The following is a 144,179-nucleotide window of genomic DNA, read 5'->3' as shown; positions in this document are numbered from 1 at the left end:
TATCGTCCTGCAGTCTATGGCTATCCTCTTCACTATTCACCAGCCTACCAATTGTCATGTCATACGCAAATCTCTTAGAACGATACAGCGCAGTACAGGCCCTTCGGCCCTCGATGTTGCACCGACATGGAAAAAAAAACTAAAGGCCATCTAACCTACACTATGCCCTTATCATCCATATGCTTATCCAATAAATTTTTTAATGCCCTCAATGTTGGCGTGTTCACTACTGTTGCAGGTAGGGCATTCCACGGCCTCACCACTCTTTGCGTAAAAAACCCACCTCTGACCTCTGTCCTATATCTATTACCCCTCAATTTAAGGCTATGTCCCCTCGTGCTAGCCACCTCCATCCGCGGGAGAAGGGTCTCACTGTCCACCCTATCTAACCCTCTGATCATTTTGTATGCCTCTATTAAGTCACCTCTTAACCTTCTTCTCTCTAACGAAAACAACCTCAAGTCCATCAGCCTTTCCTCATAAGATTTTCCCTCCATACCAGGCAACATCCTGGTAAATCTCCTCTGCACCCGTTCCAAAGCTTCCACGTCCTTCCTATAATGAGGCGACCAGAACTGTACGCAATACTCCAAATGCGGACGTACTAGAGTTTTGTACAACTGCAACATGGCCTCATGGCTCCGGAACTCAATCCCTCTACCAATAAAGGCCAACACACCATAGGCCTTCTTCACAACCCTATCAACCTGGGTGGCAACTTTCAGGGATCTATGTACATGGACACCGAGATCCCTCTGCTCATCCACACTACCAAGAATTTTACCATTAGCCAAATATTCCGCATTTCTGTTATTCTTTCCAAAGTGAATCACCTCACACTTCTCCACATTAAACTCCATTTGCCACCTCTCAGCCCAGCTCTGCAGCTTATCTATGTCCCTCTGTAACCTGCAACATCCTTCCGCACTGTCTACAACTCCACCGACTTTAGTGTCGTCTGCAAATTTACTCACCCATCCTTCTGCGCCCTCCTCTAGGTCATTTATAAAAATGACAAACAGCAACGGCCCCAGAACAGATCCTTGTGGTACGCCACTCGTAACTGAACTCCATTCTGAACATTTCCCATCAACCACCACTCTCTGTCTTCTTTCAACTAGCCAATTTCTGATCCACATCTCTAAATCACCCTCAATCCCCAGCCTCCGTATTTTCTGCAATAGCCGACCGTGGGGAACCTTATCAAACGCTTTACTGAAATCCATATACACCACATCAACTGCTCTACCCTCGTCTACCTGTTCAGTCACCTTCTCAAAGAACTCGATAAGGTTTGTGAGGCATGACCTACCCTTCACAAAACCATGCTGACTGTCCCTAATCATATTATTCCTATCTAGATGATTATAAATCGTATCTTTTATAATCCTCTCCAAGACTTTACCCACCACAGACGTTAGGCTCACCGGCCTATAGTTACCGGGGTTATCTCTACTCCCCTTCTTGAACAAAGGGACCACATTTGCTATCCTCCAGTCCTCTGGCACTATTCCTGTAGCCAATGATGACCTAAAAATCAAAGCCAAAGGCTCAGCAATCTCTTCCCTGGCTTCCCAGAGAATCCTAGGATAAATCCCATCCGGCCCCGGGGACTTATCTATTTTCACCTTGTCCAGAATTGCCAACACTTCTTCCCTACGCACCTCAATGCCATCTATTCTAATAGCCTGGGTCTCAGCGTTCTCCTCCACAATATTATCTTTTTCCTGAGTGAATACTGACGAAAAGTATTCATTTAGTATCTCGCTTATCTCCTCGGCCTCCACACACAACTTCCCACCACTGTCCTTGACTGGCCCTACTCTTACCCTAGTCATTCTTTTATTCCTGACATACCTATAGAAAGCTTTTGGGTTTTCCTTGATCCTACCTGCCAAAGACTTCTCATGTCCCCTCCCTGCTCGTCTCAGCTCTCTCTTTAGATCCTTCCTCGCTTCCTTGTAACTATCAAGCGCCCCAACTGAAACTTCACGCCTCATCTTCACATAGGCCTCCTTCTTCCTCTTAACAAGAGATTCCACTTCTTTGGTAAACCACGGTTCCCTCGCTCGACCCCTTCCTCCCTGCCTGACTGGTACGTACTTATCAAGAACATGCAATAGCTGTTCCTTGAACAAGCTCCACATATCCAGTGTGCCCAACCCTTGCAGCCTACTTCTCCAACCAACACATCCTAAGTCATGTCTAATGGCATCATAATTGCCCTTCCCCCAGCTATAACTCTTGCCCTGCGGGGTATACTTATCCCTTTCCATCACTAACGTAAAGGTCACCGAATTGTGGTCACTGTTTCCAAAGTGCTCACCTACCTCCAGATCTAACACCTGGCCTGGTTCATTACCCAAAACCAAATCCAATGTGGCCTCGCCTCTTGTTGGCCTGTCAACATATTGTGTCAGGAAACCCTCCTGCACACATTGTACAAAGAATGACCCATCTAATGTACTCGAACTATATCTTTTCCAGTCAATATTTGGAAAGTTAAAGTCTCCCATAACAACTACCCTGTTACTTTCGCTCTTTTCCAGAATCATCTTCGCCATCCTTTCCTCTACATCCCTAGAACTATTAGGTGGCCTATAGAAAACTCCCAACAGGGTGACCTCTCCTTTCCTGTTTCTAACCTCAGCCCATACTACCTCAGAAGAAGAGTCCCCATCTAGCATCCTTTCCGCCACCGTAATACTGTCCTTGACTAGCAGCGCCACACCTCCCCCTCTTTTGCCCCCTTCTCTGAGCTTACTAAAACACCTAAACCCCGGAACCTGCAACAACCATTCCTGTCCCTGCTCTATCCATGTCTCTGAAATGGCCACAACATCGAAGTCCCAGGTACCAACCCATGCTGCCAGTTCCCCTACCTTATTTCGTATACTCCTGGCATTGAAGTAGACACACTTCAAACCACCTACCTGAACACTGGCACCCTCCTGCGAAGTCAAATCTGTGCTCCTGACCTCTATACTCTCAATCTCCCGTACCCCAAAACTACAATCCAGGTTCCCATGCCCCTTGATCTTATCCAAATCATTCATGTACACCACAAATAGCAAGGAGCCCAGCACCGAGACGTGCGGAACCCCACCGTCTTCTTGGGCAGTCCCTCAGGGTCGAGGATGACTTGCTTCCACTCCGGGGAGGTGGGTTCTGTGGTGGCTGAACAGTCCAATCCTGGATCCGCAGACTCTGCCACAGGTTTGGCAGGTGGTATTTGATGAGATCGGTGGGTGAGACGCTCTGGATGCTGCGCTCTCCTAACGCTGTTTACGCTTGGCTTTCGCCTGCTCCATCCTGTGACTCTCGAATTGATTGATGCCTTTGCAGATGCTTCTTCTCCACTCTGCGTGCTCTAAGGCAAGCGATTCCCATGTGTTGATGGGGACGTTGTATTTATTTAGGGAGGCTTTCAGAGTTTTCTTGTAGCGTTTCCTCTGCCCTCCTAGTGATCAGTTGCCATTGTGGAGCTTGGAGTAGAGCACGCATTATGGTAGTCTTGTGTTGGCATGTGGACAATGGGACCTGCCCAACGCAGCTGGTCGAGCGAGACCAGTGCTTTGATATTGGGGATATTGACCTGGGAGAAGATGCTCACATAGGCACGTCTATCCAGCCAGTGGATTTGCAAGTTTTTGCGGGGACAACGTTGGTGATATCTCTCCAGGGATTTGAGGTGTTTGCTTGACATTTTCCATGTTTCATAGAATCATTGAATTTACAGTGCAGAAGGTCATTCGGCCCATCGAGTCTGCACCGGCCCTTGGAAAGAATGCCCTACCTAAGCCCATACCTCCACCCTATCCCAGTAATCCAGTAACCCCACCCAACCTTTTTGAACACTAAGGGCTACTTAGCATGGCCAATCCAACTAACCTTTCTGATGCACACAGAGGGTGCTCGGTAGACGATGAGCTTGGTGCTGGATTTGAGGTCTTGGTCTTTCAACACTCTGTTCCTCAGGCATCCGAAGATGCACTGGGGCATTGGAGTCGATGCTGGATTTCATTGTCAATGACTGGTCACGTGGAGAGGAGGCTCCCGAGGTATAAGAAAATGATCCACATTGTCCAGCGGCTCACTGTGGATCTCGATGGCCGGGTTGGGGGGGGGGGCAATTTTGTGTGGCAGGGTGGGCTGGTAGAGAAGCTTTGTTTTCCAGATGTTTAGTCTGAGGCCCATTCTCTCATATGCCTTGGTGAACGCATCGATGATGGTTTGTAGCTCGGCCTCAGAGTGTGCGCGCAAGCAGGCGTCGCCTGTGTACTGCAGCTCAATGACAGACGTTGAGGTGGTTTTGGTTCTGGCCTGGAGGCATCAGAGGCTGAATGATTTCCCACTTGTCCAGCTCCACTCCAGCAGGCAGCTTCAAGGTAATGGGGTGGTGTGTTGCTGCGGGGAAGATGGAGAAGAGAGTCAGTGTGATGACGCAGCCCTGTTTGACCCCAGTTTGCACACGTATCGAATCTGTGGTGGTTCCATTTGGTGAGAATCACAGATTGCATGTTTTTTTGGAGCAGGCGGAGAATAGTGGTGAATTTCTGGGGCAGCCGAATGTGCAGATGATGTTCCACAATCCCTCATGGTTGGCAAAGTCGAAGGCCTTTGCGAGATCGAAAAAAAGCCATGTACAGAGATTGATGCTGCTCCCTGCACTTTTCCTGGATTTGTCGCGCGCTGAAGATCATGTCCACTGAGCCTCTTGATGGGCGGAAGCTGCACTAAGACTCAGGGAGGATCTCTTTAGCCACTGGGAGTAGGCAGTTGAGGAGGATTCTCACGATGACCTTTCCCGTGGCAGAGAGTAGGGAAATCTCTCTGTAATTTCTGCAGTCGGACCCGTCTCCTTCCTTGAAGATGGTGACAGAAAAGGTGTCTTTGAGGTCACCCAGAATGCTCTCTTCCTTCCATACAAGAGTGTCTCCTTGCTGCATTTGAATACTTCTGCGGGAATTCCATCTGCGTCAGAGACTTCTTGCTTTCTGGCTGTCGGATGGCAAGCTGAAGCTGCGCTGAGAAGGTGACGGGTAGGGTGTTGCGGGATGGTGTCAAAGGCACTTGCGTCGAAGACTGTATCTTGTTTGAGAAATTCCCCGAAGTGCTCTCTGCAGCAGGCACTGACTGCCTCTCTTTGATGAATGCCTCTCCGTTTTTGACTCAGTGGGATGTGTCCTTGGGTACGCGGACCATAGATAATTTTAATTGCGCTGAAGAAGCTGCACATATCGTGGTTGTCAGTGTATTGCTGAGTCCCCGGAACTCTTTCCATCCACCCTCTGTTCTTTAGGTTACAAGCTCTTTGTTGCACCTCAGCCTTCAGTTGCCTGTCGGCTTATTTCCTCTCTAGCTTTTATGGAGCTACCAGTTCAGGGTTGCCACATGTTTGCGGTCAAGGAGATCCTGGATCTCTTGATCATTCTCATCGAACCAGTCTTGGTGTTTCCTGGTCAAGAGCTCGAGGGTCTCCTCGCAAGTGTTGACTATGATGGATTTTAAGGCAGGCCAGGCCCTGTGGGAATTCTGTGGCTCTGGCTCATTGGTTGTCGCCAGGTTAGCTGTGAGGCACTGACTGAAACATCCAGGTGCCCTTTCTAATCCACCTTCCTGCACCTGGTCCATAGCCATGTAGCTTAGAGCACTTAAGATGCAGATCCAAGTACCTTTTAAAAAAGTGTTTAAGGTCTCCGCCTCCACCACCAACTCGGGCAACGAATTCTAGGCTCCCACTACCCTCTACGTAAAAAGGTTTTCCTCATGTCCCCTCCACACCTTCTGCCTCTTGTCTTGAATCTATGTCCCCTGGTTCTAGAATTCTCCACCAAGGGAAACAATTCTATTCTGTCCACACTATCTCTTCCCCTCATAATTTTGTACACCTCAATTAAGTCACCCCTCAGACTTCTTTGTTCCAAGGTAAATAATCCAACCTACCCAATGTCCCCTCATCACTACACTTTTCTCACCCTGGCAACATTCTTGTAAACCTCCTCTGCACTCACTCCAGAGCAATAACATCCTTCCTGTAATGTGGTGACCAGAACTGCACACAACATTCCAGTTGTGGCCTCACCAGTGTTTTATATAAGTCTAACATTATACTTACTTTTATATTCTATACTCTGCCTAAGGAAAGCATTCCATATGCTTTCTTCACAACCTTGTCGACTTGAACTGCTACCTTTAGGGACCTGTGTCCCTGTACGCCGAGATCTCTCACTTCATCTCCCCCTCCTAGTATATTCCCATTTATTGTGTGCTCCCGACAATTGTTTGACCTCCCTCAATGCAGGGTCTGTGAGTCCAGTGACTGGGTCTCCTGCGGCAGAGTTTTTTCTGCCTCTGCCAGTTTGGGGCCAGGGTGATGGAGATGGTAGAGTGGATAGTTCGGTGGTCAGCCCAATAGTCGTCAGCTCCGGTCATGGTACGGGTGATCCGAACATCTTTGCAGTTCCCTCCTCGGGGACAATGATTGAGTCTATTAGGTGCCAGTGCTTGGAGTGGGGGTGTTGCCATGTCCCTCTTGCAGAACAGGGTGTAAACAGATTTCTAGTTACAGAAACATCCCTCTATTATCTCCCTCTGCTTCCTGCCTCTCAGCCAATTTTGGACCCAATGTGCTATTTTGCCTTAGGTCCCATGGGCCCTTAATTTCTTGACCAGTCTGCCAAAAGCCTTGCTAAATGGACCACCTCAAATGCATTACCCTCATCAACACAGTAGCACAGTGGTTAGCACTGTTGTTTCACAGCTCCAGGTTCCAGATTCGATTCCCGGCTTGGATCACTGTCTGTGCCGGGTCTGCACATTCTCTCCGTGTCTGCGTGGGCTTCCTCCGGGTGCTCCGGTTTCCTCCCACAAGTCCTGAAGGACTGCAATTAGATAATTTGGACATTCTGAATTCTCCCCGTGTACCCGAACAGGTGCCGGAATGTGGTAACTAGGGGCTTTTCACAGTAACTTCATTGCAGTGTTAATGTAAGCCTACTTGTGACAACAAGGATTATTATTATAACACTCCTGATTACCTCCACAAATAATTTGATTAAATTTGTCAAACACGACCTTCCCTTAACAAATCCAGCCGGACTATCCCTGAGTAATTGATGTCTATCCAAGTGCAGATAATTCTGTCTGTTTGAGAAAAGGGCTGCTGACTCCCTTCATGCATCAATGGTCAACAAGAATAAAAATATTGCTGATCCTAAACAATGTCAACAAGAAGAGCAAAAGGAGCCAGCACAGAAATTCAGGAAGGATGTTTGGCTGGGGGTTGCTCCACATGACCAAATGAAAAGTGTTGGAGCTGCTCAGAGTGCAGTCTGCAGCAACAATATCCCTTTACTATTTTACTAGCAGAAGTCCAATGAAGATACCAACAGCAAGAACAATTACCATAAACTGTCTTTGCTTAACAAACTAACCCGAAAGGCTAACTGTTCTTAAGGGGTGAGAACCCATCTGGAAGCTCTCTGGAGCAATAGCTTCAACTGGAGAGATTATGGGTTTCATTCCAGAAGCAAGACCTAAATATGAGGGTGAATGGACCCCCCCCCCCCCCCCACCCGGGCTCACCGAGTGCAGGTGATGGGTGTGAGCGAGCACTCAGTGACAGGTGGGGTCAGACTATGGCATAGTCTGAGGAGCACAAGTACTCAGTGGGTTATCACCCCTCCCTCGCAGTGACCCGCTGACAGTGCCGACACAGTCCCAGCACTGGATTGATGTAACACAGCCCTGGGTGGATGGGTAATGGGGGATGGGGTAGCAATGATCGACTAGGCCACGTCCTATGTGAAGTGGGCGAGGTTGAGGGCCTCCCTGGCCCCTCGGGCTTGCCAGACCTTTGCCGCTGCCACCTGCTCCAGCCTCCGGTTGGTCCTGCGCGGGATCGTTCTCCAGCCCATGCTGGTCCTGCACCTCCTCCTCGTCCTCCTCCTTGGAGGAGGTGGCCACATGCTCGACCTCCTTCACCTCCAGCATGTCACCCCGCTGCTGTGCCAGATTGTGTAGGACACAGATCACCACAAAGCTGGCAGCCCACCGGGGGATCGTACTGCAAGGCACCACCGGATCGGTTGAGGCATTGGACCTATATTTTGAACAGACCGATGAACGGCTCAATGACAATTCGGGTGGCCACATGGGCTTCGTTGCATTGGGTCTCTGCATTGGTCATCAGCATCCATACTGGAATCATTAAGCAGGTGCTCAGTGGCTAACAAGAGCTAACTGGTCAGCCTGGGGTGGTCCTCGAAGAGGCCCGGGGTGTCTGACTGCCCCCGAGCTTTTTGCTACTCACCTCCTTGGCTCCCCACATCAGCTCCTCTGTCAGGTTCATGTTCCACAAAAAGAGTACTAATAGGCACCCATCAGACCAGTTGCTGGGGAGGCCGCTGGATCACGGGAGGCCATTAGATATGGGGTTGCTCTCGTTAATTGTATGGAAATGGGGCTTAAATGGTGATTACTGGTTTCTCGCCGCCCTACAGCGGGATCCTGATTTTGCCTCCAGGAGCAGGCCAGTTGCATCACAAACAGTTTGACCCACGGCGCAGTTCTCGTTCTCGCTGGCTAGACTGACTCCCCGGTGATCAGGCCATCATTTTGAAAAGGTGCCCTGATTTCTAAGTGGCCTTGAGGGTCCCCACACCTGCCACCCATGGGCATTATCTTCGCCACCCTCCCCCCCAAAGTGATGACAACCCTCTATCGGGTCGCTGAGGGCACCTCCTTTTGGGAGCCCCCCTTCCAGGAGCCCCACCGTTCAAACCCCCAAACATCCAGAGGCTCCTTCATACCCACTCTGCACCCCCACCTGATTGATATCCACCCTCTACCCTCCTTTCATGGGGATGGCCCCCCTCAGGTCCTAACACTTGGCTGTGCCACCCGGGCACCGCCACCCTGGCACATTGGCAATGCTCCTGCCGGCTTTGCAGTGCCACCCGAGGTGCCCGCATTAAAGGGGGAGGGCCAGGGGGCTAGCCTACCCTGTCCCTGGATATCCAGGGGCCCCTGATGGCCCAGAGGATGCCCTGGTTGTTGTTCTGCCTGGTCCACGTTTGTGTGGAGCAGTACTGAACGGCACCTGGCTGGGGTCTCCCTGGGGATGCCAGTAGATGCCGGGAGCCCAATAGATCCCAGATCAGCACGCCTAAGCAGGTTTTAAACCTACTTAGGCATGTGAGGCTTGGTCATGCCCACTGTGGGCAGGATCCTGATCTTGATGCCTCGCAAGTCTGGGTAGATGTCGTGAGGTGCACTGGCTGTCAGGAAGCCTGCGGAGGCCTATCCCAGCATCTACCAGCCACGTTTCGCTACTGCTCAGGCAGAACATGACCAGTAGACTGCGCCCGAAGAATTTTACAGCAATCTGCCATTTGGAAAATTGGCCTGCGCCTTCTCCCAGAAAGATCTCTCTCCTCTTTCCCATTATCTTTCTCTAAAATAAACTTAGAATACCCAATTTCTTTTTCCAATTAAGGGGCAATTTAGAGTGGCCAATGCACATCTTTGGGTTGTGGGGGTGAAACCCATGCCGAGAGAACGTTCCAGCATTACAACATATAAAATGACAGCTCTCTATATTTATTGAATTTGCAACAAGCAGATGTACATCAGCATTAGCTTGTTCGGTGTGTGTCAATGGACTGGTCTCCAATCCAGCTAATGCACTAGTTTCTAAACTAGTCAACAGTGCACTAGTTTCTAAACTAGTCAATAGTGCACTAGTTTCTAACCTGGTCAACAGTGCACTAGTTTCTAAACTAGTCAATAGTGCACTAGTTTCTAAACTAGTCAATAGTGCACAAGTTTCTAAACTAGTCAATAGTGCACTAGTTTCTAAACTAGTCAATAGTGCACTAGTTTCTAACCTGGTCGATAAACTAGTCTCCTTCTAATCTAGTCAAATAACTGATCACAAAGCTCATCACAATTGGGCCTTGTAAAGACCTAATTGATATTGACTTCTGGAAAAGTCGAAAGTTCTGCTTTACTGTAACTCATAAAAGTTGGTGTGGCTGGAGATTTTTGACAGATGAATCTGTGCTTGATTCAACAACAGATACAAACAAATCAGTTTGTTGACGTCTAAAGCAAAAAATATTTTGCTTAATTCCTTGAATTATTTTAACATAATTTTTAATGTTTTCTCATTTTATAAACACTGATAACTGAAGATTAAGTAAAAATTGTGTGGACATGTCCACATTTGCTCCTTTGCCAGCTTTAAGATACCTGTACCAGTGTGAGAGTAAACATGTTATCTGTACAGTAAGGTCTATTTCGACACTACCTCTGACTTGGCTATGATGTGGTCTTGAGGTGATGAAGATGGAATCTTGGGCTGCATGGCTTTTTCAAATTCATTCATTGGTGTAGGTAATAATAATAATCTTTATTAGTGTCACAAGTAGGCTTATATTAACACTGCAATGAAGATACTGTGAAAATCCCCTAGTCGCCACACTCCGGCGCCTGTTCGGGTACAGAGGGAGAATTCAGAATGTCCAATGCACCGAACAAGCACGTCTTTTGGGACTTCTGGGAGGAAACCGGAGCACCGGAAGCCCACGCAGACATGGGGAGCACATGCAGACTCCACACAGACAGTGACCCAAGTCCCTGACGCTATGAAGCAACAGGGCTAACCACTATGTTACCATGCTGTCCATGTATAACTGGCAGTGGGCCAACATTTATTGCTAATCCTTAATTGGACACCTTATAGGAATCAACAGGAGATTGTCTACAGGAGGAATGAAAAGAGGACATGTAGCCAGGCAGAGCAGCTCCAGCAGAGAATGACAGGAGGAACAGGAGGAACAAATGTTCTCCCCTGAACCTCCATCATCAAGACCTCCAAAGCCTGATGGGAAAACCTGCATGCCCTCTCCCTCAGTCTGGGTGATCCTAATTGCAAGGCTGTGTGTCGGGAAGCGAAAAACAGTCGAGACCGGTTTTTAAATTGAGAATGCCAGCGCAATCAACTTTGAAATTGCTGGCTGCGATGGGCTTTTAACTGGAACAATGGGGTCTTCCATCCAGAAGCTGCGGCAGGACCCGGCACGTACACTTTTTAAAAATATTTTTATTCTCCTTTTTCACATGTTCTCCCAAATTTACACCCACCAACAATAAAGAATAATCAGTTACAAATGCAATGTGTACCACCAAACCCCCAAACAGCATCCCGCATGTTAACATAAACAAATAACAAAAGGAATCAGGAATCACCCACAGTCACTCTTAACACATACAGTCAGTCCCCCTCCCCCTAAGCCTCCCAACGTTCAAACACATCTTCTATCCCCTCAAAGAGCCACCTCATCCTCGCCCTTGTGAGGTGTGCTCTATATACCACCTTCAGCTATATCAGCCTCAACCTCGCGCACAAGATGGAGGCATTACCCACCACGTACATTGCTGTCATGCCGTGTGGTGCATCCGTATTTTTGCCATGAAATCACGGAGGAGAGATGCCTCCGCTTTCTAGCCAAATATGGCCACCAGTGGACACGGATCCAAATCTACATGGAGTATCTCCGACAAGGGGTGCGATTTAACGGAAATTACAGAGTCCTGCGTCGGGTGCATTTAGCTGGATGTTTCCTGGCGCTTGCAGCGATGACAACAACTCCGCTATTAAACGAGACTCTGCTTAATTTCTGCGCCTCGGAGAGGAATACCCCAGAGATTGCACTTAGGCTAATTTCCTTCACTAAAGAGCTCCACTTGCCAATACAAATGGCGCCCCTATCTCCAGACCCCCACTCCAGCTCTGGATCCCCCAATGCCCCAACTCACCAATTAGGGGGTCCTCGAGCCCCCCATACCCCACCTCATAAAGGCAGGGCACCACCGGGCTCGATCCCCGGCAAGAATAAGGTGTCACCTGGGAACCTTGACACTGCGAGCCTGGAACCCTGGCAGTGACCTGACAGCGCCACCTGGACAGCCTGGCAGTACCAGGGTATCACCTGGGTGTTACTGCCAGGGTGCTTGGTGACAGCACCATGGCGCCCAGGTGGCATCGGGCCCACAGCCCGAACACCCAGGAGCCCCCGATCACCTGAGAGACGCCACCCCCCACCCCCTCGATCCTGGGCACGGGATTGATCCGACGTAAACATATTCAAGTGAGACTAACTACTTACTTGAATATGCAAATCTGGATCCCTACTTCAATGGGCGGGATCCAGCTCGCTATGCCTATAGATTGCAACAAGGCCTATAGATTGCACCCAAGGTTTTAAAGAATGAAGCCTAGAAACTTAAGTTTGGGGCAGGACCAGAACAAATGCACATAGTTCTCTGGTCCAAGAGAACAGCGCTCACACCTATCCTCAACACCAGGGACGAATCTGCTCATCCTTGCCTTGGTCAAGTGGGTCCTAAGCAAAATTAGAAACTGAATCAGGCTCAGCTGAACACATGAAGATGTGGAGTTGACCCTATGAAGAGCCTCACTCCACACCTCACCATTAAGAATGGGACCCAATTGGCCCTCCCATTTCGCCCCCACACCACCCAACAGAGCAGAATCTGTTGAAAGGATATTACCATATAGGTTCGAAATAGACCCCCTATCAGGCCTAGCCAGAGACAGAATCTTTTTAATAAGGGAAGAGGCTGGCACCAAAGGAAAGGAAGGAAAAGCTCCACATGGAAAATCACGAACTTGGAAATACCTAAAAAGACTGGACTTGGGCAGCTGAAATTTCTCATCTAACTCCCTGAAACTGGCAAACCTCCCCTCCACGAATGGGTCCTCACCTCACAAGATTTAAATGTCGAGTCCAAACCAGCAGGTAGGAAGAGGTGATTATTACAAATAGAGGCTGGCGAAGACAGGGAAAGGAGCTCGAAATGCTGCCTAAAAACTGTTCACAAATTCTACGGGAGGAGACCATCACTGGATTTGTGGAAAATCTAACAGGGGAAAAAAGGTAACCATGCAGTAATTATTGCAAGAGTAGATGTAGGGCAGGAACGAACTTCCATTTTCCCAAATGGACCTGGGATCGCTAAACCACAACAATAGTTTTTGAATGTTAGTTCCCCAGTAATAAAACAATCAATTGGTGAAACCAAGACCCCCGACAGTCTGCCCCTTTGGAGCAGAACACCACAGATTCTAGGAGTCTTGCCCGCCCAAATAAAAGAGGACATAGTTGTTGGCCTTGATAAAAAAGGATTTGGGGCAAAACAGGGAGACACAGAAAAATAAAAACCTCGGGAGCACGTTCATTTTGATCATTTGAACCCAATCCGCCAAGGATAGCGGCAGGTTGTTCAACCTCTGCAAGTGTGCTTTGATACTGTTAACCAGACTGGTATAATTTAACTTATGAAGTGAGGCCCAGTTGTGGGCCACCCGGACCCACCCCTAGATAGCAGAAGCTCGTCTTATTAGGAAGGCGAAAAGGTAACGACCCCAGTTGGGCATCCCTCCCAGGGGGTTAACTGGGAAACATTTACTCTTGCCTACTTTCAGTTTGTACCTAGAGAAGGAGGCCAAAGGTGTACTTCATTATACCGTCTATGGAGGGGCCTGGATTCGTAATATAAAAGAACACCCGATGCTCCACCCCTCCTAGGTTAATCCCCTTGCTCTTACTAGAGGGCGTCAGCGCTATAATGAGCGACTCTATTGACAGAGCAAGCAAGAGTGGGGACAGTGGACAGCCCTTCCTTGTACACCTATTCCAAGGAACATTATCAAAGTTCAAGTCGTTTGAACAAACACTGGCATTGGGGTCCTTACAGAACAGATGAATCCAAGAAATAAATCTGTGGCTAAAACCTCTCAAGAATCTCAAATAAATACTCCCACACCAATCTATCAAATGCCTTTTCAGCATCAAGAGACACTATCACCTCAGGTTTGGGCACTGAGGAGGGGGAACAGGACAACATTTAACTGGCGACATATATTGGCCAACAATTGTCGGCCCTTCACGAAGCCCGTCTGATCCTCCGAGATTATATTTGGGAGGCAAAGTTCCAGCTGAAGTACCAGCACCTTGGCAAGTATCTTGACGTCTGCGTTCCGAAGTGAAAAAGGATGGTACGAATCACACTCTGTTAGGTCTTTGTCCCTCTTAAGAAGCAGAGAGATAGAGGGTTGAGTGAAGGTTGGAGGCAGCAACTCCCAGGATAGCGAATAATTGAACATGTCCAAAATTAAAGGCAGAAGCTGCGCCGAGAACTTCTTGTAGAATTTAATCAGAAAGCCACCTGACCAGGGGCTTTGCCAGATTGCATCAATCCAATACATTTTAAAATGTCATCAGGGAGTAACGGGGATTTCAACCCTCTGCTCCTCAACCGTTGGGATGGGTAGTCCGTCCAGAAAGCCAGTCATGACCGGCCCATCTGCAGGAGGCTCCGATCTGTAAAGATCGTGATAAAAAGATTTGAAATCCGCATTAACCAGAGGAGGGCCGGAAACCAGGTTGCCACTCGAATTAGTATCCGTGAGATCTCCCAGGAGGCCGCCTGCTGTTTAAGCTGGTGAGCCAAAGGTCAACCTGCCTTCTCCCACTATTCATAAAACAAGCCCCTTGAGCGTTGTAACTGACTTACCGCCCTGCAATCGTTCGAACTGTGTTTGCAGTTTTTCCTACTTGCCAGCAACTCCGGGGTAGGATCAATGGAGTAATGGTGGTCCAACTTCAAGAATGGAGTCCATCAGCCTATGCTGCTCCACCCTTGCTGTCCTCACCAAATGCACCTCATAGGAGATAATTTCTCACCTGAGGACCACCTTAAGAGCCTCCCACAATGAGGAAGGAGAGATTAACTCGGTTTTGACACTTTATATCGTCCTCTATGGCAGTGGACTAATGCTCACAACATTTTTTTATTTGCTAACAATGTTATGTCTAACCTTCGCTGGATGTTGTGTGGGGCTCGACTCTAGAGACAAATCAATAAAGCAAGGGGTATGGTCCGAAATAACAATTGCCGAGTGCTCAGCCGCCACCACTGAAGGGAGGAAAGACCTACCAAAAACAAAAAAAGTCGGGCAGCACACTGATGCAGTGGTTAGCACTGCTGCCTATGGCACTGAGGACCCGGGTTCGATCCCGGGTCACTGTCCGTGTGGAGTTTGCACACTTTCCCCGTGTCTGTGTGGGTTTCACCCCCACAATCCAAAAATGTGCAGGATAGGTGGATTGGCCATGCTAAATTGCCCCTTAATTGGAACAAATAATAATTGGGTATTCTAAATTTATTTGTTTTTTAAAGATGATACGCAAATATTTTTGGTGAAAGATGACAAAGCCATGTCCATCCACGATGGAGCGAGATATTTAGGCTTGGAACGATGCAATACAGAGTCCAAGACACAGTTCAGGCCCCCACCCAAAATAAGCTGATGCGAATCTAAATTGGGGAGGCAGGTCAGCAATGAATTAATAAAATTCATATCATCCCAATTGGGGGTGCTCACCAGGGAGCCACAGACAATAACACTGACTGAGTCGGTTATAATCTTAGAGGCGAAAAACTGAACTTTTTTATTGATTAAAATCAACACACTCCTGGCCCAGCCATCAAAGCCGGAATGAAAGACCTGGCCTACACACCCCTTGCGCAGCTTAGTTTGATCTCTGACCTGCAAATGGGTTTCTTGCAAAACCACTACATTGGAGTTTAAACTCTTGAGGTGAGCAAATGCCCTTGATCTTTCCACTGGGCCATTCAAACCCCTAATGTTCCAGATGACTAACAAATTGGGGGCAAAAAGTACAGTACTCCAGCGGGAGCCACCTCGTGCGCGTCGTCCTCCTACATTCCAGCACTGGAAGTTGCAGCAAAAACTGAACTCATCAGCTGAAGTCCTTAGCAGAAATGTAACATTGAATGACAAGGCATACGATATCATGAGAATCAAGTAGGCTCGCCTGCCGCATTAAAGCTAAGCGAAAATGGTGTGTCACAAAGGCTGGCCTTGGGTGGGTCGCGAAGGTGTGGTGTGGGTTCCGGGAAAAAAAGTTTGAAAAACACTGCTCTGCACAGTCAGTGGAAGTGAGTACCTGGAGATTACATATACTCCTCTCATGAAAATTGCTCCTAATCAGTGCTTGATGCTAACATGCAGGTGCCTCCAGGGATGTTCAAATTGTACAATCAATTGGGACCAGAAATGCAAAAGAGCAGACCTACAAACAAATCTGTCTTATCAACACAGCAACCACTTAATGCCTTTTTACACCTTTTCACCAAAATAATCCCCTATGAAGCTCCGAGTGCAAGTGTGGTACAGCACACGTGGTAAAATGTGTGTGCAGCAGTAAGTGTGCAAATGGTGTGATCCAAAGAAAGAAGTTGAATTGTTATAGCACCTTTCATGATCTCAGAACTCTCCAAAGCACTTTTAAAAGCGACAGTCATGACCAATGAAAGTATTTTTAAAAAACAGAAGTGTTCTGTTCTTTTCTACTTTTCCATGTTGATGATGCAAGTGACAAGGGAGAATAATTTGATGATTAGTGGGGAAATTTAAACTTTTGGGGTCTTGCTGCACTCGAACTTTGGATATTTAAATGTGAAAAGGGTTTCCCATCATCAAATAATGAATTCTTTAGTTTGTGTGTTGCTTTCTGTAAAACACATGATCAATGAGCCCTGATAGTTTTTCATTACAAGTTTGGGCGTTTTACTGTACGAGCTATGTTCATATAATTATTAACCTGCAATGCTTCACCTTTGGGTGTTAATTAATTCATTTGCTTCATGCCACACGGATCACTTATTTTTCCAACCATTCTTTTGCTGACTTCAATCACAAAGATTACAAAAAAAAAAAAATCGAAGGATGGCAAAATGACCAACACTGGAATTTATTTTATAAAAGCAAATTACTGCGGATGCCGGAATCTGAAACGAAAGAGAAAATGCTGGAAAATCTCAGCAGGTCTGGCAGCATCTGTAGGGAGAGAAAAGAACTAACGTTTCGAGTCCGATGACTCTTTATTTTGTGCCTTTCACAGCCTAAGGACATCCCAAAGCAGTTTCCTGCCAATGAAATACCTCTGGAACATTGTTGCACAGCTGTTTGTTGGATTTTACGGGAGCAAACAAACGACTATGTGACAAGAACCAGATAATCTGTTTTCACAATGTTGTTTGAATGGTACATATTGACCAGGACACGGGATAACATCTCTGCCCTTCTTCAAATAGTGCCATAAAATCCTTCACATTCGGCTGATGGGGCATTCCGGGTCTTTGATTTAACATTTCAGTCAAAAGACTGCACCTCTGATAGTGCAACATTCCCTCAGTAATCCACTCAGCATGGTTTTTGTGCTCAGTTTTCTGGAGTGAGGGGTGAACATACAACATTCCAACTCAGTGGGAGAGTGTTAATCACTGAGCCGGAGGGTCAGTGCAGACTCGATGGGCCGTATGGCCACCTTCTGCACTGGAGGGATTCTATGAGCCATTATAGAATTTACAGTGCAGAAGGAGGCCATTCAGACCATCGAGTCTGCACCGGCTCTTGGAAAGAGCACCCTACCCAAGGTCAACAACTCCACCCTATCCCCATAACCCAGTAACCCCACCCAACACTAAGGGCAATTTTGGACACTAAGAGCAATTTATCATGGCCAATCCACCTAACCTGCACATCTTTGGACTGTGGGAGGAAACCGGAGCACCCGGAGGAAACCCACGCACACACGGGGAGGATGTGCAGACTCCACACAGACAGTGACCCAAGCTGGAATCGAACCTGGGATCCTGGAGCTGTGAAGCAATTGTGCTACCCACAATGATAAATATGGGGCAATGGGGATGCATATCGGCCTGAGGCCACCATTGATCGATTTTCCTGAAGTAGTCGGTCTTTGTGAAAACATTCCTACCATTCAGCAGGTGAATGTTGCTTAAAATTCAGCACACTCTTCTGTCAGGCCAATCATACTGCAGCATTTAAGTTTCCTTCTTGCCGTCGGAAAGTTATTCCGATTTTTCAGTAACAAGTTTACAGCCATGAAACACTGAACTTTTATGATCCTAATTTTAATTTGATTTATAAAGCGCAAGTATGACCATTGACAATTCCAAATCACCTGAAGCATGTACTAACATTTCAAAGAGGTACACAGGCCGATGGTTTCTTACCAGTTATTGCAGAGCCTCTTGTAATGATGATTTGCACGACCCAGTCTGGGTATCTAGGAACCTGCACTCAGCCCTCCCTCACGTAAAAGAATCAGGTAATATTCCTTCCTTAATCTACTTCAGCCTCTGAAATAGCTTTCCCTTTCTCTGTGACCTTTGATAATAGCTCAAAAGCATTTACAGCCCTCCTCCTTTTCAGCCACCTGACCCACCACACGGTTAAAGGCCACAGAAATTAGATCTGAAATGGAAGAAAAATGAATGCACTGGGAGGGGGAGGAGGAAGTGAGACACCCTAAACAAGAGGACAAAGATTAAGCACAGAAGTTACAGAAATTATTAACTTTAATATCATCTCCAGGTAATATCAGAGTTCAACTGTACTCAGTAGTCATTCAGCCCAGATTTATCACCGCTTACTCACTTGGTATGACATTATTTCCACATTCAAAACTCAAATAACAGTAATGACAATGTCAGTTTAGGGGAGGGGTGAGTAAAAAGGAGAGAGATTTTCAAACAACAAGTTTAACATAGTAAAGCATTCCATAGGGTTTATTCCCGGATAGACTTTTTTGTCCTGAGCAGGGGGTTGATCCCGAGGGTGCAGGATGCCGAGTATTCGGCCATAGCGATTTCGGACCATGCCCCGCACTGGATTGATCTGGAGATGGGGGAGGCGCGGGACCAGCGCCCGCTCTGGCGCCTGGATGTGGGGATGCTGGCGGAGGAGGAGGTGTGTAAGAGGGTTCGGAGAAGCATTGAGGGGTATCTGGTTACCAATGATACGGGGGAGGTCCAGGTGGGGATGGTCTGGGAGGCTCTGAAAGCAGTGATCCGGGGGGAGCTGATCTCCATCCGGGCCCACAGGGAAAGGAAGGAGAGGAAGGAGAGGGAGAGACTGGTGGGAGAGCTTCTGGAGGTGGACAGGAGATATGCGGAGGCACCGGAGGAAGGGTTGCTGGGAGAACGGCGCAGGTTGCAGGCCAATTTTGACTTGCTGACCACCAGAAAGGCGGAGACACAGTGGAGGAGGGCGCAGGGTGCGGTATATGAGTATGGAGAGAAGGCGAGCAGGATGTTGGCGCATCAGCTCCGTTGGCGAGATGCGGCTAGGGAAATTGGGGGAGTGAAGGATGGGGGTGGAAATGTAGTGCAGAAGGGGACAGAAGTAAACGGGGTCTTTAGGGACTTTTACGAGGGATTGTACCGGTCGGAACCTCCGAGGGGGAGAGAGGGGATGGAGAGCTTCATGAACAGGCTATGTTTCCCAAGGGTTCAAGAGAGGCTGGTTGAGGGGCTGGGGGCGCCGATAGAGTTGGAGGAGCTAGTCAGGGGGATCGGGCAAATGCAGTCAGGTAAGGCCCCGGGGCCGGACGGGTTCCCGGCAGAATTTTACAAAAAATATGCGGACCTGGTGGGTCCCCTGCTGGTGCGAACTTTCAATGAGGCGTGGGAGGGGGGGGCTTTGCCCCCGACGATGTCGCGGGCACTGATCTCTTTGATCCTAAAACGGGATAAGGACCCCTTGCAGTGCGGATCATATAGGCCTATTTCACTCCTTAACGTAGACGCTAAGTTGCTGGCGAAGATCCTGGCTACCAGGATAGAGGATTGTGTGCCAGAGGTAATTCATGAAGATCAGACAGGGTTTGTCAAGGGGCGGCAGCTCAACACGAATGTGCGGAGACTGCTCAATGTTATCATGATGCCGGCAGTGGAGGGGGAGGCGGAGATAGTGGTGGCGCTGGATGCAGAGAAGGCGTTTGATAGAGTTGAATGGGGGTACCTATGGGAGGTGCTGGAGAGGTTTGGATTTGGGGAGGGATTCATCAAATGGGTGAGGCTGCTTTACGCGGCGCCGATGGCGAGTGTAGTCACAAATGGAAGGAGATCGGAGTATTTTAGGCTTTATCGTGGGACCAGGCAGGGGTGTCCCCTGTCCCCCCTGCTCTTTGCACTGGCGATTGAACCGCTGGCCATGGCGTTGAGGGAGTCAGGGAAGTGGAGGGGTCTGGTGCGGGGGGGGGAGGAGCACCGGGTATCGCTGTATGCAGACGACCTGCTGTTATATGTGGCGGACCCAGAGGGGGGAATGCCGGGGGTGATGGAACTGTTAGCGGAATTTGGGGGCTTCTCGGGCTATAAGCTGAACTTAGGAAGAGCGAGGTATTTGTAGTGCACCCGGGAGATCAGGAGGAGGGAATTGGGAGGCTCCCCTTCAGGAGGGCAGTGAAGAGTTTCAGGTACCTGGGGGTGCAGGTGGCCAGGAGTTGGGGGGCTCTTCATAAGCTTAACTTCACCAGACTAGTGGAACAGATGGAGGAGGAATTTAAAAGGTGGGACATGGTGCCGCTATCGCTGGCGGGCAGAGTGCAATCCGTCAAAATGACGGTTCTCCCGAGGTTCTTGTTCCTCTTCCAGTGCTTGCCCATCTTTATCCCTAGGGCCTTTTTTAAAAGAGTGACCAGCAGCATCATGGGATTTGTTTGGGCGCATGGCACCCCAAGGGTGAAGAGGGTCTTCTTGGAGCGGAGTAGGGATGGGGGGGGGCTGGCGTTGCCCAACCTCTCGGGGTATTACTGGGCGGCCAACGTGTCGATGGTGCGTAAGTGGGTGATGGAGGGGGAGGGGGCAGCATGGAAACGGATGGAGAGAGCGTCCTGTGGGGATACAAGCCTGGGGGCCCTGGTAACGGCGCCGTGGCCGCTCCCTCCCACGAGGTATACCACGAGTCCGGTGGTGGCGGCTACCCTCAAGATTTGGGGGCAGTGGAGGCGACATAGGGGAGAAGTGGGGGGCTCGATGGAGGCTCCGTTAAGGGGGAACCATAGGTTCGTCCCGGGGAACATGGATGGGGGATTTCGGGGATGGTATAGAGCGGGCATTAGACAGCTGAAGGACCTGTTTATCGACGGAAGGTTTGCGAGCCTGGGGGAGTTGGAAGAGAAATTTGGGCTCCCGCCGGGAAACATGTTTAGATATCTGCAGGTAAAGGCATTTGCTAGACGGCAGGTGGAGGGATTCCCTGCGCTCCCCGCGAAGGGGGTGAGTGACAGGGTGCTCTCGGGGGTCTGGGTCGGGGAGGGGAAGATATCCGATATCTACAAGCTTATGCAGGAGAAGGAAGAGGCGTCAGTAGAGGAGCTGAAAACGAAGTGGGAGGGGGAACTGGGGGAACAGATCGAAGACGGGACATGGGCTGATGCCCTGGAGAGGGTAAATTCTTCCTCCTCGTGTGCGCGGCTTAGCCTCATCCAATTCAAGGTGCTGCATAGGGCCCACATGACTGGGACGAGGATGAATAGGTTCTTTGGGGGTGAAGATAGGTGTGCCAGGTGCTCGGGGAGTCCAGCGAACCATGCCCATATGTTCTGGGCATGCCCGGCATTGGAGGAGTTCTGGAAGGGGGTGGCGAGGACGGTGTCAAGGGTGGTGGGATCCAGGGTCAAGCCAGGATGGGGACTCGCGATCTTTGGGGTTGGGGTAGAGCCGGGAGTGCAGGAGGCGAAAGAGGCCGGTGTGCTGGCCTTTGCGTCCCTAGTAGCCCGGCGAAGGATTTTGCTACAGTGGAAGGACGCGAGGCCCCCAAGTGTGGAGACCTGGATCAATGACATGGCGGGCTTTATTAAGCTTGAGAAGGTTAAATTCGCCCTGAGAGGATCGGTGCAAGGGTTCTTTAAACGGTGGCAACCTTTCCTCGACTTTCTGGCTCAACGATAGGGTACTGGGACAGTAGCAGCAGCAACCCGGGGGGGGGGGGGGGGGGCGTTGATTATGTTAGCTTATTTTATTTAAATTTGATTTATCTAATTTTAATTTATGGTTAAGTTCTCTTGTTTGGGGGGGGGGGGTGGGGGAATGTGATACATGTGATGTTACGGTATGGGGGGAATTGTGGGTGTTATGGGGCTGTTAGTTGCATATTACTGCTTTTTGCTATACTTTTTGTTATATTTTCTGCAAAAAATTCCAATAAAAAAATTTAAAAAAAAAAAAAAAAAAACATAGTAAAGCATCCCTAGGTGCTTCAAAGGAGTGTTATCGAGCAAAACAATTACAACGAACCAAAAAAGGCATTCTAGGACAGGTAACAAATGCTGAGTCAAAGAGACATGGTTTAAGCAGTGTCTTAAACATCACCACCTCTCATCTTTTTGGAAGGGAATTCCAGAGCTCAGGGACTAGATGGCTAAAGGCAGGATTGTCAATGGTAGAATGAAGGAAGTTGGGGGATGCACAAAAGATTAGAGAACCAGCACACTGGTTGGTCAAGGCCTCTGTTTTACAGTTGATGATGGTATTCTTGGCAGAGTCATTCATTCAGAACAGTATTTACAGACAGGCCATCACGAGTGTCACTTCAGTTCTTATCAAACTGGGCCTTCAACTCAAAGGTTCACATTCAAGCCGATTTCTTTCCTGAGATACTGTCTCACATCAAATCTTGCCTTCAGCTTGGGGTTTGATTTCAAGCCTTTGCAGTCTTGAGAGAATAGCACCCAGACTTACTGGAGAGAGAATCAGCCGTCACAGAGGCCTTATGAAGAGAGTTTAGCTGGATCTTTTGGGAATGAATTAGATTAAATCCTCCACCCACACTGCAGAATCAAAATTTAAATGAAACACCAGCCTTGTGATGTTGAAAAACACCTCACTGGGATGAGCTTCAATCACCACCTGTCACAGGGCAGAGTACCAGCCTTTTAGACCAATTTATTGGCCACCAGCCAAATCACTCAATCCAAGTGATCACTGATATCAGTCTAAATCAGCATAGCCTTCTGGATCTTCCTGTTTGAATTAAAGGCTGCTTTGCCTTCAAGTCACAGGTCCATTAAACATCAGTGGATCAAAAATGTAACAACAAAAAAAAAATGAAAGGGGAAATAAGGAATAAACAGGGAACAAATAGGAAGGAGAATTACAATTAACATGTTGGATAACCAATGGCAGGAGTCTTCAGGAGGGGCAGTTGAAGGTGGGTGATCATGTGATGACATCTCCCAGAACATGTCCAGCCAGAGTTGACAACCCTACTCTGTACATTGTTTAAAAGGCTGTCAGTGCCAAAAAAAAGTAATGACAATTCCCTTAGAGACATCAAGGGGGTGGTGGAGGGGGATATAGGTCTGCTTCATGTGATGCGGTGCGATGATTGTTTACAGGGAGGACAAGATTTCACACAGATTCTCTCTCTCCAAACTCAGTTTATTTTTGACGGAAAAGAAACAGATGAAAACCGGGACATCCGAATAATTTTTAGGAAATTGTTGAGACAATGATATTTAATGAAAAACAGGCAATGTTCTGTCAAAACTGGGATATCTGGTCACCCTACCCACAATTCGCAATCTTCTCTCTCCAAGTACGGCTTCTATTTTGTTGCTATTTTACTCCATGCAAGAGTGATTTTCAAAAGGGATAATGTTTGACATTTCAAAAAGCTTTGCTCTTCCTGTGTCTTCACACTGTTGAAACATCGATAATGTCTGCTACATTCGCTCAAATCTCACCACTTTGAAACTGGACTTATTGCAGTGTCCAACGCTAACTTAATCTTCAGAGTTAAACTATATTAGCTTGTTTTCTCTCGACTTTTCAATTTTGATGTTCTTCGTTATGAACCATGCGTCTTCATCTACTTTTCCCAATTGTAAAGCACAACATTGATTAGATGGCATGCAGTTTAGGTTTAGCAATTGTAAAAAGGAAAGGGTGTGAAGGAGTAGAGACTGTAAATTTAGAGTTCAAGGAAGGAGGAAGTGGGAATAAGAAAATGTATTGGAGGTTTGTGGAACAGAAAGGAAATTTCCAAAGAGTCTGGACACAATAGCAGTTAAACTAGGAAGATAAGACAGGTTGCAATGGAGATTTGAAGCTAACGATGAAAGAAGAATCACAGAATCTTTACAGTGCAGAAGGAGGCCATTCGACCTATCAAGTGTGCACTGGCTCTCTGAAAGAGCATTCTATCTACACCCACTCCCATTTTATCCCCGTAACCTTGCACATTGTTTCTTTTCATGTAGAAATCCAATTCCCTTTTGAATACCTTCATCGACTCTGCCTCCACCACCCACTCTGGAGGTTCATTCCAGACTCCGAGCACCCTGTGGGTGTAAACTCTTTCTTTCGCATCACTTTTACTCCTTTTGCCCATTATCTACAATCTGTTCTTGGTGCTCTCTCTCGAGTGGCAACAGTTTCTCACTATTTGCCCTGTCCATAACCCTCAGGATCTTGAATACCCTTTTCAAAGCTCCTTTCTCCAAGGAAAACAGTCACAATCTCTCCAATCTACCATCATAGCTACAATTCTTTATCCCTGGAATCATTCTTGTGAATCACTCCCATACTCTCTCCAATGCCTTCACATTCTTCCTCAACTATGGCACCCAGAACCGGGCACAGTACTCTGGCTGAGGCCTAACTAGTGTCCCGCCAAAGAGCTCTTCACCGGGGTATCCCATTCTGAGTGCAACAGGAGTCAGATGTGCTCCCTACAGAAGAGGTTTGCGATTTGTCCATGCCATAATACTTTACTGCTCAAAGGCTCTGGCATTGAAATATCTATGCGTCTATCAATAAAACCCATGCCATGTTTAAACACGTGCTTTTATCTGAAAACTCATAGAGACATGCTGCTCACTCCAACTAAATCATTTTGTCCCATTGCTCTCAATCTCTGCTGTGCCTCCTCTGGGAGTGCTTGATGGAACAGTGTAGAGGGAGCTTCACTCTAATAAAAACAGAAGACATTGGAGAGACATAGTAGGTTTGGCAGTATCTGTGGAGAGAGAAACGGTTCTCGCTGTATCTGCACTGGGAGTGTTTGATGAGACAGCATCGATTGAGCTTTAATCATGACCTAAATTTGCTAGTCTGTCCTCTGACCGAATAGAAGTCATTTTACTCACCATTAATCCATGCTGTACCAACATCTCTCAATTTGATGAGTGCAGGAACACACATCTTGGGGACTTGAAAGACTTGTAATTATGTTTCATTAGTAGATTCATTCTATACTACTGTAAAATGATAAACGTCTTTTGAGGAAGAGACTATAGAGGCACAAACATATCATCTCTTTTGATATACCACTGCTCCCCTTCCCAGTAACTTATTTTACAGCTGTCCTATTTTCTGGGTGAAAATATTCCTCTCACTTCATTCACAGCTCCAGGGTCCTGGATTCGATTCCTGCTTGGGTCACCGTCTGTGCGGAGTCTGCATATTCTCCCTGTGTCTGCGTGGGTTTCCTCTGGATGCTCCAGTTTCCTCCCACAAGTCCCGAAAGAGGTGCTATTAGGTGAATTGGACAATCTGAATTCTCCCTGTGTACCCGAACTGGCGCAGGAATGTGGTGACTAGAGGATTTTCACAGTAACTTCAATGCAGTGTTAATGGAAGCTTACTTGTGACAATAAAAATTATTATTTTTACTTGATAATTTGTAAATTAACCTCTATAGCCTTGAAACATTACATTGGTACCTCTTTTCCAACTCCATTAATCTTTACTAAGACAGACAAACTCTAGTATACCCGAATAGGAAGCCACACTCTAAAATAACATTCCCTTTTTCATTAAAAAAAATTGCATAAGACTATTTATATTGCCCAATACAGGGTTTTTCAAAGTGCTGGTCATGGGCAAATGTCGGGTGGGTCACAGAGCGATCAGCTGCGGTGTTCCTGCAGTGGTTCCGATCGCAGGTGAAGCGTCCAATGGCCACCACCAGCATCTTTATTGAGAATGACAGCCGGTGCCACCTTTTAAACAAGAATGAAATGAGACCGTGTGCAGTCTTCCAGCCACAAGCAGTAGCCGTGAGCAGGTCATGCGCACTGCATGTACACTTGACATCCACACCCTGTACGTACATGCTTTTGGCACCAAATCATGGGGGTGAGCTTCTTCGATTTTCTAGCTGCAAGCAAGCAAGGCAAGAGGACTGTGAAGGTGAATCATTTTCTTACAAGAGGCAACCAGAGACACAAAGGGGCAGGGTACCTACTGGTTAGGATCTCACATCTGAATCTGCTGGACACAGAAGCTCAAGAGAGTCCAGGGCAGGGCAGAGCAGTGCTATTGTTAGCTCTGTGCAGAGCTCCAGGGCCTCTGGTGAACAGCCTATAAAGAAGCAATCATACCCACACCTGACCTTTTAATGGAGCAAAGGTCATTAATGAATTACTAAATTGTCCTTAAATATTCAAAAAGGTGGGGTTACTGGGTTACGGGGATAGGGTGGAGATGTGGGCTTAAGTGAGGTGCTCTTTCCAAGGACCAGTGCAGACTTGATAGGCCGAATGGCCTCTTTCTCCACTGTAGATTCTATGATTCTATGAAGCAACTGAAGATGGTTTGGCTTCGGACACTACTCTGAGAAACTCCTGTAATGATGTCCTGGGACTAAGCCAACTGACCTCCAACAACCACAACCATCCTCCTTTGTTCCTGGTATGACTCCAACCAGTGAAGCGACTGGCTGAGTGCCAGTTGATAGTGTTGTTGATGACCCAATCTATCATTTTGCTGATGATTGATGTAAACTGATAGGATGCTACTTGGCTGGGTTGGGATTTTCCTGCTTTTAGTGGACAGGACATATCATGAGATGTAGGCATCGCTGGATCGGCCAGCATTTGTTGCCCATCCCCAATTGCCCTTGAGAAGGTAGTTGTGGGATGCCTTATTGAACCACTGCAGTCCACTTGGTGTAAGCACATCCATAGTGGTTAGGAAGGGAGTTCAGTTCCGGTTGCGGCTATGACTAGCTAAGCCGCACATTTGGAAGCTCCTGCAACAAAGGTGTTTTTGGGCCAATTGGAGGGCCCCAACGGCGCTGAAAAAACGAATCCCGGTGGGGGAAGGTCCCCTGAGGAGAACTAGACCGATTTTATGGTCGGTACCCGGAGTGGAGCGGCAAGAAAAACGGCAGCAGCTCCCCAAAAAAAGCGGGGGAAGAAAATCAAAATGGCGGCCGGCGGTGCATCGGAGGAGTGGAAGAAATGGGCGGAGGAGCAGCAGGCCACTCTCCTCCGTTTTTTCACGGAGATGAAAGTGGAACTCTTAGAGTCCATGAACGCGACGGCCACCAGGTTGGTGGGAGCCCAGGCGATCCAAGAGGCGTCGATTAAAGATCTGCAGCAGGAGATGACCGCGAGGGAGGAGGAGGCCACAGTCATCGGGGCAAAGGTGGAGGTGCACGAGGCACTCCACATGAAGTGGCAGAGCCGCTTCGAGGAGCTGGACACTCGGATGAGGAGGAAAAATTTGAGGATCCTGGGCCTGGAAGAAGGCCTGGAGGGGTCGGATCTCCCGGGATATGTGGCGGAGATGTTGAGCTCCCTGATGGGGGAAGGGGCCGGTCCGGCGCCCCTGGAATTGGAAGAGGCATACCGGGTCATGGCCAGGAGGCCTAGGGCAAACGAGCCCCCGAGGGTGGTGCTGGTGCGGTTCCAGCGGCTAAGTGATCGAGAGAAAGTCCTGAGGTGGGCTAAAAGGGAGAAAAGCAGCAAGTGGCAGAACTCGACGGTAAGGGTGTACCAGGACTGGAGTGCGGAGGTGGCAAAGCGGCGGGCCCGGTACAACCGGACAAAGGCGGTGCTACACGCGAAAAAGATCAAATTTGGAATGCTGCAACCGGCGCGCTTGTGGGTCACCTACAAGGACCGACATCATTATTTCGAGTCCCCAGAGGAGACCTGGACCTTTGTACAAGAGGAAAAGTTGGACACGAACTAAAACCTGGGAGCACCGGCGGTCGTAGCCGCCGGGGGACTCTTGATTGAGCAAGTGGCCCTTTTCTTTTTCAGGCCAGGTCGGAACTGGGTAACAGTTTCGTGGATTGTTTGGGGTGTTTTTTCTCGAATGGTTGACTTTTCTGAATATTTTGAAGGTTTCGAGTTGTTGGGTGTTTCTGTGTATTTGTACTGTTGAAATCTCTATGGTGGGTCGTTGGCTTCTTATGGGGTGTTTTTTCCCGTTTCCAATTTCCCTTAGTTATTTACCCCTCTTACCCTTTTTCTTTGGGTGCTTGGGGGGGTTTTTGGTTCTTTTTTTTCTTTTCGGGTTATGGTTATCTGCGGTTATTTATACTGTTTGATGGAGGGTGATGGTTGGGCACACTGTTAGTTGATAGTTAGTTAATTATTTTGTTATTTAAGTATGTAGTTAAGTATTTATGTATTTAGTTGCCATTGGGTATTTGTATTTATATTGTTAAGTTGGGGAGACGGGACGGGGGGGAGCGGGTTGATTATGCGGGTCTTTCTCGGGGGTTTTAAGGGGATCTTTCACGGGCGCAGATGGGATGAACCGGGAGGAGTCGGAATGTGGCAGGAGCAGCCGGGTCAGCGGAGACCAGCTGACTCTCGGGAGTACGATGTGGGGTACATCGCGGCTAGGAGGGGTCCTAGCCAGGGGGGGGGGGGGGAAAAAGGGGGGGGGGGGCTGGGGGGGGACACCGGGTTGCTGCTGGAAAGACCAGGGACGAGAAGGGGAGAGCCGGGGGGGGGGGGGGTGGGGGGGGGGGGCCATCGCTATGGGAAGCGGGTCAGAAAAGAAGGGATGACCCGGGGCGAGCAAGGGACAAGACATGGCTAATCGACAGGGAGTAGGGACGGGTCGCTCTGCGACCCGATTGATCACGTGGAACGTAAGGGGGCTGAATGGGCCGGTCAAAAGATCAAGGGTCTTCTCACACCTGAAGGGACTGAAGGCTGATGTAGCAATGCTGCAGGAGACTCATTTGAGGGTAGCAGATCAGGTCCGCCTGAGAAGGGGGTGGGTGGGACAGGTGTTCCACTCAGGCTTGGATATCAAAAACCGGGGGGGTGGCGATTTTGGTGGGAAAGAGGGTGTCGTTTGTGGCGGCAGAGGTGGTGGCAGACAAGGAGGGCAGGTACGTGATGGTGAGGGGTAGGCTGCAGGGAGAGAATGTGGTACTGGTAAATGTGTATGCCCCGAACTGGGACGACGCGGGTTTTATGAGGCGCCTGTTGGGCCTCATCCCGGGACTGGAGGCAGGGGGTCTGATCATGGGAGGGGACTTTAATACGGTGTTAGACCCTGGGCTGGATAGATCGAGTTCCAGGACGAATAGGAGGCCGGCAGCGGCAGAGGTGTTAAGGGGGTTCATGGAGCAGATGGGAGGGGTAGACCCATGGAGATTTGGTAGGCCTAGGGCGAGGGAGTATTCTTTTTTCTCCCACGTCCACGGAGTGTACTCTAGGATCGATTTTTTCGTATTGAACAGGGGGCTGATACCGAGGGTGCAGGACACGGAGTACTCGGCCATTGCGATATCGGACCATGCACCACATTGGGTGGACGTGGACATGGGGGAGGCGCGGGACCAACGCCCGTTGTGGCGCCTGGATGTAGGGCTGTTGGCGGACGAAGAGGTGTGCAGAAGGGTGAGAACGGGCATTGAGAACTATCTGGGTACGAATGACACAGGTGAGGTGCAGGTGGGGACGGTCTGGGAGGCCTTGAAAGCAGTGATTAGAGGAGAGCTGATCTCCATAAGGGCACACAGAGAGAGGAAGGAGAGGCAGGAAAGGGAGAGGCTGGTGGGGGAGCTCCTAGAAGTAGATAGGAAATATGCGGCGGCGCCAGAGGAGGGGCTATTAAGGGAGCGGCGTAGCTTGCAGGCCAGGTTCGACCTACTGACCACTAGGAAGGCGGAAATGCAGTGGAGAAGGGCGCAGGGTGCGGCATATGAGTACGGGGAAAAGGCGAGCAGGATGCTGGCACACCAGCTTCGTAAGCGAGATGCAGCCAGAGAGATTGGGGGAGTGAGAGAGAGGGGTGGGGACGTAGTGCAGAAGGGGCAAGAGGTGAATAGGGTCTTTAGGGACTTCTATAGGGAATTGTATAGGTCTGAACCGCCGAAGAGGAGAGGGGGAATGAAGAACTTTCTCGACAAATTGGGGTTCCCAAAGGTACAGGAGGAGCTGGTGGAAGGGTTGGGGGCGCCGATAGAGCTGCAGGAGCTAATTAAAGGGATAGGCCAGATGCAGGCGGGGAAGGCGCCGGGGCCGGATGGGTTCCCGGTGGAGTTTTACAGGAAATTTGTGGACTTGGTGGGTCCAGTGCTGGTGCGAGCCTTTAATGAGGCGCGCGAGGGGGGGGTTCTGCCCCCAACAATGTCGCAGGCCCTGATCTCCTTGATTTTGAAGCGGGACAAGGACCCGGTCCAGTGCGGGTCCTACAGGCCCATCTCCCTCCTGAATGTTGACGCCAAGCTGTTAGCAAAGGTCCTGGCAACCAGGATAGAGGACTGTGTGCCAGGGGTAGTCCATGAAGACCAGACGGGGTTCGTGAAGGGACGCCAACTTAACACAAATGTCCGGAGATTGTTAAATGTGATTATGATGCCAGCAGTGGAAGGGGAGGCGGAGATAGTGGTAGCGCTGGACGCGGAGAAGGCATTTGACAGGGTGGAGTGGGAATACTTGTGGGAGACGTTGGAAAGGTTTGGGTTTGGGGAGGGATTTATCAAGTGGGTAAAACTGCTCTATTCAGCTCCGATGGCAAGTGTGGTAACAAACGGGAGGAGGTCAGAATATTTTGGGCTCCATCGAGGTACTAGGCAGGGATGTCCCCTATCTCCCTTACTCTTTGCATTAGCGATTGAGCCGTTGGCGATGGCACTGAGGGGTTCAGGGGGGTGGAGAGGACTGACAAGGGGAGGGGAGGAACATCGGGTCTCGCTCTATGCGGATGATTTGTTGTTGTATGTGGCAGACCCGGAGGGGGGAATGCCGGAGGTAATGGGGATACTAGCGGAGTTCGGGGACTTTTCGGGATATAAATTAAATCTGGGGAAAAGTGAGGTCTTTGTAATACACCCGGGAGACCAAGGGGAGGGAATTGGGAGGCTCCCCTTCAAAAGAGCAGTTAAAAGTTTTAGGTATTTGGGGGTGCAGGTGGCAAAGAACTGGGGGACCCTCCACAAGTTGAACTTTTCCAGACTGGTGGAACAGATGGAGGAGGAGTTTAAGAGGTGGGACATGGTGCCGCTGTCGCTGGCAGGGAGGGTGCAGTCAGTTAAAATGACGGTCCTCCCGAGGTTCTTGTTTTTGTTCCAGTGTCTGCCCATCTTCCTCCCCAGGGCCTTTTTCAAGAAGGTAACGAGTAGTATCATGGGGTATGTGTGGGCACATGGCACCCCGAGAGTTAGAAGGGTCTTTTTGGAGCGGAGTAGGGATAGTGGAGGGCTGGCGTTACCCAACCTTTCAGGATATTACTGGGCGGCAAATACATCGATGGTACGAAAGTGGATGATGGAAGGGGAGGGGGCAGCCTGGAAGCGCATGGAGAGGGCGTCCTGCGGCAACATAAGCTTAGGGGCACTGGTAACGGCACCATGGCCGCTCCCTCCCACGAGGTATACCACGAGCCCAGTGGTGGCGGCCACCCTCAAGATCTGGGGGCAGTGGAGGCGACACAGGGGGGAAGTGGGAGGTCTGATAGGGGCACCACTAAGAGGGAACCACAGATTTGCGCCGGGAAACACAGGAGGGGGATTCCAGAGCTGGCAGAGGGCGGGTATTAGACAACTGAGGGACTTGTTTATAGAGGGGAGGTTTGCGAGCCTGGGAGAGCTGGAGGAGAAATTTGGGCTCCCCCCGGGGAACACGTTCAGGTACCTCCAAGTGAAGGCATTTGCCAGACGACAGGTAGCGGGGTTCCCCGCGCTCCCCGACAGGGGGGTGAGTGATAGGGTGCTATCAGGGGTCTGGGTCGGGGAGGGGAAGATCTCGGACATCTATAAGATTATGCAGGAGGTGGAGGAGGTACCAGTAGAGGAGCTGAAAGATAAGTGGGAGTTAGAGCTGGGGGAACAGATAGAGGACGGGACATGGGCAGACGCCCTGGAGAGGGTCAACTCGTCGTCGTCATGTGCGAGACTAAGTCTCATTCAATTTAAGGTACTGCATAGAGCCCACATGACGGGGACAAGGATGAGTCGGTTTTTCGGGGGGGAAGACAGGTGTATTAGATGTTCGGGAAGCCCTGCGAATCATGCACATATGTTTTGGGCATGTCCGGCACTGGAGGAGTTCTGGAAGGGGGTGGCAGGGACGGTGTCGAGAGTGGTGGGGTCCAGGGTCAAGCCAGGATGGGGACTTGCGATCTTCGGGGTTGGGGTGGAACCGGGGGTACAGGAGGCGAGGGAGGCTGGAATATTAGCCTTTGCGTCCTTGGTGGCTCGGAGGAGGATCCTGATTCAGTGGAGGGACGAAAGGCCTCCGAGTGTTAACACCTGGTTAAACGACATGGCAAACTTCATCCAATTGGAAAGGATCAAATTCGCCCTGAGAGGGTCGGTGCAGGGGTTTTCCAGGCGATGGCAACCCTTCCTAGACCTCTTGGATCAGAGATAGAAACTGAGGCCGTGACAGCAGCAACCCGGGAGGGGAGGGGAGGGCGGGAGGGAGGGGGGAGGGGGGGGGGGGGGGGAGAAAGACGAAGGAAGTACGGTAGCGGTGGTGGCACGGGCAAGGCCTGCCCGAGGACGCTGCTAGAAATGATAAGTTGGTCTGACTGTCGGTTCGCCGGCGGGGGGGGGGGGGGGGGGGGGGGGGACGCGCGGGTAGGGGGGGGGGGACTTTTTTCTTTTTCTTGTTAAGTAGGGGGGTTTGACTTTGTTTTGTTATAATTTAAATGTGAATGTAGGGGGGGTTAAAATGTTTGTATTTTGAAAAATTCAATAAAAATTATTTAAAAAAAAAGGAAGGGAGTTCAAGGATTTTGACCCAGTGATAGTGAAGGAACGGTGATATACCTCCAAGTGAGGATGGTGTATGGCTTGGAGGTGGTGGTATTTCCATGCAACTGTTGCCTTTGCCCTTCTAGATGTTAATGGTCTTAGCCTAAGGAGCCTGCAGTACATCTTACAGATGGTACATACTGCTGCTGCTATGTCAGTGGTAGAAGAACTGGATGTTTGTAGATGGCGTGCCAATCTAGCAGGCTACTTTGTCCGGGATGGTGTTGAGCTTCTTGAGTGTTGTTGGAGTTGCACTCATCCAGACAAGTGGAGAGTATTCCATCATACTCCTGACTTGTGTCCTGTAGATGGTGGACATGCTTCAAAAGTCAAGAGGTGAATTACTTACCGCAGGATTCCTAGCATTTGACCTGCTTTTGTAGTCACAGAATTTATATGGTTGTTCCAGTTCAGTTTCTGGTCAATGGTAACCCCCAGAACATTGAGTGATGGCCTGGGTCACCTGGACTCGAAACATTAGCCCTTTTCTCTCCGTACATATGCTGCCAGACCTGCTGAGATTTTCCATCATTTTTTCTTTTGGTTTCAGATTCCAGCATCAGCAGTAATTTGCTTTTATTGATAGTGGGGGATTCAGCAATGGTAACACCATTGAATGTCATGGGGCGGTGGTTAGATCCTCTCTTGTAGGAAATGGTCATTGCCTGGCACTTTGTGTGGCACGAATGTAACTTGCCACTTGTCAGCCCAAGCCTGGAGAATTTCCAAGTCTTGCTGCATTTGGACACAGACTGCTTCATTATCTGAGGAGTTGTGAATGGTGAACATTGTGCAGTCATCCACAAACAGCCCCACTTCTGACCTTATAATGGAAGGGAGATCATTGATGAAGCAGCTGAAGATGGTTGGGCCTAGGGCACTGCCCCCGAGGAACTCCTGTAGTGATACCCTGGAACGGAGATGATTGACCTCCAACCACCACAACCATTTTCCTTTGTACCAGGTATGACTTCAACCAGCAGAGATTTTCCCCCTGATTCCCATGACTCCAGTTTAGCTAGGGCTCCTTGATGCATACTCAGTCAAATGCTGTCTTGGTGTCAAGGGCAGTCACTCTCATCTCACCTCTGGCATTCAGCTTTTGTCCATGTTTGAACCAAGGCTGTAATGAGGTCAGGAGCCGAGAGACCCTGGCAGAACCCAAACTGAGCGTCCGTGAGCAGGTTATTGCTGAGTAAGCGCTGCTTGATAGCACTTTTGTTGACTCATTCCATCACTTTGCTGATGATGGAGTAGACTTGTTGCGAAGTGTTGCTTTTACTTAATTGCTGTTTAATAACCTTTGCTCTAGAGTCGCCAGGTATATTTCTGATACCACCACGAGGTTCAAAGCCAAGTGCTGATCAATAACTCAATACACCAGTTAGTAAGTTTCAAATCAAAACACATTTATTATACACACAGTCAATCACTACTCATGCATAAAACTCTACTTACTAGACTATCGCTACAACTAAAGGCCTATACTTAGCTTTCAAATGGCCCATCAGGTCAGAGGAACAATGGCCTTTGTCCGGTTCTGAATCTGCTGGCTTCAAACTGGTACGGAATAGTAGCTAGGAGCATCTATCTCGTAGCGTGCGTTGACTGGAGACTTACTTGGTTGATGCAGCTGCTAGGCAGGTCTCTCCTCACTAGAGTCACGGTCAAGAGTTCTTTGAGAGCTGCCAAAAGAGCGAACTGAATTTGGGGACTCTACTTTATAGTCCCCAGGGGTTTCGCGCCCTTGTGGGCGGAGCCCGGACTTGGTCCCAATTAATTGGACCTTGTCCCAATCGTTTCTATCGATTTCTCCAATACTGAAGCTGTTCCCTTATTGTTGGGCGGGCCCTATGTGTCCGTTGGCCTGCCTTTGTCCTGGCTCCCGCTGGCGCCGGGGAGTCTGTCTTGGTCCCGATTGTTTCAATGTTTCTAATTGTTTCTGGGGATCGCTCATTAGTATTGGTTATTGGTTTCGGTTCTGTCTGGGTCCTGCAAATCTTAATACACAGGAAACCTTGCACCTGCTTGTTTTCCTGTGGCTGGCCATTTTTCCCTGTATTCTTTGCGGGCATCCATTTTGGAATCGGGACGTGGCCACCCCGGGTGGCTACAGACTGATAAGACGGTAAATGGCTGGGGTGGATTTGTCCTGTTTCTTGTGTACATTTTCACACCTGGGCAATTTTCCACATTGCCGGTTAGATGCCAGTGCTGTAGCTGTACTGGGACAGCTTGGCTAGGAGTACGGCAAATTCTGGAGCACATGTCTTCAGTGCTATTGTGGAATTTTAACAGGGCCCATAGCCTTTACAGTATTCAGTACCTTCAGCCGTTTCTTGATTTCACATGGAGTGAATCATATTGGCTGAAGACTGACATTTACAATGCTGGGAATATCCGGAGGAGACCGAGATGGATCATTCTATCGGCACAAATGGCTGAAGATTGTTGCGAATGCCTCAGCCTCGTCTTCTGCACATATGTGCTAGGCTCGTCCATCATTTGAGGATGGGGATATTTGAGTTGTTTAATTGTCCACCACCATTCATGGCTGGATGTGGCATGACTGCAGAGCTTAGATCTGATGCGTTTGTTGTGGAATCGCTTAGCTCTGTCCATTACTTACTGCTTGTCACACTCATCCTGTGTTGCAGCTTCACCAGGTTGACGCCTCATTTTTCGGTATGCCTGATGTTGCTCCTGGCACGCTCTCCTGCCATCTTCATTGAACCAGGGTTGATCCCCTGGTTTGGCGGTAATGGTAGTGTGGGGAATATTTCGGGCCAGATTGTAGATTGCAGTTGAATACAATTCTGCTGCTGCCGATGGCCCATGGATGTCCTGGTTTGAGTCGTTAGATCTGTTTGAAGTCTATCACATTTAGCACAGTTGTAGTGCCACAGAACGCGATGGAGGGCATTTTCGATGTGAAGATGGCCCTTTGTCTCCACAAGGACTGTGCGGTGGTCACTTCTCTTGATGCGGCCATGGATAGATGCATCTGCAGCAGGCAGATTGATATGGATGAAGTCAAGTATGTTTTTCCCACTTACTGGATCCTTCACTACCTGCTGCAGGCCCAGTCTAGCGGCTATGTCCTTTAGGATCCAGCCAGCTCGGTCTGTGGTGGTACTACCGAGCCACTATTGGTGGTGAGCTGCCTTCTTCAGCTGCTGCAGTTCACGTGGGTAGGTACACCCAGAGTACTGTTTGGAAGAGTTCCAGAATTTTGACCCAGCAACAGTGTAGTAAGCCAACATGGTTTGGGACTTGGGAGCGGGACTTGCAGGTGGTGGGGTTCCCATTCATCTGCTGCCCTTGTTCTTCTGGGTGCTCAAACCTGAATGTTGTGCACTTCTTGCTGCATATAGGCTCAGATTTCTTTTGTATCCGAGGAACTATGAATGGTGAACATTGTGCGATATTCCTCAACATCTCTACTTCTGATTTTATGACGACGTAATGTCATTGATGAAGCAGCTGAAGTTGAGGGTTTGGAAAGTGCTGCTAAGAAGCCTTGGTGAGTTGCTGCAGTGCACCTTGTAAATGGCATTCACTGCTGTTATTGTGCATCAGTGGTGGAGGGAGTGAATGTTTGTGGAAGGGGGAAGCAATCAAGTGGGCTGCTTTGTCCTGGACGGTGTTGAGGTTCTTGAACATTGTTGGAGCTGCACTCATATAGGCAAGTGGAGAGTATTCCATTACACTCGCAACTTGTGCCCTGTAGATGGGGCACATACTTTGGGGAGTAGGGAGGGGAGTTACTTACTGCTGGATTCCTAGCCTCTGACCTGTTCTTGTAGCCACAGCGTTTATATGACTAGTCCAGTTCAGTTTTTGGTTAATAGTAAACTTTAAAATGCTGATAGTGGGGGATTCAGTGATGATAAGGCGATAGTGGGGGATTCAGTGATAAAAAGGCTATTGAATGTCAAGGGAAAATATTTAGATTTCCTCTTGATGGAGATGGTCATTGCCTGGCACATTGTTACTTTCCACTTATCAGCTCAAAGCGAATGTTGTGCAGCTCTTGCTGCATATGGGCAGATTTCTTTCGTATCTGAGGAGCCACACATGGCGAACATGCTCCGTGAACATCCCTACTTCTTATTTTATGATGACGCAATATCATTGAAGCAGCTGAAGATGGCTGGGTCTAGGACACCAATCTGAGGAACTCCTCCAGAGTTGTTCTGGGACTGAGGTGATTGACCTTCAGCAACCACAACCATCTTTATTTGTTCTCGGTATGACTCCAATCAATATGGAGCTTTCCTCCTTAATCCCATTGACTCCAGTTTTGCTTTAGCTCCTTGATGCCATCCATGTTCAGTCAAATGTTGTCTTGATGTCAATGGCAGTCACTCATCTCACCTGGAGTTCAGCTCTTTTGCCCATGCTTGGATTAGTTCTCTGTCTGAAAGGATAGTTTAAGTAAATTCACCAATAACTTTCAAAAGGGAGTTTTATAAATATTTTAGGGGAAGAAAATAAGAAAATGGGGAAAGAGCAGGGAAGTGGGGCTAACGGAATAGTTATTTCAAATATCCAGCACAAACACCAACTAACCTCCGCTTCTGCTCCATATGATTCACTCCAGGTGCTCAAGTGTAACATTTGAGTGAGGTGCACTTTGGCTCTTTTATCCACATCCAAATCCCAGACTTTCAGGGCACATTTTTCCACATCAAAACAAGGAGTCATTTGCCAAATATTCGTTTGCCACACCTGACAAGGAAGTTCTCATGAATGAGAGGTTGGTGAATGCTTGGAATTATAAAATTATAAAAATTCTTTGCACGTAGATAAGGAGAATAGCTTGGTTCGGATAGGTAATAAACTACTCAAACTATGGCCGAGAAGGCAAAGGTTGATCTGATAATTACTGCATATTTTTTCTTCTAAAGCTGTAACAGGAACTGAGTCCATTTTGGTGATTAATAGATAAAGCCGTAGGTTATCATCTACAAAGTTGGAAAAATGAATGAAAGTACAATGTGAAGAAGGCAGGTAGTAAATTGTGGATTAGCACTCTGGGACTGGAGTCCAATTCCAGGTCAGACCAATATAGCGAAAGTTTTTAATTTAATCTAACATGCAAGGGGAGCATGTGAAATGGATTTGGATGGTGTCATTCCAATCTCTGATGCATGTGCCAATTATAGTTCAATGGGTAGAATTATCTTCTATGAGTCAGGGCATGGATTAAAGTCCATCTCAAGAGTCTGGAGCATGCTTATTTCGCAACTAACATAAGACCATAAGACACAAGGGCAGAATTAGGCCACTCGGCCCATCGAGTCTGCTCCGCAATTCAATCATGACTGATATTTTCTCATCTCCATTACCCCATATTAATCAAGAACCTATCTATCTATCTCTGTCTTAAACACGGCTAACATAGACTCTCATTTTCTACATCATAATGGCGGCTACACTTCAAAAGTTCATCATTTGCTATTAAGCATTTTCAAACATCCTTAGGTTGTGAAAGGTATTGTGAAGTCTTTCTTTCCATTAATGTGGCACTCTTGCTGAGGGCTAACAGGATGAATTTGGGATAAAGGCACCATGTATAGAGATTTACTTTTTAGCATATTGTTCTGGAACTGACCTGGAGGCTCCTGCTGTCAACACTGACTTCTTCCTGAACCTGTCTCTCAATGAGTTTATTACAACAACTGAGGAAGGTAGTATATGAAGCTGCACAGTCTAACAAGCATTATTGACCTGACGGTCATCTCACTCATCTTCCCATCATGTGTTTCCTTTCCAAACACCGACCTCGGTTGTCTTGGTTAAATGCAAACATTTGAGAACTTCATGGTTCCCAGTGAATCCACAGTTAAGTATCATTCTAGAGGCTGCATCAGTCAGCACCAGAGTTTGGGCAATATAATAAAATAAATAAATCAAGATGATCACTTGACTTCAGCGACTTAATGCAGTTGCAGGTTTGATTTTAATTTTCAAGGTGTGCAGAGTTAACTGGAGAAAATCTGAGCCATGTTCAGATATACTAGTAAACACTAAGAGCACCCAATTGGGCCAATTAAATCATCATGACTAGCTGGGATGATAAAACCTCAAAGTCACATGTAGGCTGCATTTTGACCATACAGTTTACAAGCTTGAAGTGAGACTATACATAAGATGCTACCTTTTGGTGCACCATCACAAGATATGCAGGACAGTGATGGATTTGTCAATTAGAATATCGGAGTGGCTGCATTCTCCATTTGAAATGCAGAACTGTGCACGATACTCACTGTGCTCACTCTCCCATCAAGGATGTACAAAGATGTGTGGAAGAAGCCAACATGAGAATGCAAACAACAATCAAAAGAAAGTCACATTCAGTTAGAAACCAAGATTTTATTTATTCTTGAGAACATTTTAATGTAATTTTACATTGAAGATGTAAATGAACAACTTTAAAACTATAAAATCATTCTATCTTCTCCAATATTTAAAAACAATTGGAAAAAAATTAGATAAGCCATGTTTAAACTTAAAATTCCAAATTCAGGTTTAGAGTTGATGAAGAGAAGCACCTGAAGCAGAAGCAGGTTTTTAAATATATGTCCAGTGTCATTTTAAACTTTCTTTCATAAACAATGTAGGGCAGCTTGATATTTGGCCACATACAGATAATCTAGTTAAGTTTGGGGCTACTCCGAGGGTGGTACATTTAGTAACAATCCATCACAAACAGTCCTCCAAAATACTTTCAAAAGTGTATTCTCACCTCAATGTGCCAAGCTGTAGTGTGCTCCAAAAATATACAACATGATACAGAATACATGGACAGGCAACAGCCTCAGAAAGAAGGCTACAAAGGAGAAAGAGCAGGACCAGTAGCTGATCAAGTCATTCAGTTGCAACAAAATCCGCTGGTCTGTAACCGTGACACAAACTAAAAATACATTGGCATGTCTCAGATTCTGAACAACCTCTATGGCAGTATTTGGTTTTGTATGTGACATACTATTAATATCAGAGTTCATCTGTTGCATTCAGCACCTTCTCCTTTCTCTGTGTAATCAGTCCATTCAACTTTCCACCACAGTGTAATGACAAGACATTAACCTTTCTCCCCGACTGCAATAATCGTCTGATGCGACACTGCAAGAGGATGCAAGGAATTCTCAAGTCTCTCAGGTAAGAGTGGTAGGAACAAGCTGCCTGTGTCACAGGTGCTCAACTCAAGCCTGTCTTGTATACCTGGAATGGTTTCAATTTGTTGCAAATTACATGAGTAACATGCTCATTGACATACACCATTTCACCTGCTCGGCCTCCTCAAGCACACAAAAATACTCAACTGGAATAAACCAGTTGAACAGAGATGCCTGCCATGAACAGGGCAATGGAGTGGCTTCCTCATTCATATTTTGCTGAAAATTCTTCTGAAGGAAAGTATGCAGCTGTGGGCGTGGCACAGAGCCCAAGCAGTATTTGCCCGCCTCCAAGCTCTTTTGAATAAGAAAGATGACTCAAACAAGCAGCATCCGAGTGTATAGTTCACCAGCACAATAGTATATCAATTATGGAAGGCACGCAACAATTGCAACTAAAAGAAACCTGTAGAGCAGTGAAAATCTGAACGAAAAGCACAATCTCACAACTTAATTGGACAAACGGATAGCTACACACAAGCTAAGGTAGAAGATACAGGATTGTGTGCTGCTGGGTTACATAAAACACTAATAGGAAAGAGCAATTAAAGTTCAAATGCAACAACAAAAAGAGTTTTATCAGAACCCTACTTGGCTATAAAAGAGTAACATCATAAGATAGGTTCAATGCATGGCATTTGTCTGGCCAAGTGCTTTATATGTAGAACATGAAGTGCCCACTTTTGGAATTTTTTTGAGGGGGGGGGGGGGCAGGAATGCACATACTAGAGAAAGAAAATTATAGTTTTAGAAATCAAACACTGGGAATGACGAGGCAACTCAAAATCTCACTATCAAAAAAAATTGTTCTAGAGCCTAGCACTTAAAACTTACAAACACAACTTTAGCACTAATCCCACCTAATAAATAAGAACATAAGAAATAGGAGGTGGAGGCCACTCGGCTCTTTGAACATCCTCCGCCATTCAGTTGAATATATTCACGGCTGAATTAGACAAGGACTCGTCTTCCACTGCTCTCTAGGTTATAAAATTCCAAAGATTAATAACCCTCGGAAGAAATTCCTCCTCATCTCCGGAGACTGCTTATTCTGAAAATATGCACCCCCCCCCCCCCCCCCCCCCCCGTTCTAGATTCCAGAAATGGCACAAAATATTAACATTGATTCTCTCAATGCAAGAAAATAGGGCTCTTTGGCAGTACCAGCTATACTGGCAATAAAAAATTTTTTTAGGAGCTCGCCGATGGGAAAGCTTTTCATACAGGATACTATCCTTACTAGAACTCTTAGGCTGTCAAGAGCTTGGATGACTGTGCACTGTTTAGTTTCTGCTCTCAACCCTCATATGATTCCAATATTTATATTTTACAAGCATGTAGCTGTTTTGTTCATCATCCCCATTGGCGCCCAAAGTTTATCCTTTTCACAGCTAGCCATGAATAGCATGTTCCCATTCTCCTTTCAGTTTGCCATTGACATTCTGACAAGAGATGGCTAATGGAAATTAATCAACATCCGTGTCACTGAGGTCCGCCCTCACATCATTGCATTTGTAGTAAATATCTTTCTAAAATCATTCAGTAGTGCACTCTTCAGTTAGGGGGCTAGGGGGCTAGCAGGTAGTTGGAAAGGCTTTGTTCTAGAGCCACAACTTTCAATTAGATGGCAGATTCCAACGACAGTAAAAGTGGAAGGCTCAAGTGGTAGCTCATTCTTCATTTCAAAACTCAAACCAGCATTCACACAACCCCCACACACCTCTAACCTCTATAATTTGTATACTGCGGCACACTCTGGTTCACCGTTTTGTGTTGGATATTATAAATCTAAGTAATGTGGTTTAAAGGTGTGCTAATAGGCCACCTCTTTGCAGAATGGATGCACTCCATTTAAAGAGGGAATCATTTCCATATTAACTTACAAAGCAAAAAAGAAAACATTGGAAATACTCGGCAGCAGGTGCAGCAGCATCTGTGGAGAGAACTCACAAAGTTAACATTTCAGGCCTGTGACATTTCAGTTAAGTTCTGATAAATGGCCACAGAGCTGAAACATGGATTGTGGTTCTTCAGGCATCTAGCTTGTTGCTCCTTTAACTTGTCTGTTAAACATCAGGATGCCACAGCACTGGATTCTCAGGCAGCATTCACCTTTCAATAGATTCCAGTTAAGGGTTTTGTTCCGAGACAGGGTGAGCTGTGCTGTAAATTTAATGCAGTCTCTGTTACTCCCCACAATTTCTAAATGCAAATATAAAAGTGGTGCATCCATGGCTTCTCTTCCTATGACTAAAAAACAATTAATCAATCAGCATCTGGGGATCTCCGATCATATACAAGTACACAGCGATTTTATAAACTACCATATCAGAATACTCCCTCAGGTAGCAGTATGCCTACAAGCAGATTAAAGATATCACTAAACTTACGCATTAGTGGGTATATAGCCTCTAGGTGGCAGTCATCATTTGCCTCATTCTGTTCTTCAGATAAATCAATCTCCATGTTCTCAGTTTAGTAAGCGGGGTAGCTTCAAGCTGTCACTCTTTGCCATTTGGAAATGGCAGAGAATGATGGACAGACCATACAACAGGACGATACATACTTTATAACCAGTGTGACAAACAAATTTATGCAGAACAGCAAAAACAGGTGTAAATGCATTTTTTTTAAAGGATGGATTTAGGAGAACCAGCAACATTTGTTCTGAGTCACGTATAAGCGTGAGTGAAATTTGAGCCAAAAAAAATCCAGAAGGACTGACGGCCACTTCAACATATAGGCAGATTAATTACATCCATTGCGTCAGACTTAAAATTCAGGCACTTCAGGAGACAACTTGGTCACTGTTAAGTAAATATATACATATATCTTTTAATCTTTAGTTTTACTATACATCAATTACTGAAATTACCTGGTTTTAAAGCTCGAGATGCAGCAACAACAAAATTTGGGAGCCGCATACTATCAGTGGGTACTATGGACGGTATGTTTTTCACCAGCATTGGGAGGCTAATTGCAACAGCCAGAATCTACTCTTTGCGGCTGTAATCAGCTGCCTTCGTTCAGGCCCGGTCCCCCTTATTAAGCACCAGAGTCTTCTGCTTTGATCTTACTATAAAGGCTCATTGCAATTCCTCGCCGAAACAAATCTCAGATGTTCTGATTGGCACCTTCCAATATTCCTCACAATATTTAGCAGCAGCCCCTGTACAGTTGTCACATCCAATATTTCCCTGAACCTGCCTCAGAGGCCCGAGTAAATAAAAATATATTTAATTATCTATACTTCATAAATGGTGCAACATAAAACAAAGTTAATCTGCAAAAATCTACATTTGAGCCATCAGTACTGAATGAAACTGACCCAAATCAGGTTTGACTCTCTACTGCACTGGAGCGGCTGAGATTAAAAATGGAACCTTTCCTAAAAGTGCTGGCTGTAAAGTGATTTGCAATATGGTGTATTAACCAATTTGATCTCATCAGCTCTCAAATTACAACTTTCAGTACTTCACCCTGTTAACAAATTGTGTATTTTAAGAAAGTGACACTTCATTGATTCTGCATATTATTTAAATATACAGCAAAATAAAGCAGAGTCAGGAAATATGTTGAAAGGACGGAAATGCATATATTCTGCAGTGTAATTATTCTGACCTTTAATTTTACAAAATGTCAACTACACCAAAACTTCAAAGTAACTTTTCATTGTTTGAACTCAATTCCTTTCTTGCCCAATTTGGTCACTTTGATGTTTCGAAAAATAGTGTAGCTTCACAAATATCTCCTCTCTCCCAAACAACTTCTCCCGCCCTCGCCACCACCCCCAAGTTCTGAGCAATTCCAATAAAGATTTAACCCAACGGACTTGGAACAGATTTTTCCCTCCCTCTGGTTATATTTTCAGGATAATGGTCCCAAATTTGAGAAAATAATGAGCGCATGTGCGACCCCCCTCAGATCAAACTATTTTGCAGTAAATCCACAACATGTGATATAGCTGTACAATTATCAGCATACCTCATGGCCTTGATGACATAACCTTGTGAATTAAAACTGCTGGGAGGTAGCTGGGAATTAGGCATATCCGTCCACTCCATTGAGAACTTCATTATTCAGAGCAAGTTTTTGTGCCAGCGCCTTAGTGAAGCGTTTTGGGGGTTATTTTTTAAACTTTAAAATCGCAATGTAATTTAAATAAGTTTGGCTGTTGATCGGAATAACGTTGCCCCCAAAAGCTGACCATTCCAGCTAATATGAGCCTATGTCCCCTGTAGGGCATGATTTACAACACAAGATCAATGCCCAAATAAGTCATTTTGAAGCAGTGACAGGAAAGAAAGAGAAGCCTTTCAAATTTGCAAGTAGTACATCTACCTTTAGTAGTCTCGGCAATGTGTGGGAATATAGTCCCTTTTAACAACCTGTGGCCTGCACATTTTGTTTTGGTCAAGACTCTAACTCAAATCACCTGCTAGATCAGAAGCCACTATTTGGAGGCTTTGAATTGGAATGTTTCTTTAAAGTTCAAAAGGATTAAGTCACTTCATTTCATGTGGACTTCACTCTCCATTCCACGATTCACAGTGTTACACCAGCATACACACTGCTCCCGGGATTTGAGGTCTGCCTCCTTCTGGTATTTGCTGGCTGACACCAATGTTCCACTCACTACACATGACATTTTCCTCTCTCCAATTTTTAACTGCTTTCATTAAATAAAATATTGGAGGGCAGGAGATAGAGTTTCAAAATTTTGGTCACCAGAGCACTGCGATAGAAAATTTTCAAAATTGACTGGCAAAAATAAATCAAAAATAAACCTTGCTTTACATTGCACTGGTGCGGTATTTATCGATTGACAACCTTTTGGCCACAGTTACAAGTCTAGCACTTCATCATGGGCTCACCTAGTACTGCAATGTCAGCATAGTCCAAACTCATGGGACTGGCTTGAGTTAATCAAACTATGCTGCAAGCCTCTGGAGAAAGGACTGTGCGCCGTTACCTTCGGAAAGTTTGCAGTCCATTCAGAAGTGAAAGCCTTCATATACCTTGGTCACACACCAGATCAACCTGTTCAGATTGCCCAGCCACTCATAGAACATGAATACGAGGAAATAAGTGGGGCAAGGTCTCTGCACATCTGCAGCCAGTCAGGACATTTCAGAAACATGAAGCTTATGTAGAAGTACTCAGTCATGTTAACCAGGTGGTTGCAGCACTGCATCACACTCTGGGGAAATGTTAGGAGTCCAAGTATCAGAACATGCAGTGTGACCCACTAATTTCTATATTTTTCAGTTAAAATGCACCAGCACTTGATTTAGCAAAAGTGGTTAAGTGAGTATCTTAGGTTTATGTTATATAGAAAATAGATCTAATGTACCCAAACAGACATCCTCCCCCAGAATTAACTGAACAGCTCTTTCTGCCATCCGTTCACCAATTTGTCTCTACTGTAGACCACTAAATGGACTCAATTCTTTCTTTGGGATGGAGGTATGAGGTGCTCTGGCAATTCACCGGGCAAATCATATCCTTCGAGTTTTATCTTAATCAGGTGACAGGCCAGAGCGAATTCCTCATCATCCAGCATTCCATCCCGATCGTGGTCAGCCAGTTTCCAGATCTTCCCCAAGACAGTATTCGGCAATTTAGACTTAACCATTTCTTTCTTTGCATTGTTCCCGCTGACTTTGCCATTAATTGGTGAGAGCATGTAGAAAATTTCATCATATTTTGACTTCTCTCTTGCCACAATCCACTCACTCTCATCTATTCCTGCGCCGGCTCCCTCACCATACCCTTCATTAAAGGGTCCGTTAAGATTGCCATCAAATGCCCCGCCAGTCACAGCCTGTGCTGGTTTGCTCGCTTCTTCGTGCCGGATCAGGTTCATCAGTTCAGCGATATGATTGGCCAACATCTCATCCACTGCCTCCAGCAGCTTGGGTTTCAGTGTATGAAACTTGCTGAAGTCGCAGGACTGCAGCATTTCCTGCCAAAGTAAAAAGAATTTAAACATTAAACAGCAGCAATATCGGGTCTGTCTTGGCTACTACCAGGTCAGTCCTGGCCCTTTCATACTCCGAGCGAGGAATTACAGAATTTGATATTCAGTTAGTTGCCAGCAGATCATCCCAGTTCATGGTTTGGTCAATTCTGGAAGCACACCCAACCCTTTATTGTCTCTGAGCTAATCATACAGCTTTCCAGGTTTGAGACCTTTAAGCTAGCTTGCACAGTACCTCCCAAGAGCTCCTGTCTCCTTTCTGCCAAACAGAAAAGCTAAACTTTTGACACTGATTCTTTCAGCTCAAGAATTTTGTGTCCCTCTTTCTGTCTGTCTACCTTCTTTTGTGTCATCATCTATGCGCTGATCACCTGCACCCTCCAGATCCCCTGTTTGTAGCTCTCCTTTGTGTCTGTAAGCCACATTGCTTTTGATCTTAACTCCCTTCCTGCTGGTACTGCTTCCAGATCAATGATTGCCAGGTCACATGGACCAGCATTTCTTATTATCCAAGAAAACTAAAATCAATCCCTTTACAATTGAAGATAGGCAAGTGGGTGAAGTGACAGTGGGCGATCATATCGGGGATAGTGACCAAAATTCAGTTAGATTTGGTATTATAATGGAAAAGGACAGAAATAAATCAGGAGTAAAGTTTTAAACTGGGGAATGGCAAATTTTACAAAACTGAGAAGTGATTTGGCTGAGGTGAACTGGACAAGACTGCTAAAGGATAAATCAGTGGGAAGCACGAATAAGCGAGATATTTCAGGTACAAAGTAGGCATGTCCCCATCAAAAACAATAATGGTACTGCTTAACCTAGACTCCCATGGTTGTCTAGAAAATGCAGGGAAAGAAAAAGAGAAAAAGAAACTTGATAGTCACAAAAAACTCTGTAGGTGCTTCAATAGAAAGTATAGGGATCAAGTTAAAGAAAAATAAGGAAATCAAAGAGAGGGCATGAAAAAATATTAAGCAAGATTAAGGAAACCCCAACGATGTTACCAGTATATAAAGAGCAAAAGAAAAAAGTGGGACTTATCAGAGATGAAGAAGGGTACTCATGTGAAGACGCAGAGGATATGGGAAGAGTTTTAACAAATATTTTTGTCTCTGTAGTCACAAAGAAAAGGGATAATGCGGATAAAGTAATCCAAGAGGAGCAGTATGAAATATTGAATAAAATCATAATGAGAGAGGAAGTGTTAGAGGTGTTGGGATGCTTGAAAGTGGATAAGTCACCAGGGCCAGATGGATTGTTTCCTAGGATGTTGAAAGAGGTCAGGGAGGAAATAGCAGATGCTCGGAGGATTATTTTCTAATCGTCACTGGACAGAGGGGAGGTGCTGGAGGAATGCAAATGTGGTTCCTTTGTTTAAGAAAGGTATTAAGGAAATGCCAAACAGTAATAGGCCAGTTAGTCTTACTGCGGTAGTCGGCAAATTGTTAGAATCAATCCCGAGAGATCGATCAACTGACAACTCAGAAAGGCATGGACTAGTCAGGTATAGTCAGCATGGCTTTGTTAAGGGAAGGTCGTGCCATACAAATTTGAATGAATTTGTTGAGGAAGTTACAAGGAAGATCAATGAGGGTAGTGCAGTGGATGTTATCTACATGGATTTTAGCAAGGCATTTGACAAGGTCCCACCCACATGGCAGACTAGTCAAAAAAATAAAATAAAAGCTCATCGATACAGGGTAATGTGGCGAATTGGATCCAAAGGTGGCCTTGTAGCAGGAAACAAAGGGTCGATGGCTGCCCTTGTGAATGGAAAGCAGTTTCAAGTGGTGTTCCGCAGAGCTCATTGTTGGGATCCCTGCTGTTTGTTTTATATACTAATGATTTGGTTTTGAAGGGGGGTATGATTAGGAAATTTGCAGGTGATATAAAAATTGGCCTATCCATGGATAGTGTAGAGGATAGCGGTAAGCTCAAAATTTATATAGGGTTTGGTGGAGTGGACAGGAAAGTGGCACGGTAATAAGTGTGAGGTAATACATTTAGAGAGGTCAAACAGTAAAAGGGAATACACAATAAACGGGAATATCCTGAAAGAGGTAGGTGAAATGAGAGATCTTGGTGCAAGTGCACAGGTCCCTAAAGGTAGATGTACAGGTAGATAAGGTTGTAAATAAGACATATGGAATTCTCTCCTTCACTGGCAGAGGTATAGAATATAAAAATAGGGATATAATGATGGAACTGCATGAGACTAGCGAGGACACAACTGGAGTATTGCGTCTGGTTCTAGTCACCACATTATAGGAAGGATGTAATTGCTCTGCAGGGAATGCAGAGAGGATTTACTAGAATGTTGCCAGTGCTGGAGAATTGTAGCTACGAGGAGAGATTAGAGAGGTTACGGTAATTTTTCTTGGAACAGAGAAGGCTCAGGGGTGACATGATTGAGGTAAAAAAATTGTGAGGGGTAGAGATAGATTAGACAGTAGGAACCTATTTACCTGAGCACAGAGTTCAAAAACTAGGGGTCATAGGTGGCAGAAGGATTAGAGGGAACACGACGAAAAACTTCCATATGCAGAGGTTGGTGGGTATCTGGAATTTGCTGTCCGAGTTGGTGTTGGCAGCAGAGATCCTCAATCCTTTTAAAAAGTGGATCTGCACCTTTAGTGCTATAAGATGCAGGGCTATGGGCCGTGCGCAGGGAAATGGGACTAGAAAGAGTGTCTTTGGGTCGACATGAACAAGGTGGGTTAAATGCCTCCCTTCTGTGCTGCATCATTTCTGTGGTTCTAATTGATGCAAACTCAAAAGTCTATTTCAAACACGGCAAAAACTACAGATTCCACAGGCCTTTTGAAGAATTTACAAATGCTTCTTGATGTACTGTTTCTGGGTCAAAGGCCAGTTCCTCATCCAAGGGAGAACTAAAGTTTGCAAGATTGATTCCTGGAATGAGGAGATTGTCCTTTAAGGAGAAATTGAGTAGACTAGGCCTATGTTACCTTGAGCTTTTGGAAGAATGAGAGGTAATTTTATTGAAACTTATAAAATTTGTACAGAGCTTTTACAGAGTAGGCACAAGGGGGATGTTTTCTCTGGCTGGAGTCTAGAAATATATGGGAGTGGCACAGGCTCAGAATAGGGGAGTCAATCATTTAAGACTATGATGAGGAGAAATTGTGAATTTTTGGAATGCTCTATACCAGAGAGCTGCGGATACTAAGTCAGAATATATTCAACAATAAGGACGGCATAGTGGCACATTGGTTAGTCCAGCTGCCTCACAACGGCAGGGACCTGGGTTCGATTCAAGCCTTGGTTGACTGTGTGGCATTTGCACATTCTCCCCATGTCTGCGATGGTTTCCTCTGGGTTCCTCTCCCCACAGTACAAAGATATGCAGTTCAGGTGGATTGGCCATGAACAATGCGTGGGGTTACAGGGATAGGGCGGGGGAGTGGGAGTGCTCTTTCGCAGGGTCGGTGCAGACGCAATGAGCCTCCACTGTACTGTAGGGATTCTATGAACATAGAGGTCGATAGATTTTCAGTTACTAAAGGAACCAAGCAATTCTGTAGATAGTGAAGGAAGGTGCAGCTAATAACAGCCATGATCTTACTGAATAGTGGAACACACTAGAAGGGTTGAATGGCCTACTAATGCTAAGTGGTAACAACTTTCAACACAGTCCACGTTCAATTCCAAAACAAGTGGACATGCAAAGGAGCTCCCACATCCAAGAAAAATGCAACGCTATTTGACCTTTAAAGAGTGCCAAAGCATTGCCATTGTATTCTTCCATTCTTCAGTAGTGTGTTTACGCCAGAGACCATGTCCTCAATTATTTCCAAACTTTTCAAACAATTTCATTGCATGGACTGCAGGTACCGCACAAAAAAAATGGTTGTTTCTTTGTTTTTCTCATTTCCTTCCAACATTTGAATTACAAGTTGGACAGTGCAGAATGTACAGCTTTTGATTTGGCAACAGAGATTTCTGTGCAAGCAGGAATTAAGGACATTCCTACATAGCTATTCAACAGTTTCAGCCCAAAGGCTTCACTACGGACATCTTCCATCGACGGCGGAAGAGCCCGAGTAAGATCAGTCATTTGAAATATTTGGTAGGAGGAACATGGACACAACCCCAAACCATGTTCTCAAAATGTTAATGTCCTAGCTGGATGTGGGGGTGGTTCTGAGTCCGGAGGTGGCAACATTTGGTGTGTGGGAAGTGGGAGAGAAGATAGGCCGATGTATTGGCCTTTGTCTCCTGATAGCCCGGAGATGGATTTTGTTGGGTTGGCAGGACTCAGCCACCAAAAGCAGGGGTGTGGGTCAGCGACCTGGCAGAATTCGAAGGTTGGAGAAGGTAAAGTTCGCTCTGTAGGGGTCGGTAGAGGGGTTCGCCCAGAGTGGAAACCATTCATCGATTTCTTCAAGGAGAATTGATGGGTCAGCAAGGGGGAGGGATTTTTGGGCGGGGGGGAGGGTTAAGTGGGTTAAAATAGGGAAGGCGGGACATGGTGGGATGTTGGTGTCAGGGGGTTGTGGTTGTTTATTAGATTGATGTGTTGTTCTTCTGGTATTCAGTGTATATTTGTTAAATGCCTTGAATAAAAGTATTTTTAAAATATGTTAATGTCCTTGTCAAGGTAAGTTTTTCAACAGCAAAAATAAAGCGGTTTTCTGTTTTTTCCATTATTACCTCCTAGTTCTTGTTAAATGTAAAGCTTACTGGTTCAACATACCTTTGTTCCAACATCACAGGAAATGTGCAGATAAGCATAATTTTGACAATCTTGAATTATGTTGTTAACTTTCTCCAATATTACAGGTGGTGTTCGTCGAAGACCCCTCCCAGAAAAAATGACACTACTTTTTAGGTATGTATGGTGTTGCTCCTGGCATGCTCTTCTGCACTCTTTTTCAAACTAGGCCTGATTCCCCCAGCTTAATGGTAATGGTAGAGTGAGATAAATACCAGGGGAAATTAGGTTATAGATGGTGGCCGTCAGGAAAGAGTTAGTGTCCCCTAGTACTTTAGTTAGAACTGGGGCTTTCACTGCTTAATAGGCTGCACTTACTGTGAATCGAAGAAGTAAAGACTTGCTTCATACTTCTTATTATATAGTTATCATTAGAGCTTAACGGTGGTTAAATATAATACTGCTGTTGATGGTCCACAACACCTCAGATCCCAGTTTTGAATTGTTTGAAGATTTATTTGAAGTTTATCCCATTGAGCATGGTGGTAATGTCACACAACGCAAAGGAGGGTATCCTCAATGTGAAGGCGAGACTTCATCTCCATAAGGAGATGTCATGGACAGATGAATCTGCGACAGAGATTGGCACGGGCAAGGTCAACTAAGCTTTCCCCTCTTGTTGCTTCCCTTACCACCTGCTGCAGACTTAGTTTAGCAGCTACGTCCTTTAGGACTCAGCCAGCTGAGTCCGTAGTGGTGATACCAAGGCATTCTTCCTGATGGACATTGAAACGCCTCGCCCGATGGACATTGAAACGCCTCGCCCGATGGACATTGAAACGCCTCGCCCGATGGACATTGAAACGCCTCGCCCGATGGACATTGAAACGCCTCGCCCGATGGACATTGAAACGCCTCGCCCGATGGACATTGAAACGCCTCGCCCGATGGACATTGAAACGCCTCGCCCGATGGACATTGAAACGCCTCGCCCGATGGACATTGAAACGCCTCGCCCGATGGACATTGAAACGCCTCGCCCGATGGACATTGAAACGCCTCGCCCGATGGACATTGAAACGCCTCGCCCGATGGACATTGAAACGCCTCGCCCGATGGACATTGAAACGCCTCGCCCGATGGACATTGAAACGCCTCGCCCGATGGACATTGAAACGCCTCGCCCGATGGACATTGAAACGCCTCGCCCGATGGACATTGAAACGCCTCGCCCGATGGACATTGAAACGCCTCGCCCGATGGACATTGAAACGCCTCGCCCGATGGACATTGAAACGCCTCGCCCGATGGACATTGAAACGCCTCGCCCGATGGACATTGAAACGCCTCGCCCGATGGACATTGAAACGCCTCGCCCGATGGACATTAAAACGCCTCGCCCGATGGACATTGAAACACCTCGCCCGATGGACATTGAAACGCCTCGCCCGATGGACATTGAAACGCCTCGCCCGATGGACATTGAAACGCCTCGCCCGATGGACATTGAAACGCCTCACCCGATGGACATTGAAACGCCTCACCCGATGGACATTCCTTGCCCTTGCCACCTCTAATTCTCCAAACTCATTACCTTTACCAGAAGAAAACTGAAAATGGGGAATGTATGAATGTATAAGTGACGCCATTACCGTCTACCATCTCAATTCAAGCCCGTCACTCTGCTTCCCAACAGGTTTAGAAGCATTATTACTGACAAGTCTTAGTTGCTAGCACACTTCAATGTCCCAGGAGACTCAAATGCTCTATTGTTGCATTAGGAGGCTCCGATATGTGCAGTTTGGAAGATTTGAGAACACCCCGAGATCACTAATGCGACTGTCAATGTTACAACGTTTAATATTGGTAGTTTCAATTTCAGGAGGCAAAGGTCCCTCATGATCAGCTTCCAGTATGAGACACTCCTCTATAAGTCAGTAAATGCCAGTGCTTTCACACCCTCAGCTCTGCTGGGGTCAGGGTTGAAAGTCTGCACAATAACTGCTTGGCTCATGCCTTCCCTTCATTCAACAGGAGATTGTTGGCACCTCAATCAAGACAGAATTACATCCCTTCTCAACAAAGCAGGATTTTTGGATGTGTGAACCTCAAGGCAACTTCAAAAGCAAAAGAGTGCTAACGAGATAAAACAGCTAAAGATGGTCCATTATGCAAACTCCTCATACTCGCTCATTATAACTTCCCTCAAAATAAAAAGAATACATGAGACACATAGTCCCAAATACACATTCTACAAAATATACCCAGTATATATAACACATTGGCCTAGATGCCAAGAGAAGCTACAAAAACATGTACAATATACCAACTGTACTGAGGATGCCTGCAGCTTTAACAGATATCTGTTAAAGACTGAAACATTAGATAAATGACAATTCACTCATTCATCGCTACCACAGCCAGCTTGTCCATCGACAGATAAAAATAATAATCTTTATTGTCACAAGTAGGCTTACATTAACACTGCAATGAAGTTACTGTGAAAAGCCACATTCCGGCGCGTGTTTGGGTACATGGAGGGAGAATTCAGAAGGTCCAAATTACCTAACTTGGTTTACCTCATGTGAGCAGTTACCTTCCACACAATCCAACAACCGCCCTCTAGTGTCAAAAGTAGGCACTGCAGTAGTGCAAATATTCACAAAACTAGACTACATCATTATCATAGGATCTGCCTGACAGCAACAGTGGCTTTGGTATGCACATTAGATGAGCTCAGAATAGCTGCAGGCGTTTTGATAGAACATTTTGCCAAACAGGACTTAATCACATTCCAGTGAGGTGGCATGCATTGTTCATATTGGCCGGAATGTTCAGTGTTTGCCAGGTGCTTCCTGATGAAATCACAGGTCGTGAGCTGCGTGGGACGAAAGCATCATTAATGGTGCTTCACTGAACGCGCGGCGAGGGCTGGTGCTTCACTGAACGCCCGGCGAGGGCTGGTGCTTCACTGAACGCGCAGCCAGGGCTGGTGCTTCACTGAACGCCCGGCGAGGGCTGGTGCTTCACTGAACGCGCAGCGAGGGCTGGTGCTTCACTGAACGCGCAGCCAGGGCTGGTGCTTCACTGAACGCCCGGCGAGGGCTGGTGCTTCACTGAACGCGCAGCCAGGGCTGGTGCTTCACTGAACGCCCGGCGAGGGCTGGTGCTTCACTGAACGCCCGGCGAGGGCTGGTGCTTCACTGAACGCCCGGCGAGGGCTGGTGCTTCACTGAACGCGCAGCCAGGGCTGGTGCTTCACTGAACGAGCAGCCAGGGCTGGTGCTTCACTGAACGCGCAGCCAGGGCTGGTGCTTCACTGAACGCGCAGCCAGGGCTGGTGCTTCACTGAACGCGCAGCCAGGGCTGGTGCTTCACTGAACGCGCAGCCAGGGCTGGTGCTTCACTGAACGCGCAGCCAGGGCTGGTGCTTCACTGAACGCGCAGCCAGGGCTGGTGCTTCACTGAACGCACAGCCAGGGCTGGTGCTTCACTGAACGAGGCTGGTGCTTCGCACAATGCGCAGCGAGGCTGGTGCTTTATAGAACATACAGCAAGGCTGGTAGTGTACTAAAAATGGCTAATATCTGTATGGAGTCACTTAGTTAAATACCCACAGGACTATGACATCGTAAATAAATATTTAACTGAAAGGCATTTAGGTTGGCAGTCTCATTACTTGTTAGAAGGAAATCTTTGCATGAACATAACATAACAGTGAATTGAAAATGGTGAGCAGAAGCCAAGAAAACTTTTTAACATCCAGTTAATCTGATATTAAATGCATTAAAATAAACTAACGCAGGGAAAACAACTTGAGCTGCACAAGACTGCACTGGAAGGATCAGTGATGTGCCATCCAACAGGATGGGGAGTCGTGCATCATGTCTGTGAAGTGTCTCCAACTCATTGTTTAACTCAAACTCTCAGAATATGGCACAGACAGACAATCTGACACATCAGGAAGCGAGCAGTTCCTGCAGCGAGAGTTTGAATTTGTGATCGGACAAGGCAACTGGCAGTAGTTACCTATTTACTTAAAGAGTGTGGAAAGACAAAGGAAAGGTTCAGAACAGGAGCACCATGTCCAACACTCACTCAAAGTTTTGAGTTCTAGCTTCCTGTTGAGAAAGAACTATGGGCAGATCAGATACTTATAGAAGTATCAGAACTCCAGCATCTGTAGTATTTTGTTTTTAATAGGAGTGACAATATCGTTCCAAGTCAGGGTGGTGTGTGACATGGAGGGTAACCTGTAGGTGGTGGCATTTCCATGTACCTACTGCTATTTGAGTGGTAGAGGTAGCGGGTTTGTTAGGTGCTGTTAAAGGAGGCTTGTAAGTTGCTGCAGAGCATCTTGTGGATGTACACACGACAACCATAGTACATCAATGCTTAAGGTGGTGGATGGGGGTCCTGATCAAGTGGGCTGCTTTGTTCTAGATGGCATTGAGTTTAGAGTGTTGTTGGAACTGCACTCATCGAGGCAAGTGGAGAATATTCCATCACACTCCTTCCTGACTTGTGCCTTATAGATGGGGGACAGGCTTTGGGCAGTCAGGAGGCGTGTTACCTGATGCAGAATTCTTAACCTCTGAACTGCTCAAAAAGGCAGTATTTAAATGGTTGGTCCAGCTCCATATTGGGACCGAGGACATAATGATGTCTAGAGCTGAGTGGTCTTGCAGAACCTAAATGAGCATCAGTGAACAGAGTAAGTACCACTTGATAGTACTGTCAACGACACCTTCCATCACTTTGAGAGTAGTCTAATTGGTTGCAATTTGGGTCAATCGAATTTGTCTTGCTTGTGTGAACAGGGCATACCTGGGCAATTTTCCGAATTGTCATGTCGCCAACAATGTTCCAGTTGCCATGTAACAGCTTGGCTCTTCGTTCTGGAGCACATGTCTTCAGTACTATTGCCGGGGTGTTGTGGGCGGTAGTAAGCACAGTGGTTAGCACTGTTGCTTCACAGCGGCAGGGTCCCACGTTTGATTCCCGCTTGGGTCACTGTCTGTGTGGAATCAGCATGTGCTCCCTGTGTCTGTGTGGGTTTTCTCCGGGTGCTCCGTTTTCCCCCCAACAAGTCCTGAAAGACGTTCTTGTCAGGTGAATTGGATATTCTGAATTCTCCCTCTGTGTATCCGAACAGGCGTAGAATGTGTAGTGATTTAATACAACTGAATAGTTTGCTTGACCATCACTAAGGGCATTCTGTATTTCAGAAGAGTCAACCGCATTATTGAGAGTCTTTAGTCACGTGCTGGCCAGACTGCGTGAGGATGGCAGATTCTCCTCGCTGAAGGACATTAGTGAACCAGATAAGTTTGTATAATAATTTAGTAATTGCATGGTCGATATAATGGAGGCTAGCTTGTCAGGTGAATTGTCGGGGAGGGGGGTGGGGGGGGGTTGGTGGTGGTGGAAGAGGGAGAGGGGGAGGGGGAGGGGGAGGGGGAGGGGGAGGAGGAGGAGGAGGAGGAATGTTCCTGATTGCACAGACTTGAAAAACATTCATGACTTCTCAGGTGCTGAAGCAGACCATGTCCATCTGTACCAGGATCTGCACAGCAACAGGCTTTGGCTTCTATAAAGCAAGTAACATTTGCACCATACAAATACTGGACAATGACTATTGCCAACACAAGAGAATTTGACAGTTTCCCTTTGACATTCAATGCCAATACCATCACTGAATCCCCAACCAACAACATCCTGGGGGTTACCATTAACCAGAAATGGACCAGGCATACAAATACTGTGGCTACAATAGCAGTAAGAGGTTGGGAATTCTGCGGCTAGGAACTTGCCTCCCGACTCCCGAAAGCCTGACCACCATCAACGAGGTAGGAGTGTAATGGAATACTCTCCACTTGCCTGGATGCGGCAGCTCCAACAACACAAGAAACTCAACAGCATCCAGGGCAAAGTAGCCTGTTTGATTGGTACCCAAACCACCACCTTAAACATTCACTTCCCAACGAATGGGTCTGCAGTGTGTATTATACATAAGATACATAGAAGATAGGAGCAGGAGGCCTTTTGGCCCTTCGAGCCTGCTCCGCCATTCATCACAATCATGGCTGATCATCCAACTCAATAGCCCAAACCTGCTTTCTCCCCATAGCCGTTGATCCCATTCTCCCCAAGTGCTATATCTAGCCGCCTCTTGAATATATTCAATGATTTACCATCGACTACTTCCTGTGGTAATGAATTCCACAGGCTCACCACTCTTTGGGTGAAGAAATGTCTCCTCATCTCTGTCCAAAATGGTTTATCCTGAATCCTCAGACTGTGACCCCTGGTTCTGGACACACCCCTCATTGGTAACATCTTCCCTAAATCTACTCTGTCTAGTCCTGTTAGAATTTTATACGTCTTTATGAGATTCCCCCCTCATTCTTCTGAACTCCAGCGAGAACAATCCCAACCTAGTCAATCTCTCCTCATATGACAGTCCCACCATCCCTGAAATCAGTCTGGTAAACCTTCGCTGCACTCCCTCGAGAGCAAGAACATCCTTCCTCAGGGAAGGAGACCAAAACTTCACACAATGCTCCACTGTGGTCTCACCAAGGCCCTGTATAATTGCAGCAACACATCCCTGCTTCTATACTCGAAACCTGTCGCAATGAAGGCCAACATACCATTCGCCTTCTTTACCGCCTGCTGCACCTGCATGCTTACCTTCAGTGACTGGTGCACAAGGACACCAGGTCCCGCTGCACACTCCCCTCTCCCAATTTACAACCATTCAGGTAGTAATCTGCCTTCCTGTTTTTGCTTCCAAAGTAAATAACCTCACACTTATGCAAATTATACTGCATCGGTCATTGATTTGCCCACTCACCCAACCTGTCCAGATCATGTTGTAGGATCCTTGAATCCTCGTCACAGTTCACCCTCGCACCTAACTTGGTATCAACTGCAAACGTTCGAGATGTTACATTTTGTTACATCATGTGTTACATTTTTGTTACATCATCCAAATCATTAATATATATAGTGAATAGCTGGGGTCGCAGCACCGATCCTTTGTGGCACCCCACTAGTTACTGCCTGCCAATTTAAAAAGGGCCCATTAATTCCTACTCTTGGTTTCCTCTCTGCCAACCTGTTTTAATTTAATGCTTTAATTTTGCACTGCAGATCTCGCCTGGACTCCATCAACAGCACCTTCCTAACTCACAACCTCTACCATCTGGAAGACGCATGGGAACACCATAGATCATAGAATTTACAGAAGGAGGCCATTCAGCACATCGAGTCTGCACGGCGCCTTGGAAAGAGCACCCTACCTAAGCCCACACACCAACCCTACCCCATAACCTAGTAACCCCACCAAACCTTTTTGGACACTAAGGGCAATTTAGCATGGCCAATCCACCTAACCTGCACATCTTTGGACTGTGGGAGGAAACCCACACAGACACGGGGAGAAAGTGTGAAATTTGCACAGGCTGTGACCCAAGCCGGGAATCGAACCTGGGGCCCTGGAGCTGTGAAGTAACTGTGCTAATCGCTGTGCTACCATGCCCCCCAGCATAGATGTAATGGGCCGAAGGGTCGTTTCTGTGCTGTCAACCTCCATGACCACCACCTGCAAGTTCTCCCCCAAGCCACACACCATCCTGACTTGAAACTACATCACTGCTCCTTTACTGCAGCTGGAACAAAATCCTGGCACTCTCTCCCTAACAGCACTGTGGTGTAGCTACACAACATGAACTGCAGCAGTTCAAATAGGCAGTTCACTACCACCTTCCCAAAGACAATTAAGGATTAGCAACAAATTCTGACTTGGCTAGCAATGCGCACATTCCAATAAATAAATGCAAATAAAAAAAACTGCCGAATTCTAGGTTTTTATTTTGGGTTATAAATTATAACGCCCATGAGGTTATGATGAAGAATCATTTAAGAAATTGTTTTTTTCCATGAAGACAACACAGATTATAGAGTGATGCGACTGAAATGTTTCGATTTATGGAAAAATGGGGCATGGTTGTTAGAAGCAGATTGTTTTGAGCAGTTGAGCTTATCAGAAGGGCCAGAGATTTAAAATCAAATGTAAAAGAGATTTACAGCGAGCAGGAGAAACAGGTTCATACAGAGAGCTGTGAGACTGCTGAATTTAATAGTTGAAGCAGAAACCATGTCAATATTTATTACTAGACTGGATAAGTACTTGAAGGAACAGGGTAAACATAATCAGGATTATTTATTCATGTAATATATTCATATAATATAACCCCGCAATTCAAAAAGGGAGATAGAGAGAAAACAGGGAACTATAGACCACTGAGCCTAACTTCAGTAGTAGGGAAGTTGTAAATGTAAATAATCTTTATTGTCACAAGTAGGCTTACATTAACACTGCAATGAAGTTACTGTGAAAAGCCCCTAGTCGCCACATTCCGGCGCCTGTTCGGGTACACGACGGGAAAATTCAGAATTCTCAGCTGGTATGGGAATTGAACCCGCGCTGCTGGCCTTGTTCTGCATCACTAACCAGTTGTCTAGCCTACTGAGCTAAACCAGCCCGCAGTCCATTATCAAAGATTTCATAGCACATCATTTGGAAGGCAGCGGTGTAATCAGACAAAGTCAGCATGGGTTTACAAAAGGGAAATCATGCTTGATAAACCTACTATAATTCTTTGAAGATGCTACTAGTAGAGTTGACCAGCGTGACCCGGTGGATGTGTTTTATTTAGACTTTCAGAAGGTTTCTGACAAGCAGATTCCCGTGCAAAGTTAAAATGCATGGGATTACGGATAGGGTCTTGAGATGGATAGAAGGCTGCTTAGCAGGCAGGAAAAAATTGTTATAAATGGATCTATTTCGATTGGCAGGCAGTGACTAGTTGCGTACCACAGGGATCTATGCTAGGACCCCAACTGTTCACATCATATGTAAATGATTTGGACAAGGGAACGAAATGTATTATGTCCAGATTTGCAGATGATAGGGTGAGCTGTGAGGAGGATGCAGAGGTGCTTCAGCGGGATTTGGACAGGCAGAGCGAGTGGACATATGCATGACAGATGCAGTAATATGGATTCATCATATAATTTACAGTGCAGGAGGCCATTCAGCCCATCAAGTCTGCACTGGCTCTTGGAAACAGCACCCTACCTAAGCTCACACTACCACCCCATCCCCGTAACCTAGCAACCCCACCCAACCTCGTTGGACACCAAGGGCAATTTAGCATAGCCAATCCACCTAACCTGCACTTTGGACTGTGGGAGGAAACCGGAGTATCCAGAGGAAACCCACACATACAAGGGGAAGAAAGTGTAAACTCCGCACAGAAAGTGACCCAAGCCAGGAATCGAACCTGGGACCCTGGAGCAGTGAAGCAACTGTGCTAACCACTGTGCTACCATGCCCCCCAAATCTGAGGTTGTCCACGTTAATAGCAAAAATTCGAAGGCAGATTATTATTCGCATGATTGCAAATTGAGAGAGATGGATACTCAGCGAGATATTGGTGTCCTCATAGAATTTAGAATTTACAGTGCAGAAGGAGGCCATTCAGCCATTGAGTCTGCACCGGCCCTTGGAAAGAGCACCCCACTTAAGTCCCACACCTCCATCCTATTGCCTTTATCCCCACTGACCTGTTCTTTTTTTGGACACTAAGGGCAATTTAGAATGGCCAATCCACCTAACCTGCACATCTTTGGCCTATTGGAGGAAACCGGAGCACCCAGAGGAAACCCACGCACACAGGGACAACGTGCAGACTCCACACAGACAGTGACCCAAGCAGGGAATCGAACCTGGGACTCTGGAGCTGTGAAGCAACTGTGCTAACCACTATGCTACCGTCCTGCTGCATCAGTCACTGAAAGCAAGCGCGCAGGTACAGCAAGAAGGCAAATGGGATGTTGGCCTTAATGGTGAAAGGATTTGAGTATAGGAATAGGAATGCTTTACTGCAATTGTATAGGGTGTTGGTGAGACCACACCTGGAGTATTGTATGCAGTTTTGGTGTCCCTATCGGAGGAAGGATGATCCAGCTATGGAGGGATTGCAGCAAAGGTTTACCAGGCTGATTCCTGGGATAGCAGGACTGTCTTATGACGAGAGACTAGGTCGGTTAGGATTATATTTATTGGAGTTTAGAAGAGTAAGCGTGGATCTCATGGTAACTTATAAAATTCTAACATGATTAGACAGGGTAGATTCAGAAAGAATGTTCCATATGGTGGGGGAGTCCAAAACTAGGGATCATAGTTTGAGGAGGAGAAACATTTTCATCTAGAGGGTAGTGAATCTGTGGAATGTAGTTGAGGCCAAAACATTGTGTAATTTCAAAAAGGAATTAGATATAGCTCTTGGGGCTAAAGGGATAAGGGGGGGATGGCGGGATCAGGGTATGGAACTTGATGATCAGCCATTATCACAATGAATGGCGGAGCAGGCTCAAAGGGCCAAATGGCTTCCTCCTGCTTCTACTTACTATGTATGTGTGTATTTCATAGATATTTCATAGAATTTGCAGTGCAGGAGGCCATTCGGCCCATCGAGTCGGCACCGGCTCTTGAAAAGAGCACCCTACTCAAGGTCAACACCTCCACCCTATCCCCATAACCCAGTAAACCCACCCAACACTAAGGGCAATTTTAGACACTAAGGGCAATTTATCATGGCCAATCCACCTAACCTGCACATCTTTGTGACTGTGGGAGGAAACCGGAGCACCCGGAGGAAACCCACGCACACACGGGGAGGATGTGCAGACTCCGCACAGACAGTGACCCAAGCCGGAATCGAACCTGGGACCCTGGAGCTGTGAAGCGATTGTGCTATCCACAATGCTACCGTGCTGCCCACTTGTATGTGGAGGGCAAGCACCAAATCAAATAGATTGAGCTGATTGGCCCGTTTCCATGGTGTAACTTGGATGCATTTATACCTAAAGCAAACTTTGTACCTAACTGAATAAACACACTATTTTACGATCAACATAACATCCACCTCACAAAAACTTTGAAGTGGTGTGCCAAGGAAATAATCAGGATCCACGTTTTAGTTTTCAAAATAGCAAGATTAGTTTGTGATAAGTTGTATATTAATTCTAGATACAACAGTCAATTCCTTCTCTCACACACCCAGCCTTTTTCCCATAGAAAAATTACACCGTTCCCTGTACTCTGCCAAATGGAAAATTATTGGATGTATTCAGTTCCATCACCGTACCTGCATCTTTTTTACGTTGGGAAAATCACCAGCTGAGATATTGTGTTCCTGCTGGAGTGTGAAATATATCTCCGGAAGTCTACTTATCATCTCCTTTTTCTTTACTTCTTTCCCAAACATTGCTGGCATTTCCTTTTTCAAGTAACTGATTATGTAGGCATGAACCTGAAAAGCAATACAGTTAATGTTTAGAAAAAACATTAAACACCCTCAGTGTATTCTTCATATGCATCTATTGTATATTAATAAATTTATATCTATACACACTTCCTGGCTATAAACTTTGCTTCCATTGTTAATGTTATGGTCACCCCTTTGAATCAACATTTATATTACAACTTGTCCCATTTACAATGGAAACTGCCTTTGTAAACTTGTCACATATTTCTACTTCCCGCCAGTGGTGGCGCTGTACCACATCAGTTCTGACCCTCCCAGCCCTTCAAGCCCAAAGCTCAACTCCTCCATTCCTTTTTTTAAAAATACAAATTTAGAGTACCCAATTATTTTTTCCAGTTAAGGGGCAATTTAGCATGCCCAACCCTGCACACCTTTGGGTTGTGGGGGTGAGACCCACACAAACACGGGGAGAATATGCAAACCCCACACGGACAGTGACCCAGGGCCAGGATTGAACCTGGGTCCTCTGCCCCGTGAGGCTGCAGTGCTAAAACTCCTCTATTCCAATTGAGTTTCTTTCTCCGTTATGCACATTATTCAAGAGTTTCTATTTAACTGCAAACAAATAATTAAAATTTCAAAATTTGAACTTACAGCAATAAGAACATTGTTTGACTTTTAAAATGCTGGATGAATTCTATCTCCATGACCTGACCCAACTATCACATTGTCCTACAACCCCACTTCATCTTAGTTTTCATTTCCCACATGCAATGTCACAGGATATTATCAAAGATCTTGCAGAGGATGTCCACAAGTTGTCAACTAAGCTTATGTTCATTTGTCATTTGCAATGGCTATGGTTGACATTAATAGCTGAAACTGTCTAAGACTACACGTCAATTGTATTTCATTGGCTACAAAGCCTCAAGCACCTAAAAATGTGAATAGTGTTTACACAAACATCTACAGTAGGTATTTCCTGCCTGTAAGTGGTGCTGCAATGCTCCCTGCTTAGGTCTGTTCATCTAATTTTAATGGCTGCAAGGCTTCCCACAAGGTTTTGCTGTTTGTCAAATTCTGTGCCGCAGTTCTTGCTGAACTTTGCACCTCTGGCCCCGCCACACTGTCAATATTTAAAAATATGTCTCCCTTCAGCTCTGGCTCCATACTTCTGCATCGCTCTCATCTTATTTCCTGCAGCCCTGTAGACTATTTAATATCTTGTATTGCCAGATCTGCTCCCTTTGCCCCAGGAGGCTACTTCCCACCACCTCTTTGTTTTTTCCAGCCTGCAGGCCACTAAGCTAATTTATTTTCAGCTGTTCCAGCATTAAAGGCACAGAGACATGGCGACACAGGCAAGCATACAGCAGAAACTAGGCAGAAAGATGCAGAAGCATATGAAGGCCGAGGCCAAGAGAAAGAAAGGCAAGACATTGAGGGGAAAATGTTGTAAAAGATCAGGGAAGAGATAGGTACAAGCTATTGCACAGTTCTGGGAGAGAGATCAGGTAAGGCAGATGAGGACATGTGGAATAAATAAAGAGGGAATATTACTTGGATTTAAAGCCAGGCAGGTCAGAATGGGAGGGTGATCAGGAGAAAACATAGATGCAGAGGGAAGACATTAAAAGAACACACTTGGATATCTACTTGAAAAGCTGTGACCCCCAGGGTTATGGACTAAATGCAGGAAGGTGGGATTAGCCTATGTAGCTCTTCATCAGCAGGCATGGCAAGATGGGCCAAGTGGCCTCCTCGGGTGTTGTCAACTTTCTATGATTCACTGCAAAACTGATATACACCACTGAGGATGGCAGTAATATTGGTGTTTGCTTCATGCACTTCTTGTAATGACGCATTCCACATCCTAACCACACTGAGTCAAGAAATTTCTCCTTATTTCACTGTTGGATTGATTAGTCACCATCTTGCATTTAATGCTTTAACCTCTCCAAATAGGAACATTCTTTCCACATCTGCAACATAATAAATTGTCTCCATGAGGACAGTGCAGTGTATGTTTCTACCATTGCTTTCAAGGACACATACTTGTGACAGGTAGGTTTGTGAGGACAAAGGTCAAGCACGACATAGTTATGTTTCCTCAAAATGTTTTCACCACCTGATACAGGTGCAAGCCAGCAGCAATCAACTTCAGGGCCTTGCCAACTCATCAGTGACAGTCCCACCAAGCCAATCTTGCACATTTAAGTCTCCCATCCAAAGTACATTTTGTTTCCTTGCCTCTTTCAGAGTTTCCTCCAACTGATTTTGTGCAATTCTATTACAAAGAACAATGAAAAGTACAGCACAGGAACAGGCCCTTCGGCCCTCCAAGCCCGTGCTGATCATGCTGCCCGTTTAAACTAAAATCTTCTACACTTCCGGGGACCGTATCCCTCTATTCCCATCCTATTCATGTATTTGTCAAGTTGCCCCTTAAATGTCACTATCGTCCCTGCTTCCACCACCTCCTCCGGCAGCGAGTTCCAGGCACCACCTACCCTCTGTGTAAAAAAAGACTTGCCTCGTCCATCTCCTCCAAACCTTGCCCCTCGCACCTTAAACCTAGTCCCCCTAGTAATTGACCCATCTACCCTGGGAAAAAGCCTCTGACTATCCACTCTGTCTATGCCCCTCATAATTTTGTAGACCTCTATCAAGTCACCCCTCAACCTCCGTCATTCTAGTGAAAACAAACCGAGTTCATTCAACTGCTCCTCATAGCTAATGCCCTCCATACCAGGCAACATCCTGGTACTTCTCTTCTGCACCCTCTCTAAAGCCTCCGCATCCTTCTGGTAGTGTGGCGACCAGAATTGAACACTATACTCCAAGTGTGGCCTAACTAAAGTTCTCTACAGCTGCAACATGACTTGCCAATTCTTATACTCAATGCCCCAGCCAATGAAGGCAAGCATGCCGTATGCCTTCTTGACTACCTTCTCCACCTGTGGACCTGTACACATTCTTCGACTAACTTACAAAAAATATTCATACAGTGCATGATCTCCATAGAGACTGATAACATTTCAAAAAGAAAGGGATCCCAAGAACACCTGCACACGTGTCATGACATGCAATCTTTCCGTCATTCCAACTTGACCTCTCCTATGCACGATCTCGTATTTCCCACTCAAATCAACCTCAAGGCGCATTCACCAGTACAGCAGTCCATCAGATTTCCCTGGACATGGTTACCACTGATAAGGCGCATGTCTATAAACTCTGTCACACTTGGATCAGAACAGTCCTGATGGCACAGGTGCCCCAAGACTCCTTTTTCACATTCCTTCAAGCTGGCAATACTGAAATAGCTACAATGGGTCTTGGCCAATTCCCAATCCTTTGTCCTTCCTGTCTTCAGTTCTCTGCTCTTTCCAACTGTAAAAAGTAAAGTCACCATAGTCCCAGGTGACCATAGGCTGCTTTCCCCTTTGAGGGGGAGAGCTGGCTGTTGAGGATTTAACCAGAGAATCACCACACCTCAGGCGAGGGGCAAGGATGAGATGGTAGGGCCTTCATGAATAACCTCAGCTGGTACAGGAATTGAACCCACGCTGTTGGCCTCGCTCTGCATCACAAACCAACTGTCCAGCCAACTGAGCTAAACCCAGTAAGCTAGGTGGGTTGGACTGTTAAGAGGTTAAAGATGATTTGATAATTCTGATTGTAGTCTCTGCTGCAACTCCATTTGGCAAGTGCAGCTCCAAAACAAATCACTATTCAATATAAGTAACACTCTGTTTCGACCAACTGAGCTAAACCTTTCCAATTGTATAACACGCATAGTAATAGATGCGCTGCTCTATTCTCAGAGACCTATTTCAACACCAGAATCTAATTGAAGATAGTCAAACAGAAATCTGTTCCATTGGGTGAGAACCTTGCTTATTTCCTCTCGACAAACTCAGTGTTTTGAATTGCCAAACAAAAAATAGAGACTGATTCAACCCCACTGAAATTAGCTTTCTATTTACCCCTTGCGTCTTTGCTATGTATCCCCATAAAGATCATATAGGTATTTCTTGGTATTCTTCTAGGTATTATAATCCGATAACTAATTAATCCTCTTTCAGAATACTCCCCAGCCCACTTTGCTCTTCAAAGGACATTGCACAAAAGAAAATAAAGGCTTTCTTCTAGAACATGGGTCATCAGAGCAGCAGTTTATGCGAGCAGGGAGTGCTTGAGATGGATAGCTATCCATTACATCTTGAAAGGAAAATCTGAATAAATATTTGAATCAGAGGAACATTCAGAGCTGAGGGTATGGGGCAGTGAGATTAGTTTTGGATGTTGCATAGACCATCAGTACAGTAAAATATGGCATAGGTACAAACATTTAAACTTCGAGCATGGAAAAAGAGATTTGGGGCAATTTGATGAATTCTGCTTAATGACGAATGACGTTTGTGGCCAGGAGTCTGTTAGGGTGCTAAATTCAGCCAGAAGATCCAACATCAATTCAGAGTACAGATGTGGATGCAGACTGCAGGTTAGGTATGGACTTCCGAAGATAACATTAAAACCAAATGAATAATCACAGTCAGCCAAAACCATCAAATCTATAGTGCAAGCTGACAGGAAAGGTAATTAGATAAACGCCGTGCAGCCCATCAGAACCGACCTATTCCGAGAAATTCTGAACTATTTTCTATACAATTAAAAGGATAAAAGGTGCAGACATTTCAAATGGGACATGATGCAAATAATTCAGAGTTCAAGGCACTCATTTCCAAATCAAATTCAGCAGCATTGCTGTTCAAGACAGCTGTACACTGGAACACAAAGTACATTCCTGAACCCAATGTTTAAATGACCCATGTTCGGACACTTTATCATTTCAGAAAAAACAATGCATTAAAAAACCTCCATCTACTGGGCATTGGAAATGTGACATTAAATTACGGTTTGTATGTTCAAGATGTTCAAAGGTTTCCAACACGACTGCAGAGCACATCCTGAGGATACAAGTTATATAAATATAACACACCCTTCAGCTTGGGTTATAGCAGGGGCATTTCATGTGTAAGGTTTCTGGTGGACTGTTGCACGCTATAGTAAATCCAAGAGAGTAATACTAAATATATGTAATGTATATTTTTGGAACAGAATGTTACTCATATTAAAATTGTGATTTGCTTTGGAGCTGCATTTGCCAAACGGAATTGCAGCAATGACTATAATTAGAAATATCAAATCAATCGCGTACGTTTTAACAGTCCATCCTACCTTGTTTACGGGGATCAGTTCATGAATGAGGCTGACCCCGAGTGCACTACTGACAAGTCCATAATACAGTGCTCCTCACAAATGATAAACATGCTATAATAGTGTGTTGTTCAATCCTACAATGCTTCAATGAGAGTTCAACAGGCAGAAAACTAGAAATGCGTAACTTCTTTGAATTACTTTGAATTGAAAAGCAGCATCGATTTGGTGAATGCCATGGTAACCTGGTTTCAGGATAGGTTCTACTTTTGATTGATTGATTTATTGTCATGTACCAAAGTACAGTGAAAAGTATTTTTTTGTGGCCAAGGAAACGTACACAGTACACAAAAATAGTAGGGATAGTTACAGTGGATGCGAAAAAGTACATAGTACATCGAAAAATAAATAATTAGTTACAATATGGAACAAGGGCAAAATAACAAAGCAAATACGACATAAGCAAGAGCAGCAAAGAGTTATAGGGGACAGATCAGTCCGAGGGAGGGTCATTGAGGAGTCTGGTAACTGTGGGGAAGACAATGTTCCTAAGTCTGGATGTAAGGGTCTTCAGATTTCTGTATCTTCTGCCTGATGGAAGGGCCTGTAAGAGGGCAAAACCTGGGTGTGAGTGGTCTCTGACAATGCTGTCTGCCTTCCTGAGGAAGCGGGAGGTGTAGACAGAATCAATGGGAGGGTGGCAAGCTCGTTTAATGCGTTGGGCTGAGTTCACCACACTGCAGTTTCTTGCGACTGTGGGCCAAGCGGTTGCCATACCAGGCTGCGATGCAGCCGGATAGGATGCTCTCTATGGCACATCTGTAGAGGTTTGTGAGAGTCGATGCAGACATGCCGGCATGCAAACATTCCATCGGAAGTAGAGACATTCTTGGGCTTTCTTAACTGTTGCATCAACATGAGTGGACTAGGACAGTCTGTTGGTAATGGTGATCACCAGAAAATTAAAGCTATCGACTATCTCCACTTCGGAGCCATTTATGAAGACAGGAGCGTGTGCCATACTACGTTTCCTGAAGTTGATGATCAGTTCCTTGGTTTTGCTGACATTGAGAGAGAGGTTGTTTTCGGAAGACCAGGCAACCAAGTATCTATCTCTCTTCTGTAGTCTGACTCTATTTATCAAGTCCAGGATCCTTTACACTGTACTAACTGCTTTGTTATTTGTTAACTGGCCTGCCACCTTCAAAGATTTTTGCATAAACACTCCAAAGTGTCTCTGTTGTACAATTCTCTTTCGAGATGTACAATTAATCAGACCAGGGCTTATAAATAGGAGTAACACCTCCAAGCTTTTAAATGCTATCCATTCTATCACATTGTCATTTTAATTACTTTTACATTTGAAAGCTAACTTTAATAGCTTATGAGCTTGGGTCCCTAAATTGTGGTTCATCTATCCACCTCACTACTTACTTATTTAATGATATTCTGTCATGTGAATGTCCCTTTAAGAAAAGTGTGCTTTATCAAATGGCTGCAGTGATGTCAATGTGTGGGTGGAGCTGGAAGCTCTTTTTGGCTGTGTGTTTTAGTTTTGCTTCCAGTTGGAGAGCTGCATTCAAATAAGGTAGAGATCACTCTCTCTCTTAAGAATGTCTCCAGATCACTTGATGATTTCAAAGTAATACCTGTTTCTGTAGAGAATTCAAACCTACTGTCTTTGTTAAAAAGTATTTTGGCTTATGGATGTTGTTAGGAAAGTTACTAAGGGTTACCTATCGAGTACTGTATATTGTTTGTGGGGGTCATTAGTGTTGGTAGTTGATAAGATGTGCGTTTATCAAATGTTAACTGGATTCATAAAATAAACATTGTTTTGTTTTAAAAATACTTTAGGTCTCTGTTGCACCACACCTGTAAAGTGGGCCCTCGTGCTCCCCATAACAAAAATCTATTCAAAGTTGTGGGTCAGGTGAACTCCATGATATACTTTGGTGTTCTCTAAACCTTGGCCCATAATAATTCCCATCTACTATTTATATATTTCAATGCTGGTAACTAAAGGACAAAGTATTTGAAGACCAAAATCTCAAAACGGAGACTAAAGTCTTAGTTTACCAGGCAGCAGTGATCCCCAAGTCCCTATAATGTTCCGAGACTTGAACAACGTACCAGCAGTGTCTTCGCAAGATTCTCCACATCCAGTGGCAAGAAAGGAGGCTTAATAGCAGTGTCCTCTCCAAGCCAATGCCCAACACCAAGGTACTAATCACTCTAAACCAGCTCTGCTGGGTGGCACAAGCTGTTCATATACCTGATACCAGATTCCCAAATCAGCTGCTCTATTTGGAACTCGTTACCCAAGGCCAGAGGATAGCGGAATCACATGAGGGATGTCCTCAGAGAATCCCCGAAGAGGTCAAACATCCCAGCTGAGTAATGGGAATCTCTAACTTGTGAGTGACCAAAATGAAGGAGGCTCATTTGGGATGATACCAAACACAGAGACTTTGTCAGGAATGTGTAATGGCAAAGTCAAAGTTGCTTCACAGCGCCACAGACCCAGGTTCGATTCCCCGCTGGGTCACTGTCTGTGCTGAGTCTGCACCCTCTCCCCGTGTCTGCGTGAGTTTCCACCAGGGGCTCCGGTTTCCTCCCACAGTCCAAAGATGTGCAGGTTAGGTTGAATTGGCCATGTTAAATTGTCCTTAGTGACCAAAAAGGTTAGGAGAGGTTATTGGGTTACGGGATAGGGTGGAAGTGAGGGCTCAAGTGGATCGGTGCAGACGCGATGGGCTGAATGGCCTCCTTCTGCACTGTACGTTCTAAGTCTAAGTCTAAGACTTGCATGTGGCAGAGCCTGTAGTTCACACAATGGACTCATCAGCCATCTCTAGTCCCATCAAACCAAAGTAAAAACAAGTCATCCTCGATCCCGAGGACCTGCCTAAGATGAGGCTACCTACAAAGTACTCTAGATTGTATAACCCACAAATGCTAAACACTAGAATCCTGACCAGGGAAGAAAATACTACATTTACAAGTACTTCCCCGCAGGATCCGAATTTGAAAATGGATTTTAAAATTTCCATCTTCAGAGAGTTGGACTGCCTGTAAAAACAACAATCAATAAAATCTAAATAGGAGGGAATGGGAATGAGAATGCATATATTTTGGGATGTTATTGTGACACACCAGGCCTCAACTCTTGTTAAAAACTAAATGTCAAATCAATGACCGTTACCACCATTACATGCCATCCAGGAGTACATACAAATGAAAGCTAACCATCTAAATAGCTGACAATAAAACACTCAGCACATTTCTCTCTAAAACGTTAGCTCTGTTTCTCTCTTAGATATTCTCAGAATTCTGAATTTGTGTCAGATTCCAGTCATCAGTAATATTTTGTGTTTGCGGTAAACAACTGACAATGCCATTTTTAAATGATCCATTACCAATATTGTAATGAGCCAAGCTGAAGATTACTTTAAATGTACCTTTGCAAGCCTGGCTCGTTTGATGAGGTCATTAAGTTTGCGCAGTGCAGCATTCCGAGGTAAACCCTTAATGTCCTTGAAGAGGTCTTCTGTTTCCAACTCAAAAAGTTTTCGATTCTCTGTAATCTGGAGGGGTTTACCCCAGAAAGAGCCTATGTAGACACGTACAACCTCTGGGGTGTCAATCACTTTGCCGAGGGACCACATCAATGCACCATACACCCTCATCAGTTGCTGTGTATCAACTTGGTCTGCTTTGTTCAAGACAACTCTAATTTTGTCATCTTGGCCTTTTAGTGCCTTAATAGCCTCGGAAAACTCATCAGATATATCCAACTTGTGAGCATCGAATAACAGGATGATACGGTCAACTCTTTCAGCAAACCATCGCAAAACTTCTGAAAAGTCATAACCTAAAAAAAAAATGCAGACAGAAAATTAGTTAATATTTCTTTCATCTAAAGCAGGGGTGGGCAAACTACGGCCCGCGGGCCGCATGCGGCCCGCCAAAGGTATTTCTGCGGCCCACCAAGTCATTAAAAAAAAAAAAAAAATTTTTCTAAAAAAAAAAAAAATTTTTTTTTTTTTATTTTTTTTTTTAAAGGTTAATGGGTGGGGGGGCTGTTGGATTACTTACTGGCATAGGGTGGATACGTTGACTTGAGTAGGGTGATCATTGCTTGGCACAACGTCGAGGGCCGAAGGGCCTGTTCTGTGCTGTACTGTTCTATGTTCTATATGAGGCGCCCAGAATCATAACCGGGTGAAGTAATTATTTTACTTAATATACTATGCGGCCCTTTGTGAATTGTGAATTTCTGAATGCGGCCCTTGCACGGAAAAGTTTGCCCACCCCTGATCTAAAGTAATCAAACAGGCGAGTATAAAAGAAACCCATCATTTTTTCAAACCCTCAGGACGTGCATTAATATCTTGCCTTCCAGGCAATACACCCCAAGTTAACTCTATGAGGCTGGCTTATCATATTCTCAGTTCCTTCAATTAAAGAAGGCTCATCATCACACATGTAACAAAGAGGACAGCTGCATCCAAAATGCATGAGCTGACCATTCTTCAATTATCAATCTCCATTAACAAGGTGCCACTCTCCTGATCTGAACTCGGGCTATAGTTTAAACAATTGCAGAAACACAAAATTATATAAAATTGCACCCCACTCCTGACATTCCCCTTAGGGCAGCACGGTAGCAGTGTTACTTCACAGCACCAGGGTCCCAGGTTCGCAGGTTCAATTCCCACTTGGGTCACTGTCTGTGCGTAGTCTGCACGTTCTCAGTGTCTGTATAGGTTTCCTCCGGGCGCTCAGGTTTCCTCCCACAAGTCCCGAAAGACATGCTGTTAGGTGAATTGGACATTCTGAATTCTCCCTCGGTGTACTCAAATGGGCGCTGGAGTGTGGCGACTAGGGGATTTTCACAGTAACTTCATTGCAGTGTTAATGTAAGCCTACTTGTGACAATACTAAAGATTATATAATGTTATCCTCACCAGAACAACTCTTAACAATTGCCAATCATGTCAAAAAGGAGTGGAACATAATATTACATTAGAAAGAACTATAAAGACAATCTTGGCCCCTTCTAGCACAAGCGAGATCTGTTATAGGCGATTCCATAATTAGATCTGGAACATAATCTGATGAATTTTAGATTCCTTAAAAGTCTGGAAGACCCAAAATTATCAATATATAGCTCACCGTATAGCCACAGGCTGAAATATATAGTTCACCTGGTTGCCTAGAATTCACCTATCCAATGTCTTCATGGCTACTTTATGGGATGATTGAAGCACATTTGAAGCTTCCTTGTGAAATGCTGTGTGGGGCTGATGGGCTTCACAAGGTTTCTTGCACAAGCTTCCATTACATAGTATCCCCAGCACATATAGATCATTCAACCCAATAGGTGTAGGCCAATGTTTATACTCCATACAATCCTCCTCCCACTGTTCATTATCTGACACTATAATTCTATTCTCTTCTCTCTCATGGATATATCTTGATTCCCTTTAAGCACATCTACGCCATTGGCTTCTACCACTCTGTGTGGTAGCAAGTTCCACAATTAAAATAGAACGGTTAAGTTAATAAAATAACTTGGCAAAATCGCATCCAATTAACAGTGCGCCAATTGTAAACTTCAGGCTGTAGATCATTAAATCTTACAGTACCAAAGGAAATTATTCAGCCCATCATGCCATTGCTGGCTCATTGAAAAGAGCTATCCAATTAGTCCCACTTCACTACTTTTTCCCCATAGCCCTCCACTTTATTTTTCCTTTTCAAGTCTAAACCGGTTGCCTTTTCAAAGTAACGACAGAATCTGTTCCCACCTCTCAAGCAGTGCATTCTAGATCATAACTCATTGCATTAAAAAAAAATCTCACCCTCTTCCCCCAGGCTGTTTTGTGAATGATCTTAAATCAATGTCCCCAAATGTACATCAAATAGATTTCTCAACAGAGAGAAGCAAACCCAAGTGTTACAGACAATCTGAGAGAGAACTACGGAAACCCCCATTTCCTTCCCTACTGTCTGTAATCAGTGTGCTTTTTCAAAAGGAAGATGAGTGTGGTTCTTAACCCTAAGTTTGTGGATAATATGATAACTAACAAGCTTCTCATGGGTTTAAACAAAGAGGATTGTTTATTCATGTATTCGCCCCAAAAGAGGCATTTTCAATCCTGAAATGAAGTTAGGTGAATTTAATAGCCCAAGTCATACACCAGAGTCGTTGCTGGATTCTCGAAGAGATGGACTTTCTGCAGGTGACAAAGTTAGTTGCTCGTTGCCTATTTACCAAGAGGTCAGTTTGTTCTATTGGTGGACTCGAAAAAGATCAGGCTTGGTGGCCTTACCGTGTTACCATGTCCAGTTCTTAAGGCTGCCCTATCTGTTGCTGCTGTTTCTCTTCTTGTCGTGTTCAGTACTTAAATATCAAACCGGGAGACTAACATGGCTGCCTTACCATGTGGTTTCTCAGTTACCTTCCAAATATGGTTTTGGACAGAAGTTGATAAGCCACAACCTGGGTCATTGTTTGCAGAATTCACCCTAGGGGTCTGAGACAATGACCATCTTGGTTTCAGAATGACCCATTCAACTCAGAAGTTTTGGATAGTCTCAGGACATGGGTGAGGGCACCTCCAGCCTGGATTATGACAGCGTGGCAGTTCACAATCCACAGACCAAGATGAATGACCCTCAGCAGCCTAGTTGGGCAGTATTTTATTTTTCACTTGAAAGAAAAGTCCACTCCAGAAGATGCCACATGGGGAATAAAGTTTTGTTTTAAACATTATGAAGAGGACCCTTTACTGGGCTGGGCATGACAAAAAGTTAGATAGTCAACTGTTAAATCTGCAAGGAGAGTAAGACAGACTTCAGAGTGGAATGGAGATGGTCACATAGGAACTGATTCTCTGCTTTCTGAACCTGACATACACAACAACCGGTGCATTTCTAGAACTTGCAAAACAGCTTTTTTGGAAGTGAACAAGAAAACAAACTTTTTACAAGGTAATTTAGCACACATATGTAGTAATCTTGGAGGGTAAAAAAAGGAGTGATCTAAGAAGAACGAGGAACACCATATTTATAGTAAGCAATGTGATGTTCCAAAGTTACCCATCACATCTGCAAAAATGACAGCAAAGCAGGACAAAATCTGAGGTGGGAGCCTGCTGAGACCACTTGAAAAGTTCCAACGGGCAATTATTGGGAGTTGTGAGATTAGTACTGCATAAAAACACATCACTCAGAGAAGAGAAAGTAACTGCAAATTAGCCCAATACATAGCCACAGCATATCAGGCAACCTATGAAAAGATTACTGACCAGAAATATTAGCTGTTTTTCTTTCTCTACAGATGTTGCCTGATCTGCAGAGTGTTTCCAGCAGTTTCTATTTCCCCAGCATCCAGTGTTTCTGCCAGAATGCAGAAGTTGATGCTTACTCAGACAAGAAAATGAAACACAAAACTAAATTAGCAAAATTGAGATTCAGATGATGACATACCATTTCTTCTGCTAAGGCAGCAGCTTCTGTCCACAGAGGATTCCATCAAGTCAGAGAAACAAATTCGCTTCAGAAATTCAAATTACTGTTCGGTTTCGGTGAATGGATACCAAAAGATATATAAAAATGTGTTATGATACCCTGGGCTGAGTGCACGGTCAGATTCTAGCCCCAGTAACCCCGGTGTCCCAACACAAATGAATTAACCAATAATTTGTGTATTTTCCTGAAATCTTTAATCCTAGACTGCTCCCATGAGTTATGGCAGCACATTTACAGTAAAAGATTAAAAAACTATTTATTTATACCATGAAAAAAAGCTGAATATATAATGGTAAGAATGCAACAATGGTTTGCTAATCTAACTATTGCCCAAACCCCATCCCACCCTCCACTCAGACACACACAAGACAAACATACGGTAGGGGTAGGGAAAGATTGAAAATAACAGGGATTAAAAGGCGGGAGATGATTCTTTGCTGCCGAGGTAGTGGTCTTTGTAGCCTGCGATCTTCTAATAGTCTTCAACCACAACTTGTAGGCTATAGAATTCTCTCTGGTAAATCGCTTTCACTTTCAGGGTCTCGACACTGAGGATTCCCCCATTGAGGTCTGTGCAATTCTAGCCTGTGTCCATCAGATGGACTATCAGCCTCAAATAGTTAAAACTACAGATCTCAGAATGAGGGTTTTAAGTGGGCTTTTAAACAGCACCTCTCCCAGCTCAGAATCCTCAGGAAGAATTTATCAGGGAAGAGGGGCTTGGAGCACAGGCTCACAGTTGTTAACCAGGATAGAAATGCCTACTTGCCCATAGCTGCTCTCACCCTCTCATAGGTCACTTTCACAGGCTAGCTGAAGACATTTAAATCACCAGGCCTTCCAAACTTTCACCAACCTGGCTGGAGACATTTAAGGCAGGCATTACTTCTCCAAGCTGGCTGGAAGCATTCAAATCGCCCGGCCAGGAGCTGATAGAGAGAGCCTAGACTGGCTGTGTGTTGTTTCCTCGGATTTCACAGAACTGAGACAAAATGGAGCTTGCTGCACCCGTTCCAGAACCTTCAAAAAGGCTTCACAAATCCCAAATGAGAATCCGTCAAAGGCCCGGATTTCAAACGAGCTGATTGGCTGTCAAATCCATCAACACAACATCACAGGCTATGCCACAGAGCATTAGGGGGAGACCTGGGCCAGTACATTAGGCCATGGGTGTTTCCAGTTTGAAAAAAATGATCAAAATATGCAATTTAAAACAAAAACTGCAATGTTGCAGGGGCAGGGATTAAAAAGAGAAACACACAAGGATTTAACAAGTCCTTTACAAAAGTACCATTGATTACTAATTTCAGGATATGAAGATTCAAGGCAGCACAGTGGTAAAGTGGTTAGCACTGCTGTCTACGGCACCAGGGGCCAGTGTTGGGTGACTGTGTGGACGTTGCATGTTTTCCTCTTGGAAGACCAAACCAAGTTGTCACTAAATAAAGGATTTCAAATTCTCGATCTAATTTTGCAGTAAGGAGTCTTGGGTAGATAACACATTGGTCCAAATCAACCCGTACTTTCAGCATCTTTGTGGTCAGAAAATGTTCAAAACCTAAATGTACACAAACACGTCTAAAAGGGCACACCAAAAGATGCCCACTCATGTCAAATCTGGTCCGTTGAAACCATCCAATGTATAGAATTTATGGGAAAAGTGGGAATAAAATCAGAACTTTCCTCATTACAGTGATTTTCATACATAGCCTGGAACTGCAGACATATCTGTATGGAACATCATCGCTCATTAAGAGTAAGTTGAGTGCTCTGAGAGTTTACACTTATAAACTTTGAGCATGAGAGTGACTTTGCTCTGTGACCCATTTGCCCAGCCCTACAAATAAGTCACAATGAGGGTTGCTTCAAGCCTTTTCCTGGAATACAGGAACTGCAACAGCTTTGTTTAAATCTAGACAATAGACATAACATAAAATTTGTGGATAAAGAGATATCATTTTGCTGAAGAGCATCACCTGTTGAACGTAATTCCTAAACTTGTGGTGAGTAGTGATCAACTGCAACCTTTTAAAGGGGAATGTAATGGGATCCTGAATGAAGAGGGTACTTCTAGTTGTACAAGGTAAGGTTGGAGTTAGACATAACTGCGAGGAGTCATCGACTATCTGTTTCTCCTGGATCCTTTACTCAACTGTTTAAAGAAGTCAAGAGTGGAATTGTCATATGTCTCCCAATTGGACAGCTGAATTGTTGGCTCTGTTTGGTTACATCATATCTGATGGGGCGAGTTTATTGGTCTTGATGGTCTTTTCTTTTTGAATGTTCAAAAAGGGAGCACTCAAACATATTTCCCAATTTTGACAATCTATTGCATGTATATGACATGCGAGTGCATTGCTCAGCTAGCCTAAATAAATATATCATGGGAATATATTAGCCATGTGCAGGTTAGGTGGATTGACCATGCTATGTTGCCCCTTAATGTCCAAAAGGTTAGGTGGGGTTTGATGGGCCTAATGGCGTCCTTCGGCACTGTAAATTCTATGATTCTATGTAGAAATCATGCATATCCACAAATCCAGTCTTGGCAGTTTTTAAACTGGTGATAAGCCAGCAAGCTGTCCGATAAATAATCTCCCCACTGGGCCAAAAGCCGTCACGCAAAGAAACAGTGAATTACAGCAGAGGAAGGAAAACCATTGCTTATGGAAAACAAGCTCAAGTTATTGTTCAGTTTGTTAGTGTCCTGTAATAAATTCCATAACAGTCAAACAGGGGCTGTTTAGCACACTAGGCTAAATCGTTGGCTTTGAAAGCAGACCAAGGCAGGCCAGCAGCACGGTTCGATTCCCGTAACAGCCTCCCCAAACAGGCGCCGGAATGTGGCGACTAGGGGCTTTTCACAGTAACTTCATTAAAGCCTACTCGTGACAATAAGCAATTTTCATTTCACAGAACCATTTATTTCTTACCATGTAATCAATCTTAGAATAATACAATCTCTCAATATTTAAATAAGAATCCTGACCACTAGATTTTTTAAGTTAAGCGAAAGCAGGACTACTGAAAAAAATACCTGTGCTTTTGAACAAGTGCAGAAAACAATCGAAAAAGCTAATGGAATGCTATCTAGAGGTTTGGAATATAAAGACACAGGGGTTATGCAGCAGCTACACAAAATCCTGGTTCGACCCCACTTGGTACTGTGAGCATTTTGCATTCGGGAAGAATATTTTGGCCTTGGAGGGAGAGTAACGTAGCTTTTCGCTAGAATTTAGGCGGCTAAGATGTGAGCTGATCAAAGTATTCAAGACATTAAACAAGGAATGACAGGGTGGATAAAGTAAACTATTTCCACTGGTTGGAGATTCTAAAATTAGGGAGCACAGTCTAAGAATTAGGGCAAGGCTGTTCAGGAGAGATGTTAGGAAGAACTTCTTCACTCAAAGGATGAGAGGTTTTGGAGCTCTCTCCCACAAAGAGCAGTTGAAGCTAGATCAATTATTAATTTTAAATCTGAGATAGATACAGATTTTTGTTAAGCAATAATATTAAGGGATGTGAGTCAAGGCAGGTATATGGAGTTAAGTCACAGATCAGCCATAATCTAATTGAATGGCGGGACAGGCTCGAGGGGTGAAATTACCTTCTCCTATTCCTATGTTTAGCCTTACTTAATAAGTACTCGTATTTTCAGACTGTAGAAGAGGCAGTGTTAAGCCATTACAATACACAACACATTGTGCAATACTTTCAATTCTACTGCTCTTTGCACAAATAACATCAAATCTGCACCCACAAACTCTTGGACCTAGTCTTATATAGCCAAATTCTGAAAAGGTAGAATTGTGATGGGGAGGAGGATGGCTAAGGAGAGAAGTAGACAGACAGATCAAGAGGAAAAGAAACAGAGGCATTGCGGGCGAACTCAGATGCAAGGTTAAAACGTTCAGTGGGTAAAAACATGGCACAAATACAAGTGGAAGTCACAGGTGTGGAAGACATTCCAGGCAACCATATTCATGGAGTTCAGAAACGGAAACTTGTGTTTTTTACTCTATTACCTTCCTCCACCCCTCAAAACACCTCATTTCTTTCATCTACAGAGCCTCTAAAAATTGTGAGCTTATTCCAGGTCTTCTTCCTGAGGTAGTCACCCAGAGAACTGTCAGCAGCATTTTGACTTTTTTTCTGTGAGGGTAACATCAGGCTTCATCCTTTTAACTGGAGCAGAATGGAATTGGCAGACCCAATCCACATCTTACTAAAGTATTAAACAATAAAACATACTGCAACACAAGGCCAGAGGTACAAAAGATAATAAAAAATATTAGCTATTTTCCTTAAAAGAAATTCCAGCTTTTAATGCTGCTGGTTCATATTAGTAAAGAAATTTAATTGAATTAAGCAAATTTGAGAATGTACAACAGCAAATGAGCCAAATATAAAAAAGTGGTTCATTAATAGAAGCTAGGTGATGATAATGGGATAACACTTGGTGAAAGTCAACTATGTGCACATAGTTGTAATTTTATTACAAACTATGGGCAGTGAGTTTGGACACATGGCCACCAGAATATTTGTAACACCTTCACTTTAGTGGATGAGGCACATAATAAAATGTTGCAAATTTGGGTTGGCAGGGGTGGGAAGTGAGGATACTATTTCTCACCACACCATAATACTGCCACAGGTCCAGGTTATCACTCATTCCGCTATGTACTTCCTCAAAAACAGTATTGGACTTTTATTTTCCTGCCAGGTTGGGAGGCGGCATAGTGGCACAGTGGTTAGCACTTCTGCCTCAAAGCTCCAGGGTTCCAGGTTCAATTCCGGCCTTGAGTGACTGTGTGAAGTTTGCACTTTCTCCCCGTGTCTAGGTGGGTTTCCTCCTGATGCTTCCGGTTTCCTCCCACAGTCCAAAGATGTGCAGGTTAGGTGGATTGGCCATGCTAAATTGCCCCTTAGTGTCCAAAAGGTTAGGTGGGGTTACTGGGTTACAGTGATAGGGTGGAGGTGTGGGTTTAAGTAGGGTGCTCTTTACATGGGCCAGTGCAGACCCGATGGGCCGAATGGCCTCCTTCTGTCATTCTATGATTCTATGATTCCATAAACTCAACAATATCCATTCTTCGAACCAAATATGTCAGGCAAAGGCAGTTCCAGTGGTGACTGAGAAATTGAGCAACTTGGAAGGAGGTTTCTACAACAAATGCCTGCTTGACAGTTCCCCAAATGTGGTTAACAAACTAGCAATGTTGCAAAAAGAGTCATCTGTTAATAACTCAATAGAATACACAGATTGCAGATGGCTTGGCACAGTTTATGCATATTTAATTCATATTGCACACTTCCTCATTTGCTATATTGATTCAGGCGTGAAAACCCAAAACCAGTTTCAACTTCTGCAATTTTTAATTAAAAGATATTTTCAAAAAATACGTCAATAAAATTGTCTGTTAAAAAAAAATATTTGGACCATTTGCCATGATGATTAGTTTTGACTCCCATCATTCGACAGTTTTGCCTTTTTTATATAGGTTTGTCTATGCTCTTCCAAGAGGAGGATGAGTAAATGTAAAATGACAATTGTAAAATAGCTCATGGTTGCACCTTGCTGGTATTTCAACCCCAGCCTAAAATGCAGCTCCCCCTCTGCTCCAAAGATATTAATGAGAGCAAACTACTAGGCAATAGAATTCAGCACTGACCGCATTTTAAAGGAAATCATTTTATCTATCTTTGGTTTTAAATCAATTTGTAGCTCTTGGCCCAATTGACCCTTAAAACAATATCTGGAGTTCTCTGCATCATTGTAAGAGCAAGCTTACACTTATATAGCATCTTCCATGCCTTCTTTAATACAACTTAAAGCCAATGAAGTATTTTGGAATTTTGTTAGTTGTAAGAAATACAATGTAGAAATTTAACACAATAGAAGTTGGATCCATGCAAGGGTATTCCATGGAGATGGGTAAGGAAACAAAAAGACAGAAGGATAATGTAATCAGCCAGAAAATTTAGAGAACAAGTAGTAATAGCATACCATGGTCGCAGAAGATGATACTTTTGACTTTAGCCTGGGTAGCCTCAGTGCTGTGGCATAGTTAAAAGCCAGATTGAAAGGACAGTGAAAAGGGAGTTTCAAGAAATATGGCAGGTCGAGTGGCAAGAATATTGTCAAGGACCTCAGAAAAGAAAGGGAGGTTGAATTTAGGAAAAACTGTTAAAAAGGAGAGATAGGTCAAATGTTTTTTCCTTTTTAAGTAGAGAAAGATTGTCCCATAGGAACAGGAACAGTTAATGTTGGCTAATATCAAGATGCACACTCAGAGACTGAGCAGGCAAGTACACATCAGCTTATTAGAATACACTATGATGCTTTTACCTTCTGCAGGCCAGACCAATGCTTAGGGTATATAACAAGTATATAGCAACAGAGCTTATTCAACATGGACCAGGTAAATATATGGTACGCTATGTAAAGCAATTAATGTCAGGTAATTCAAATAATTTACTAATACAAAATAAAATACAGCATACATTTGAAAGTCACTGAAAATGTGAAACAGAGAAAATGCTGGAAGTACTCAGCAGGTCAGTGAGCATCTGTGGTGGGAGAAACAGTGTCAACATTTCAGGTCAACGACCTGGGAAAAGTTAGAAATGCAATAGCCTCTAGCAATGTAAAGGATGGGAGAACAAAACGGAAGATCTGTGATGGCGTGAAATACAGGAAAGTTTAAATTGTTGTAGAATGCCAAAGGAAGTAAGAATGGCAGAATGATGAACAGCTGCCATCCAAAAGCAAAAATGAGAGAAAGACTAGATTAATGCCTTTGATTTGTTGCCCTTTCTTTGCAGGTTTCGTCCTGTTGATCTGGAGCAGAGGACAACAGAGAGGGAAGCAGACAGGGCAAAGTAATGAGGAAAGGATAAAAGCAAATTACTGCCGGTGCTGAAATCTGAAACAGAAAATACTGGACAATTTCAGCAGGTCTGAGAGCATCTGTGTGGAGGGAGGAGAGCTGACGTTGAGTCTGGATTACTCCAGAGCTTTGACAAAGAGTCAGCCAGACTCAAAACATTAGCTTCCTTCTCTCTCCACAGAAGCTGTCAGATCTGCTGAGGATGTCCAGTATTTTCTGTTTTTGTAATGAGGTAAGGAGCCAAGAGATGCCCTGCTGAATTATTAATGGTATCCTGATTGCTGTCAGGAGCAGGGACTCCATGCAAGATCCCCTCAATGTGATCTCCAAGATTGAACTGGATGCCACTCACGAATAGTAAATAGTAGGGCAGCACGGAGGTGCAGTGGTTAGCACTGCTGCCTACGGCGCTGAGGACCTGGGTTCGAACCCGGCCCCGGGTCACTGTCTGTGTGGAATTTGCACATTCTCCCTGTGTCTGCGTGGGTTACGCCCCCACAACCCAAAGATGTGCAGGTTAGGTGGATTGGCCACGCTAAATTGCCCCTTAATTGGAAAAGCTATAATTGGGTACTTTTACAATAAAAGCAAAAATGGAAAGAAAACTACAATGGAAAGAAAACTACCTGCAAGTCTCACAGCACTTACCCAGTTCAGATTCTGTTGTCACACTTTTATTTGTGCATCCTCAGTTCATACAAGTCACCTTTATATTCACTTTATAAGTCTTGTAAACTTAGATAAAATGCTCTCATCTTTCCAGAACTTGCCTTAACAGTCTGTACTCCGTTCTCGGCCACGTGATATATAGCTCCCAAAATTATTTTTACCCCTCTAATGCCAAGATCAGTTTGACATTCAATTTGTCTGAGAGTCATACAGGACAGAAAAGGCCCTTTGGCCCATTGAGTCTACACCAATGAAAAGCAGCTACCTAACCATTCTAATCTCATTTTCCAACACTTGGCCCAAGCCTTGTATGCCCTGGGTTCACAGTGTACATCCAAATACTTCTTAAATGTTGTGAGGGTCTCTGCCTCCACCACCCTTTCAGGCAGTGAGTTCCAAACTTCCACCACCCTCTGGGTAAAAAGATTTTTCCTCTCATCCCCTCTAAAACTCATGCCCCTTATCTTAAATATGTGCCCCCTGGTCATTGATCCCTCCACCAAGGGGAAACGTTTCTTCCTGTCTACTCTATCTAGGCCCCTCAATTTTATACATCTCAATCATGTGCCCCTCAGTCTCCTCTGCTCCAAGGAAAACAATCCAAGTCTTATCTAATCTCTCTTCATAATTATCACTCTCCAGCCCAGGCAACATCCAGGTAAATCTCCTCTCCACCCTTTCCAGTGCTATCACATCCCTCCTAGAATGCGGATTCCAGAACTGCAAACAATACTCCGGCTGTGGCCTAACTAACATTTTATACAGTCCCAACATAACCTCCTTGCTCTGAAGCATATCATACGCCTTCTTAACCACCATAACCACATGCTTTGCTACCTTTTTTAAAATAAATTTAGATTACCCAATTATTTTTTCAAATTAAGGGGCAATTTAGTGTGGCCAATCCACCTACTCTGCGCATTTTTGGGTTGTGGGGGCGAAACCCACGCAGACATGGGGAGAATGTGCAAACTCCACACGGACAGTGACCCAGAGCCGGGATCGAACCTGGGACCTCAGCGCCGTGAGGCAGCTGTGCTAACCACTAGGCCACCGTGCTGCCCTGTGCTCTGCTACCTTAAGGAACCTGCGTACATGCACACGAAGATCCCTCTGGTTCTCGGTGCTTCCCAGGATCTTGCCGTTTATCAAGTATCCCCTTGTCTTGTTTGTCCTGCCCAAATGTATCATCTCTCACTGATCCAGATTAAATTCCATTTGCCACTGATCAGCCATCTGACCAGCCTGTCTATATCCTCCCGTAATAGAAACTCTATTTATCTCCACACTATTTACCACCCCACCATCCAGGTTGACTGGATTTGTTGGTCCCACCCTTTTTCTTGATTGGAACGTGTTGGCCCTGCACTCTCCCTATTTCCTTCTTAAATGCATCCCACTGTTCTGTCACACATTTACCTAAAAGTGTCTGCTCCCAACCCACTCTGGCCGAAATTTATCTGATCTTGTTAAAATCAGCTTTCTCCCAGTTTAAAACTTTGACCTCAGGCCCATTGTTGTCCTTTTCCATAGCAATCTTGTCCGATATTTACACTCCCTCATCACCTCCGAACAGGCTACAACCCCACATATTGACTACTTCCTGCATAGTCAACAATCATCAGTTTCTCCCCTGCTTCCTGCATTAGTCCAACTACATATTCCACAACTTGTACCTATTAAACCAATCACTGCATTCTGAAAAAATGTTTTATTACTTTATGGACCATTTTTCAACGAAGCAACTTACACATTGGGCTAGATTTTACTGCCCCTTTTCAGAGCATGTGCACAAGGAGCACATAAAATAAGACAGGTGGGTAGCTCACCACTTTGCCACCCACCCCAACCAGGTCCCCATAATTGTGGGCTAGACAGAGCGACCACTAGTCCATCCACCCAGAGGCCTATGGAGGTCCTTGCATGGTCAATTAATGGCCACTTAAGGACCTCAGTCCACCTCCACTGCCGTAATATTCTGGCTAGTGGAAGCTGAGCAGGCTTTGGTGAAAAGGCTGGTTTTCACCAAAGTGATGAATATGTGGGAATAAAGGGGGGACTATTTCCTTTGTGTGTGTGTGTGGGGGGGGGGGGGGGGGGGGGAGAGAAGAGCTGTGCCTTGTGCACTTCTAAAAGATTTAATCCCACTTTGTGCCTTGCGCCAGGTCTCCAAACTTCCAACTGGGTTCTGGCACTACTACGACTACGAGAGCTGCCAACCAATCAGATTGGCCAGCAGCTAGAGAGCAGATCTTCCTTCCACTGAGAGGCGAGTCCCACTCTCAGCTTGCTTAGACCACCCGTAATATATCACTGTGGGGCAGCCTTTCTTGTTTAAAGTTGGTTGGTTTGAGACCAACCTTTCTAACAGGGGGCTGAGCAATACAACCCCTGTAAAATTCAGTCCATTGAAACAAATATTCTGCTTATATTGTAGATTATAAGAGCTCATATTCAGGAAAAGTTTAAAACCTGTGAATCACATTAATGGCCTAATCATCTCCAAGGACTGCTATGTTGTTATCTAGATACAAAATTAGATGGTCAGGAGATGATTTTAATACAAAGAATGCTATTCAGAGCATCAAAATGAGATAATACAATGAAAAGCAATGCTAATGTGCACTAAAGGTTGCATAATTTACAAGATTACTCCGAGTTAATGCATTACATGTTAGAAATATTTGTCAATATATACTAGTTTTCATATTAACAAACCATTGTTAATACAATAATTGGCACAACATACAAAAGCCCAAGGGAGTTGAACTTCTGGCATCAACCAGTGTAAACAAGTTACAATGGCATGCCTGCAGTTCTTCCACATGGTCCTCCCATGAGCCTCGGTCTGTAATAGTAATCTGCTGTCTGTATTAGGTGCGTAATGTAATTAAAATGCATTACAATAATATCTCATTGTTCCTAGTTTTTTGAGCTGGTTTAAATGATCAGGATTAGCCTAAAACTGTCATTTTAGGATATTTTAGATGCCAATAAGATTATGGAAGTGAACCTTTGCTGCAGATAAAACAAAATCAGTTAACTATGGGTAGCACAATGGCACAGTAATCAGCACTGTTGCCTTAGAGCGCCAGGGGCCAGATTCAATTGTGGCCTTGGGTGACTATCTGTGTGCAATTTCTACATTCTCCCCCTGTCTGTGTGGGTTTCCTCCCACAAAGATGTGTTGGTTAGATGGATTGACCATGGGAAAATTGCTTGTTAGTGTCCAAAAGATGCACAGGTTGGTTGGGGATTCCGGGGATGGGGAGCAAGGGACAAGGTAGGGTGCTCTTTCAGAGTGTCAGTGCAGACTCGAAGGGCCAAATGGCCCCCTTCTACACTGTAGGGATTCTATGATTCACCAGTAATCTCCAATCTCCCAATATGTAAATGTTGCCACAGTCCCAGAGGACGATAGGCTGCTCTCCCCTTTCAGAAAGAGCTGACTGGTGGTGATTTAACCGGAAGGTCACCACACCGAAGGAGGGGGACATAGTTTAACCTAAACCAGTACGGGAATTAAACCAGTGTTGTTGATGTTGCTCCGCATCATGAACCAGTCATCCACCGAATTGAGCTAACCGACCCCCATAAATTGGAAACTCTGGTAGCGGTGGGATCTGGCCGAGCAGTCTATCTACAGCACTGGATTAAGTCTCTGCAGAGGTGTGAATTCCAATCTCCTAGGAGGTAGAAAAACGGTGAAAAGGGGAATAATCTTGTGCGGTTTAGCATCCTTTAGATTTTGTAAACAGTAACCTATTTGTGCTCAGTAAAATAGGAGGTGACCTTGAAAAAAAAAAAGCTAAACTGCTGCAAGGTCAAATATTCACAGTTTGGCAACAAGCTGCTAAACTCCAAAAGCAACATCTGATAAAAGTAGCAAAGGTGCAAAGCAAGCTTACGACAATGGTTTCATCATTAAACTTTTAATTCCAGATTTGCATTGAATTCAAATTTCACCATTTGCTGTGGTGGATTTAAACGCGGATCCCCAGGGCATTACTCTGGGTCCCTAGATTACTAGTCTAGTGAAAATACCACTGCATCACTAGAAGAAAAGCATGCAAGGCGTCTCAAAACAAAGCAGATTTCACTTGCACTGCTTTAAAGAAGAATTTCCCCACATACACGACTTACTCACCTGGATTCCCCGACTATGCGGTTGGGGGGGGGGGGGGGGGGGGGGGGGGGTGTACTTGTATGCTATTACATATGGGAATTTAGTAAATGATTCCAATTAATTCAACACAAACACTTTTGCCATCACCAGACTTCCATGATAGAAACCATGCTCTGGATGTGTTATGGGGCTAACTATGATGCAGTTTGTTTCAAGCACCAGAATTTGTACCATTGACAACACTTGGATTCAGTTTTACTTTGTCAGGCTTTATTCTTTATTCATTAGGATTGTCCAATGGGCATGGTGTCAGTCAACCTGGAGTTGTCAAAACCCAGTCTAAGTTCACTGAAGGAGGGGACTGAGGAAATAGCTATTTTTAAAATAAGGGAGGAAAGGAAAAAAAGGAAACTGAATCAGCAAACAAAAAATCTTCTAACATGGGAAAAGTTAAAACTTGAAAAATGTCAGTCAAGGTCAAAAACAACAAATATAACCGCCCAGGAGGAAACAGAAAACAATATACTCAGCTTTTCCTGTGCGCAATTCAGGAGAGATGTCTTATAGCCACCCAGCTTCCTTTTAAAAGGACACACTCACCTCTGCTCATCCGTTGCTTCTCCCCAGAGAGGATTCCAGGTGTGTCAATAATGGTAATGCTCTCCAGCACTTGATTTGGGAGCTGAGCGCACATGAACCTGAAAAAAGGAAAGGAACATGGCATCAGGGAGCCCTGTACACTCCAGAAGGACTTCTCAAACATTCAGACCCCAGTCAATCTACTTAAATTAAGTTTAAATACACAAGCAACTATTTCATAAAGAACAGGAAGCATTGCAGCACACGTTAGCACCTGGGAAAATTCTGTATGTAACCAATACTCGCACTATAAATGTTGTCAAGCTACCATAGGAGAATACATTGAGAGAAATTTGTCTTCAGATAAATCTAATGAGATACAAGGTTACAGAAACTACAGGAACAAAGATTACAACGCAGATACAATATAATAAACTGTTTTATTAAAATAACCATAGTACAGGTTCTGTTCTGCAGCCATTTCAATAACCTGCACCAATACATATTGGGGATTTTACAATGGCTCAAAGCTTAAATAACTGCCTGCACTTATGCAAACTAAATGTCAGTGGTTCACTCTGCAGTCTTTCAGCTGGTAAACCTCAGTTGAGATGCCAAAGCTAGGTTCTGAATCCGAATGCTATCCAGCAACTTTTGCTGGAAATGTAGATTTATGCTTCACATACTGATGATGTGGAGGTGCCGGCGTTGGACTGGGGTGAGCACAGTAAAAAGCCTTACAACACCAGGTTAAAGTCCAACAGGTTTGTTTGAAACATGAGCTTTCAGGCAGTCCTCCGAAAGCTCGTGTTTGAAACAAACCTGTTGGACTTGAACCTGGTGTTGTAAGGCTTCTTACTGTGCTCACATATTCAGATAGCTTGTTAATACACTGTTCAGGCTCCTTCGTTAAGAATATCCATTTGTAGGAGTCACTGCTGGTCAGAGAACACTCACGAAACTATATTCCAATAAGTCAGTGGTATCAGAAGTGGAGGAAGGAAAATTGAAACAAAATTAAAAACAGAAACTTATTCGACAATATTGACAATGCAGTGTGCTCCTCAATAATTTACACCCCATTAAGTACAGGAGAAAGCAGCCACTGGTTTTGAACAGTGTTATGCACAGTTTTGATTCCCTTATTTGAGGAAAGATGTCGTGGCATTGGAGGCAGTTCAGAGGAGGTTCACTAGATTGATTCCAGAGATGAGGGGTTTGTCGTAACAGAAGAGTTTGAACAGTCAGGCCTGTTTTCTTTAGAGTTTAGAAGAATGAGGGGAGATATAATTGAGGTATACCAGGTGCAAAAAGGTATGGATAAAGTAGACGTGGAGCTGATGCATCCTCGTACGGGGCATTCTAAAATTAGGTCATAATCTTAGAATAAGAGGCAGCAAATTTTAAACAGATTTGAGGAAAACCTACTTCTCCCAAAGAGTTGTGAATCTGTGGAATTTGCTACCCCAGAGTGCAGTGGATGCAGGGACCGTGAGCAAATTTAAGGAGTTAGACAGATTTTTAATTGGCAATGGGTTGAAGGGTTATGGAGAACAGGCAGGTCAGTGGAGTTGAGGCCATGATAGGATCAGCCATGATCACATTGAAGGTGTTTAGGCTTGGGAGGCTAAATTGTCTACTCCTGCTCCTAGGTCATGTGTTCTAGCAGAGCAAACTCGATGGGCCGAATGGCCTAATTCTGCTCCTAGATCTTATGAACTTATAAAATGTAATAGATGCTTTAAGTACTTTTCCTATCTGCTGCCTGAATTCCAATCACAGTGCATGAGGAGTTTAAAACCCAGGATGTAGTTAAATTCCACATCCCAACCCTAAATGTCTTTTGGTAAAGGCACTTGTCAAAGATTACAGTATTGAGAGAAACCAAGCAACACAATTCAAACATAAGCAAACTATCAAACAGAATTAGTCATGTGCGTAACAGTTCCTTTTTCAATTGTCAGTATGTAAATCCAGGAAGTGCCTACTACCATCTCCGAACTATTTATGTAAGTATAATTGCTCCAATCAAAGCATGGATTTAGAATTTAAATATTACGTAAGATCAATGGTGAGAAATAGGAATCACTGAACGTACAATATTAATAAAAATCTAACTTCACACAGCAATTACAAATGCTTGTCTTTTGAATAACAAGGGAGTATCATTTCTATTCTAAATGCATGCAATAATAAAGTCCACATTTGTTAATCTCTTCATGTTAGTGAAAGCTTAGGTACATATCAGGGATAGTCAAGGCATTCTTGAGGTCACACGGATTTGAGATTTACCTAGAGAATAATTTTAGTTCTGAATCTGGTGGGAAAATGCAGAGTAAGGAAGACAGAAAAAACACCAACTGTTACACTTCTACTTCTCAATGGATTTTTTGTCAAAAACACAAAACGTAACTGCAGTTATTTTTTTCAGAAAGGGAAACGGAGGAGGGGGGAGAAGGGGAAACTTGCAGCAAATGTTAAATGTTTTGCTCTAATAATCTTATATCAGCTTTTTCTTGAAAAAAGAAACCGCATCCAGCTTGCAACAAATGCCACGATAAGGACTTCACAGCCGTGCTCCAATTCTCAAAACAAATTGATGTTATTTTGTATTCCACCTTCGCCATCAGGTCTCCTTGTACCACATTTGTGCAAACTGATTTAATTGTAGCCAATATCCGTTTCTAAGGGATACTGGCTATCTGAAGAATTACACAAGGCGACAGGTGACAAAATCCCATTTCCCTTCTCCTCAGTGGAGATATCCAGACACAATAACTGTTTAACTTGGCTGGAAAACTTTCCATGTAGGGAAGTGACAGGCCCAGAACAATGAAACGCCACATGTTACGTTATCCTTATTAAATGCACACTTATCACACAAACTCTTCGACCCCTTCTGAGAATTCAGCTATGAGCTGTGTGGATGTACATTTACAGAATGATATAATACATATTTAAATGTTCTTGCCAGGAAATCAGGATTATTTTAAATACTGCAATTATTTTTCCAACTGCCTGGTCTCTGAAATTAAAAGTAAATGTGCAGTTAAAATAGCAGGCACAGGGCGTTGGAGAGAGGCACCTACTGGTCCGAGACATTTCAGTGTTTTCGGGGGCTTTCCCCGTTGTTTCGCCGATCGGGTTTCTTCCACTGTTGGGGCCTGAGGGACGGCCGCCGGGTCGGGCCGGTTTGGAGCCGGAGGGGAGCCCCGTGGTCAGAGGAGCAGGGGCAACGAGCCCAAAGTAAGCGGCAGGGGAGGAGCTTGGCCTGAGGCAAGGCCCGAATCCAGGATGAATGTAGAGAGCAAGCAGCGCACATCGGACAGGCCCCACTGAATTTAGATTTTTACATTTTTTTTAATTTAGTTTTTTATTAATTTTTTTTAAATGTATTTATTTTATTATTTTTATTTTATTTTTTTATTTTAAGATTGAAGAAAGGAGGAAAAAATACTAAGCGGTTGAGGGATGCCAAAAACAGCTGTAAAGGGAGGAAACGCGGGTTCGCCGTCGAATGAGAAGACCAGTAAAAGCGCCGACAGGATGACGGATGTCGGACCATATGGAAAGGATGACTGAGGTGATGGCTGTGGAGCTGGAGAAGAAGTTTGCGAGGCACATGGAGGCATTGAGGAAGGAGATGGCGGTTGCACTGAGATCATTGGTGGAGGAGACAATCACCCCAGTGAGGGTGATGTGGCAAAGACATCGGCCAAGGTGAGAGAACAAGGTGAAAAGATGAACGAAGTGAAGGAGGCCACGTCGCAGCACAGCGACCAACTCATCTCAATGGGGCACGAGCTGTGGAGGATGGTGGAGGTCAACTGACGACTCTGAGCAAAGCTCGAGGACTTGGAGAACCGCTCGTGGCAGCACAATCTGAGAATTATGGGCTTGCCCGAAGGGGCAGAGAGCTCAAGGCCAACAGAGTACTTTGCTAAGATGCTGGCAGAGTTGATGGGGGAGGGCAAGGCCCGGTATGAACTGGACCAACCTCATCGGTCCTTAAGGCTGAAACCCAAAGTAAATGAGCCGCCGAGAGCTGTAATTATCTGCTGCCATAAATACCACATGAAGGGGATGGTGTTAAACTGGGCAAAGCAGAAGCGCGAGGTGCAGTGGGCTGCTGCTAGAGTTCGGATTTACCAGGACCTGACGGTGGAATGGTGAAGGTATGAGCGGCGTTCAACCGAGTGAAGGCGGCACTGTACAACAAGAGGCTGCGATTTGGTATGGTATACCCGCAAAGCTGAGGGTGACGTACAACGCCAAAGATTTTTATTTTGAAACGGTGGAGGCAGCTGAGGCGTTCATGAAGGCAGAAGGCTTGGGTGAGGAATGGAGATGGAAGAGAGATCTTGGACTGTGATTGGGGAGCTGGAAAATGTATAAATGTTATAACTTTCTTTTCACTGACCTGTATTGCAACTTACTTGACTTCACATTGTTATAGAGTTTAAGTTTTTGTTTGGTTTGATTGGCATTTTTGTTCCTTTTAGTTTGTTGCAACGGTTATATGTTATTTCATTGAATTGCATGGGTTAGATTGTTTTTCTTTTTCTTCTGGGACTGGGTGGGAGGGGAGGGGGAGGGGCACCACGCGGGCTAACTAAAGTCGGTTAGTGAACAGAGGTGAGGTGAGAGGAGGGCTGCGGACATTGGAGCCTGGTTAGCAGGTTTCAATGGGCCTACGATCAATACTGGGTGAGATTTTGGAGGGGAAATGCAGGGGGATTCTGGGAAGGGGTTCAATGTTGATAATGGATAGGGACGGGTCAGGCTCATGGGGCAGAGCCTGGTGGTATGATGATGATGGTGGATAAGAAGGGTGGGACAAGGGGGGGGGGGGGGGGTGAGAGGCCCCCCAGTTTGGATAGTCACGTGGAACGTGAGGGGGTTGGGAGGCCCAGTCAAGAGGTCAAGGGTGCATGCGCATCTTAAAAGTTTGAAGGCCGATGTAGCAATGCTGCAGGAGACTCACCTGAGCGCGAAGAATCAAGTGAGACTTAAAAAGGGCTCGGTTTGTCAGGTGTTTCACTCTGGATTTGACGGAAGGGCTCGAGGGGTAGCGGTAATGGTCAGCAAAAGAGTACGCTTCCAGATGGAGAAGGTGGTGGCAGATCAGGGGGGTAGATATGTGATTGTGACTGGGAATTTGAAGCTAGGTAGGAATTCGAAGCTGGGTTGGGAGGAGATACTTTTTATCCCTGGTAAGTGACTGGTAAGTAGTTTTTCTTTTTTTTCTCTTTTAATTGGTATAATTATTTATTTTTTCTTCTTTTTTTTTGGAATTGTAGTTGTATAAGTTAACCGAAGGTTTAAGACATGGCAGGAGATCCCAGACCCGTGTCATGCTCCTCGTGTGTGATGTGGGATCTTAGGGACATGTCCCTGGCTCGTTCACGTGCAAGACGTGTCCAGTTGCAGCTCCTGTTAGACCGCTCGACAGCACTGGAGCTGCGGATGGACACACTTTGGAGCATCCGTGATGCGGAGGACGTCGTGGATAGCACGTTTAGCGGGTTGGTCACACCGCAGGTGAAAGTTATGAGGGAGATAGAAAATGGGTGACCAAAAGACAGAGCAAGATTAAGAAGGCAGTGCAGGTGTCCCTGTGGTCATCTCCCTGCAAAACAGATATACCACTTTGGATACTATTGAGGGATATGGCTCACCAGGGGAAAGCAGCAGCAGCCAGGTTCATGGCACCATGGCTGGCTCTGCTGCACAGCAGAGCAGGAAGAAGAATGGCAGGGCTATAGTGATAGAGGACTCAATCGTAAGGGGAATAGACAGGCGGTTCTGCAGACACAATTGAGACTCCAGGATGGTATGCTGCCTCCCCTGCAACGGAGCGGCTGCGGGCGGGGGGGTGTGTGAACAGCAAGCCATCGTGGTGCTTATAGGCACCAACTATATAGGTTAAAAAAGGGGGATGAGGTCCTACAAGTTGAATTCAGGGAGTTCAACTAAAAAGTAGGACTTCAAAAAGGTCGTAATCTCAGGATTACTACCAATGCCACGAGGTAGTCAGAGTAGGAATGTCAGGATAGATAGGATGAATGCGTGGCTCGAGAGATGGTGCAAGAGGGAGGGATTCAAATTCTTGGGACATTGGAACCGGTTCTGGGGGAGGTGGGACCAGTACAAACCGGACGGTCTGCACCTGGGCAGGACTGGAACCGATGTCCTAGGGAGGTTATTTGCTAGAGCTGTTGGGGAGGGTTTAAACTAATAGAACATATAGAACATAGAACGATACAGCGCAGTACAGGCCCTTCGGCCCTCGATGTTGCACCGACATGGAAAAAATCTAAAGGCCATCTAACCTACACTATGCCCTTATCATCCATATGCTTATCCAATAAATTTTTAAATGCCCTCAATGTTGGCGCGTTCACTACTGTTGCAGGTAGGGCATTCCACGGCCTCACCACTCTTTGCGTAAAAAACCCACCTCTGACCTCTGTCCTATATCTATTACCCCTCAATTTAAGGCTATGTCCCCTCGTGCTAGCCACCTCCATCCGCGGGAGAAGGCTCTCGCTGTCCACCCTATCTAACCCTCTGATCATTTTGTATGCCTCTATTAAGTCACCTCTTAACCTTCTTCTCTCTAACGAAAACAACCTCAAGTCCATCAGCCTTTCCTCATAAGATTTTCCCTCCATACCAGGCAACATCCTGGTAAATCTCCTCTGCACCCGTTCCAAAGCTTCCACGTCCTTCCTATAATGAGGCGACCAGAACTGTACGCAATACTCCAAATGCGGACGTACTAGAGTTTTGTACAACTGCAACATGACCTCATGGCTCCGGAACTCAATCCCTCTACCAATAAAGGCCAACACACCATAGGCCTTCTTCACAACCCTATCAACCTGGGTGGCAACTTTCAGGGATCTATGTACATGGACACCGAGATCCCTCTGCTCATCCACACTACCAAGAATTTTACCATTAGCCAAATATTCCACATTTCTGTTATTCTTTCCAAAGTGAATCACCTCACACTTCTCCACATTAAACTCCATTTGCCACCTCTCAGCCCAGCTCTGCAGCTTATCTATGTCCCTCTGTAACCTGCAACATCCTTCCGCACTGTCTACAACTCCACCGACTTTAGTGTCGTCTGCAAATTTACTCACCCATCCTTCTGCGCCCTCCTCTAGGTCATTTATAAAAATGACAAACAGCAACGGCCCCAGAACAGATCCTTGTGGTACGCCACTCGTAACTGAACTCCATTCTGAACATTTCCCATCAACTACCACTCTCTGTCTTCTTTCAACCAGCCAATTTCTGATCCACATCTCTAAATCACCCTCAATCCCCAGCCTCCATATTTTCTGCAATAGCCGACCGTGGGGAACCTTATCAAACGCTTTACTGAAATCCATATACACCACATCAACTGCTCTACCCTCGTCTACCTGTTCAGTCACCTTCTCAAAGAACTCGATAAGGTTTGTGAGGCATGACCTACCCTTCATAAAACCATGCTGACTGTCCCTAATCATATTATTCCTATCTAGATGATTATAAATCGTATCTTTTATAATCCTCTCCAAGACTTTACCCACCACAGACATTAGGCTCACCGGCCTATAGTTACCGGGGTTATCTCTACTCCCCTTCTTGAACAAAGGGACCATATTTGCTATCCTCCAGTCCTCTGGCACTATTCCTGTAGCCAATGATGACCTAAAAATCAAAGCCAAAGGCTCAGCAATCTCTTCCCTGGCTTCCCAGAGAATCCTAGGATAAATCCCATCCGGCCCCGGGGACTTATCTATTTTCACCTTGTCCAGAATTGCCAACACTTCTTCCCTACGCACCTCAATGCCATCTATTCTAATAGCCTGGGTCTCAGCATTCTCCTCCACAATATTATCTTTTTCTTGAGTGAATACTGACAAAAAGTATTCATTTAGTATCTCGCTTATCTCCTCAGCCTCCACACACAACTTCCCACCACTGTCCTTGACTGGCCCTACTCTTACCCTAGTCATTCTTTTATTCCTGACATACCTATAGAAAGCTTTTGGGTTTTCCTTGATCCTACCTGCCAAAGACTTCTCATGTCCCCTCCTTGCTCGTCTCAGCTCTCTCTTTAGATCCTTCCTCGCTTCCTTGTAACTATCAAGCGCCCCAACTGAAACTTCATGCCTCATCTTCACATAGGCCTCCTTCTTCCTCTTAACAAGAGATTCCACTTCTTTGGTAAACCACGGTTCCCTCGCTCGACCCCTTCCTCCCTGCCTGACTGGTACGTACTTATCAAGAACATGCAATAGCTGTTCCTTGAACAAGCTCCACATATCCAGTGTGCCCAACCCTTGCAGGCTACTTCTACAACCAACACATCCTAAGTCATGTCTAATGGCATCATAATTGCCTTTCCCCCAGCTATAACTCTTGCCCTGCGGGGTATACTTATCCCTTTCCATCACTAACGTAAAGGTCACCGAATTGTGGTCACTGTTTCCAAAGTGCTCACCTACCTCCAGATCTAACACCTGGCCTGGTTCATTACCCAAAACCAAATCCAATGTGGCCTCGCCTCTTGTTGGCCTGTCAACATATTGTGTCAGGAAACCCTCCTGCACACATTGTACAAAGAATGACCTATCTAATGTACTCGAACTATATCTTTTCCAGTCAATATTTGGAAAGTTAAAGTCTCCCATAACAACTACCCTGTTACTTTCGCTCTTTTCCAGAATCATCTTCGCCATCCTTTCCTCTACATCCCTAGAACTATTAGGTGGCCTATAGAAAACTCCCAACAGGGTGACCTCTCCTTTCCTGTTTCTAACCTCAGCCCATACTACCTCAGAAGAAGAGTCCCCATCTAGCATCCTTTCCGCCACCGTAATACTGTCCTTGACTAGCAGCGCCACACCTCCCCCTCTTTTGCCCCCTTCTCTGAGCTTACTAAAACACCTAAACCCCGGAACCTGCAACAACCATTCCTGTCCCTGCTCTATCCATGTCTCTGAAATGGCCACAACATCGAAGTCCCAGGTACCAACCCATGCTGCCAGTTCCCCAACCTTATTTCGTATACTCCTGGCATTGGCATGTGGCAGGGGCATGGGATCCGATGGGCTGTTTAGCACAGGGCTAAATTGCTGGCTTTGAAAGCAGACCAAGGCAGGCCAGCAGCACGGTTCAATTCCCGTAACAGCCTCCCCGAACAGGCGCCGGAATGTGGCGACTAGGGGCTTTTCACAGTAACTTCATTTGAAGCCTACTTGTGGCAATAAGCGATTTTCATTTCATTTCACATAGGAAGTCGGAGGGAAGTAAAATGGGGCCAAAAACAAAAAACAGTAAGGGGGAAAGTGTAAGTCAGAGAAGCCATAGTCAAAAATCAAAAAGGGCCGCAGTACAGGATACAATGACTGAGGAGAGTGTGATACAGGACGAGGGCAATGCAGGATTGAGGGTGTTGTACCTAAATGCACGCAGTATACGGAACAAGGTAAATGAGCTTGTTGCGCATATTGAAATTGGCCGGTACGATGGTGTGGGCATCACAGAGACGTGGCTGCAAGGGAATCAGGGCTGAGATCTAAATACCCAAGGATATGAGTCCTATCGAAAGGACAGGCAGATGGGCAATTGCATTGTTAGTAAGGAATGAAGTTAAATCGATAGCAAACAGCGATATAGGATCAGAAGGCATAGTATCTCTGTGGGTAGATTTGAGGAAACGCAAAGGTAAGAAGGCTCTGATGGGAGTTATGTACAGGCCCCCTCGCAGTAGTCAGGATCTGGGGCAGAAAATAAATCAGGAGTTAGAAAAGTCATGTAAAAAAGGCAATATTACAATAATCATGGGGGACTTCAATGTGCAGGTGGACTGGGAAAATCAGGCTGGTAGTGGATCACAAGAAATAGAATTTGTGGAATGTCTAAGAGATGGTTTTTTGGAGCAGCTTGTGACAGAGCCTACTAGGGAACAGGCAATTCTGGATTTGGTGATGTGTAATGAGGCAGACTTGATTAGGGAACTTAAGATAAAGGAACCCTTAGGGAGCAGTGACCTCAATATGATAGAATTTACCCTGTAGTTTGAGAGGGAGAAGCTACAATCAGATGTAACGGTATTACAATTAAATAAGGGTAACTACAAAGACATGAGGGAGGAGCTGGCCAGAGTTGATTGGAGAAGGAGCCTATCAGGGAAGACAGTGGAACAGCAACGGCAAGAGTTTTTGGGGGTTATTAGGGAGGCACAACAGAAATTCATCCCAAGGAGGAGGAAACATGCTAAGGGGAGGACAAGGCATCCATGGCTGACGAGGGATGTCAAGGACAGCATAAAGGCTAAAGAAAAAGCATACAAAGTGGCGAGCATTAGTGGGAAACCAGAGGACTGAGAAGCCTTTAAAAGCAAGCAGAGAACAACTAAAAAAGCAATAAGGGGGGAGAAGATGAGGTACGAGTGCAAGCTAGCTAGTAATATAAAGGAAGATAGGAAGAGATTTTTTTCAATATATAAAAGGTAAGAAAGGCAAAAATAGACATTGGACCACTAGAAAATTTGGCTGGGGAAGTAATAATAGGAAACAAAGAATTGGCAGACGAACTGAATAGTTACTTTGCATCAGTCTTCACGGTGGAAAACACCAGTGGGATGCCCGAGCTCCAGGAGAACCAGGGGGCAGTGACCTTTACTAAGGAGAAGGTTCTGGGGAAACTGAAAAGTCTGAAGTTGGATAAGTCACCTGGACTGGATGGACTACACCCCAGGGTCCTAAGAGATAGTTGAGGAAATTGTGGAGGCATTAGTGATGATCTTTAAGGAGGAGGTTCACAAGAACGATCCCTGGAATGAAGAACTTGTCATATGAGGAACATTTGAGGACTCTGGGTCTGTACTCGTTGGGAGTTTAGAAGGATGAGAGGGGTCTTATTTTAATCAACAAGATACTGCGAGGCCTGGATAGAGTGGGCATGGAGAGCATGTTTTCCACTTGTAGGAAAAACTAGAACCAGAGGACACCATCTCAGATTAAAGCGACGATCCTTTACAACAGAGATGAGGAGAAATTTCTTCAGCCAGAGGGTGGTGAATCTGTGGAACTCTTTGCCGCAGAAGGCTGTGGAGGTCAATTCACTGAGTGTCTTTAAGACAGAGATAGGGTCTTGATTAATAAGGGGATCAGCACGGTAGCATTGTGGATAGCATAATTGCTTCACAGCTCCAGGGTCCCAGGTTCGATTACAGCTTGGGTCACTGTCTGTGCGGAGTCTGCACATCCTCCCCGTGTGTGCGTGGGTTTCTTCCGGGTGCTCCAGTTTCCTCCCACAGTCCAAAGATGTGCAGATTCGGTGGATTTGCCATGATAAATTGCCCTTAGTGTCCAAAATTGCCCTTCGTGTTGGGTGGGGTTATGGGGATAGGGTGGAGGTGTTGACCTTGGGTGGGGTGCTCTTTCCAAGAGCTGGTGCAGACTCAATGGGCCGAATGGCCTCCTTCTGCACTGTAAATTCTATGATTCTATGATAATCAGGGGTTATGGGGAGAACGCAGGAGAATGGGGACAAGAAAATATCAGCCATGATTGAATGGTGGAGACGACTCGATGACCCATTCCCTGCTGGCAATTCAAATTTATCCTCCAATCTGGGGAAGCTCCCGTCTATAAATAGATCCCCCATACTTCTAATCCCTGCCCTCTACCAACTCCGGAACCCACCATCTCGCCTACCCGGTACAAACTGATGATTATTATAAATCGGGGTCCAAACCGATGCTCCCTCCACTCTCTTATATCTCCTCCACTACCCCCAGATTCTCAGAGCCGCCACCACCACCGGACTTGTGGAGTCCGGCGAGAACGGAAGAGGTGCCGTTATCAGTGCTCCCAAACTTGTGTCTTTATATGACGCCACCTCCAACCGCTCCCACACCGACCCCTCCCCCACTACCCACTTCCTAATCACGGCTATATTAGCTGCCCAGTAGTAATTGAAAAAGTTCGACAACGCCAACCCACCCTCCCCCTGACTGTGCTCCAGCAACACTTATCTTCACTCGCGGGGGTTTTACCCACCCACACAAAGCACAAAATAATCTTATTCACCCACTTGAAAAAGGCCCTTGGGATGAAGATGGGGAGGCACTGAAAGACAAACAGAAATCAGGGGAGGACTGTCATTTTCAGTCTGTACCCTCCCTGCCAGTGATAGCGGGAGAATGTCCCATCTCTTAAAGTCCCTTTACATTTGTTCTACGAGCCAGGATGTGTTTAACTTTGCAGTGCCTCACCATTCCCAGGCCACCTGGATTCCCAGATATCAAAAGCTCTTCCCTACCATTCTAAGTGACAGCACTCCCAGTCTCTTCTCCTGCCCTCTTGCCTGGATCTCGACAATCTCGCTTTTCCCCATGTTCGATTTATGCCCCGAAAAATTACCAAATTGCCCGATGATCCGCATAACTTCCCCCATCACCTCTTGTCTGAAATATACAAGAGCAGGTCATCTGCGTAAAGCGAGACCCGGTGCTCCACCCCCCCACAAACCAGGCCTTTCCAGTTCCTTGAGGCTCTTAATGCCATGGCCAATGGCTGTATGGCCAGAGCAAACAGTAGCGGGGAGAGGGCACACTCTTGCCTTGTCCCTCAGTGTAGTTTAAAATACCCCAACCTCAACTTGTTTGTACACACTCGCTACTGGTGCCTGATAGAGCAACAGCATCCAGTCAATGAAGCCCTCACCAAACCCAAACCTTCCCAGTGCCTCCCACAGTTAATCCCACTCCACCCAATCAAAAGCCTTCTCCGCATCCATCGCTACCACCACCTCCATTTCCCCTCCTTCTGAGGGCATCATAATAACATTTAAAAGCCTTCGAACGTTGGCCGTGAGTTACCTGCCCTGAACAAATCCCATCTGGTCTTCCCCTATCACCACCAGAACACAATTCTCTATCCTTGTGGCCAGTATCTTAGCCAGCAGCGTCCACATTGAGTAGAGAAATTGGCCTGTATGACCCGCATTGTTCCGGATCCTTCTCCCGTTTCAGGATCAATGAAATCGAGGCATGTGACATTGTTGAGGGGAGGACTCCCTTCTCTCTTGCTTCATTAAATGTCCTCACCAGCAGTGGACTCAATATCTCTGAAAACTTATAGAATTCAACCGGGTAGCCGTCAGGCCCCGGGGCCTTGCCAGACAGCATGCCCTCCAGCCCTTCAATTATTTCATCAATTTCAATTGGGACTCCCAGCCCTTCCACCAGATCCTCATCCACCCTCGGGAACCTCAACTGACCCAAAAGGTGCCTCATCCCCTCTACCCCAGCCGGGGGTTCCGAATATATAATTTGCTGTAAAAGTCACCCCCACTGGGTCCAGGTCCGTAATCCCACCTCTACTCTTTACTCTCCCCATCACCCTGGCCGCCTCTCTTTTTCTGAGCTGGTGCGCTAGCATTCTGCTAGCCTTTTCTCCAGACTCTTAAATCTCCCCCCTTGCTTTCGTCAGCTGTTCCACCACATTCCCTGTAGTCAGCAACCCAAACTCCGCCTGTAACCTCCATCGGTCCCTCAGTAGCCCCGTGTCCGGGGCCTCCAAGTATCTCCTGTCCACCTGGAGTATCTCCTCAACTAACCCATCCCTCTCAGCCCGTTCCGCCTTTTCTCTGTGGGCCCATATCGAGATTAATTCCCCTCTGATCGCTGCCTTCAAAGCTTCCGAGACTGTTGCTGCAGAGACCTCCCCCATATCATTTGTTTCCAGGTAATTTTGGATGGACTTGTTCACCCGCCCACAGATCGCTTCGTCCGCTAACAACCCCACATCCAGCCTCCACAGCGGGCGTTGTCCTCTCTCCAAACTAACCCGTAGATCCCCTCTCTCCAAACTACCCTGTAGATCGACCCAATGTGGGGCATGATCCGACACTTGATTGCCGAGTACTCAGTATCCACCACCCCCGGTATTAGAGCCCCGCTCAGAACAAAAAAGTCGATGCAAGATTATACTTGTGCACATGGGAGAAAAAAAGAAAACTCCTTCACCCTTTGTCATGCAAACCTCCATGGGTCTACCCCCCATCTGTTCCATAAACCCCTTCAATTCCTTTGCCATGGCTGGCACCTTCCCCGTCCTAGATTTTGACCGGTCCAATTCCGGATCAATGACTGTGTTAAAATCTCCCCTCATGATCAGGTTATGTGGCTCCAAGTCTGGGATCTTACCTAACACCTGCCTCATAAATTCCACATCATCCCAATTCGGAGCATATACATTCACAAGTACCACCCACAACCCCTCTAGCTTCCCACTCACCATTATGTACCTACCTACCCCCCCCCCCAAATGTCTGACACGATTCTCCCTGCCTCGAATACCACTCGTTTATTGATCAAGATCGCTACCCCCACTTGTCCAGCCCTGAGTGGCCAAACCCCCCCCCAAACACACACCCCTCTCAAATGACAACATTGACCAGTTCAGTGAAAGAACAATTTTCTCAACTAAGTTAACAACACTGCTTCAACTCTATGGAAAATAAAACATCTGCTTATCTTAGCTGTAAAGAACTAAAACTTTGGAATCCTACCTAAATAAAATCGTAACACGCAAGGGTCATATTTACCTATTTAGGAAAGCATTTCCAAAGGAATTCAGCTTTCGGAAGGGTTTCTTGGGATCCACCACTAGCGCATTGCCAGGAATGATCCCTTCCTCTTCTCCATACATCACAGCAATGAAGGAATCTGTTGTTGGTTCAGGTCCAATCCTCATCCCTGGGAAGTCCTGTTCCAGGAGGTATCTAACAGCACCAAAAGAATATATCAATTAAAATTGGATTATCGCCACATTCCACAGCACATCAAGAAGGAAACAGACCCTGTCAGGCATTAGTGTAGCTGAATTGAAAAAAATAAGGAACTCCACGTGACTCCTTTCAAAACTAATTCTAATATGGATAGTGGTATTGAAACATGAGGATTATCTTAAAATTGGAGACATGGGTAATTATTTCAAAGACAAGGCTGCAAATGAATATTGATAAAAAAGGAGAATGGTTTGAAGAGGCATATGGAATTTGCTCTCATTAAAGGAGTAATTTACTCTGCATGGCAGTAGGTTCAGTGGTGTGGAAGTGCAGAGGGATTTGGAGGTAGAGGTTTATCGTACATTAATAGCATAACATCAGATGATAAGGCTGTAAAACAAATCTAGTGGAATTCTAGGCTTGATCATAAAGTCTAGGATATAAAAGGGCAGCACGGTAGCATTGTGGCTAGCACAATCGCTTCACAGCTCCAGAGGCCCGGGTTCAATCCCAGCCTCGGGTGACTGTGTGGAGTCTGCACATCCTCCCCGTGTGTGCGTGGGTTTCCTCCGGGTGCTCCAGTTTCCTCCCACAGTCCAAAGATGTGCAGGTTAGGTGGATTGGCCATGATAAATTGCCCTTAGTGTCCAGAATTGCCCTTAGTGTTGGATCGGGTTACTGGGTTATGGGGATACGGTGGAGGTGTTAACCTTGGGTAGGGTGCTCTTTCCAAGAGCCGGTGCAGACTCGATGGGCCGAATGGCCTCCTTCTGCACTGTAAATTCTATGACTGTGACTATGAACCTTTAGAAAACTTTTAGTAGCACCTCAGCTACAGTGGTCTGGGTCATTCTAGGCTCCATGCATAGTATAGAGGTTTTAGAAAGGATAATAACGCTGATTTAGTAGAATGCTGTGTGGTATGAGGAATTACAAATAGCAAAAAGATTTAAAATATTAAATTCTCAGTAGAATAATAGACTATAGAACAATACAAGTGGTTAAAATTATGAATGGATAGGGAAAAACAGACTATTTCCAGAGAAGGGGATCTTAATTGAGGGGCCATTGATACAAGATTAAATAAAACAATTACAACAGTGAGGAGAAACTTGTTGGAAATTTACTGACTTAATTTCTGTGATTAGTGACCGAGGTGGAAATGTCAACATTCCAGGTTAGATTTGATAGACATAGATAAAATAAATCTGGGGACAAGGTAGGTAAATGAGGTTAGAATTATTTGTTCCCATGTGGAAGGTAAACACCAACAGAGCCTGTTTGGGACTAATGACCTTTTGTCATGATGTAACTTTTGCTTATTTCTATACACTGGAAATGAAATGCCCCAAATGTAATAGCCTCTATGCTAACTACAGGTCAACAGTAATGAGAGATTCCAAGATTTGCATAGCTTGTAACAGCACCAAAGGGACTCTTTCTGCAGTTCTATGTGGTGAACAATCTTCGACTGAACTACAACGCACTCATCCACCAGCCCTTGGAAAGAGCAACCTACTTAAGCCCACGCCTCCACCCGATCACTGTAACCCAGTAACCCCACCTAAACCTTTTGGACACTAAGGGCAATTTATCATGGCCAATCCACCTAACCTGCACAGCTCTGTACTGTAGGAGGAAACCGGAGAATCCAGAGGAAGCACATGCAGATACAGGGAAGAAGTGCAAACTCCACACAGTCACCCGATTGAACCCGGGTCTCTGGAGCTATGAGGCAGTAGCGCTAACCACTGTGCCACCCAAAGCACCAAAGATTTTTTTTTCTCGTGACGGCCTGAATAGTCCTCAACATCGTATAGATAAATATATACTGACTTGGATGAAGGAATAAAGCGCCATATTTCCAAGTTTGATGATTGGATGACACAAAGTGTAGATGCGAAAGTTACCAAGGGCTGTGACAGATGGAGTTCATTATGGAAAAGTGTGATGCTACCTTGGACCCAAGAACAGAGTCAGTATGGTTTTATGAAGGGTAAATCTTGTTTGATTAATTTTCTAGATTTCTTCAAAGACGTAACAAGCAAAATGGATATTGGAGGTCCTGCAGATGTAGTATATCTGGACTTCCAGATGGCATTGGATAAAGTGCTGCGCAAAAGATTAATACACAAGGTAAGATAACATGAGATTGTGGGTAATCTATTAGCTTGGATAGAGGATTAGCTAGTTTACAGAGAATCAGGATATTTGGGTCTTTCTCTGGTTGGCAAGCTGTAACTAGTGGTGTGCCACAAGCTTCAGTTCTCCGGCCATTAACTATTTACAATCTATATTCATGACTTAGATGCCGAGATAGAATGTACCATAGCCAAATTTGCATATAACACTGAAATAGGTGGGAAAGCAAGTTGCAAAGAGGAAATAAGAAATTTATAAATGGATATGGATAGGTTAAGTGAGTCAAAATTTAGCAGATGGAACTTAACATGGATAAGTGAGAGATTATCCATTTTAATCAGAGAAATAAAAAGGCAATGATCTAAATGGAGAGAAACTTCATAATACTTTGGGTGTCCTCGTGCATGAATCGAAGAAAGCTAGAATGCAGGTGCAGCAGGTAATAAGGAAGGCAAATGGAATTTAGGCATTCATTGCTAATGGAATAGAGTATAAAGGTAGGGAGCTGCCTTTGCAACTGTCCAGGACATTGGTGAAACCACATCTGGAGCACTGCGCACAGTTTTGGTCCCCTGACCTGAGGAAGGTACCAGACTCCTAAACAGCCCTCTTATGGGCTGATCTGATTAATACTACACTCCTGTATGCTTCACCCAATGCCTGTGTCTATGTATTTACACTGTGTACCTTGTGTTGCCCTATTACGTATTTTCTTTTAGAAATTTAGAGTATCCAATTCATTTTTTCCAATTAAAGGGTAATTTAGCATGGTCAATCCACCTAGCCTGCGCATCTGTGGGTTGTGGGGGTAAGACTGATTGCAAACACAGGGAGAATGTGCAAACTCCACACGGACAGTGCCCCAGAGCAGAGATTGAACCTGGGACCTTGGCGCCGTGAGTAACCACTGTGCCACCGTGCTGCCCCACAAATTTTCTTTTCATGTACTAAATGATCTGTTTGAGCTACATGCAGAAAAATACTTTTCACTGTACCTCGGTACACATGACAATAAACAAATCCAATCCAATACAAAGGACATAAATGCATTAGAGGCAGTTCAGAGAAGATTCACTAGATCAATTCCAGGGGTGAAGCACTTGTCTTATGAAGAGAGATTGAGCAGTTTACACCTATACTAACTGGAGTTTAGAAGAATGATCAGAGATCTAATTGAGGTATAGAAGATGCTAAAGGGGATTGACAGGGTAGACGTAGAACAGATGTTTTCCCTTGTAGAACATTCTAGAACGAGAGGCCATAGTTTTAGGCTGAGGAGTGGAAGATTTAAAACAGAAATAAGGAGGAATTACTTCACTCAAAGGGTCGTGACTCAGTGGAATTCTCTACCCTGGAGTGCAGTGGACGTCGGAATACTAAACAAATTTTAGGAGATAGGTAGGTTTTAATTAGCAGTGGGATGAAAGGTTATAGGGAGGGGCAGGAAGATGGCGATGCAATCAGCCATGATCGTATTGAATGGTGGGGAAGGCTAGAGGGGTTGATTTGCCTACTCCTGCCACACCCTTTGAAGGTAAAGTTTCTGGGAAACGCATGCAAATCGGAAGGCGTTTAAACAGAAAAGCAGCCAGCATAGCAATGTTTAACAAGTCCTAATTAAATGACCTTCTATAAAGAGGGACATACAGATGGCTGTAAACCCTTTTACTTTGACCAAGCTTTCAGTAATTTTCCCTAATAAGAGATGTTTGCGTCAATTGTTTTTGGAGCAATAGGAATCCTCTCATTCTTATGAGAAGGTAGATATAAGCCAACGGACAATTTGTCGCTGTATACTTTTCAAGGTTAAGATGTACATTAAAGATGTACTTAACCGTTTAAAAAATGACTTGAGAACAGGACACAAGGGCAAAGGGAATCAGTCAATCCAAAAAATGCCCGGTAGAAATGAGCAGGTGCATTTTCGCAAACTCTGACTCTGCTCATCTTGTAACCCTTTCTTTTATCCATATTTGTCTTTTCTAGAGAGGGGTTGCGCTATGTCCCTGGAGGATCCTGATTGGCATTTTGCCAAGAGGAGCAGAGATATATTGTAGAAAATCCTCGTTTGACTGTGGTGGTCAGAGTGGGGTGCAGCTTGCAATGGGGTTGTTGCTGGTGAGCGGGCTTTCAGCTCGGCGTGCTGTGTGCGTCCGGATGATGGCCACCATTGAGAATGTTGTTCTGGATGAAGATCTTGGCTCTGTGGTGCAGATTTTTATAGCTCAGTTTGAAGATTTGCGAGGTTTCCTTGAGTGATGCATGCGCGGGTTCTTGCATTCAAAAGAGCACTTTCCCTGGTAAGAGCCCGCCTTCAGAGAAATTTAGATCCTGCTGCACGGCGTGTCACTTTGTCCTGGCAGGTGCGGGAGGTAGGGGCCGGGCAAGGTGTGTCTGTGAGCCTGGTCCCTGGTGGGAAGTGGGGGGTCGAGTTCCCAATTGAGTTTAAAAATTGTCTGCCACACTTTAGTTATCCTGCCCCCTGCACCCCCCCACCACAGTTTAAATTAACAGAATTTTTGAGTTAGTTTTGTGTTTAGTCGGAATTGCACTCGATATTTTGTATTCCAGGTCCCTTCATTCCCTGCCAACCTACCACATGGAAATAAAATAATTAGTTGCAAGTTTATTTCTCACAACAGTGAAATTAGCATTTCAAACAAATAGAACTTCGACAATGCAGGAAGCCACCATTTGGCCCATCGAGTTGCACCGACTCGCTGAAGGAGCACCCCACCTAGGCTCACTCTCTCGTTGCATCCCCATAACCTCATAACTCCACATAATCTGCACATCTTTGGACACCACGCGGCAATTTTAGCATAACCAATCCGCCTAACCTGACCATCATTGGATTGTGGGGAGAAACTGCCGCACCCGGGAGGAAATCCACGTAGACATAGGGAGAACATGCAAACTCCACACAGACAGTCATCCAAGGCCAAACTGTATTCAGATCGCTGGTGCTGTGAGGCAGCAGTGCTAACTACTGTGCTACCGTGCCAGCCCATCTTGCTTCAAAACTTTTTTTCTCTTCTTCCCTTTGCGGTTGTGACCTTCGCTAAATCAGTTTGTGCCGGGGCAGCACGGTGGCGCAGTGGTGAGGACCAGGGTTCGATCCCGGCCCCGGGTCACTGTTCGTGCAGAGTTTGCACATTCTCCCTGGATTTGCATGGGTCTCACCCCCACAACCCAAAGATGTGCAGGTTAGGTGGATTGGCCATGCTAAACTGCCCCTTAATTTAGATTAAAAAAAGAACTGGGTACTCTAAATTATTTTTTTTCCCAAATCAGTGTGACCCAACCTCTTATGTCACAACGTTTTTTTCTGCTGTGTCCTTCAACTACCCACGTGCACCATCAGTGGATCAACTATCAAATTTGTTGCGACTTCTTACTGTCTATATCACACTTGTGTTCAATTCTTCCTCTCTCCCAGTTTGAGTACTTCCAACATATTTTGCTAAATTTCAGATTTCCATTATCCACTTTTAATATTATTTATTAATTTAGACTACCCAATTTTTTTTTCCAATCAAGGGACAATGTAGCATAGCATATTCCATTATCTTTAGAAGCCAGGAAACAACTCAAGGGTTGCCTACATATATGTATTTCTAAATTTAAGTTATTCGGAAGTCAGCAAATACAAAAATAGCAAACCACTATCCTTGCAGAATTAAAATGAAGCATCTGAGAGTTTGGCTTCTTACTGCAGGCTCTTGTTTAGCACTCTAAATGTAAAGCATTTGACACAGTGAAATAAATAAATATAAGAATGATAAAGAATTATAAATAAGGACAATCAAATCCACCTCTGATCCAATGCACTGCTCTCCTCCAGAATACAAGAGAATGTGCTGCTTCTCCCTCCCTCCTTTCCACCAAGAAAATGGTATATGCCAGGAGCAATCTTTCTTGTCCAGCATAAGAAAAAATTAAGTGGACCAACTAAACAGCTGGTGCATTACAGGATTTGGCATCTCTTGGACACACACTGCAAACGAAACCGCCTGACAACGGATTCCCAGATACCAGTCTTAACACTGGAACTTTAGCTGAAACTATTTGCATTAAGTTGGCGTAGTGGTGCTAAACAATGGGAAACTACAAAAACAAATAGAACCAATCTACGTGGAACTGAAAACTCGCTTTGATGTCAAAAGATTTAATGATAAACTTTTTAAACTGATTAGTTCCAGGATTTTCCAACTTCTACGGTATACATAAAACTAGCAATCTTAACAGCTTGCATAATTTTCCCATTCAACAAACTGACTTAATTTCCTTAAACAGATCTCAACTCGGAGATGAATAATTATTCCAGTTGCGATGCTGTTACTGAATGAAGCACAGCAATTGATTACACTCCTATTTACAACAACTTCAGGTAATAATTGACATTGAGGCAAAGGAGGACCTTTTAGGAGTTGTGACTTGGTCAAAGAGGTCGATTTAACAGACATCTTTGCAAAAGTGAGAGGTGAAGAGGCCAAATATTATGTGGAAGCAGTAATGGAGAAGATATGAATTTTAAAGCTCAGCTCAGGATATTTACTTCAATCAAACACTACTTTGTTGATGAGATGCCAATCAAGGGGGCTCCAGGACAAAGCAGCCCATTTGATTGGCACCCCATCTACAAAAATTCATCCCTCCACCACAGACAGAGGCAGTAGTGTGAACCACCTGCAAGATACACTGCAAGACTCCTTAAACAGCATCTTCCAAACCCACAACCACCATCATCTCGAAGAACAAAGACAACAGGCACAGGAACACCACCACCTGGAATTTCCCCTCCAAGCCACATACTATTCTGACTTAGAAACATGTTGCCATTCTTTCACTGTCACTGGGTCAAAATTCTGGAACTTCCTCCCTAACATAGCTGTGGGTGTACCTACTCCTCGGACAACAGCACTTCAAAGTGGCAGCGTATCACCACCTTCTCAAGGCCAATTAGGGAATGGGCAATAAATGCTGACCTAGCCAGCAACATTGACATTCCATGAGTGAATTTTTAAAAAAACAAGTCAAATGATTAAACAGATCCAAATCAATGTACTTAAAAATCTGGTACAATAATAAAACACAAATTAAGACTGAATGCTTCAGGAGCTGTCATTAAGCTCCTCTTCTACAAATGTTAGAGCAATTTCTTAGGATTGAACAAATTCTATGGCATTGCAGCAACTTGCATTCATAGAGCATCTTTACTGCAGTCAAACATCCCAGGGCACTTTAGGTGGTGGCACAGTGGTCCAGTAATGCAAAAGCCTAGAGCAGATGATGAAATTTGAATTAATAAGAATCTGGAATTAAATGTCTAATGATGACCATGAAACCATTGTCGATTGTCTTAAAAATCCATTTAGTTCACAAATAGCATGTGACTCCAGATCCATCCGACTCTTAAATGCCCTCTGAAATAGCTTTGCAAGCCACTCAGTTGAAGGGCAATTAGGGATAGGCAATAAATGTTGGCCCATATCCCATGCACAAATTTTTTAAAACTGCATAGAAGCAGGAAACAAAACCTGACACTCAGCCACATAGAGACATCAGGACAGGTAGTCAAGAACTCGATGAATAATGGTACGGTCTAAGGAATATCTTAGAGAAAAGAGAGGTACAGAGACAGAGGAATTTTGGGAGGGATTTCTGGAACAGCTGAAGATATAACCACCAATGATGGACCAATTAAAATCAAAGTTGCTCAAGAGACTAGAATTAGAAGTGCGCAGAAATCTGGTAGTGTTACAAAACTGGAGGAGGTTGCAGAGAAACAAAGGGACAAAGTCTTGGGTCCAAAAACAAGAACAAAAATTCTAAAAATCGAGACGTTACCAGCTCAGGAGTCAATGTAGGTCAGCGGTTAGCCAAAAGAGTATTGCAACAGTTGAGTCCAAAGATAACAAAGACATGACAAAGCAGTTTCAGCTTCAGGTGGGCTGAGGCAGAACAGAAAGGCAATGTTACGGAGACGAAAGTGGGTGGTCATTGTGATGGTGGAGAAAGGTGGTCAGAAACTCATTTCAAGATCAATCAGGGTGTCACGATTGCAATTGGTCTAGTTCAGCCTCAGCCTATTGCCAAGGTGAAGGGTAGAGTCAGTGACTAGATAAAGGAGTATGTGGGGGAGAAAGGCTTCAATCTTCCTAAAGTTAGTTGGAAGAAATTTCTGTACTGGATGGCAGACGAGCAACGTGACAAATTAGAGACAGAGGTGGGTTCAAGAAAGATAGTGGTGACCTAGAGCTGGGTGTTAGCAGTGAAGGGAAATGGTTCAGAAGGGCACTTGGCACAGAAGATGGCTGCCTGACACACAAGATGGAGACACAGAGAATGAAGCAGACATAACTGATGCCTGGAGCCCAGCGGAGTGCCAGTGGGACAGACAGGAACAGATCCAGGACAAAAGGAGCCAGACAGGAAGATTAAGAAATACATAAATGCAGGACACCACTTGAATAAAGCTAACTTCAGCCAAGGTGTACACAATGATATGCTAATACGAATGTCTTGGACCATTTCCAAAAACAAAGGGACAATCGATACTGCTTTCCTGCTGCTGCCTGTAACCTGTAAAACCTTGTTAACTATAACCATGTGTAAATTAAATTGTTTAAAGATAACAAGGTGATAATTGTTTTGTATCTGGGCTCATTGTGAACCCAAAGTATAAAATGAATGACTGCCAGTCAAACCATGAGAAAGATTGGCTACCGTACCGTGGGGTACGTACGCTTTCTCCCGAAGCTTCGTGTGACAATAAACTGCACTGATTGAACACAGCAAGTCTGACTCCCGAAGTGGTTGATTTTCCCACAACAGCAGCAAACATGTGGAATTTGACATTTTGTTTATGAAATCTAAGTATCTCATTTTGTTTCATGAAGTGCCTTAGGACGTTTACTACATTAAAGGCTGCTATGAGAGGCAGCACGTTGATAAGAAATAGGAAGAGACCAAGGATAGATTCGTAGCCGATGATTCACTAGCAATGACTGGATAGACAGGAATAGTACTAGGCAAGTACAGCCCCACCCAGTTGGATGACAAATAAGGGATGTTGGAGGAGGATGGTGTGGTCATTCCGGTCAAATGCTACAGACAGATTGAGAAGTTGCTTAAAACTCTCATTGATGCCTCTGTTACTCTAGACTCAACTATTCCAACGTGATTTTGGCTGGTCTAACATTCTACCCTTCGTAAACCCGAGGTCATCTAAAACCCATCTGCGACTGTATGAATTCGCAACAAATCCCCATTCCCCTATTACCCATATTCACTGACCTATACTGGTTTTCGGTTCTACGTGATTTTGATCTTAAAATTATCATCCTTGTCTTCGAGTCCCTCCATGGCCTTGTTCCTTCCTACCTCTAATCTCCTCCAGCTCCCTAACCCTTTGAGATATCTGTACTCTTTTTCTGGCCCGTTATGCATTCCCAATTCCAATCGTTCCACCTCTGGGCCGAGAGAGCTGAAGGCACAGTCATTAATCTCTGGAATTTCTTTCCTACACCTCTCTGCCTCACTACCTCCCTTTCGTCCTTTAAGACACTCCTTAAAACCTTTTTGACCAAGCTTTTGTTCATCTGATCTGACATCTCTTTATGGGGTTGGTGTCATGCTGTTTTAAAATGCTATCTGTGAACGTAGACGGATTCCAGGGATGGTGGGACTGTCATACGAGGAGAGATTGACTAGGTTGGGACTGTTCCCGCTGGAGTTCAGAAGAATGAGCGGGGATCTCAGACACTTATAAAATTTTAACGGGATTAGACAGGGAAGATGTTACCAATGATAGGAGTGTCCAGAACCAGGGGTCACAGTCTGAGGATTCAGGATAAACCATGTCGGACAGAGATGAGGAGATATTATCCAGGGTCGAGCCGGGCTGGGGACTCGCAATTTTTGGGGTTGCAGTGGAGCTGGGAGTGCAGGAGGCGATAGAGGCCGGGGTTCTGGCCTTTAATGATATGGTGGGGTTCATTAAATTGGAGGGGGTGAAATTTGCCCTGAGAGGATCAGTACAAGGGTTTTTCAGGCGGTGGCGGCCTTTCCTGGACTTCCTGGCGGAACGGTAGGGAAATAGGCTGACACTAAGCAATAGGGAGACTGTTGTTTCATTCACTGCCTCCTTATCAATATTTTGTGCTGAACTTGTGCTTTTGGGATAGGTAGGTACGACCAATCTGTTTGTTAAGTTTGTCTGACGTTTTGGACGGGCAATGCAAAGATAATCAGTGTGCGCAAATTTCAGGTGGGGTCTAGTCAGAGTATCTTGTTATGCTTCAGACATGGGGCCAAGCACAACAAATCGATGCGGAGATAGGGCTCAGCCAACATTGAGATTATCACCAGCTGGAGGGGAAAAAAAGCAGCTCTCCTCAATTAATTTGGTAAGATTCAGTTGACCAGTGAACAATAAATAATCAGTTGTAACAATAGAGACACTAAATGATAGGTTCTTCTTTGCACCCACCTTCTCTGGTGTAATATTGATGTTTATGGCATGATTCAGATCACATTCTGTGTTTGACGGTCTCGGACTTGACGGTAATGGAAAATAAAATTGCATCTATTTTCCCAGTTATTGATTAAAGGGGGTGGAATTAAAATATGATTGGGTTTTAAATCATCTGTATAATGAACAGATTTATCACCTGAGTTTTCAGTGGGACATATTAAGGACGGTACTTTCTTTTAGATCCTGTTGACAGGATACCAAAGCATCACTCTTACCTCTATTTTCCAACCTTGAGTGCAGCACTCCTTCACTGCCACACTGAAGACTGATCAATCTTCAAGTCACATTCAATAGGTAAAACCTTAATGAATTTATATTTAATGGTCAAACTCATTTTTATACAAAAGAAATACTTGTGTTAGAATGAGTCCGTGGATTTATTTTTAAACAATGGAGAAGCAAGACGTTGAGAACCAAGACGCAGGGTGTAATTTGTGGACTGGATCAGACCCATCTCGGTGATGTGGCAGGGTTAGAAACCTGATGAAAGGAAAATACTGGACTCCGGTGGCAGTCGCAAAGTGAGTGTCGCACATCTGGCCTCCCACTCGAGGTGGAATATTCTGGTCCTTCCCCACCCAATTTGAGGTGTGCTAGCTGGTAAATGGTGTATAAGCACTGAAGGATTGCAATACTGCTCTGGTGGGGCCAGTTTATGGCTTATTGGACGAGGAGTGAAACAAAGAGGCGGCAGCTTCACCGTGAGAATAGTAGAGGTGCGACACAGAAAAAGATGGCAAAAGGTGCTGGGGCATCGTTGCCTCCCCAGTGGTCTACAGTGCAGCTCGAGAACTTTTTGAACAGGTTCCATCAACAGAGGAAGGAGGCCTCAGAGACCTGGCTACGGTGGTGGAGCCACTTAGGGCGGCTATCGAGAGAGTGGAGCAGAGGCTGCAGGCACTCCAGAGGGTGGAGGGGTCAATGGGGGAGCACAAGGACCAGCTGGTCCCGCTGGAGGCAGAGATGGTGCTGGCTGCAGATTGTCATAAGAGGTCGAGGGAGAAGGTGGAGGATTTTGAGAATCGCTCCAGAAGGCAGAATCTCCAGATTGTGGGGTTGCCCGAGGGGGTCGAAGGAGTACAGGCTGCTAAATATCTGGCAAATATGCTGGAGTAGCTGATGGGGGAAGGGTCTTTGACCATCCCCTCAAGGTGAATCGGGCACACAGGGTGCGGTGGAGGCCGAAGGCGATGTGGTGAGGCTGCATCGCTTTCTTGACACGGAGAAAATCATGAAATGAGCAAAGCAGACAAAGACGAGCACCTGGGAGGTGAGCAAGCTGAGAACATACCAGGACCTGGGTGTGGAGTTGGCCAAGCGGCAGGCTGGTTACAATCGGATCAAGGTTGCCCTCTACAAGGAGGTTGCCCTCTACAAGTTTGGGGCACCGCATCCTGCTCGTCGGTGGGTGACGCATCAGAATCGGGAGTTTAATTTGGATATGCCGGGGGAGGCGAGGGAGTTTATGAGAGACCATGAACTGCGAGGAGTGTGATGATACTGAACTGTGGAGATGTTAAACGTGGGCTCACAGGATGGGTGGATTGGTGAATTTAAGGAGAATGCAGACGGAGAAAGTGAGTGTGCTTTCCTTTTATGTTTGGATTTTGGAATGTGGGGGGTAAAGGGTGGATTTGGGGAAGAGGGATAGACGGAGGCCCCGGGTGGGGGCCACCATGTTAGCTGGTTGGCTGGTTAAGCGGATGGTTACCCAGCAAGGAAGGGGGGCAGGCAGTCCCCATCCCGGTTGATTATGTGGAATCTGCGGGGGCTGAACGGGCCAGTTATACGCTTGTGTGTTTTCGCACACTTAAGGAGTTTGAAGGGGGACGTTGTGTTTCTTCAGGAGACACACCTGAAGCTAGGAGATCAGACGAGGCTGAGGAAGGGATGGGTGGGGCAATGTTCCATTCGGGGTTGGACATGAAGACGAGGGGGGTGGCGGTGCTGGTCAACAAGAGGGTGGCCCTCGAGGTCAGCAGTATTATAGCCGACCCAGGGGGCAGATATGTGATGGTTAACGGGAGGTTGAAGGGGATGCCGGTGATGCTAGTGAATGTTTATGCCCCCAACTGGGATGACGTGGACTTTTTGAGACAGGTTTTAGGAAAGATTCAGGACCTGGGCATTCATTGACCGATTATGGGGGGAGACTTCAATACGGGTCTGGATCCTAGGTTAGACCGGTCATGCCCGAGGTCCCCGAATGTTTTGGCTGCAGCGAAAAGGTTGTTGGGGTTTATGGACTGTATGGGAGGGGCAGACCCTTGGCGGTTTGAGTGGCCAAGAGCAATGGGGGTTTTGTACTTTTCACATGCACAGGGTATGCTCCCGGATAGATTTCTTAGTGCTTGATAAGGATTTATTGGCGGGTGTGATTGATTCAATGTATTTGACGATCTTGGTTTCTGACCATGCGCCACACCCGGTGAAACTGCGGGTGGTGCAGGGGGAGGTTCAGCGGCCGCAGTGGAAGCTGGATGTGGGATTGCTCACGGACAAGGAGGTCTGTGAGAGGGTGAGGGCGTCCATTCGAAATTATGTGGAGCTAATTATTACAGGGAAGGTCATGGCTTCCACCCTGTGGAAGGCATTGAAGGAGGTAGTAAGGGAAGAATTTATTTCGATTTGGGCACATAGGGAGAGTGTGGAACAGGAGGAGAGGCTGAGGTTAGTTGTGGACATCCAAAGGGTGGACTGGAGATATTCGGTGGCACCGAAGGAGGCGTTGCTAATGGAGACACAGAGGCTCCAGGTGATGTTTGGGCTGGTGTCCACGTGAAAGGCGGTAAGGCAGCTGCGGAGCACCAGAGCGGCGGTCTACGAGTATGGAGGAAAAGCGAGCAAATGTTGGTGCATCAGTTGAGGAAGCAGGTGTCGGCGAGAGAGGATGAGGGATGAGAGAGGCACAGTGGTATCGGAGCCAGAGAGGATGAATGGAGTCTTTGAAGCTTTCTATCGAAGGCTGTATGAATCAGAGCTTCTGACCAGGGAGAAGGGTATGAGGCGGCTCTTGGACGGGCTGGAGTTCCAAAGAATGGAGGAGGAGAATGTTCAGGGATTGGAGACCCCAGCTGGGCTGAGGTAAGTGTAGGACGGTGTGAGTGTGAGGAAGACAGAGAAGGCACCAGCTCCCGAGGAGTTTCCAGCCGGGTTTTATAAGTAGTTTGGGTCGAAGCTGGGCTTGGTGGGATGTATAATGAGTCAATGGCAAGGGGGGAACCTCCCCACCACGTTGTCGCAGGCATCAACATCACTGATTTTAAGGAAGGACAAAGATCCAGAGCAGCGTGGGTCACACCATCCAATTTGACTGTTAAGTGTGGATGCAAAGTTGTTGGCAAAGGTGTTGGACAGAGGGTTGTGTGTCGGGTTTGATAGGGGAGGACCAGGCGGGGGCTCGTGAAGGGGCGACAACTGTCAGCGAATGTACGCAGACTGCTCAACGTTATCAAGATGCTCTCGGAGGGGCAGGAAGTGGAAGTGGCAATGGACGCAGAGATGGTGTTTGACCGGGTTGAGTGGGTATATTTGTTGGAGGTATTGGGTCGGTTCAGGCAAGGGTTTGTGGATTGGGTTTGGTTGTTGTACAAGGCGCCAAAAGCTAGTGTCCGGACGAATAGGATTTAGTTCAGAGTACTTTGTGTTACACCGGGGACGGGGAAGGGGTATTCGCTCTCTCCGCTGCTTTTTGCTCTGGCGATAGAATCGTTGGCACACAGGGCGTCCAAGGGGGTGGAGGGGGATTCGGCAGGAAGGGGTCGAGCACAGGGTCTCTCTGTATGCAGACGACCTCCTGCTGTACATTTCCGACCCGGTGGTCATCGGGATCCTGGGAGAGTTGGCCGTTTCTCAGGATATAAATGGAACATGGGAAAAAGCGAGGTGTTCCCGATGCATGCCAGGGGGCAGGAGAGGATGCTGTCCCGGGTGGTAGGGGTTACAGGTGGCACGGAGATGGGCCAGCTGCATAAACTGAACATGGGGCAACTGGCAGAGGGTTTGAAGGCAGATATCAAGCTGTGGGATGTGTTGCCCTTGTCTTTGGCAGGGCGTGCACAGACAGTGAAAATGATGCTGCTGCCCAAGTTTCTGTTCGTATTTCAGAATACGAGGCTGGTTTAGCTCAGTGGACTAGACATCTGGCTTGTGATGCAGAACAAGGCCAGCAGCACGGGTTCAATTCCTGTACCAGTTGAGAATTCTGAATTCTCCCTCTGGCTTCTGTGTACCCGAACAGGCGGCGGAATGTGGCGACTAGGGGCTTTTCACAGTAACTTCATTGCAGTGTTAATGTAAGCCTACTTGTGACAATAAAAATATTATTATTATAGAACCTCCCCATCTTTGTTCCCAAGTCCTTTTTTAGAAAAGTGAATGGGATGATTTCAAGGTTTGTGGGGGTGGGAAAGGACCCGCGGGTGAGGAGGATGTTTCTGGAAAGGGAAACGGGATTGACAAGGTGGGGGCAGGGGTTGCAAGCTTTGCCGAGCCTGCTGAAAGCAAACATCGCAATTGTTAGGGTGGAGTCATCATCATGTCGGGGGACCATTTTGGGGGCACTGTTTTTGGCGCCCCTTCTGTTATTGCTGGTCGGATACTCCGTGATCCTAGTGTTGGTATCAGCATTGAGGGTTTGGAAGCAGTGTAGGCAAAACTTTGGACTGGAAGGCATATTTCTGTGGGCACCAATATGTGACAACCATAGGCTTGCGTCAGTGGGGCTGGACGAGAAGTTGTGGGGTTGGGGGCAGGTGGGAATAGAGTATTTCAGGGATTTGTTTGTGGGAGGAAAGTTTGCAGGCCTGGAGTTTGCTACCTCCAGTGCTGCAGGGCAAGTTGTTACCTGAGGATGACATTGGGGAGGGAAGAGTTGTGGATATCTATGGAGATGATGGATGGGGAGGGTGCTCATGTGGAGGAGGTCAGACATTAAGTGGAAGGAAGAGTTGGGGCAGAGTTGGGGGCTGGGGTGTGGCGTGAAGCCCTGGAGAGTGAATGCTTCCTCGTTGTGTGAGGTTAAGCCTCATCCAATTGAAGGTGGTGCACAGAGCCCGCATGACAGCCTCGAGGATGAGCTGGTTCTTTTTGTGGGTAGAGAATAGGTTGAAATTCTGGGCGTAGAGGTCTGTGAGTTCAGGTGGGGAAAGAGGCCTTTGCCTCCCTGATAGCCCAGAGATGGATTTTGTTGAGTTGGTGGGTCTCGGAGCCACCAAAGGTGATGGTATGGGCGAGTGCCCTGGCAGAATTTTTGTCACTGGGAAAAGCTAAGTTCACCATACATGGTGTGGAAGAGGGGTCACAAGCAGTTTATCAACTTCTTTAAAGTAAATTGAAGCTTCAGTTGCAGCAGGTGCTTGTATCTTTGTACATGTGAAAAATGACTTCAATACAAATATTTCTAAAGAAAGCAAAACACTGCTGCAAATCTGAAATAAAAACAGAAAATGCTGGAGAAATTCTGGCAGTATCTGTAGAGAGAAAAACACAGTTCACATTTCAAGTCCATATGACCCTTCTACAGAACTGAAGAGGATAGAAATGTGATGAATTATATACTTGGAGAGGGATTGCGGCGAATGGAAGGTCAGTGATATACGGCAATGGGCCTGTCAATGGTGATAGGGCCTGTCACAAGTAGGATAGAAGAATGTGTTAATAGGAGGGCAAAGGTCAGTGCTCAGTGGAAGCTAATCTAAACGAGGGACAGTGACCATGTGGAGACGGAGTGGGGTTGTTTTGGAAGAAGTCAGGGGAACTGATTAACAGAAAACTCTCAATGCAGAGTCAAAAACTCTCAATGTCGAGTGGGTGGCACGGTAGAATAGTGGTTAGCACTATTCTCTCACAGCGCTTGGGACTCTGGTTCGATTCCCGGCTTGGGTCACTGCCTGCGCAGAGTCTGCACGTTCTCCCCGTGTCTGCGTGGGTTTCCTCCGGGTGCTCCGGTTTCCTCCCACAAGTCCCGAAAGACGTGCTTGTTGGGTGAATTGGCATTCTGAATTGTCCCTCAGTGTATCCGAACAGGCGCCAGAGTGTGGCGACTAGGGGATTTTCACAGTAACTATTGCAGTGTTAATATAAGGCTACTTGTGACATTAATAAAGATTATTATTAAAAGGCTAGTGCCTAGTTGGAAGATGAGGTATTGTTCTTTCAGCTTGTGTTGGGCATCGCTGGGGCATTGCAGTCACTCAGTCTGTGCTTAGTCTCCTCAACGTTCATACAATCCCTACAGTGCAAACATAGGGCATGGGAGGCCATTTGCCAGTGAGTCTGCACTGACCCTCCGAAAGAGCACTCTTCCTAGGCCCATTCCCCTGCCCTATCCTCGTAACCCCACACATTGACCATGACCAATCCACCTTGACCATGTCCAATCCACCTAAGCTGCACATCCCCAGACTAAGGGGTAATTTAGCATGGCCAATCGACCTACATTACACATCTTTGAACCGTGGGAGGAAATCCATGGAGTAAAGTGCAAACTCCACACAGTCATCCAAGGCCAGTATCGAACCCGTGCCCCTGGCACATTGGGAGTAGTGAATACAGTAGACAAGCATGGCACTTGTAGTAATTATTTATAGCAAGACTGAAATGTGCACATTAAAATAGATTCAATACAAGAATAAATGTTTATATTACATCCATAAACCTTTATAATTGCTCTGAATTAGATGTGTATGCAATATGCATAATATTCCCATGTTCAGTTGAGATCTAATATATTCCTGAAGTGAAGTGGCATCATAGGGCATGGGATGGTTAGTATAGGACAAGTAATACAGTCCTCTTTTTAAAGTGAGCTAACTTTTACATACTCTAATTTATTATCGAAAATAAAAAAAACTGAGATCAGTATAACAATAACATAAACAAATTTTTGTTTTTTTTTAAAAATAGTTTTTATTGAAATTTTTGCAAAATAGAATACAAAATATAAACATCTTAGCTCTATTAACATACAACCGCGGTAACACCCCATGAACAATACCCCCCAACTTCAATAGCAACTTCAAACAAAAAGGAAAAACAACAGCAGAGAAAGAAAAAGGAAAAAAGAAAAAAAAAACAAGAGGGAGATAGCACCCTCCACCAACCCATGTGCACAGTTCTCCCTCCCCCCAATCCTCCTCCCCCCCCCCCAGGCTGCTGCTGCTGTCGGCCTATTTCCCTACCGTTCCGCCAGGAAGTCCAGAAACGGCTGCCACCGCCTGAAAAGCCCTTGTACTGATCCCCTCAGGGCAAATTGCACCCTCTCCAATTTAATGAACCCTGCCATATCCGAGATCCAGGCCTCCACGCTTGGGGGCCTCGCATCCTTCCATTGGAGCAAGATCCTCCGCCGGGCTACTAGGGACGCAAAGGTCAGAACCCCGGCCTCTATCGCCTCCTGCACACCCGGCTCCACTGCCACCCCAAAAATTGCGAGTCCCCAGCCTGGCTCGACCCTGGATCCCACCACCCTCGACACCGTCGTTGCTACCCCCTTCCAAAACTCCCCCAACGCTGGGCACGCCCAAAACATATGGGCGTGGTTCGCTGGGCTCCCCGAGCACCTAGCACACCTGTCCTCGCCCCCGAAAAACCTACTCATCCTTGTCCCCGTCATGTGGGCCCTATGCAGCACCTTGAACTGTATGAGGCTAAGCCTCGCACAGGAAGAGGAGGAATTCACTCTCTCCAGGGCATCCTCCCATGTCCCCTCCTCAATCTCCTCACCCAGCTCCTCTTCCCATTTACCCTTCAGTTCCTCCACCGAGGCCTCGTCTACCTCCTGCATTACCTGGTATATGTCCGAAATCCTCCCTCCTCCAACCCACACCCCCGAGAGCACCCTATCCCGCACCCCCCGTGGGGGCAGCAAGGGGAACCTCTCCACCTGCTGCCTGGCAAACGCCCTCACCTGGATGTACCTAAACATGCTCCCCGGGGGGAGCCCAAACTTCCCCTCTAACTCCCCCAAGCTCGCGAACCTCCCCTCCACAAACAGGTCCCTCAACCTCCTAACACCTGCCCTGTGCCAGCCCAGGAATCCGCCAGCAATGCTCCCTGGGACGAACCGATGGTTCCCCCGTATCGGGGCCGCCATTGAACCCCCCATTTCTCCTCTGTGCCGTCTCCATTGCCCCCAAATTTTGAGGGTAGCCGCCACCACCGGGCTCGTGGTATACCTCGTTGGAGGGAGCGGCAACGGCGCCGTTACCAGCGCCTCCAGGCTCGTGCCCACAAATGACGCCGCCTCTATCCTCTTCCATGCTGCCCCTTCCTCGTCCATTACCCACTTACGCACCATCGCTGCGTTGGCTGCCCAGTAGTACCCACAGAGGTTGGGCAACGCCAGCCCCCCCCTATCCCTGCCTCGTTCCAGGAACACTCTTTGAACCCTTGGAGTCCCATGCGCCCACACAAATCCCGTAATACTGCTGTTGACCCTCCTGAAAAAGGCCTTTGGGATAAAGATGGGGAGGCACTGGAACAAGAACAAGAACCTCGGGAGCACCATCATCTTGACGGACTGTACCCTCCCCGCCAGCGACAGCGATAACATATCCCACCTCTTAAACTCCTCCTCCATCTGCTCCACCAACATTGTGAGGTTGAGCTTGTGCAGGGCCCCCCAACTCCCAGCCACCTGGACCCCTAGGTACCTGAAGCTCTTCCCTGCCTGCTTCAGTGGGAGCCTACCAATCCCCTCCTCTTGATCCCCCGGGTGCACCACAAACACCTCGCTCTTGCCCAGGTTCAACTTATACCCTGAGAAACCCCCGAATTCCCCAAGGATCCTCATCACCTCCGGCATCCCCCCCACCGGGTCCGCCACATATAGCAGCAGGTCGTCCGCGTACAGTGACACTCGATGCTTTCCCCCCCCCCCCCCCCCCCCCCCAACCATGCCCCTCCAGCTCCCTGACTCCCTCAATGCCATGGCCAGGGGCTCAATTGCCAATGCGAAGAGCAAGGGGGACAGGGGGCACCCCTGTCTCGTCCCCCGATGCAGCCGAAAGTACTCCGACCTCCTCCTATTCGTGGCTACACTTGCCATCGGGGCTCGTAGAGCAGCCTCACCCACCGAATAAACCCCACCCCAAACCCGAACCTCTCCAGCACCTCCCACAAGTACTCCCACTCCACCCTATCGAAGGCCTTCTCCGCGTCCAACGCCACCACTATCTCCGCCTCCCCTTCCACCGTCGGCATCATAATGACATTGAGGAGTCTTCGCACATTTGTGTTCAGCTGCCTTCCCTTCACAAACCCCGTCAGGTCCTCATGTATGACCCCCGGCACACAATCCTCTATTCTAGTGGCCAGGATCTTTGCCAGCAACTTAGCGTCGGCGTTCAGCAACAAAATCGGCCTATATGATCCACACTGCAGAGGGTCCTTGTCCCGCTTCAGGATCAAGGAAATCAGCGCCCGCGACATAGTTGGGGGCAAAGCCCCCCCTCCCTTGCCTCGTTAAAGGTCCGGACCAACAGGGGGCCCAACAGGTCCAAATGCTTTTTATAGAATTCCGCCGGAAACCCGTCCGGCCCCGGTGCCTTCCCCGACTGCATGCTCCCTACCCCTTTGACAACCTCCTCCAACTCGATCGGCGCCCCTAGTCCCTCCACCCGCTCCTCTTCCACCCTCGGGAAACGCAACCTGTCCAGGAAGCGCCCCATTCCACCCTCCTCCACCGGGGGCTCAGACCGGTACAGTTCCCCATAAAAGTCCCTGAAGACCCCATTGACCTCTACCCCCCTCCGCACCACCTTCCCGGCACTATCCCTCACTCCCCCAATCTCCCTGGCCGCGTCTCGCTTCCGGAGCTGGTGCGCCAGCATCCTGCTCGCCTTCTCCCCGTGTTCATACACCGCCCCCTGTGCTTTCCTCCACTGGGCTTCTGCCTTTCTAGTCGTCAGTAGGTCAAATCTGGCCTGAAGGCTACGCCTCTCCCCCAGCAATCCCTCCTCTGGGGCCTCCGCATACCTCCTATCCACCTGCACCATCTCCCCTATCAGTCTTTCCCTTTCCCTCTGCTCCCCCCTCTCCCTATGGGTTCGGATGGAGATCAATTCCCCCCTCATCACCGCCTTCAATGCCTCCCAGACCGTCCCCACCCAAACCTCCCCGTTATCATTGGCCTCGAGGTATCTCTCAATACACCCCCGGACCCTCCCGGCCACCACCTCCTCTGCCAGCAGCCCCACCTCCATGCCACAGAGCGGACGTTGGTCCCTCTCTTCCCCCAGCCCGAGGTCCATCCAGTGCGGGGCATGATCCGAAATAGCAATGGCGGAGTATTCCACTTCCTCCACCCTCGTAACATAAACAAGTTTATACATAAACATTTAAGTGAGGTGTAAGGAGCAATTTAAAATGGAAAGCTGTCAGCAAATGGTTGGATTTACAACATACAACATGAGTTACCAAAGATGGTAACTCACGGGGCCTCACGGTAGCATGGTGGTTAGCATCAATGCTTCACAGCTCCAGGGTCCCAGGTTCGATTCCCGGCTGGGTCACTGTCTGTGTGGAGTCTGCACGTCCTCCCCGTGTGTGCGTGGGTTTCCTCCGGGTTCTCCGGTTTCCTCCCACAGTCCAAAGATGTGCGGGTTAGGTGGATTGGCAATGCTAAATTGCCCGTAGTGTAAGGTTAATGGGGGGATTGTTGGGTTACGGGTATACGGGTTACGTGGGTTAAGTAGGGTGATCATTGCTCGGCACAACATCGAGGGCCGAAGGGCCTGTTCTGTGCTGTACTGTTCTATGTTCTATGGCTATGGGGAGTTCAGTTTAACATGACATGGCAACATTTCAGGTAGTGCAGTACTCCCTCAGTACTCCACTGATGGAACACCCAACTGTATAAACTCTGGACTCAGACTGGTAAATGTACCTTTTTAAAAATGGGGTTTTAAATTGCCTCTATTAATGTGCGAAGCATTAAAGACACTTTGCGGTGTGTAGCCACAATCAGCTACTTAGCAAAAGTGAAAGCCGACCTACTGTTCCTGCAGGAGTGCGGAATTCCTCACCTCAGCAACGACAGGCGCTGGTCGAGCTGGTGGTCCCACGGGCCATCCATCTGGTCAGGACTGTCGTTCCTCCGTCCTGGGTATTCTGTTACGGGGAGGCAACTTCACCATCTCCGACGTTGAGGTGGTGGGCAGACGCCTCCTCGTAGCAGAAGTCAAATACAAAAACGCCCCTCTCAGACTTATTAATATGGAGTGAGCGGCTGGCAGTCCTTCAGCAACTCCCACTGCTGTTGGCCACCTCCAAGCCGGTCATTCTGGGCGGTGACTTCAACTGCATCATCGATGCGGCTGGACGATCCGGCAGAGTCGACAGCAAACTAGACCCTACATCCAGACTCCTGATGGAAACGGTAAATGACGCCCAGCTGTTCGACGTCTTCAGCAACCCTGCAGATGGAGCGCAGCGTAGATACACATGGTCACGGCCAGACGGGTCCGCCCGCTCCAGGATAGACTTCTTCTTTGTGTCCCGTGGTTTCAGTCAGGTCCACCGACGTTAAGCCGGTGTTCTTCTCTGACCACTGCCTCCTACTGGCCGACTGCCACCTGCAGGAAAACCAGGGGGCGGGCAGGGGGACATGGAAGCTGAATGTAAAACTGTTGACTCCATAGAACCTCGAGGAACTTAAAAGGGATTACAAAGGTTGAAGAACCGTGAAACCCCTCTTTGAGTCGCCACATCTCCGGTGGGAAGCAATCAAGGGGAACATCAAAAGGTTTTTCATCCTCAAAGGCGTTCAAAAGGTGAGAGAGAGAAACAAGGGGCCATGTCCAGGCTCCAGAAAAGTATGCAGAATTTGCTCCAGCTGCAGTCGATGGGGGTTGATGTCAAGGAGGATCTCCAAGAGGTGAAGAGCCAGCAAGCCTCACTCTACACCTCGGAGGCCCCCAAGGTTATCTTCCGTTCCAGAGTCCGCTCCGTGGAGCAGGATGAAAAGTGCTCACGCTTCTTCTTCCAAAAGGTGCACAGAGAGACCGCTGTGATCAGCAGCCTGAAGGAAGAAGATGGCTCTGTAAAGTCATCGCAGTCTGACATCCTGAGGATCAGTAAATCCTTTTATGCCGGACTGTATGATCTGAAGCCAACAGATAGCACTGTTTCCCAGGCCTTCCTGTCGTCTATCACGGAGGTCTTGGGCGACAGCGAGCGGGAAAACCTGGACAAACCGCTAACTCTGGACAAGCTGACAAAGGCCGTCAAGTCCTTTGAGACGAGTAAAACTTCCGGAAGCGACAGCCTACCGGCTGAGTTGTATTCGACTCTGTGGGACTGGATGGGCCCAGACCTGCTGGAAGTGTACGACAGTATGCTTTGGGACGGCAGCATGTCAGAATCCATGAGGAAAGGCACCATCACCCTCATCTACAAGCAGAAGGGGGAAAGGGACGAAATTCAAAATTGGCGACCCATTTCACTGTTGAATGTGGATTATAAAATTCTAGCCAAGGTCATTGCCAATCGGGTCACGTCTGCTTTGGAGTCGGTGATCCACCCTGACCAGACCTGTGCTGGACCCGGCAGGAAGATCTGATAGCCTCGCACTACTCAGGGATACGATCGCCTACGTGCAGGACAGGAGGGTGGATACCTGCCTCATCAGCCTTGACCAGGAGAAGGCATTTGACAGAATATCGCACACCTACATGATGGATGTGCTCTCCAAAATGGGGTTTGGAGAGGGAATTCGCAATTGGATCAAACTGCTCTACAGAAACATCTATAGCGCAGTCTCAATCAATAGGTGGGAATCAGAAAAGTTCCAGATCAAATCTGGAGTCAGGCAGGGCTGCCCACTCTCCTCGGCCCTGTTTGTGTGCTGCATAGAACCTTTTGCCGAGTCCATCAGGACGGATCCGGATACAAGAGGAGTGACGATCCCAGGCAGCAGAGGTGTGCAAGTCAAGGCCTCCCTGTACATGGATGACGTCGCCGTCTTCTGCTCGGATCCCGCATCTGTAAGCAGGCTCTTGAATGCCTGCGACCAATATGAACTGGCCTCGGGAGCCAAGGTAAACCGCGGCAAGAGCGAGGCCCTGTTCTTTGGAAACTGGGCCGACCGGTCCTTTGTCCCCTTCACTGTCAGGTCAGACTACCTGAAGATGCTGGGGATATGGTTCGGAGCGGCTGGGGCGTGCACCAAAAACTGGGAGGAGCGCATTGCCAAGGTAAGACAGAAACTGGACAATGCTCCCCCTCCATTGCGGGCAAAACCCTGGTCATCAGGTGTGAGGTGCTCTCGGTGTTACTGCATGTAGCACAGGTCTGGCCCATTACCCGACCCTACACCGCAGCTGTCACCCGGGCCATCTTCAAATTCATCTGGAGATCCAAGATGGACCGTGTCCCAAGGGACACCATGTATAAATTTCTGGATAAAGGAGGGAGGAACGTACCCAACACCTCCCTCATCCTGATGGCCACCTTTGTGTGCAGCTGCATCAAGCTGTGCGTAGACCCCCGGTATGCAAACACCAAGTGTCACTACATACTGAGGTTCTACCTGTCCCCGGTGTTACGAAGGATGGGCCTGGCCTCATTGCCGCGGAACGCTCCAAGTAGTTGGACCGTGCCGTACCACCTGTCCCTCGTGGAAAAATGTTTGAAGAAAAACACCTTTGACCACAAGGCAATGAAGCAGTGGTCAGCACGTAATGTCCTCGAGGCCCTCAGGGAAAAGGAGACTGCGGAGGACGTTGAATGGTTCCCTGAGCAGACTGTCAGAGTCATCTGGCAGAATGCCTTATCACCAGAACTTACAAACAAGCACCAAGACCTAGCTTGGCTGGTGGTGAGAAGGGCCCTCCCAGTCAGATTCTTCATGTACACCCGAAGGCTCAGCGCCGTTGCATGCTGCCCTCGGGAGTGGCTGTGGGGGAAATAAGACAGTCACCCACCTCCTTGTGGAATGTGCCTTTGCAAAGAAGATCTGGAGAGAGATGCAGTGGTATTTGTCAAGGTTCATCCTGAGCAGCTCTGTGACACTGGACTCTGTGCTCTACGGACTGTTTCCAGGGACACACACCGAAACAAACATCAACTGCTGCTGGAAGGTCATCAACTCGGTGAAAGACGCTCTTTGGTCTGCCCGAAACTTGCTGATCTTCCAGTGCAAAGAACTGTCCTCGACCAAGTGTTGCAGACTGGCACATTCCAAGGTCCAGGACTACGTGCTGAGGGATGCACTCAAGCTTGTGGCAGCTGCCGCCAAGGCACAATGGGGAAAGACCACTGTGAAAGGTCTTACAGGCAAATGTACACCGAGAGGTGGGTAACAGTGTAAAACCCCTCGGTCTGGGTCATTAACACTCCAATGTATAAACAAACATGACGATGTAAATATTTAAGAAAGAATAGTAATGTAAAGAGGGATATGTGTGTAATGTCATCCCAATTGAATGGAAGAAAGTCTAGCGAATGTGTAACTTTGATGGAAATGTACAGTCAAGACAATTCGAAATGTTCTATAATGTTTATTATAGATTTTATGAATAAAGTATATTTTTGGGAAAAAAAACTCCACTGAAATGTTAGTCTGGGTCTGTTGCTCAAGCCTCCTGGGGCTGCCAGGAGAAGAATTGAACGTAGGACCTTCTGACTCAGACATGAATAAATCCACGGAGGCAAGGCTGACTCCAACAATAGATGAACAGGACCAAATGAATTTGACTGTGCTGACCCTCATTTATGACAGTATATCTAACAAATCTAATGTGAGTGCCACTTAAAAGCATGTGGGTTATGTAGTTGTCATTACCTGTGTAAATTCAGGCAGCTTAAAAGGCACAGGTATTTTACACTTCAAAACTGGTATTTTAACTGAAATCAAGCAAGGTCCAGTTAATGAAATTCTATTTATAGAACATAGAACAGTACAGCACAGAACAGGCCCTTCGGCCCTCGATGTTGTGCCGAGCAATGATCACCCTACTCAAACCCACGTATCCACCCTATACCTGTAACCCATGCTACTATTTGTATGATTAACATTTATTTGCTGTCCAAGTACCAGAAGTCCCCAGCTCAAATGAAAATAAAAATAAATCACTTATTTTGGTTAGATGTTATATGCCAAATATGAAAATCACTTATTGTCACGAGTAGGCTTCAATGAAGTTACTGTGAAAAGCCCCTAGTCGCCACATTCGGGCGCCTGTTCGGGGAGGCTGTTACGGGAATTGAACCGTGCTGCTGGCCTGCTTGGTCTGCTTTCAAAGCCAGCAATTTAGCCCAGTGTGCTAAACAGCCCCTGTTTAAAGTCCATCCCACCACACCATTCGTTATTGGGCCTAGAGAGCACGAGAAAACAGCAATTATTGCTTCGCCCTAATTACCCCAGGATTGAAGAGTTAAAGACATAATAGAACAGTACAGCACAGAACAGGCCCTTCGGCCCTCGATGTTGTGCCAAGCAATGATCACCCTACTTTAAACCCATGCAACCCGTATACCCGTAACCCAACAATCCCCCCATTAACCTTACACTACGGGCAATTTAGCATGGCCAATCCACCTAACCCGCACATCTTTGGACTGTGGGAGGAAACCGGAGCACCCGGAGGAAACCCACGCACACACAGGGAGGACGTGCAGACTCCACACAGACAGTGACCCAGCCGGGAATCGAACCTGGGACCCTGGAGCTGTGAAGCATTGATGCTAACCACCATGCTACCGTGAGGCCTGTGGAATGTGGAATGTAATCACGTGTAAACTAAGGAGTGATGACAGGCTCGCTTCCCTGAAGGACATCAATGAAACAGTTTGATTTTTAAAATAAACCAGCAGCTTTCATGGGCAAATTTGTTACTACATGATAACTCCCAACCACAGGACTATTTACTTCATATCTGCCTGAATGCAAACCCAAGTATGTACTAAGTATCACCCCTCACTGTAGTGGTGCCCTGCAAGGACCAGTGTTGGAGTCTCAACAATGCATCACAATTATGATAGAAAGTCACATACCCAAATGTGTTGATGACACAAAGCATTGCTAGCAGTGCAGATGATAGCATAACATTATGAAGGGATATTGATAGATTAAAGGAACAGGTAAAACTGGGCAATGACATTCATTGTAGGCAAATGCAAGACCATCCACTTTGTACCTAAAAAGGACAGAACAGGGTACTTTCTAAATGGAGGGAAGCAAATAAACAGTGGCAAGAGACTTGGGGGCCCAGGTACACAGATTATTTTTAAAAATCATGAACAGGTACAGAAAATAATCAAAATGTCCAATGGAGTGTTGACTTTTATATTCAGAGGGCTAGTACATAAGTGGGTAGAAGTTCAGCTAAACAATGCCCTGGTTAGTCTACATCTGGAGTACCATGAGAGTTCTGGGTGAAGGATATGTCAGTCTTGGAGGGAAGACAGTGCAGACTAGTTAGTATGATAGCAGGCTGCAACAGTTAAACTACAAGAAAGATCACACACACTAGGGTTAAATTCCCCAGAAGTTAGAAGGTTAAGGGGTGATTTGTTCAGTGTTCATGATATTATAGGCAACAAATAGGGTAGATGGAGAGAAACTGCGCATACTTGTTGCAGAGGCTAGGAGTGAAATTAGGAAACATTTCTTCACACAGAGTGGTATTGGTTCGGACCACAATTTGCAAATGCAAGTTGAAATTAGATCAATTGAAAATTGTAAATTTCAAACAGAGATTGATAGATTTTGTTAACCGTGGGTGTTAAGTGATATGGAGTTAAGATGCAGAGCATCAATGATCTCACTGAATGGGGCAACACAGGACCAAAGGTGTGGAATGGCTACCTCCAGTTCAGGAATCTGCCCAGGTATTTCCCTGATACTGTATTTACTGCTCAGGATACGTTCCCTCCTACAGCGAGACAACAAAAGCTGAAAACCGCCATGCAGTCCACAAGCGAGACCCCAAGTTTCTGATTGCTAGTCATCTGAATTCTTCATCTTGGTCCCAGTCAGACCTTTCACTCTTCCCTCCTCCAGTGAAACTCAACGCAAGGTTGAGGAACACAATCTCAACTTTCAATTAGGCAATTTTACAGCCATCCAGATTTTAGATTGTTACCTCTGCCCCCATCCGGCTTCAGTTTTCTTTGCAGGTTTGTCCTCTCATTTATTTTACTTGTGTTATTCTGCCTTTGGGCAGCAGCTAGTCTTCCAGTTACCCTTCCTCTAGCACCAGGAACCAGGTTCAATTCCAGCCTCGGGTGACTACCTGTGTGCACTTTCTCCCCATGTCTGCCTAGGTTTCCTCCGGGTGCTCCAGTTTCCTCCCACAATCCAAAGATGGGGCAGCAGGGTAGCATGGTGGTTAGCATAAATGCTTCACAGCTCCAGGGTCCCAGGTTCGATTACCCGGCTGGGTCACTGTCTGTGTGGAGTCTGCACGTCCTCCCCCTGTGTGCGTGGGTTTCCTCCGGGTGCTCCGGTTTCCTCCCACAGTCCAAAGATGTGCGGGTTAGGTGGATTGGCCATGCTAAATTGCCCGTCGTGTCCTAATAAAAGTAAGGTTAAGGGGGGGGGGGTTGTTGGGTTACGGGTATAGGGTGGATACGTGGGTTTGAGTAGGGTGATCATGGCTCGGCACAACATTGAGGGCCGAAGGGCCTGTTCTGTGCTGTACTATGTTCTATGTGCAGGCTAGGTGGATTGGCCATGATAAATTGCCCTTAGTGCCCAAAAACAGTTACTGGGATAGGGTGGAGGTGTGGGCTCAAGGGTGTTCTTTCCAAGGGCCAGTGCAGACTCAATGGGTTGAATGGTGTCCTTCTGCACTGTAAATTCTATGATTCTAGTCAAATTTTGCATCTCCATTCCACTACTCAACTAGCAAGCCCTTTTACACCACACAACCCTTAATCGCTCATGCCCTCCACCTGATGACAGACCTTTCCTTTCCCTGCCACCCTTCTTCCCCGTTAACCTGCTTAAAACCTGTCACATTTCTAACTTTCTCCAGTTCTGACAGACGTTCACAGACCTTAAACATTAACTCTGTTTCTCTCCCCCCCCCCCCCCCCCCCCCCGCAGATGCTCCCAGACCTGTTGAGTTCGAGTTTACCTGATGAAAGTGGTCTTGCCGGTGGAGTACTGCCCGATGAGCAGCACCATGGGCTTGTTCTCGAAGTCGGCCTGCTCCAGGGCGGGCGAGTGGAAGTGATGGAACTGGTAGTATTCCTCCAGCGGCTGCAGCCGCTTGTTGTAGAGATGGCGCAGTCCCTCTGACACCGTGTTAAACACCACCCCATCCTTCCCACGGGCCTCAGGCCCGGACAACCAGCTGAACATGGTATCTGACCGCGCCTGGCTGCTGCTCCCTCTGACTGACTGAGCCACCGGCTCCGTCACCAAACGCCCCTCCCCCTCCCGCACCGACCCCTCCCCCTCCCGCACCGACCCCTCCCCCTCCCGCACCGACCCCTCCCCCTCCCGCACCGACCCCTCCCCCTCCCGCACCGGCCCCTCCCCCTCCCGCGCCGGCCCCTCCCCCTCCCGCGCCGGCCCCTCCCCCTCCCGCGCCGGCCCCTCCCCCTCCCGCGCCGGCCCCGCCCCCTCCCGCGCCGGCCCTGCCCCTCCCCGGAACGAGCTCGACCCCGCCCCCTCCCCGGAACGCGCTCGACCCCGCCCCCTCCCCGGCCGGCGCCGGACCCCGCCCCTTCTCTCCCCGGCCGGCACCGACCCCGCCCCTCCTCTCCCCGGCCGGAAGGCGCCGGGTGGTCTGCTGGGGATTGTAGTTTGCAACCTCATCCTCTGCACTCTACGCAGAATCAGACCGCCCACAACGGGGATAGAGGCGGGAGGGGCCGGGTAAGGAAGGGGAGGGGCGTGTGGTGGAGGGGCGTGTGGTGGAGGGGGCGGGGGCTGGCTAGGGAGGGGCGTGTGGTGGAGGGGGAGGGGGTTGTTAAGGAGGGGGGCCTGGTCAGGAGGGGGCGGGGCCTGGTAGGGATGGGGAGGGGGCTGGTAGGGACGGAGAGGGGACTGAGGGGGGGGGCTGGTAAGGATGGGGCGGGACCTGATGGGGAGGGGTGGGGCCTGGTAGGGAGGGGGCGGGACCTGGTAGGGAGGGAGCTTGTGGAGGGACCTGGTTGGGGGCTGAGTTGTGGAGGGACCTGGGGGGGGGGGGCGGAGAGGTGTGATGGGGAGGTGCCTCTAGGGATATGGAGGGAGGGGTGTGCGTGGGGAGGGGAGGGGCTTGGTAAGTGTGATGAACAGTATTAATAACTGCTGTAAACGGTACCTGACCTTTAATACCTTGCCCCTTTAAGATGTTTGGAACCCTGGGGGACTCCGCCTCTGGCTACGCCCCCAGGAAACGGTATATAGGATAAGGCTCCATGTGGGGAGCACACTTCTCTCGGATGCTGTTTAAGTTGTCTGTAGACTAAAGCCTTTTGATTACCGACCTCGCTCTCGCGTCGTAATTGAGGGTGCCTCAGTAAGGTGGGATGTGTGGAGTGAGGTCTGTCTCCAGGCCACCATGAAGGAATTGGCCTAAACGTCGGCCTCTCTCCCCCCCCTGGGCCCCCGGATCTTCCGACACCCCAAATATTGGCATCTCTGGACTCGGAGTAACCCTCCCTTCCAGGACCTCTGACATGACATCCGCGAATCCCTGCCAGAATCCCCTCAGTTTCAGACATGCCCAAAACATGTGTACGTGATTCTCCGGACTTCCGCCGCATCTCCCACATCTGTCCTCCACCTCCTCAAAAAACCTATTCACCCGGGCCACGGCCATATGAGCCCAGTGGACCACCTTGAACTGGATCAGGCTAAGCCTAGCACACAACTTCCTCTTCATCTCCCCGAATTCAACCCCTTCCCACTCCGTGAATTCCTTATATATTTCCGAGACCCTCCCCTCCCCAACCCCTGTTTTTGACATCACCTTATCCTGTTGTCCCCTTAGAGGGAGGCGAGGGAAGCTTGGAACCTGCCTCCGGAGAAACCTGTAGGTACCAAAATCCGTTCCCACCCGGTAACTCAAACTCCTCCTCTAATCTCTCCAGGCTCGGAAAACCCTCCTCAATGAAGAGATCACCAAATCTCTTAATCCCTGCCCGCTGCCATCTCCTAAAGCCCCCGTCCAGCCCTCCTGGAGCGAACCGGTGATTGTCACAGATCGGTGACCACACCAACGCCCCCTCCAGTCTCATGTGCTGCCCCCATTGCCCCCACACTCTCAGGGCTGCCACCACCACTGGGCTTATGGAGTACCGAGCCGGCAAGAACAGCAGAGATGTCGTTAACAAAGTCTCCAAACTCGTACCCTTATAGGACACCGCCTCCACTTGCTCCCACACCAACCCCTCCCCCACTACCCACTTCCTAACCATCGATATATTTGCCACCCAGTAATTAGGTTCAAAGCCTTCCTTCTCTCATCAGTTCATTATCTTTCATAACGTCCACCACTTCCTCCGCCGAGCCAAAGTACAGTTCCCAACCCTCATAGGTTACCCATCGGCGGGTCGATACAGCAGTCCAAACTTTATTCTCTATTCATACAGGGCCGCCTTGACCTTGTTAAAACTCGTCCTCTTTGCGAGTTCTGCTCCCAGATCCTGATACACCCGGATCTCAGCATCCTCCCATGTACATCGCCTCGTCTGCCTGTCCCACCTCATAATGCGTTCCTTGTCCAGGAACTGATGCAGCCGCACTGCCATTGCTCTCGGGGGCTCACCTGTGGGCCCAGTCCACCTCCAGTGGCTTGTCAAACACACCTTCTTCCAGCAGCTTCTCCAGCATCTTCCCCACATACACACCAGCGTCCAATCCTTATTTCCCCTCCGGCAGACCCACGATCTGGATGTTCTGCCTCCGAGAACGGTTCTCCAGGTCCTCCACTTTCTCCAGCAATCGCTTCTGCTGGTCCTGCAGCATCCCTATCTCCGCTGCCATTGAGGTGGACTGCTCCTCCTGCTCCCCGCCTGCTCCTCCAGCCTCTGGATCGCCTGTTCCTGGGTCGTCAGTCTCACCTCCACACGGTCAACCACCGCCTTGTTCGAGTCCACAGCCCGGGCCAGTTCCTCCGCACACTCCTTACGTTGTTGAGTGAACGTCTCATTTAGGAAGCTCACCAGCTGGGCCGTCGACCACTGAGCTGGTGGGGCTGGACCCTGCACATCCTCCATTGCCACATTCGATATCTAACTTGCCACTAACTTCTGATTCCTCCTTTTCCGATTTTTCCTGGGCCGCAGCTCCGTAAACTAGGGTCCCCTCCTTCTGTTCCCGCTCCTACACCTTCACTTCACAAAATTCCTGCAATAATCCGGTGCAAAAGCCACAAAAAGACCACCATGTGCGGGAGCTGCCAAATGTGCGACTGCTCACTCCATGGCCGCCACCGGAAGTTGTAGTACATTAACTCTTGTAATGCTGATGGTTATGATAATACCACAGTGGTCACCCTGGCACTGCCCCCATGGCAGGGCTCCTGCCAGCTTTGCAGTGCCTCCGTTCCAGGGTGAGGCACTCTGCACTGTTTCTGACCACCCAGGGCCACCGCTGGGAAACGGCGCCCGGCAGTAGACTCCGGGAGGCCGGTAGATCCCAGGTGAACTCGCTGAAGTCAGTTTAAAACCGACTTAAGTGAGCGCGGTTTGGTCACGCCAATTATGGGCGGGATCCTGATCCCGATGCCTTGCGGGGTCTGGGTGTATTTTGCGAAGCCTACTGGCTGCTGGGAAGCCAGTGGGAAGCTTCTCCCTTCATCTACCGGCCGTATTCCTGTTCAAGCACAACACTGCCGACAGATCATGCCAACTGCCTCTGCTCATGCGGCTGAATTCCTTGGTGAGATCGATGAAAGCAACCCGTAGTGTTCTCCATTGTTTAAGGCATTTCTCTTACAGTTGTCAGACTGATAAGAGCATGTCAATTTGTAGGTTTGTTTGTTGATTAGATTATCATTTTCCAAATGTGCTGCTATTACTTCCTTAATAATTAATTCCAACATTTTTCCAACAATAGATGTTAGGCTAATCAACATATAGTTATCCGCCTTTTCCCTCCCTCCCTTTTTGAATTGGGGTGTCACATCAGCAGTTTTCCAATCCTCCAGAATCCAAGGATTTTTTGAATATTACAAACAATGCACCCACTATCACTGTTGCTACTTAATTTAGGATCCTAGGATGCAAGCTATCAGGGTCAGGGGACTTATCTGCCTTTAGCCCCAGGAGTTTGTCTAATACTACTTCTCTAGTGATGGTGATGGTATTTAATTCCTCCCTGTATTCCTAGTTAGAATTAGAATTAGAATTAGAACAGTACAGCACAGAACAGGCCCTTCGGCCCTCAATGTTGTGCCGAGCAATGATCACCCTACTCAAACCCACGTATCCACCCTATACCAGTAACCCAACAACCCCCATTAACATTATTTTTTTAGGACACTAAGGGCAATTTAGCCTGGCCAATCCACTTAACCCGCACATCTTTGGACTGTGGGAGGAAACCGGAGCACCCGGAGGAAACCCACGCACACACGGGGAGGACGTGCAGACTCCGCACAGACAGTGACCCAGCCGGGAATCGAACCTGGGACCCTGGAGCTGTGAAGCATTGATGCTAACCACCATGCTACCGTGCTGCCCCAGTATTATTAGTGCCTAGTATTAATGGAATGTTCAAAGTATCTTCCACCATAAAGATCGATTCAAAATTTCTGTTTAACTCATCTGCCATTTCCTTGTTCCCCATAACTATCTCCCCATTTATTTTCTAAGGGGTCTAAGGGGTTCACATAGACCTCGCTCTTCCTTTTTATATACTTAAAGAAGCTCTTATTGCCAGCTTTTATATTCCTCGTTAATATGCCTTGTAGTTTATTTTCTCCAGTCTTGCATTGAAATTCTCCAAAAGGTAACTATATTCTGACCTAGGGATTCTGTTGAGCATTGTCAGACTCCTTATTGAACAGCTCTTTTCCATTTGGTTAACTGCTTGAGTTGCGATGCATTTTTTGCACTTTTTCTTAGCCAAAGTAGCATATTCTTACAGCGAACCCGACACCCTGCTTACCATTCCTCTGAACACTTCCCCTGCCAGATGAAATTATGTTTTTCTTTCAATGATCCAGTCTTGATGATCTTTGTCTCTTGTAGAGAAAACATATCCATATTCCGACCATCAAGTTCCATGTCAATCACAGCAGCCTTGACTACATTATTGACCAGATGCAAGTCGTCTGTAAATCCCCTGAACATGGCCCTGTGTACCAATTTGCCAAACAAAGTGTTGCCATATCCTTTTGTTTGTTTGCCTGGTGTGATGGATTCCGTCTACCTTTTGAGCAGAGTTTCTAAGCTCTAAGCACTCATTGAAGCAGGTGGACCATGGAGCAGATGGACTTCACTAGTCAGGGACTGCCCAACTTGAGGTGGGTGGTGGCTTACAAGTGGGACATATGATCCCTCCCACCAGAGACAGCCCAAAGGAATGCAAAGCACTACTGGCTTGGTTTCAGGAGTTGCTGGAAAGATTACATATTACATAGTTAGATATGAGTCTGCTTTTGGGCTCCATTTCAGACTTTAAGTCAGAGTTTACTCCCTTAGCCGTCAACCCTCCCAAGGTAGCCAAAGCAATGGAGCTATTCACCCATGGCTGGGAGTTTCATTTATGAGTGCCTGGGTTGGATATGTCAGTTGGCCAGAACAATGCATATCTGAGAGTTGGAGCTCTTCCCAGTTCCTCTGGAGCTTTAGCCTGGGACCACAAGGGATCCTGTTTCCATGTGTCACCATAAGGAGGCAAACCAGAGGCCAGTAGCTTAATTCCACGTATACATTAATGACCTAGATTAGAATTCACGGAGCATAATTTCAAAGTTTGCAGATGATGTGAAACTTGGAAATAGAGTGCACAATGAGGACAGTAGCAGAGTTCAGGAGAACACAGGCAGGTGGGTGAATTGGGCGGGCACACGGCAGATGAAATTTAATACAGAGAAGTGTGAAATGATACATTTTGGTCAGAAGAATGAGGAGAGGCAATAGAAATTAAAGTGCACAATTATAATTGCAGGAACAGCACGCAAATATCTACACAAATCATTTACGGTGGCAGTAAAAGCTGAACAATCTGTTTAAAAAGCATAGGCAGTCCTTGGCTTTATTAATAGAGTACAAAAGCAAGGATGTCATGCTACATCTTTACAAAACACTGGTTAGCCTTCAGTTGGAGAACTGTGTTCAGTTCTGGACACCTTTTTTTTAGCAAATCTGTGGAGAGAATGCAAAGGAGATTCACTAGAATGGTACCAGGGATGAGATACTTTAATAATGTGGAAAGGCTGAATAATATGTGACTGTTCTCCTTACAGTGCAGCGGTTTAAGAGAAATTTAATATGATGTTCAAAATCATAAGTTGATTTAATAGAGTAAGTAAGGAGAATCTTTCCAGGTCATGTGGTTAGTAACCAGGGGAACATGGATTTAAGATTTTTGTGAAGGGCTATGAAGAGTCCACACCGAGTTTGGGCGAAACAAAAACCTATTTTAGTTACTAGAATTACTATTTACAGCCCCAGCAGTTCCCTACAGTGTCTTTTCTAGTCAGTGCCTTACTGGCCAACTCTATTTATACAAGCCAAGTATTGTTAAGGGTCTTTTGCCCCTTAATCAGAGGAGCTCGTATTCTGCGAGCTCCACGGGGTAGTTAATCATCCGTAGGGGTAACATCCCTTCCTCCTCCAAAGTCCGAAGAATCCTCCAAAGACCGTGGAGAAGGAGGCCGCCAGATCCTCTTGGCCTCTGGCAGGGCGCCGTGCACACGAGGTGCTGCTTCAGGCAGCGTGTATCTCGAAGGTGAACGCCGCTTCCAACACGGACGCAGTGGCGGCTACAAATCCCGAGATTGTGGATCCGAGGGTTCTCAATCGGAGGCCTCCTGCATCTCTATCGCTGAGTCTAAGTCAACAACTTCAGGCATCTCAGCATCCTGACCCCCTTGGGAGTCCACTGTGGCCTGATCAGGTTGTAGAAGAGGTTTCCAAGGACAAGAAACTTTCTGAAGAAGCGGTCGCCTGCACCGAATACGGTCAAGGTGCTTTCACATAGTACAACCCTGGGCTTGCACCTGGCAAGAAACCGCCCTGTCTGGCAAATGTTGGAGATCCACTGGGCACTGTCAGCGAAGGTTTGAACAAACACCAAGTCACCTAGTACAAACTGGAAGGTCGACGTCGAGTGGGGCAATGCCCTTGCTGCTCCTGGTTGCGGCCCACTTTCACACCTCAGTCTGGAGAAGTCATAGTAAGAAGTCTCACAACATCAGGTTAAAGTCCAACAGGTTTGTTTGGAATCACAAGCTTTCGGAGCACAGCTTCTTCATCAGGTGAGGAAAAGTCATGCTGAGGCATGTACAAAGACTTTGGCCCATTAGCCATTCCGTGGGGGCTAACCCAGTCAGTGTGTGCAGAGTGGTCCTGAGGCAAAACAAGAAATGAGCCATCCTAGTGTCCGTAAATCCTGAAGACTGTTTCTAGAGACCACGTTTAAATGTTTACAACGGTTGCTCAGCTAAACCATTAGAAGCCGGGTGGTATGTGGAGATACGAATATACCGCACCCCGTTTGCCTTGAAAAACCCAGAGAACTCCTCACTCATGAACGGAGTGCCGTTATCAGTGATGAGCACTTCAGGGAGGCTTGTGTGCAAAATGATAAGCGCAACTTCTCAATGTCACATGGTTCCCGCCATCTTGTGCACTACGAGCCACTTCGACTGGGCGTAGATCAACAAGAGGAACATGGAGTCCTGAAACGGTCCGGTAAAGTGCAACCGTGCCCACGGCCGGCCTGGCCATTCCCAGTGATGCATGGGCATGGCCAGCGGGTGCTTCTGATGCTCCTGGCATACGGAGCATTGTTGAGCCATCTTCTCAAAGTCCATGTCAAGGCCCGGCCATTATATCTAACTGCGCGCGAGCATTAAAATCTTGGGCATGCATGGATAATTGTTATGGAGGTATTTCAAGATTAATGCCTGACCTTTGTCTGGGACGACTACACACATATCCCACAGCAGAATAGCATTTTCTACACTGAACTCAGAGAGCTTGGAGGAAAATGCTCTTAATTGGCCTGGGAGCTGTCGATGCTGTCCACCATGTAAGACCAAGTGCCGAACCTTGGACTGTATTGGTCCATCTGGGTCTATTCACAGATCCGTGATGCTGTGACAGGTAAAAAGTCCATGAAATTCAGAGTTGCGACTACCCCAACCATCCTGGGGGTTGATAAGGGGCAAGTCAACAAAGGCAACCGGTTCAGTGTGTTGCCATTCGCAATTTGCGTTCCCGGCTTATGTTCTAAAGAATATTCAGAAGAAGCGAGTAACAAGGCCCAATGCTGGATTCATACAGAAGCAATAGACAGAATTGCCTTATCCTCTTTGAAAAGCCCAAGCAAAGGTTTATGATCCGTAACAAGCGTGAAATGGATGTATTAGTGAAAACATTTCACTGCGAAGACCACCGCCAGACCTTCCTTCTTGATCTGCGCGTACATCCTTTCCACTGTAGCCATTGTACGGGAGGTGAAGGCGATCGACCGGTCCCTGTTATTCTCCATCCAGTGGGACAGGATGGCTCCAATATCACAGGGTGAAGCATCATGTGCAATGAGCAAGGGTTTGGCAGGATCGTAATGGGTCAGTAACCCAGAAGAGGACAATTGCTTCTTCATCCACCGAAAAAAGCTGTTTCCTGCGGATGGCACCAGGCTCACACGTGATTTTTCTTCAGGAGAAGTTCTATGGGGGCCAACATGGTCGCAAGGTTCGAGAGAAACCTCACAAGCTCAAGGAAAGAGCGAAGTTCCGAGGAGTCCGTCAGGGTGGGGGCCTGCTGTATGTTGCGCACCTTCTCCACGATGGGGTGCAAACCATCATGGTCTGCTAATAGCCGCGGTAGACCACCTCCCTCGCATGAAATACACACTCCGCTCGTCGTAAGTGGACACTAACCTCAGAGAACTGCTTTAATACAGCCTCCAGGTTGTCTAAGTGTTTCTGCTCAGAGGCTCCCGTAACCAGCACGTCATCTGAGGCCACAAGATGCAGGCCTGACAGGATGTTCTCCATTAAGCGCTGAAAAATAGCGCAGGCTGAGGAGACTCTGAAAGGCGGCTGCATATACTCGTACAAGCCCCTGTGCATATCGATGGTGGCATATTTGCAGGAGGCCAGGTCCAACACGAGCTGCAAAGGGGCGTGGCCAATATTGAGCTCCATGAACAAATGCCCACCCGCAGGCTTTGTGTAAGTTCCTCCTTGCAGGGCATGGTATTGTGGTTTAAATGGAAACCTTGTTTACCACCAATTTGTAGTCCCCACATAAATGAACCATTTTGTCCCGCTTCATGACCGGTACCACCGGCGCTGCCCAATCAACGAACCGGGCAGGCCTGATGATCCCCAAGGACTCCAACTAACTGAACTGCATTTTCACCTTTTCCAGCAAGGCATAGGGAACCGGGCGCACCTGGAAATACCATGGCAGATATTCTGTGTTTTTTATAACCTTTATCATAGTCACAAGTAGGCTTACATTACCACTGCAATGAAGTTACTGTGAAAGTCCCCTAGTCGCCACACTCTGGCGCCTGTACGGGTACATTAAGGGAGAATTCAGAATGTCCAATTCACCTAACAAACATGTCTTTCGGGACTTGCGGGAGGAAACCAGTGGAAACCCACGCAGACAGGGGGAGAACGTGTAGACTGCACCATAAACCACCGGGGTGATAGTAGTACCTGCGACATCTAATGATTCTCCCATATAGGTGGCCAACCTGGAAGGGTGTCTGTCAAATTTGAGGTCTGAATCCCCAGTTTAATGCCGTCAAACGTCTTTTATCAAACTACGGAGATCACCGTGCCTCTGTCCAATTCCATATCGAACAGGTGCTTATTCACCCGCACTGTAACTTTGATGGCCATTCCGGGGTCTGCCATGCAAATCAAGTGCGTGCAGTCGTCTTCCTTGTCTGGTTTATCTAAGTGGAAAGTATGGGCCTGGGCTGGCGGCTGCCTCTACCAGAGCATCTGGGCTGCTGGTTCATTTGTGGCCTGTGTTCACGCTGGGTTCGGCGACCACAAGTCCCACAATGACCTGGCTCCCCGTCTGTGGACTCCGGGAGACTCTCTCTTTGGGAAGGCTCTTCCTTTGGCCACCGGGTCGGGCCTTTGTGCTGTTCGGTCCAATGTAAGGTGGCGGTTCAGGGCGGGACTCCTTCACAGGAGGGGATGTGCCCTAAGGCATTCACTTCCATCCCCTGCATATCCTGAACCCCTCACTCTGCATTCTCCCAAGACAACGTAATGTGGATGGCCTGTTGCAAGGTCAGGGAAGGTTCAACTCGCAGTTTCCTCCAAGAGGCCGCATTGTTAATGCCGCAAACTAAGCAATCATGCAACATTTCAGATAGGACGACGCCATATTCACAGAATTTTATGTAATCTGGACAAACTCACCCAGAGTCCATTCGATAGTATTAAACTGGTACCGTTGTACTATAACGGACAGGGTGGGGTTAAAATGTTGCCCCACTAAAGCCATAAGTTCATCAAACATTTTAGTGCCTGGGGCCTCTGTGTATGTAAAGCTCCATATCAGTCCGAACGTAAGCACTCCACAAGCAGTTAGCAAGATGGTCATTCTCTGTGATATTATTGGCTCGGAAAAAGTAATACATCCTCTGTGCGTACTGATTCCAATCTTTCAGTCAGGATCAAAAACGTCCAAATATCCGGAAAGAGGCATAATGAAAGCAAATTTCAACCCGTATGCAAGAGGTATGGGGAGGTGGTTCAGCAGCGTCGATAGCTATCCAGTTTGTATCCTCGTCGCCAGTTTTGTGAAGGGCAACAAAGAGTCCACATCGAGTTTGGTCAAAACAATAAGTTACTTTATTTACTATACCTATTATTTACAACTCTAGTAGTTCCCTATTGGATCTTCTCTAGTCAGTGACTCATTGGCTGGCTCTACTTATACAAGCCAATTAAAGTTAAGGATCCCCCGCCCCCTAATCAGGGGAGCTCGTATTCTGCAAGCTCCATGTGGTAGTTAAACATCCCCGTAAGACCCGTGCGGGTTATAACAAAGATGATTGGCAAAAGAACCAGAAGCGACATGGGGAAACATTTGTTCTCATCTTGATACCTAAAAGGTAGCTCTTTAAACAGCAGCTTTAAAAAGAGAATTGGATGGATACTGGAAGAAAAAGAATATGGAAAAAGAAGTGATCTGCGGTGTGAGAAGAGTTGCCGATTTACTGTACTGGCAAAGACGAATTTCACACCCACAATGCCTGTTTGTACCTGTTCAATGATGGGCAGAACAGAGCATCCCCAGCTGATGTCAGATTAACAATGAGGAACATCCCCTCCTCATGTTCTGTAAGATCGATGCTTACTGGTGTCACTGACATCTCCGTCTCATGCTTGTAGTCTGACCCTCACCTTCTGTCCATCAACTACACTTTTAACACTAATAACCCTGAATCAAATATGTCAGATGGTGTCAGTTAATGTTGAATCCCAAATTTCAGACCAAGGAATCGACTGGCATTGGCTGTGATTTCACTGTGCTCAGTAATATATATCCGTCCATCTTGCGAGACAAGACTATGCCCAGAGTGTATGTCTCCTAGCAGACCCATTCAAGATGGAAATGGGTGATCTCGTAAATCAGTAAAGATTCTCATATCAAAACAACACACATCTGAAGTTGGGAATGATCACACTTTTATTGTCACAAGGTATAATCCACTCAAGCTGCAGTCTACGTTATTTTAAATGTAGTATAATGATTTTCTACATAAATCACAACTAATAATTTCCAGAGAACTAAAGCAACCTGATTCAGAGAGAAGTACCTACTCATGACTATTTATAACCAGTGGTGCCACAAAGGCCTGTACTCATACCTACACATAGTCCAGTATTTATAGTACAACAAGCTGGTTTCATAGAGACGGATAGCTGTTGCCACGGCGAATACACCGTTCCTGGCCCAATGAATCCTCGATGATACACACTTGCACCCCAGGGACATTGCCTGTGGAAAGGGGTCATGAGGTTAATCATCAAGTTGCTGTACTTTAACCTTTACCTCTAATGTCTGAAAAAATACCCTGTGTTCCAGATATGAAAAGCAGAAAACCCCTTCAAATGAATGTTCCAAGACTAGGTGGATAGGACTCAAGGAAATTGACTGAATAACAAAAAGACTGCTTGTTACAAACACATTCAAGTTTCACTAAACTGCTTCATTTTAGAGCACAGAGCAGACATTTGGCTCATTGCACTGTGCCCTCTCTCCAAAAGAGTTATCTCCTTAACTCCATTCTCCTGCTACTGTTATAAAAAGGCAGAGGAAATTAAGAGAGGGAAAGAGTTAACAAGCATAACTGTCCCAACTTCCTACTTCATTAATTTTCTGATCTATAACACTAACAAGATGTGTGGCCTTACTGTTACATGTCCAATGTCGATGGGTAAGTGTTAGGTTAAAATGAGAGCAAAGTCCCCTGACACACCAGGAGCTGCTGACTGACTGCAAGTCTTTACAAATGAGACTTGTAACTATGAAAACCACAGACAGACAGACAGAAATAAGAAGCACTTTTCCGACAACCCATCCTTAAACGATACCCAATCCCTTTCTGGGTGTGTGCATGCCAACAGGTGAGACTATGCAAACTACAATACCAAATCAGTAAGTGACCATGTACTGCCTTCACCTGTGTAAAACTATTGAGTGCAACCTACCAGCCCATCTCTCTGCTGGCCCCAACCCAATGCCAGTGCTGTATAAGATGGACTATCGCTGGTGCAGGGTTTGCCAGTGCTATTGGCAGCTTATAACTAAGTTACAGCTCAGCAATAAGAACTTCCACGCCGTCCTCAGCTTCATCAGTTGCACTGCCTGATGGATTCACCATCATCCCATTCGCGGGTGGCAGTTCATTTGTTTTTGATTCCACCACATCTTTTCCTTGATCCTGTGGTCTCCCTGGCTCCAGGGTGAACTTAGTGGTGATGATCGACTCGCTCAGCTCCACAACCACTTGCGGCAAAGCGTCCAGTTTTGCCTCATATTCGTTCTGGGCCTCCTGCTGGTACTGAATATGATGGAAAATAAAGAGAGGGAAACATGTGAATGGTGGCTCAGATAGGGGTCTTCTCCCTAACCCTGTGTGCTGGTTTGGATTGGCTATGGCTGGGGTGAGTGGGGTAGTTATGCCTCAGGTCCTCTGGCATTGCCAATACAAACCTGCTGTACTTGGATAGCAATTTGCTCATTTATGCAGTTCTGCAACATGTTCCCCCCCCCCCCCCCACCCCCCACCGTCCCATCCCTCCGCGTTCCCCCCCCCCCCCCCCCACCCCCTCCCCCCGCCAATTCTTCAACAGCATTTTGGAGAAGACGGTTCTGATTTCCACTAACCTTTATGTGAAGTAGTACTCCCTGACAAATGAATTGTGAGACATTAGAAAGGGGTAA

At 46.4% G+C, this 144,179-nt stretch overlaps 2 protein-coding genes across 4 annotated transcripts in view; both read right to left on the bottom strand.

Moving 5' to 3' along the window:
* Positions 1-39,302: 39,302 nt before the first annotated feature.
* Positions 39,303-131,000, bottom strand: LOC119956018 (EH domain-containing protein 3-like). The gene is made up of 6 exons (XM_038782732.1): positions 130,715-131,000; positions 101,768-101,944; positions 87,167-87,264; positions 70,804-71,216; positions 62,003-62,167; positions 39,303-46,090 (listed from the first exon to the last, which is right to left on the bottom strand). Exons 1-6 carry the CDS (start codon positions 130,939-130,941, stop codon positions 45,569-45,571), a joined length of 1,602 nt encoding a protein of 533 aa, XP_038638660.1. The 5' UTR covers positions 130,942-131,000; the 3' UTR covers positions 39,303-45,568.
* An 11,400-nt stretch (positions 131,001-142,400) lies between these two features.
* LOC119956011 (1-phosphatidylinositol 4,5-bisphosphate phosphodiesterase beta-2-like) overlaps positions 142,401-144,179 on the bottom strand; it is a 177,018-nt gene continuing 175,239 nt past the window's right edge. For all 3 annotated transcript variants that reach the window (XM_038782709.1, XM_038782699.1, XM_038782718.1), the window contains exon 32: positions 142,401-143,796. In XM_038782709.1, coding sequence (XP_038638637.1) covers positions 143,545-143,796 — 252 coding nt within the window. In that variant the 3' untranslated portion in view covers positions 142,401-143,544. The remainder of the gene's footprint in view (positions 143,797-144,179) is intronic.

The sequence above is a fragment of the Scyliorhinus canicula genome, chromosome 2, assembly GCF_902713615.1.
Source record: "Scyliorhinus canicula chromosome 2, sScyCan1.1, whole genome shotgun sequence".
NCBI lineage: Eukaryota > Metazoa > Chordata > Chondrichthyes > Carcharhiniformes > Scyliorhinidae > Scyliorhinus > Scyliorhinus canicula.
The sequence above is the reverse complement of the archived record's forward strand: the minus strand, read 5'-3'. Positions and strand labels throughout refer to the sequence as shown.

Bases quoted from the DNA above. Each gene is read 5' to 3' on its own strand.
- LOC119956018 (XM_038782732.1), bottom strand. From the start codon at position 130,941: ATGTTCAGCTGGTTGTCCGGGCCTGAGGCCCGTGGGAAGGATGGGGTG. The intron at 101,945-130,714 runs GTAAACTCGAAC...TGGTGCTGTTAG, and splicing joins GGCAAGACCACTTTCATCAG to ATACCTCCTGGAACAGGACT. The intron at 71,217-87,166 runs GTGAGTGTGTCC...TTTTTTTTTTAG, and splicing joins GAAGCAACGGATGAGCAGAG to GTTATGACTTTTCAGAAGTT.